Raw genomic sequence first — 144,179 nt, 5'->3', positions numbered from 1 at the left:
GAAAATGGCAACACTGATAATCTAGAAAAGAAATTAATCTTGGTTCAAAGACGTGCTCTCAAATTGTCGTCTGTCACTAATTTTGTGAGTTTTGTATAAACTTTCGCATATTGGAGGAAAAGTCGAAATATTCGATTTTCGGCATTTCGGCACTGATCTTTAAAACATCATTTCTCTTGAACGGAATGTCGCAGAGACATGAAATCTTCGGTGTTTTGCTTCAAATTTTCTCTAGTTTACTTAATGAGTAATAAATGTGGATTTTGAAAACTTTTAACACCTTATAACGGCCGTCATTATGAACGCGTTCCTTTTACATTCTTCGCGCAAAATAAGAGACGCGCTTCACAAAATGTGTTCTATTTCCATCATGATGATAAACAAAGATTACAAAAAGTCATCCTCATGAAAAATTATTGGAAAAAAACACTTTATTGGTCGAGTAGGCGCCTTCAAAGTCTAGAAATGCGTCCAAAAATCCTCAAAAAGGCTCATAAATGGATTTTAAGGTTAATAGACATTGTTAATCTACATGAAGCCGTTTTGCTGAATATTCAGTAGGCCTACGCAAAAAGATCGCAATTGTTACCACTGGAACGGGGGGGTATTTATACTTGAGACTCAGTAATAAATGATTTCCAAAAGAAAATGGCAACACTGATAATCTAGAAAAGAAATTAATCTTGGTTCAAAGACGTGCTCAAATTGTCGTCTGTCACTAATTTTGTGAGTTTTGTATAAACTTTCGCATATTGGAGGAAAAGTCGAAATATTCGATTTTCGGCATTTCGGCACTGATCTTTAAAACATCATTTCTCTTGAACGGAATGTCGCAGAGACATGAAATCTTCGGTGTTTTGCTTCAAATTTTCTCTAGTTTACTTAATGAGTAATAAATGTGGATTTTGAAAACTTTTAACACTCACAAAATGTGTTCTATTTCCATCATGATGATAAACAAAGATTACAAAAAGTCATCCTCATGAAAAATTATTGGAAAAAAACACTTTATTGGTCGAGTAGGCGCCTTCAAAGTCTAGAAATGCGTCCAAAAATCCTCAAAAAGGCTCATAAATGGATTTTAAGGTTAATAGACATTGTTAATCTACATGAAGCCGTTTTGCTGAATATTCAGTAGGCCTACGCAAAAAGATCGCAATTGTTACCACTGGAACGGGGGGGTATTTATACTTGAGACTCAGTAATAAATGATTTCCAAAAGAAAATGGCAACACTGATAATCTAGAAAAGAAATTAATCTTGGTTCAAAGACGTGCTCAAATTGTCGTCTGTCACTAATTTTGTGAGTTTTGTATAAACTTTCGCATATTGGAGGAAAAGTCGAAATATTCGATTTTCGGCATTTCGGCACTGATCTTTAAAACATCATTTCTCTTGAACGGAATGTCGCAGAGACATGAAATCTTCGGTGTTTTGCTTCAAATTTTCTCTAGTTTACTTAATGAGTAATAAATGTGGATTTTGAAAACTTTTAACACCTTATAACGGCCGTCATTATGAACGCGTTCCTTTTACATTCTTCGCGCAAAATAAGAGACGCGCTTCACAAAATGTGTTCTATTTCCATCATGATGATAAACAAAGATTACAAAAAGTCATCCTCATGAAAAAAAATAAAAAAAAAAACACTTTATTGGTCGAGTAGGCGCCTTCAAAGTCTAGAAATGCGTCCAAAAATCCTCAAAAAGGCTCATAAATGGATTTTAAGGTTAATAGACATTGTTAATCTACATGAAGCCGTTTTGCTGAATATTCAGTAGGCCTACGCAAAAAGATCGCAATTGTTACCACTGGAACGGGGGGGTATTTATACTTGAGACTCAGTAATAAATGATTTCCAAAAGAAAATGGCAACACTGATAATCTAGAAAAGAAATTAATCTTGGTTCAAAGACGTGCTCAAATTGTCGTCTGTCACTAATTTTGTGAGTTTTGTATAAACTTTCGCATATTGGAGGAAAAGTCGAAATATTCGATTTTCGGCATTTCGGCACTGATCTTTAAAACATCATTTCTCTTGAACGGAATGTCGCAGAGACATGAAATCTTCGGTGTTTTGCTTCAAATTTTCTCTAGTTTACTTAATGAGTAATAAATGTGGATTTTGAAAACTTTTAACACCTTATAACGGCCGTCATTATGAACGCGTTCCTTTTACATTCTTCGCGCAAAATAAGAGACGCGCTTCACAAAATGTGTTCTATTTCCATCATGATGATAAACAAAGATTACAAAAGTCATCCTCATGAAAAATTATTGGAAAAAAACACTTTATTGGTCGAGTAGGCGCCTTCAAAGTCTAGAAATGCGTCCAAAAATCCTCAAAAAGGCTCATAAATGGATTTTAAGGTTAATAGACATTGTTAATCTACATGAAGCCGTTTTGCTGAATATTCAGTAGGCCTACGCAAAAGATCGCAATTGTTACCACTGGAACGGGGGGGGGTATTTATACTTGAGACTCAGTAATAAATGATTTCCAAAAGAAAATGGCAACACTGATAATCTAGAAAAGAAATTAATCTTGGTTCAAAGACGTGCTCAAATTGTCGTCTGTCACTAATTTTGTGAGTTTTGTATAAACTTTCGCATATTGGAGGAAAAGTCGAAATATTCGATTTTCGGCATTTCGGCACTGATCTTTAAAACATCATTTCTCTTGAACGGAATGTCGCAGAGACATGAAATCTTCGGTGTTTTGCTTCAAATTTTCTCTAGTTTACTTAATGAGTAATAAATGTGGATTTTGAAAACTTTTAACACTCACAAAATGTGTTCTATTTCCATCATGATGATAAACAAAGATTACAAAAAGTCATCCTCATGAAAAATTATTGGAAAAAAACACTTTATTGGTCGAGTAGGCGCCTTCAAAGTCTAGAAATGCGTCCAAAAATCCTCAAAAAGGCTCATAAATGGATTTTAAGGTTAATAGACATTGTTAATCTACATGAAGCCGTTTTGCTGAATATTCAGTAGGCCTACGCAAAAAGATCGCAATTGTTACCACTGGAACGGGGGGGTATTTATACTTGAGACTCAGTAATAAATGATTTCCAAAAGAAAATGGCAACACTGATAATCTAGAAAAGAAATTAATCTTGGTTCAAAGACGTGCTCAAATTGTCGTCTGTCACTAATTTTGTGAGTTTTGTATAAACTTTCGCATATTGGAGGAAAAGTCGAAATATTCGATTTTCGGCATTTCGGCACTGATCTTTAAAACATCATTTCTCTTGAACGGAATGTCGCAGAGACATGAAATCTTCGGTGTTTTGCTTCAAATTTTCTCTAGTTTACTTAATGAGTAATAAATGTGGATTTTGAAAACTTTTAACACTCACAAAATGTGTTCTATTTCCATCATGATGATAAACAAAGATTACAAAAAGTCATCCTCATGAAAAATTATTGGAAAAAAACACTTTATTGGTCGAGTAGGCGCCTTCAAAGTCTAGAAATGCGTCCAAAAATCCTCAAAAAGGCTCATAAATGGATTTTAAGGTTAATAGACATTGTTAATCTACATGAAGCCGTTTTGCTGAATATTCAGTAGGCCTACGCAAAAGATCGCAATTGTTACCACTGGAACGGGGGGTATTTATACTTGAGACTCAGTAATAAATGATTTCCAAAAGAAAATGGCAACACTGATAATCTAGAAAAGAAATTAATCTTGGTTCAAAGACGTGCTCAAATTGTCGTCTGTCACTAATTTTGTGAGTTTTGTATAAACTTTCGCATATTGGAGGAAAAGTCGAAATATTCGATTTTCGGCATTTCGGCACTGATCTTTAAAACATCATTTCTCTTGAACGGAATGTCGCAGAGACATGAAATCTTCGGTGTTTTGCTTCAAATTTTCTCTAGTTTACTTAATGAGTAATAAATGTGGATTTTGAAAACTTTTAACACCTTATAACGGCCGTCATTATGAACGCGTTCCTTTTACATTCTTCGCGCAAAATAAGAGACGCGCTTCACAAAATGTGTTCTATTTCCATCATGATGATAAACAAAGATTACAAAAAGTCATCCTCATGAAAAATTATTGAAAAAAAACACTTTATTGGTCGAGTAGGCGCCTTCAAAGTCTAGAAATGCGTCCAAAAATCCTCAAAAAGGCTCATAAATGGATTTTAAGGTTAATAGACATTGTTAATCTACATGAAGCCGTTTTGCTGAATATTCAGTAGGCCTACGCAAAAAGATCGCAATTGTTACCACTGGAACGGGGGGGTATTTATACTTGAGACTCAGTAATAAATGATTTCCAAAAGAAAATGGCAACACTGATAATCTAGAAAAGAAATTAATCTTGGTTCAAAGACGTGCTCAAATTGTCGTCTGTCACTAATTTTGTGAGTTTTGTATAAACTTTCGCATATTGGAGGAAAAGTCGAAATATTCGATTTTCGGCATTTCGGCACTGATCTTTAAAACATCATTTCTCTTGAACGGAATGTCGCAGAGACATGAAATCTTCGGTGTTTTGCTTCAAATTTTCTCTAGTTTACTTAATGAGTAATAAATGTGGATTTTGAAAACTTTTAACACCTTATAACGGCCGTCATTATGAACGCGTTCCTTTTACATTCTTCGCGCAAAATAAGAGACGCGCTTCACAAAATGTGTTCTATTTCCATCATGATGATAAACAAAGATTACAAAAGTCATCCTCATGAAAAATTATTGGAAAAAAACACTTTATTGGTCGAGTAGGCGCCTTCAAAGTCTAGAAATGCGTCCAAAAATCCTCAAAAAGGCTCATAAATGGATTTTAAGGTTAATAGACATTGTTAATCTACATGAAGCCGTTTTGCTGAATATTCAGTAGGCCTACGCTAAAAGCTCGCAATTGTTACCACTGGAACGGGGGGTATTTATACTTGAGACTCAGTAATAAATGATTTCCAAAAGAAAATGGCAACACTGATAATCTAGAAAAGAAATTAATCTTGGTTCAAAGACGTGCTCAAATTGTCGTCTGTCACTAATTTTGTGAGTTTTGTATAAACTTTCGCATATTGGAGGAAAAGTCGAAATATTCGATTTTCGGCATTTCGGCACTGATCTTTAAAACATCATTTCTCTTGAACGGAATGTCGCAGAGACATGAAATCTTCGGTGTTTTGCTTCAAATTTTCTCTAGTTTACTTAATGAGTAATAAATGTGGATTTTGAAAACTTTTAACACTCACAAAATGTGTTCTATTTCCATCATGATGATAAACAAAGATTACAAAAGTCATCCTCATGAAAAATTATTGGAAAAAAACACTTTATTGGTCGAGTAGGCGCCTTCAAAGTCTAGAAATGCGTCCAAAAATCCTCAAAAAGGCTCATAAATGGATTTTAAGGTTAATAGACATTGTTAATCTACATGAAGCCGTTTTGCTGAATATTCAGTAGGCCTACGCAAAAAGATCGCAATTGTTACCACTGGAACGGGGGGTATTTATACTTGAGACTCAGTAATAAATGATTTCCAAAAGAAAATGGCAACACTGATAATCTAGAAAAGAAATTAATCTTGGTTCAAAGACGTGCTCAAATTGTCGTCTGTCACTAATTTTGTGAGTTTTGTATAAACTTTCGCATATTGGAGGAAAAGTCGAAATATTCGATTTTCGGCATTTCGGCACTGATCTTTAAAACATCATTTCTCTTGAACGGAATGTCGCAGAGACATGAAATCTTCGGTGTTTTGCTTCAAATTTTCTCTAGTTTACTTAATGAGTAATAAATGTGGATTTTGAAAACTTTTAACACCTTATAACGGCCGTCATTATGAACGCGTTCCTTTTACATTCTTCGCGCAAAATAAGAGACGCGCTTCACAAAATGTGTTCTATTTCCATCATGATGATAAACAAAGATTACAAAAAGTCATCCTCATGAAAAATTATTGGAAAAAACACTTTATTGGTCGAGTAGGCGCCTTCAAAGTCTAGAAATGCGTCCAAAAATCCTCAAAAAGGCTCATAAATGGATTTTAAGGTTAATAGACATTGTTAATCTACATGAAGCCGTTTTGCTGAATATTCAGTAGGCCTACGCAAAAGATCGCAATTGTTACCACTGGAACGGGGGGGGTATTTATACTTGAGACTCAGTAATAAATGATTTCCAAAAGAAAATGGCAACACTGATAATCTAGAAAAGAAATTAATCTTGGTTCAAAGACGTGCTCAAATTGTCGTCTGTCACTAATTTTGTGAGTTTTGTATAAACTTTCGCATATTGGAGGAAAAGTCGAAATATTCGATTTTCGGCATTTCGGCACAGATCTTTAAAACATCATTTCTCTTGAACGGAATGTCGCAGAGACATGAAATCTTCGGTGTTTTGCTTCAAATTTTCTCTAGTTTACTTAATGAGTAATAAATGTGGATTTTGAAAACTTTTAACACTCACAAAATGTGTTCTATTTCCATCATGATGATAAACAAAGATTACAAAAAGTCATCCTCATGAAAAATTATTGGAAAAAAACACTTTATTGGTCGAGTAGGCGCCTTCAAAGTCTAGAAATGCGTCCAAAAATCCTCAAAAGGCTCATAAATGGATTTTAAGGTTAATAGACATTGTTAATCTACATGAAGCCGTTTTGCTGAATATTCAGTAGGCCTACGCAAAAAGATCGCAATTGTTACCACTGGAACGGGGGGGGGGGGTATTTATACTTGAGACTCAGTAATAAATGATTTCCAAAAGAAAATGGCAACACTGATAATCTAGAAAAGAAATTAATCTTGGTTCAAAGACGTGCTCAAATTGTCGTCTGTCACTAATTTTGTGAGTTTTGTATAAACTTTCGCATATTGGAGGAAAAGTCGAAATATTCGATTTTCGGCATTTCGGCACTGATCTTTAAAACATCATTTCTCTTGAACGGAATGTCGCAGAGACATGAAATCTTCGGTGTTTTGCTTCAAATTTTCTCTAGTTTACTTAATGAGTAATAAATGTGGATTTTGAAAACTTTTAACACTCACAAAATGTGTTCTATTTCCATCATGATGATAAACAAAGATTACAAAAAGTCATCCTCATGAAAAATTATTGGAAAAAAACACTTTATTGGTCGAGTAGGCGCCTTCAAAGTCTAGAAATGCGTCCAAAATCCTCAAAAAGGCTCATAAATGGATTTTAAGGTTAATAGACATTGTTAATCTACATGAAGCCGTTTTGCTGAATATTCAGTAGGCCTACGCAAAAAGATCGCAATTGTTACCACTGGAACGGGGGGTATTTATACTTGAGACTCAGTAATAAATGATTTCCAAAAGAAAATGGCAACACTGATAATCTAGAAAAGAAATTAATCTTGGTTCAAAGACGTGCTCAAATTGTCGTCTGTCACTAATTTTGTGAGTTTTGTATAAACTTTCGCATATTGGAGGAAAAGTCGAAATATTCGATTTTCGGCATTTCGGCACTGATCTTTAAAACATCATTTCTCTTGAACGGAATGTCGCAGAGACATGAAATCTTCGGTGTTTTGCTTCAAATTTTCTCTAGTTTACTTAATGAGTAATAAATGTGGATTTTGAAAACTTTTAACACCTTATAACGGCCGTCATTATGAACGCGTTCCTTTTACATTCTTCGCGCAAAATAAGAGACGCGCTTCACAAAATGTGTTCTATTTCCATCATGATGATAAACAAAGATTACAAAAAGTCATCCTCATGAAAAATTATTGAAAAAAACACTTTATTGGTCGAGTAGGCGCCTTCAAAGTCTAGAAAAAAAAAAAAAAATCCTCAAAAAGGCTCATAAATGGATTGTAAGGTTAATAGACATTGTTAATCTGCATGAAGCCGTTTTGCTGAATATTCAGTAGGCCTACGCAAAAGATCGCAATTGTTACCACTGGAACGGGGGGTATTTATACTTGAGACTCAGTAATAAATGATTTCCAAAAGAAAATGGCAACACTGATAATCTAGAAAAGAAATTAATCTTGGTTCAAAGACGTGCTCAAATTGTCGTCTGTCACTAATTTTGTGAGTTTTGTATAAACTTTCGCATATTGGAGGAAAAGTCGAAATATTCGATTTTCGGCATTTCGGCACTGATCTTTAAAACATCATTTCTCTTGAACGGAATGTCGCAGAGACATGAAATCTTCGGTGTTTTGCTTCAAATTTTCTCTAGTTTACTTAATGAGTAATAAATGTGGATTTTGAAAACTTTTAACACCTTATAACGGCCGTCATTATGAACGCGTTCCTTTTACATTCTTCGCGCAAAATAAGAGACGCGCTTCACAAAATGTGTTCTATTTCCATCATGATGATAAACAAAGATTACAAAAAGTCATCCTCATGAAAAATTATTGGAAAAAACACTTTATTGGCCGAGTAGGAGCCTTCAAAGTCTAGAAATGCGTCCAAAAATCCTCCAAAAGGCTCATAAATGGATTTTAAGGTTAATAGACAGTGTTAATCTACATGAAGCCGTTTTGCTGAATATTCAGTAGGCCTACGCAAAAAGATCGCAATTGTTACCACTGGAACGGGGGGGTATTTATACTTGAGACTCAGTAATAAATGATTTCCAAAAGAAAATGGCAACACTGATAATCTAGAAAAGAAATTAATCTTGGTTCAAAGACGTGCTCAAATTGTCGTCTGTCACTAATTTTGTGAGTTTTGTATAAACTTTCGCATATTGGAGGAAAAGTCGAAATATTCGATTTTCGGCATTTCGGCACTGATCTTTAAAACATCATTTCTCTTGAACGGAATGTCGCAGAGACATGAAATCTTCGGTGTTTTGCTTCAAATTTTCTCTAGTTTACTTAATGAGTAATAAATGTGGATTTTGAAAACTTTTAACACTCACAAAATGTGTTCTATTTCCATCATGATGATAAACAAAGATTACAAAAAGTCATCCTCATGAAAAATTATTGGAAAAAAACACTTTATTGGTCGAGTAGGCGCCTTCAAAGTCTAGAAATGCGTCCAAAAATCCTCAAAAAGGCTCATAAATGGATTTTAAGGTTAATAGACATTGTTAATCTACATGAAGCCGTTTTGCTGAATATTCAGTAGGCCTACGCAAAAAGATCGCAATTGTTACCACTGGAACGGGGGGGGGGGGGATTTATACTTGAGACTCAGTAATAAATGATTTCCAAAAGAAAATGGCAACACTGATAATCTAGAAAAGAAATTAATCTTGGTTCAAAGACGTGCTCAAATTGTCGTCTGTCACTAATTTTGTGAGTTTTGTATAAACTTTCGCATATTGGAGGAAAAGTCGAAATATTCGATTTTCGGCATTTCGGCACTGATCTTTAAAACATCATTTCTCTTGAACGGAATGTCGCAGAGACATGAAATCTTCGGTGTTTTGCTTCAAATTTTCTCTAGTTTACTTAATGAGTAATAAATGTGGATTTTGAAAACTTTTAACACCTTATAACGGCCGTCATTATGAACGCGTTCCTTTTACATTCTTCGCGCAAAATAAGAGACGCGCTTCACAAAATGTGTTCTATTTCCATCATGATGATAAACAAAGATTACAAAAAGTCATCCTCATGAAAAATTATTGAAAAAAAACACTTTATTGGTCGAGTAGGCGCCTTCAAAGTCTAGAAATGCGTCCAAAAATCCTCAAAAAGGCTCATAAATGGATTTTAAGGTTAATAGACATTGTTAATCTACATGAAGCCGTTTTGCTGAATATTCAGTAGGCCTACGCAAAAGATCGCAATTGTTACCACTGGAACGGGGGGGTATTTATACTTGAGACTCAGTAATAAATGATTTCCAAAAGAAAATGGCAACACTGATAATCTAGAAAAGAAATTAATCTTGGTTCAAAGACGTGCTCAAATTGTCGTCTGTCACTAATTTTGTGAGTTTTGTATAAACTTTCGCATATTGGAGGAAAAGTCGAAATATTCGATTTTCGGCATTTCGGCACTGATCTTTAAAACATCATTTCTCTTGAACGGAATGTCGCAGAGACATGAAATCTTCGGTGTTTTGCTTCAAATTTTCTCTAGTTTACTTAATGAGTAATAAATGTGGATTTTGAAAACTTTTAACACCTTATAACGGCCGTCATTATGAACGCGTTCCTTTTACATTCTTCGCGCAAAATAAGAGACGCGCTTCACAAAATGTGTTCTATTTCCATCATGATGATAAACAAAGATTACAAAAAGTCATCCTCATGAAAAATTATTGGAAAAAAACACTTTATTGGTCGAGTAGGCGCCTTCAAAGTCTAGAAATGCGTCCAAAAATCCTCAAAAAGGCTCATAAATGGATTTTAAGGTTAATAGACATTGTTAATCTACATGAAGCCGTTTTGCTGAATATTCAGTAGGCCTACGCAAAAAGATCGCAATTGTTACCACTGGAACGGGGGGTATTTATACTTGAGACTCAGTAATAAATGATTTCCAAAAGAAAATGGCAACACTGATAATCTAGAAAAGAAATTAATCTTGGTTCAAAGACGTGCTCAAAGTGTCGTCTGTCACTAATTTTGTGAGTTTTGTATAAACTTTCGCATATTGGAGGAAAAGTCGAAATATTCGATTTTCGGCATTTCGGCACTGATCTTTAAAACATCATTTCTCTTGAACGGAATGTCGCAGAGACATGAAATCTTCGGTGTTTTGCTTCAAATTTTCTCTAGTTTACTTAATGAGTAATAAATGTGGATTTTGAAAACTTTTAACACTCACAAAATGTGTTCTATTTCCATCATGATGATAAACAAAGATTACAAAAAGTCATCCTCATGAAAAATTATTGGAAAAAAACACTTTATTGGTCGAGTAGGCGCCTTCAAAGTCTAGAAATGCGTCCAAAAATCCTCAAAAAGGCTCATAAATGGATTTTAAGGTTAATAGACATTGTTAATCTACATGAAGCCGTTTTGCTGAATATTCAGTAGGCCTACGCAAAAGATCGCAATTGTTACCACTGGAACGGGGGGGTATTTATACTTGAGACTCAGTAATAAATGATTTCCAAAAGAAAATGGCAACACTGATAATCTAGAAAAGAAATTAATCTTGGTTCAAAGACGTGCTCAAATTGTCGTCTGTCACTAATTTTGTGAGTTTTGTATAAACTTTCGCATATTGGAGGAAAAGTCGAAATATTCGATTTTCGGCATTTCGGCACTGATCTTTAAAACATCATTTCTCTTGAACGGAATGTCGCAGAGACATGAAATCTTCGGTGTTTTGCTTCAAATTTTCTCTAGTTTACTTAATGAGTAATAAATGTGGATTTTGAAAACTTTTAACACCTTATAACGGCCGTCATTATGAACGCGTTCCTTTTACATTCTTCGCGCAAAATAAGAGACGCGCTTCACAAAATGTGTTCTATTTCCATCATGATGATAAACAAAGAAAAAAAAAAGTCATCCTCATGAAAAATTATTGAAAAAAAACACTTTATTGGTCGAGTAGGCGCCTTCAAAGTCTAGAAATGCGTCCAAAAATCCTCAAAAAGGCTCATAAATGGATTTTAAGGTTAATAGACATTGTTAATCTACATGAAGCCGTTTTGCTGAATATTCAGTAGGCCTACGCAAAAAGATCGCAATTGTTACCACTGGAACGGGGGGGTATTTATACTTGAGACTCAGTAATAAATGATTTCCAAAAGAAAATGGCAACACTGATAATCTAGAAAAGAAATTAATCTTGGTTCAAAGACGTGCTCAAATTGTCGTCTGTCACTAATTTTGTGAGTTTTGTATAAACTTTCGCATATTGGAGGAAAAGTCGAAATATTCGATTTTCGGCATTTCGGCACTGATCTTTAAAACATCATTTCTCTTGAACGGAATGTCGCAGAGACATGAAATCTTCGGTGTTTTGCTTCAAATTTTCTCTAGTTTACTTAATGAGTAATAAATGTGGATTTTGAAAACTTTTAACACCTTATAACGGCCGTCATTATGAACGCGTTCCTTTTACATTCTTCGCGCAAAATAAGAGACGCGCTTCACAAAATGTGTTCTATTTCCATCATGATGATAAACAAAGATTACAAAAGTCATCCTCATGAAAAATTATTGGAAAAAAACACTTTATTGGTCGAGTAGGCGCCTTCAAAGTCTAGAAATGCGTCCAAAAATCCTCAAAAAGGCTCATAAATGGATTTTAAGGTTAATAGACATTGTTAATCTGCATGAAGCCGTTTTGCTGAATATTCAGTAGGCCTACGCAAAAAGATCGCAATTGTTACCACTGGAACGGGGGGGTATTTATACTTGAGACTCAGTAATAAATGATTTCCAAAAGAAAATGGCAACACTGATAATCTAGAAAAGAAATTAATCTTGGTTCAAAGACGTGCTCAAATTGTCGTCTGTCACTAATTTTGTGAGTTTTGTATAAACTTTCGCATATTGGAGGAAAAGTCGAAATATTCGATTTTCGGCATTTCGGCACTGATCTTTAAAACATCATTTCTCTTGAACGGAATGTCGCAGAGACATGAAATCTTCGGTGTTTTGCTTCAAATTTTCTCTAGTTTACTTAATGAGTAATAAATGTGGATTTTGAAAACTTTTAACACTCACAAAATGTGTTCTATTTCCATCATGATGATAAACAAAGATTACAAAAAGTCATCCTCATGAAAAATTATTGGAAAAAAACACTTTATTGGTCGAGTAGGCGCCTTCAAAGTCTAGAAATGCGTCCAAAAATCCTCAAAAAGGCTCATAAATGGATTTTAAGGTTAATAGACATTGTTAATCTACATGAAGCCGTTTTGCTGAATATTCAGTAGGCCTACGCAAAAGATCGCAATTGTTACCACTGGAACGGGGGGGTATTTTTATACTTGAGACTCAGTAATAAATGATTTCCAAAAGAAAATGGCAACACTGATAATCTAGAAAAGAAATTAATCTTGGTTCAAAGACGTGCTCAAATTGTCGTCTGTCACTAATTTTGTGAGTTTTGTATAAACTTTCGCATATTGGAGGAAAAGTCGAAATATTCGATTTTCGGCATTTCGGCACTGATCTTTAAAACATCATTTCTCTTGAACGGAATGTCGCAGAGACATGAAATCTTCGGTGTTTTGCTTCAAATTTTCTCTAGTTTACTTAATGAGTAATAAATGTGGATTTTGAAAACTTTTAACACTCACAAAATGTGTTCTATTTCCATCATGATGATAAACAAAGATTACAAAAAGTCATCCTCATGAAAAATTATTGGAAAAAAACACTTTATTGGTCGAGTAGGCGCCTTCAAAGTCTAGAAATGCGTCCAAAAATCCTCAAAAAGGCTCATAAATGGATTTTAAGGTTAATAGACATTGTTAATCTACATGAAGCCGTTTTGCTGAATATTCAGTAGGCCTACGCAAAAAAGATCGCAATTGTTACCACTGGAACGGGGGGGTATTTATACTTGAGACTCAGTAATAAATGATTTCCAAAAGAAAATGGCAACACTGATAATCTAGAAAAGAAATTAATCTTGGTTCAAAGACGTGCTCAAATTGTCGTCTGTCACTAATTTTGTGAGTTTTGTATAAACTTTCGCATATTGGAGGAAAAGTCGAAATATTCGATTTTCGGCATTTCGGCACTGATCTTTAAAACATCATTTCTCTTGAACGGAATGTCGCAGAGACATGAAATCTTCGGTGTTTTGCTTCAAATTTTCTCTAGTTTACTTAATGAGTAATAAATGTGGATTTTGAAAACTTTTAACACCTTATAACGGCCGTCATTATGAACGCGTTCCTTTTACATTCTTCGCGCAAAATAAGAGACGCGCTTCACAAAATGTGTTCTATTTCCATCATGATGATAAACAAAGATTACAAAAAGTCATCCTCATGAAAAATTATTGAAAAAAAAACACTTTATTGGTCGAGTAGGCGCCTTCAAAGTCTAGAAATGCGTCCAAAAATCCTCAAAAGGCTCATAAATGGATTTTAAGGTTAATAGACATTGTTAATCTACATGAAGCCGTTTTGCTGAATATTCAGTAGGCCTAAGCAAAAAAAGATCGCAATTGTTACCACTGGAACGGGGGGGGGTATTTATACTTGAGACTCAGTAATAAATGATTTCCAAAAGAAAATGGCAACACTGATAATCTAGAAAAGAAATTAATCTTGGTTCAAAGACGTGCTCAAATTGTCGTCTGTCACTAATTTTGTGAGTTTTGTATAAACTTTCGCATATTGGAGGAAAAGTCGAAATATTCGATTTTCGGCATTTCGGCACTGATCTTTAAAACATCATTTCTCTTGAACGGAATGTCGCAGAGACATGAAATCTTCGGTGTTTTGCTTCAAATTTTCTCTAGTTTACTTAATGAGTAATAAATGTGGATTTTGAAAACTTTTAACACCTTATAACGGCCGTCATTATGAACGCGTTCCTTTTACATTCTTCGCGCAAAATAAGAGACGCGCTTCACAAAATGTGTTCTATTTCCATCATGATGATAAAAAAAAAATTACAAAAAGTCATCCTCATGAAAAATTATTGGAAAAAAACACTTTATTGGTCGAGTAGGCGCCTTCAAAGTCTAGAAATGCGTCCAAAAATCCTCAAAAGGCTCATAAATGGATTTTAAGGTTAATAGACATTGTTAATCTACATGAAGCCGTTTTGCTGAATATTCAGTAGGCCTACGCAAAAGATCGCAATTGTTACCACTGGAACGGGGGGGTATTTATACTTGAGACTCAGTAATAAATGCTTTCCAAAAGAAAATGGCAACACTGATAATCTAGAAAAGAAATTAATCTTGGTTCAAAGACGTGCTCAAATTGTCGTCTGTCACTAATTTTGTGAGTTTTGTATAAACTTTCGCATATTGGAGGAAAAGTCGAAATATTCGATTTTCGGCATTTCGGCACTGATCTTTAAAACATCATTTCTCTTGAACGGAATGTCGCAGAGACATGAAATCTTCGGTGTTTTGCTTCAAATTTTCTCTAGTTTACTTAATGAGTAATAAATGTGGATTTTGAAAACTTTTAACACTCACAAAATGTGTTCTATTTCCATCATGATGATAAACAAAGATTACAAAAAGTCATCCTCATGAAAAATTATTGGAAAAAAACACTTTATTGGTCGAGTAGGCGCCTTCAAAGTCTAGAAATGCGTCCAAAAATCCTCAAAAAGGCTCATAAATGGATTTTAAGGTTAATAGACATTGTTAATCTACATGAAGCCGTTTTGCTGAATATTCAGTAGGCCTACGCAAAAAGATCGCAATTGTTACCACTGGAACGGGGGGGGTATTTATACTTGAGACTCAGTAATAAATGATTTCCAAAAGAAAATGGCAACACTGATAATCTAGAAAAGAAATTAATCTTGGTTCAAAGACGTGCTCAAATTGTCGTCTGTCACTAATTTTGTGAGTTTTGTATAAACTTTCGCATATTGGAGGAAAAGTCGAAATATTCGATTTTCGGCATTTCGGCACTGATCTTTAAAACATCATTTCTCTTGAACGGAATGTCGCAGAGACATGAAATCTTCGGTGTTTTGCTTCAAATTTTCTCTAGTTTACTTAATGAGTAATAAATGTGGATTTTGAAAACTTTTAACACCTTATAACGGCCGTCATTATGAACGCGTTCCTTTTACATTCTTCGCGCAAAATAAGAGACGCGCTTCACAAAATGTGTTCTATTTCCATCATGATGATAAACAAAGATTACAAAAAGTCATCCTCATGAAAAATTATTGAAAAAAACACTTTATTGGTCGAGTAGGCGCCTTCAAAGTCTAGAAATGCGTCCAAAAATCCTCAAAAAGGCTCATAAATGGATTTTAAGGTTAATAGACATTGTTAATCTACATGAAGCCGTTTTGCTGAATATTCAGTAGGCCTACGCAAAAAGATCGCAATTGTTACCACTGGAACGGGGGGGGTATTTATACTTGAGACTCAGTAATAAATGATTTCCAAAAGAAAATGGCAACACTGATAATCTAGAAAAGAAATTAATCTTGGTTCAAAGACGTGCTCAAATTGTCGTCTGTCACTAATTTTGTGAGTTTTGTATAAACTTTCGCATATTGGAGGAAAAGTCGAAATATTCGATTTTCGGCATTTCGGCACTGATCTTTAAAACATCATTTCTCTTGAACGGAATGTCGCAGAGACATGAAATCTTCGGTGTTTTGCTTCAAATTTTCTCTAGTTTACTTAATGAGTAATAAATGTGGATTTTGAAAACTTTTAACACCTTATAACGGCCGTCATTATGAACGCGTTCCTTTTACATTCTTCGCGCAAAATAAGAGACGCGCTTCACAAAATGTGTTCTATTTCCATCATGATGATAAACAAAGATTACAAAAAGTCATCCTCATGAAAAATTATTGAAAAAAAACACTTTATTGGTCGAGTAGGCGCCTTCAAAGTCTAGAAATGCGTCCAAAAAAACTCAAAAAGGCTCATAAATGGATTTTAAGGTTAATAGACATTGTTAATCTACATGAAGCCGTTTTGCTGAATATTCAGTAGGCCTACGCAAAAGATCGCAATTGTTACCACTGGAACGGGGGGGTATTTATACTTGAGACTCAGTAATAAATGATTTCCAAAAGAAAATGGCAACACTGATAATCTAGAAAAGAAATTAATCTTGGTTCAAAGACGTGCTCAAATTGTCGTCTGTCACTAATTTTGTGAGTTTTGTATAAACTTTCGCATATTGGAGGAAAAGTCGAAATATTCGATTTTCGGCATTTCGGCACTGATCTTTAAAACATCATTTCTCTTGAACGGAATGTCGCAGAGACATGAAATCTTCGGTGTTTTGCTTCAAATTTTCTCTAGTTTACTTAATGAGTAATAAATGTGGATTTTGAAAACTTTTAACACCTTATTTTGGTCGTCTTTATTAACTCTTTTCTTTTACATTCTTCGCGCAAAATAAGAGACGCGCTTCACAAAATGTGTTCTATTTCCATCATGATGATAAACAAAGATTACAAAAAGTCATCCTCATGAAACATTATTGAAAAAAACACTTTATTGGTCGAGTAGGCGCCTTCAAAGTCTAGAAATGCGTCCAAAAATCCTCAAAAGGCTCATAAATGGATTTTAAGGTTAATAGACATTGTTAATCTACATGAAGCCGTTTTGCTGAATATTCAGTAGGCCTACGCAAAAAGATCGCAATTGTTACCACTGGAACGGGGGGGTATTTATACTTGAGACTCAGTAATAAATGATTTCCAAAAGAAAATGGCAACACTGATAATCTAGAAAAGAAATTAATCTTGGTTCAAAGACGTGCTCAAATTGTCGTCTGTCACTAATTTTGTGAGTTTTGTATAAACTTTCGCATATTGGAGGAAAAGTCGAAATATTCGATTTTCGGCATTTCGGCACTGATCTTTAAAACATCATTTCTCTTGAACGGAATGTCGCAGAGACATGAAATCTTCGGTGTTTTGCTTCAAATTTTCTCTAGTTTACTTAATGAGTAATAAATGTGGATTTTGAAAACTTTTAACACCTTATAACGGCCGTCATTATGAACGCGTTCCTTTTACATTCTTCGCGCAAAATAAGAGACGCGCTTCACAAAATGTGTTCTATTTCCATCATGATGATAAACAAAGATTACAAAAAGTCATCCTCATGAAAAATTATTGAAAAAAACACTTTATTGGTCGAGTAGGCGCCTTCAAAGTCTAGAAATGCGTCCAAAAATCCTCAAAAGGCTCATAAATGGATTTTAAGGTTAATAGACATTGTTAATCTACATGAAGCCGTTTTGCTGAATATTCAGTAGGCCTACGCAAAAAGTTCGCAATTGTTACCACTGGAACGGGGGGGTATTTATACTTGAGACTCAGTAATAAATGATTTCCAAAAGAAAATGGCAACACTGATAATCTAGAAAAGAAATTAATCTTGGTTCAAAGACGTGCTCAAATTGTCGTCTGTCACTAATTTTGTGAGTTTTGTATAAACTTTCGCATATTGGAGGAAAAGTCGAAATATTCGATTTTCGGCATTTCGGCACTGATCTTTAAAACATCATTTCTCTTGAACGGAATGTCGCAGAGACATGAAATCTTCGGTGTTTTGCTTCAAATTTTCTCTAGTTTACTTAATGAGTAATAAATGTGGATTTTGAAAACTTTTAACACTCACAAAAGGTGTTCTCTTTCCATCATGATGATAAACAAAGATTACAAAAAAGTCATCCTCATGAAAAATTATTGGAAAAAAACACTTTATTGGTCGAGTAGGCGCCTTCAAAGTCTAGAAATGCGTCCAAAAATCCTCAAAAAGGCTCATAAATGGATTTTAAGGTTAATAGACATTGTTAATCTACATGAAGCCGTTTTGCTGAATATTCAGTAGGCCTACGCAAAAAGATCGCAATTGTTACCACTGGAACGGGGGGGTATTTATACTTGAGACTCAGTAATAAATGATTTCCAAAAGAAAATGGCAACACTGATAATCTAGAAAAGAAATTAATCTTGGTTCAAAGACGTGCTCAAATTGTCGTCTGTCACTAATTTTGTGAGTTTTGTATAAACTTTCGCATATTGGAGGAAAAGTCGAAATATTCGATTTTCGGCATTTCGGCACTGATCTTTAAAACATCATTTCTCTTGAACGGAATGTCGCAGAGACATGAAATCTTCGGTGTTTTGCTTCAAATTTTCTCTAGTTTACTTAATGAGTAATAAATGTGGATTTTGAAAACTTTTAACACTCACAAAATGTGTTCTATTTCCATCATGATGATAAACAAAGATTACAAAAAGTCATCCTCATGAAAAATTATTGGAAAAAACACTTTATTGGTCGAGTAGGCGCCTTCAAAGTCTAGAAATGCGTCCAAAAATCCTCAAAAAGGCTCATAAATGGATTTTAAGGTTAATAGACATTGTTAATCTACATGAAGCCGTTTTGCTGAATATTCAGTAGGCCTACGCAAAAGATCGCAATTGTTACCACTGGAACGGGGGGGGTATTTATACTTGAGACTCAGTAATAAATGATTTCCAAAAGAAAATGGCAACACTGATAATCTAGAAAAGAAATTAATCTTGGTTCAAAGACGTGCTCAAATTGTCGTCTGTCACTAATTTTGTGAGTTTTGTATAAACTTTCGCATATTGGAGGAAAAGTCGAAATATTCGATTTTCGGCATTTCGGCACTGATCTTTAAAACATCATTTCTCTTGAACGGAATGTCGCAGAGACATGAAATCTTCGGTGTTTTGCTTCAAATTTTCTCTAGTTTACTTAATGAGTAATAAATGTGGATTTTGAAAACTTTTAACACCTTATAACGGCCGTCATTATGAACGCGTTCCTTTTACATTCTTCGCGCAAAATAAGAGACGCGCTTCACAAAATGTGTTCTATTTCCATCATGATGATAAACAAAGATTACAAAAAGTCATCCTCATGAAAAATTATTGAAAAAAACACTTTATTGGTCGAGTAGGCGCCTTCAAAGTCTAGAAATGCGTCCAAAAATCCTCAAAAAGGCTCATAAATGGATTTTAAGGTTAATAGACATTGTTAATCTACATGAAGCCGTTTTGCTGAATATTCAGTAGGCCTACGCAAAAAGATCGCAATTGTTACCACTGGAACGGGGGGGGTACTTGAGACTCAGTAATAAATGATTTCCAAAAGAAAATGGCAACACTGATAATCTAGAAAAGAAATTAATCTTGGTTCAAAGACGTGCTCAAATTGTCGTCTGTCACTAATTTTGTGAGTTTTGTATAAACTTTCGCATATTGGAGGAAAAGTCGAAATATTCGATTTTCGGCATTTCGGCACTGATCTTTAAAACATCATTTCTCTTGAACGGAATGTCGCAGAGACATGAAATCTTCGGTGTTTTGCTTCAAATTTTCTCTAGTTTACTTAATGAGTAATAAATGTGGATTTTGAAAACTTTTAACACCTTATAACGGCCGTCATTATGAACGCGTTCCTTTTACATTCTTCGCGCAAAATAAGAGACGCGCTTCACAAAATGTGTTCTATTTCCATCATGATGATAAACAAAGATTACAAAAAGTCATCCTCATGAAAAATTATTGGAAAAAAAAACACTTTATTGGTCGAGTAGGCGCATTAAAAGTCTAGAAATGCGTCAAAAAAAAATCAAAAAGGCTCATAAATGGATTTTAAGGTTAATAGACATTGTTAATCTACATGAAGCCGTTTTGCTGAATATTCAGTAGGCCTACGCAAAAGATCGCAATTGTTACCACTGGAACGGGGGGGGTATTTATACTTGAGACTCAGTAATAAATGATTTCCAAAAGAAAATGGCAACACTGATAATCTAGAAAAGAAATTAATCTTGGTTCAAAGACGTGCTCAAATTGTCGTCTGTCACTAATTTTGTGAGTTTTGTATAAACTTTCGCATATTGGAGGAAAAGTCGAAATATTCGATTTTCGGCATTTCGGCACTGATCTTTAAAACATCATTTCTCTTGAACGGAATGTCGCAGAGACATGAAATCTTCGGTGTTTTGCTTCAAATTTTCTCTAGTTTACTTAATGAGTAATAAATGTGGATTTTGAAAACTTTTAACACTCACAAAATGTGTTCTATTTCCATCATGATGATAAACAAAGATTACAAAAAGTCATCCTCATGAAAAATTATTGGAAAAAAACACTTTATTGGTCGAGTAGGCGCCTTCAAAGTCTAGAAATGCGTCCAAAAATCCTCAAAAGGCTCATAAATGGATTTTAAGGTTAATAGACATTGTTAATCTACATGAAGCCGTTTTGCTGAATATTCAGTAGGCCTACGCAAAAAGATCGCAATTGTTACCACTGGAACGGGGGGGTATTTATACTTGAGACTCAGTAATAAATGATTTCCAAAAGAAAATGGCAACACTGATAATCTAGAAAAGAAATTAATCTTGGTTCAAAGACGTGCTCAAATTGTCGTCTGTCACTAATTTTGTGAGTTTTGTATAAACTTTCGCATATTGGAGGAAAAGTCGAAATATTCGATTTTCGGCATTTCGGCACTGATCTTTAAAACATCATTTCTCTTGAACGGAATGTCGCAGAGACATGAAATCTTCGGTGTTTTGCTTCAAATTTTCTCTAGTTTACTTAATGAGTAATAAATGTGGATTTTGAAAACTTTTAACACCTTATAACGGCCGTCATTATGAACGCGTTCCTTTTACATTCTTCGCGCAAAATAAGAGACGCGCTTCACAAAATGTGTTCTATTTCCATCATGATGATAAACAAAGATTACAAAAAGTCATCCTCATGAAAAATTATTGAAAAAAACACTTTATTGGTCGAGTAGGCGCCTTCAAAGTAAAGAAATGCGTCCAAAAATCCTAAAAAAGGCTCATAAATGGATTTTAAGGTTAATAGACATTGTTAATCTACATGAAGCCGTTTTGCTGAATATTCAGTAGGCCTACGCAAAAAGATCGCAATTGTTACCACTGGAACGGGGGGGGTATTTATACTTGAGACTCAGTAATAAATGATTTCCAAAAGAAAATGGCAACACTGATAATCTAGAAAAGAAATTAATCTTGTTCAAAGACGTGCTCAAATTGTCGTCTGTCACTAATTTTGTGAGTTTTGTATAAACTTTCGCATATTGGAGGAAAAGTCGAAATATTCGATTTTCGGCATTTCGGCACTGATCTTTAAAACATCATTTCTCTTGAACGGAATGTCGCAGAGACATGAAATCTTCGGTGTTTTGCTTCAAATTTTCTCTAGTTTACTTAATGAGTAATAAATGTGGATTTTGAAAACTTTTAACACCTTATAACGGCCGTCATTATGAACGCGTTCCTTTTACATTCTTCGCGCAAAATAAGAGACGCGCTTCACAAAATGTGTTCTATTTCCATCATGATGATAAACAAAGATTACAAAAAGTCATCCTCATGAAAAATTATTGAAAAAAAACACTTTATTGGTCGAGTAGGCGCCTTCAAAGTCTAGAAATGCGTCCAAAAATCCTCAAAAAGGCTCATAAATGGATTTTAAGGTTAATAGACATTGTTAATCTACATGAAGCCGTTTTGCTGAATATTCAGTAGGCCTACGCAAAAAGATCGCAATTGTTACCACTGGAACGGGGGGGTATTTATACTTGAGACTCAGTAATAAATGATTTCCAAAAGAAAATGGCAACACTGATAATCTAGAAAAGAAATTAATCTTGGTTCAAAGACGTGCTCAAATTGTCGTCTGTCACTAATTTTGTGAGTTTTGTATAAACTTTCGCATATTGGAGGAAAAGTCGAAATATTCGATTTTCGGCATTTCGGCACTGATCTTTAAAACATCATTTCTCTTGAACGGAATGTCGCAGAGACATGAAATCTTCGGTGTTTTGCTTCAAATTTTCTCTAGTTTACTTAATGAGTAATAAATGTGGATTTTGAAAACTTTTAACACCTTATAACGGCCGTCATTATGAACGCGTTCCTTTTACATTCTTCGCGCAAAATAAGAGACGCGCTTCACAAAATGTGTTCTATTTCCATCATGATGATAAACAAAGATTACAAAAAGTCATCCTCATGAAAAATTATTGAAAAAAAACACTTTATTGGTCGAGTAGGCGCCTTCAAAGTCTAGAAATGCGTCCAAAAATCCTCAAAAGGCTCATAAATGGATTTTAAGGTTAATAGACATTGTTAATCTACATGAAGCCGTTTTGCTGAATATTCAGTAGGCCTACGCAAAAGATCGCAATTGTTACCACTGGAACGGGGGGTATTTATACTTGAGACTCAGTAATAAATGATTTCCAAAAGAAAATGGCAACACTGATAATCTAGAAAAGAAATTAATCTTGGTTCAAAGACGTGCTCAAATTGTCGTCTGTCACTAATTTTGTGAGTTTTGTATAAACTTTCGCATATTGGAGGAAAAGTCGAAATATTCGATTTTCGGCATTTCGGCACTGATCTTTAAAACATCATTTCTCTTGAACGGAATGTCGCAGAGACATGAAATCTTCGGTGTTTTGCTTCAAATTTTCTCTAGTTTACTTAATGAGTAATAAATGTGGATTTTGAAAACTTTTAACACCTTATAACGGCCGTCATTATGAACGCGTTCCTTTTACATTCTTCGCGCAAAATAAGAGACGCGCTTCACAAAATGTGTTCTATTTCCATCATGATGATAAACAAAGATTACAAAAAGTCATCCTCATGAAAAATTATTGGAAAAAAACACTTTATTGGTCGAGTAGGCGCCTTCAAAGTCTAGAAATGCGTCCAAAAATCCTCAAAAAGGCTCATAAATGGATTTTAAGGTTAATAGACATTGTTAATCTACATGAAGCCGTTTTGCTGAATATTCAGTAGGCCTACGCAAAAAGATCGCAATTGTTACCACTGGAACGGGGGGGTATTTATACTTGAGACTCAGTAATAAATGATTTCCAAAAGAAAATGGCAACACTGATAATCTAGAAAAGAAATTAATCTTGGTTCAAAGACGTGCTCAAATTGTCGTCTGTCACTAATTTTGTGAGTTTTGTATAAACTTTCGCATATTGGAGGAAAAGTCGAAATATTCGATTTTCGGCATTTCGGCACTGATCTTTAAAACATCATTTCTCTTGAACGGAATGTCGCAGAGACATGAAATCTTCGGTGTTTTGCTTCAAATTTTCTCTAGTTTACTTAATGAGTAATAAATGTGGATTTTGAAAACTTTTAACACTCACAAAATGTGTTCTATTTCCATCATGATGATAAACAAAGATTACAAAAAGTCATCCTCATGAAAAATTATTGGAAAAAAACACTTTATTGGTCGAGTAGGCGCCTTCAAAGTCTAGAAATGCGTCCAAAAATCCTCAAAAAGGCTCATAAATGGATTTTAAGGTTAATAGACATTGTTAATCTACATGAAGCCGTTTTGCTGAATATTCAGTAGGCCTACGCAAAAAGATCGCAATTGTTACCACTGGAACGGGGGGGGGGGGGTATTTATACTTGAGACTCAGTAATAAATGATTTCCAAAAGAAAATGGCAACACTGATAATCTAGAAAAGAAATTAATCTTGGTTCAAAGACGTGCTCAAATTGTCGTCTGTCACTAATTTTGTGAGTTTTGTATAAACTTTCGCATATTGGAGGAAAAGTCGAAATATTCGATTTTCGGCATTTCGGCACTGATCTTTAAAACATCATTTCTCTTGAACGGAATGTCGCAGAGACATGAAATCTTCGGTGTTTTGCTTCAAATTTTCTCTAGTTTACTTAATGAGTAATAAATGTGGATTTTGAAAACTTTTAACACCTTATAACGGCCGTCATTATGAACGCGTTCCTTTTACATTCTTCGCGCAAAATAAGAGACGCGCTTCACAAAATGTGTTCTATTTCCATCATGATGATAAACAAAGATTACAAAAAGTCATCCTCATGAAAAATTATTGAAAAAAACACTTTATTGGTCGAGTAGGCGCCTTCAAAGTCTAGAAATGCGTCCAAAAATCCTCAAAAAGGCTCATAAATGGATTTTAAGGTTAATAGACATTGTTAATCTACATGAAGCCGTTTTGCTGAATATTCAGTAGGCCTACGCAAAAAGATCGCAATTGTTACCACTGGAACGGGGGGGTATTTATACTTGAGACTCAGTAATAAATGATTTCCAAAAGAAAATGGCAACACTGATAATCTAGAAAAGAAATTAATCTTGGTTCAAAGACGTGCTCAAATTGTCGTCTGTCACTAATTTTGTGAGTTTTGTATAAACTTTCGCATATTGGAGGAAAAGTCGAAATATTCGATTTTCGGCATTTCGGCACTGATCTTTAAAACATCATTTCTCTTGAACGGAATGTCGCAGAGACATGAAATCTTCGGTGTTTTGCTTCAAATTTTCTCTAGTTTACTTAATGAGTAATAAATGTGGATTTTGAAAACTTTTAACACCTTATAACGGCCGTCATTATGAACGCGTTCCTTTTACATTCTTCGCGCAAAATAAGAGACGCGCTTCACAAAATGTGTTCTATTTCCATCATGATGATAAACAAAGATTACAAAAAGTCATCCTCATGAAAAATTATTGGAAAAAAACACTTTATTGGTCGAGTAGGCGCCTTCAAAGTCTAGAAATGCGTCCAAAAATCCTCAAAAAGGCTCATAAATGGATTTTAAGGTTAATAGACATTGTTAATCTACATGAAGCCGTTTTGCTGAATATTCAGTAGGCCTACGCAAAAAGATCGCAATTGTTACCACTGGAACGGGGGGGGTATTTATACTTGAGACTCAGTAATAAATGATTTCCAAAAGAAAATGGCAACACTGATAATCTAGAAAAGAAATTAATCTTGGTTCAAAGACGTGCTCAAATTGTCGTCTGTCACTAATTTTGTGAGTTTTGTATAAACTTTCGCATATTGGAGGAAAAGTCGAAATATTCGATTTTCGGCATTTCGGCACTGATCTTTAAAACATCATTTCTCTTGAACGGAATGTCGCAGAGACATGAAATCTTCGGTGTTTTGCTTCAAATTTTCTCTATTTTGCGCGAAGAATGTAAAAGGAACGCGTTCATAATGTGTTCTATTTCCATCATGATGATAAACAAAGATTACAAAAAGTCATCCTCATGAAAAATTATTGGAAAAAACACTTTATTGGTCGAGTAGGCGCCTTCAAAGTCTAGAAATGCGTCCAAAAATCCTCAAAAAGGCTCATAAATGGATTTTAAGGTTAATAGACATTGTTAATCTACATGAAGCCGTTTTGCTGAATATTCAGTAGGCCTACGCAAAAAGATCGCAATTGTTACCACTGGAACGGGGGGGGTATTTATACTTGAGACTCAGTAATAAATGATTTCCAAAAGAAAATGGCAACACTGATAATCTAGAAAAGAAATTAATCTTGGTTCAAAGACGTGCTCAAATTGTCGTCTGTCACTAATTTTGTGAGTTTTGTATAAACTTTCGCATATTGGAGGAAAAGTCGAAATATTCGATTTTCGGCATTTCGGCACTGATCTTTAAAACATCATTTCTCTTGAACGGAATGTCGCAGAGACATGAAATCTTCGGTGTTTTGCTTCAAATTTTCTCTAGTTTACTTAATGAGTAATAAATGTGGATTTTGAAAACTTTTAACACTCACAAAATGTGTTCTATTTCCATCATGATGATAAACAAAGATTACAAAAAGTCATCCTCATGAAAAATTATTGGAAAAAAACACTTTATTGGTCGAGTAGGCGCCTTCAAAGTCTAGAAATGCGTCCAAAAATCCTCAAAAAGGCTCATAAATGGATTTTAAGGTTAATAGACATTGTTAATCTGCATGAAGCCGTTTTGCTGAATATTCAGTAGGCCTACGCAAAAAGATCGCAATTGTTACCACTGGAACGGGGGGGGTATTTATACTTGAGACTCAGTAATAAATGATTTCCAAAAGAAAATGGCAACACTGATAATCTAGAAAAGAAATTAATCTTGGTTCAAAGACGTGCTCAAATTGTCGTCTGTCACTAATTTTGTGAGTTTTGTATAAACTTTCGCATATTGGAGGAAAAGTCGAAATATTCGATTTTCGGCATTTCGGCACTGATCTTTAAAACATCATTTCTCTTGAACGGAATGTCGCAGAGACATGAAATCTTCGGTGTTTTGCTTCAAATTTTCTCTAGTTTACTTAATGAGTAATAAATGTGGATTTTGAAAACTTTTAACACTCACAAAATGTGTTCTATTTCCATCATGATGATAAACAAAGATTACAAAAAGTCATCCTCATGAAAAATTATTGGAAAAAAACACTTTATTGGTCGAGTAGGCGCCTTCAAAGTCTAGAAATGCGTCCAAAAATCCTCAAAAAGGCTCATAAATGGATTTTAAGGTTAATAGACATTGTTAATCTACATGAAGCCGTTTTGCTGAATATTCAGTAGGCCTACGCAAAAAGATCGCAATTGTTACCACTGGAACGGGGGGGTATTTATACTTGAGACTCAGTAATAAATGATTTCCAAAAGAAAATGGCAACACTGATAATCTAGAAAAGAAATTAATCTTGGTTCAAAGACGTGCTCAAATTGTCGTCTGTCACTAATTTTGTGAGTTTTGTATAAACTTTCGCATATTGGAGGAAAAGTCGAAATATTCGATTTTCGGCATTTCGGCACTGATCTTTAAAACATCATTTCTCTTGAACGGAATGTCGCAGAGACATGAAATCTTCGGTGTTTTGCTTCAAATTTTCTCTAGTTTACTTAATGAGTAATAAATGTGGATTTTGAAAACTTTTAACACCTTATAACGGCCGTCATTATGAACGCGTTCCTTTTACATTCTTCGCGCAAAATAAGAGACGCGCTTCACAAAATGTGTTCTATTTCCATCATGATGATAAACAAAGATTACAAAAAGTCATCCTCATGAAAAATTATTGAAAAAAACACTTTATTGGTCGAGTAGGCGCCTTCAAAGTCTAGAAATGCGTCCAAAAATCCTCAAAAAGGCTCATAAATGGATTTTAAGGTTAATAGACATTGTTAATCTACATGAAGCCGTTTTGCTGAATATTCAGTAGGCCTACGCAAAAGATCGCAATTGTTACCACTGGAACGGGGGGGTATTTATACTTGAGACTCAGTAATAAATGATTTCCAAAAGAAAATGGCAACACTGATAATCTAGAAAAGAAATTAATCTTGGTTCAAAGACGTGCTCAAATTGTCGTCTGTCACTAATTTTGTGAGTTTTGTATAAACTTTCGCATATTGGAGGAAAAGTCGAAATATTCGATTTTCGGCATTTCGGCACTGATCTTTAAAACATCATTTCTCTTGAACGGAATGTCGCAGAGACATGAAATCTTCGGTGTTTTGCTTCAAATTTTCTCTAGTTTACTTAATGAGTAATAAATGTGGATTTTGAAAACTTTTAACACCTTATAACGGCCGTCATTATGAACGCGTTCCTTTTACATTCTTCGCGCAAAATAAGAGACGCGCTTCACAAAATGTGTTCTATTTCCATCATGATGATAAACAAAGATTACAAAAAGTCATCCTCATGAAAAATTATTGGAAAAAACACTTTATTGGTCGAGTAGGCGCCTTCAAAGTCTAGAAATGCGTCCAAAAATCCTCAAAAAGGCTCATAAATGGATTTTAAGGTTAATAGACATTGTTAATCTACATGAAGCCGTTTTGCTGAATATTCAGTAGGCCTACGCAAAAGATCGCAATTGTTACCACTGGAACGGGGGGGTATTTATACTTGAGACTCAGTAATAAATGATTTCCAAAAGAAAATGGCAACACTGATAATCTAGAAAAGAAATTAATCTTGGTTCAAAGACGTGCTCAAATTGTCGTCTGTCACTAATTTTGTGAGTTTTGTATAAACTTTCGCATATTGGAGGAAAAGTCGAAATATTCGATTTTCGGCATTTCGGCACTGATCTTTAAAACATCATTTCTCTTGAACGGAATGTCGCAGAGACATGAAATCTTCGGTGTTTTGCTTCAAATTTTCTCTAGTTTACTTAATGAGTAATAAATGTGGATTTTGAAAACTTTTAACACCTTATAACGGCCGTCATTATGAACGCGTTCCTTTTACATTCTTCGCGCAAAATAAGAGACGCGCTTCACAAAATGTGTTCTATTTCCATCATGATGATAAACAAAGATTACAAAAAGTCATCCTCATGAAAAATTATTGAAAAAAAACACTTTATTGGTCGAGTAGGCGCCTTCAAAGTCTAGAAATGCGTCCAAAAATCCTCAAAAAGGCTCATAAATGGATTTTAAGGTTAATAGACATTGTTAATCTGCATGAAGCCGTTTTGCTGAATATTCAGTAGGCCTACGCAAAAAGATCGCAATTGTTACCACTGGAACGGGGGGGGTATTTATACTTGAGACTCAGTAATAAATGATTTCCAAAAGAAAATGGCAACACTGATAATCTAGAAAAGAAATTAATCTTGGTTCAAAGACGTGCTCAAATTGTCGTCTGTCACTAATTTTGTGAGTTTTGTATAAACTTTCGCATATTGGAGGAAATGTCGAAATATTTGATTTGCGGACTTCCGGGACCTGATCTTTAAAACATCATTTCTCTTGAACGGAATGTCGCAGAGACATGAAATCTTCGGTGTTTTGCTTCAAATTTTCTAGTTTACTTAATGAGTAATAAATGTGGATTTTGAAAACTTTTAACACCTTATAACGGCCGTCATTATGAACGCGTTCCTTTTACATTCTTCGCGCAAAATAAGAGACGCGCTTCACAAAATGTGTTCTATTTCCATCATGATGATAAACAAAGATTACAAAAAGTCATCCTCATGAAAAATTATTGGAAAAAAACACTTTATTGGTCGAGTAGGCGCCTTCAAAGTCTAGAAATGCGTCCAAAAATCCTCAAAAAGGCTCATAAATGGATTTTAAGGTTAATAGACATTGTTAATCTACATGAAGCCGTTTTGCTGAATATTCAGTAGGCCTACGCAAAAAGATCGCAATTGTTACCACTGGAACGGGGGGGGTATTTATACTTGAGACTCAGTAATAAATGATTTCCAAAAGAAAATGGCAACACTAATAATCTAGAAAAGAAATTAATCTTGGTTCAAAGACGTGCTCAAATTGTCGTCTGTCACTAATTTTGTGAGTTTTGTATAAACTTTCGCATATTGGAGGAAAAGTCGAAATATTCGATTTTCGGCATTTCGGCACTGATCTTTAAAACATCATTTCTCTTGAACGGAATGTCGCAGAGACATGAAATCTTCGGTGTTTTGCTTCAAATTTTCTCTAGTTTACTTAATGAGTAATAAATGTGGATTTTGAAAACTTTTAACACCTTGTAACGGCCGTCATTATGAACGCGTTCCTTTTACATTCTTCGCGCAAAATAAGAGACGCGCTTCACAAAATGTGTTCTATTTCCATCATGATGATAAACAAAGATTACAAAAAGTCATCCTCATGAAAAATTATTGGAAAAAAACACTTTATTGGTCGAGTAGGCGCCTTCAAAGTCTAGAAATGCGTCCAAAAATCCTCAAAAAGGTTCATAAATGGATTTTAAGGTTAATAGACATTGTTAATCTACATGAAGCCGTTTTGCTGAATATTCAGTAGGCCTACGCAAAAAGATCGCAATTGTTACCACTGGAACGGGGGGGTATTTATACTTGAGACTCAGTAATAAATGATTTCCAAAAGAAAATGGCAACACTGATAATCTAGAAAAGAAATTAATCTTGGTTCAAAGACGTGCTCAAATTGTCGTCTGTCACTAATTTTGTGAGTTTTGTATAAACTTTCGCATATTGGAGGAAAAGTCGAAATATTCGATTTTCGGCATTTCGGCACTGATCTTTAAAACATCATTTCTCTTGAACGGAATGTCGCAGAGACATGAAATCTTCGGTGTTTTGCTTCAAATTTTCTCTAGTTTACTTAATGAGTAATAAATGTGGATTTTGAAAACTTTTAACACCTTATAACGGCCGTCATTATGAACGCGTTCCTTTTACATTCTTCGCGCAAAATAAGAGACGCGCTTCACAAAATGTGTTCTATTTCCATCATGATGATAAACAAAGATTACAAAAAGTCATCCTCATGAAAAATTATTGGAAAAAAACACTTTATTGGTCGAGTAGGCGCCTTCAAAGTCTAGAAATGCGTCCAAAAATCCTCAAAAAGGCTCATAAATGGATTTTAAGGTTAATAGACATTGTTAATCTACATGAAGCCGTTTTGCTGAATATTCAGTAGGCCTACGCAAAAAGATCGCAATTGTTACCACTGGAACGGGGGGGGTATTTATACTTGAGACTCAGTAATAAATGATTTCCAAAAGAAAATGGCAACACTGATAATCTAGAAAAGAAATTAATCTTGGTTCAAAGACGTGCTCAAATTGTCGTCTGTCACTAATTTTGTGAGTTTTGTATAAACTTTCGCATATTGGAGGAAAAGTCGAAATATTCGATTTTCGGCATTTCGGCACTGATCTTTAAAACATCATTTCTCTTGAACGGAATGTCGCAGAGACATGAAATCTTCGGTGTTTTGCTTCAAATTTTCTCTAGTTTACTTAATGAGTAATAAATGTGGATTTTGAAAACTTTTAACACCTTATAAGAGGGCGCAACACTAAATCACTACGCATTTTATGTAACAACGAAATTCGGCTAATATATTCCATAGTGAATATGAGATTGTAGCGACCATATCTACCGACATGTTCACTTTAAATCACTCAATATCGGCTCATATGAATTCGACAAGTGTCTTTAATGATAACATGCCGATAAAAACTGGACAATTGATCTCAAAAGCAATTCTTTGTGGCAGATTAAGAGAAAACCCGATTTTGAAATGTGAGTGGTGAGTTTAGTATATTTTTAGCTCTTTTTTTTTGCACCGCAAATTAGCGAAAAAAGTCAATGGTCATCGATATATGCCGACAAAAGTTTTGGAATCTAGAGAAATAGAGCTTTAATTTGATACCAAATTTATTTTGCCAAGTATTGCAGGGACGCCAGAAATGGCGCTTCAAGTAGGCCGAAATCACACGTTAGTGTTATATCCTATGGGGCGCTGAATTAGTGCTGCGCCCCCTTAGAAACATGGTAGCTTAAAATAGAAACACTTAATTGGAAAAAACTGACGAGAGAATTTAGATATTAATCTTATTTACCATCCCTGAAAGTTTGGTAACAAATAGCACCCTTCCCTGTTAATTGGCTAAAAAAATCCTAGAATTTAGGTAATTTAGTATTTCTAGAAAAAATCAAAAAATCATAAAAAAGTACCAACATTCCTGTTAAATATATACTTATGTAACACTAAGTTAGGTACGAAAATAAACTTGGTTTGTATTATCTGTGATATATTGGCAGCAAAATGAAACTTAAAACTTTTTATAACTGCTATAAAGGAGAGAAATGTCTTTGTTTTCAAAAATGTTGCTATTTTGAGAAATTGGCAAAGTGCCAAAAGCCCTTCCCTGTAGTATATCAATGGGATTTTGAGATGACATAAAATTGCGTAACTCAAAAACGCTTTGTTGGAAAAAAATTAAAACTTGGCAAGTAAGGTTTTCTCATCAATACACACATCCTATATCATTTTCAAGGAGTTCTGAGCATGACACCGTAGCCGACACAGCCACCTTGATGGGCCTATGTCATGTGTATTATGCACACGAAATATGATTTTTGAACTTTAATTTTCAAGAAATAGGCCTAGCTATAGTAAGAATTCCAATTGAATGAACGCAGCTTTCAACAGCTGCATTCGATCCAACTGCGATCGTATATCGCGTATTTCAAACTACAACGCGAACGCACGACCTTGGATACAATGTTAACCAATCACGAGTGCGTTGACATGGTTGGATTCACTTCCGCGTTACTCACGCACAGTCGCACACGCTGGCGTACATCGCGCAGTGTACGTAAAAATTCGTCACGCTATTGAAAGCTGCGTTCATACATACACGCTATGTAACAGCGCGCGTGATTGGTCGAGAGCCGGGCATAAACAGCGTTTATGCCCGGTGTCCCGGATGTTAGATCGCCGGGTAGGAAAAGTGCAGGAAAATCGTGCATTTTAGTAACCTTTTTGTTATTATTTTGATGAAATAAGAATCACAAAATGTTCTGGTATGTATGAACGGGTTCATTCATATATTTTCATGACTAAACGAGTTGTTTATGCCCTCGGGCCGCAAGCGGCCCTCGGGCATAAACAACCGTTTAGTCATGAAAATATATGAATGAACCCCTAATTCATTCAATTGGAATTCCCACTATAGTTAAAATGTGACAAATTTGACAAATGCTTTAGCATAACTGTTGCCATGGAAACGGAATAGAACGCGGGTGTTAGGCCTACACATAATTATGACAACATAGCAGAAAAGATTCTCCAGACTCTTCTGAACATTTTTAATATAATTATGCTTTATTTTAATATTAGTTATTTATTCATTTATTTTATCTAATTTATTTCTGTTTTAATTAATTAGGCCCCTAATTATTATTATTTATTTATTTATTTATTTATTTATTTATTTATTTATTTATTTATTTATTTATTTATTTATTTATTTATTTATTTATTTATTTATTTATTTATTTATTTATTTATATTATTATTAGTGAAATTACCACATCGCAATACAAATTTGTTTCGTATGGATGGTTTGACCCATCCACACTCGTCAGTTGCAATGTGTAAAATGACAAAGAATATGTCTTGAGTTTTGATGCGCGCGCAAGAGGAATTAACGCAACCGCGTATCTTAAAGTTGCGCAACACAATACGCGTCTTAAGTGCGTATCCATGTCTGGGCCTACTTATTGCTAAACATGCTAAAAGAGCGACTTATTTATAGTTACACAGTAAATGTTTTTTTCTATGCCTGCAGCCACTTGCTAGTTCGTTTCTGTGGTTCAAGGTTGACATTTGTGGTTTAGTTATAATAAAGTATTTCTCAGTAATGCATAGATTGCATTTTTTTTTTTTTTTAGAGTACGATTTACTTCGATCAATAATTCTCTATTTGATGGAATATGATACTTTCTTATCATTAAGGTTCCAGATGTAGTTGCTCAGAGCGGTGGCGTATCTTTGATTTACATTTTGAAGGTACTGTTATGGACATTGAATCTTGTTTTAAATGGGCCTTCTGTAAGTCCAACATATGTCTCTTCCTTGCGGTTGTCTGCCCTTGTGACCGTCGCTTGATATATTACTCCCGATGTCAGGCAATTTCCATCAAGAGGGCACAATTTGTTTTTGCAGTTGCAATTAGTGGTGTTTTGTGTCGAGCTGTGTCGGAGCCAAAGATGTTTTCGCAGATTGCAGCACATATTTGTTGTGTCCTGATATAAGTTGCTGCATGTTGGGCATGCAACTATAACTTATCTTTACGGTGTTTCTATTTAGAATCTTGTTGAGCTGGTGATCTGGAGGAAACATTTATCTAGTAGGCTGAGAAACTTCTTTCCAACATTGGTAGAAACGGTATCGCTGTACGGCGGATTGAACCATGTAATGTTCCGTTTACGTCTGTGTTTATTTGTTTGCTGATTGCTATTTTGGCCAGCAGGGTTGTATTTCAGTTCGTAATTGTATCCACTCTTCTTTAAGGCTTCCTGGTATGGTGGAGTTGCGGCATTAAAGATATCTTCGGTGGACGATATATTTGACAATCTTTTGCTGATGCTTTCAGGGATATTCCTTATTACAGAAGGTGGGTGATTACTTTCTTTGTGGACGTATAAGATGGTGTTGTTAGGTTTCATATAAGGTTTGTAGGTACTTGTTCTTAGGTCCATTGTGATATCTAAAAAGTCAACGGATTTCTTGTTGGCTTCGATGGTGATTTTAAGGCCATTGTTTGCAAAGATTTTGCATATCTCTTTCTTGATTAGTTCAACCTGTCGGGATGTTTTTGAGCAGGTTGCTAGGCCATCGTCTCTATATAGTCCGACTTCGATATCTAGATGTTGCAGTTGGGATAAGATGTATAATCCTACTAGCTCACATGTTTCTGCACCATCGAAGCTACCCATTGTAACATCGAATTTAGTGTTACTTCGTTTGCACCAAGGGATTTTGTCGTCATACAGTAGTGATTCTTTAGCATGAAGGATGATATTCTTATCTTGTTGTGTAATGCTAACGTAGGTAGAGGCAAATTCGATGGCTTTCAATAATAAGTCTTTGGTGATGGAAGGGTAGAATTCGCAAATGTCAAAGCATATAAATGATTTGTTGTTCTTATCATCTATGTTATTGAACCATTCGGTCACCTCGTTGGTATTCTTCCATTGGTTTAGTGGGCACTTACTTAGAACTTTCTGGTTGATTCCTTCCAGGATTTGTTTACTTATCTTTCCAAGTTCCGATTTAGTGGGATTGATAAGTCTGCATGTTGGTTTATTAGAGAAGTTTGGCTTATGGTCTTTTAAAGATATAAAAGCTTGGTTTTGTGCCGTAACATCGATGCGGTTGTCGAGGTCTAATTCAGTAGCAATCTTTTTGTCCTTCATGATGATGTTATGTTTGGTAACTGCATCAAGCGACGGTCACAAGGGCAGACAACCGCAAGGAAGAGACATATGTTGGACTTACAGAAGGCCCATTTAAAACAAGATTCAATGTCCATAACAGTACCTTCAAAAATGTAAATCAAAGATACGCCACCGCTCTGAGCAACTACATCTGGAACCTTAATGATAAGAAAGTATCATATTCCATCAAATGGAGAATTATTGCTCAAAGTAAATCGTACTCTACCAGCAGCAAAAAATGCAATCTATGCATTACTGAGAAATACTTTATTATAACTAAACCACAAATGTCAACCTTGAACCACAGAAACGAACTAGCAAGTGGCTGCAGGCATAGAAAAAACATTTACTGTGTAACTATAAATAAGTCGCTCTTTTAGCATGTTTAGCAATAAGTAGGCCCAGACATGGATACGCACTTAAGACGCGTATTGTGTTGCGCAACTTTAAGATACGCGGTTGCGTTAATTCCTCTTGCGCGCGCATCAAAACTCAAGACATATTCTTTGTCATTTTACACATTGCAACTGACGAGTGTGGATGGGTCAAACCATCCATACGAAACAAATTTGTATTGCGATGTGGTAATTTCACTAATAATAATATATTTCGCTCCTATATTTTATAGTTGAGCACTGTATCTAGTGATGGTTTCACTATAATTTCTTACTATTTATTTATTTATTTATTTATTTATTTATTTATTTATTTATTTATTTATTTATTTATTTATTTATTTATTTATTTATTTATTTATTTATTTATTTATTTATTTATTTATTTATTTATTTATTTATTTATTTATTTATTTATTTATTTATTTATTTATTTATTTATTTATTTATTTATTTATTTATTTATTTATTTATTTATTTATTTATTTATTTATTTATTTATTTATTTATTTATTTATTTATTTATTTATTTATTTATTTATTTATTTATTTATTTATTTATTTGACTTCTAGTACTTGACTTCTAGTACTCTGTGGACTTCTTCCTTTTCTATTGAGTTCCACCTATCGGTAATTTTTACAAAATAGCGCCCCCAGAAGGAAATGAAAAGTCGGCATTTTCTTACTTCCGGGTACAACAACCACCGGCTCGATACACCGATCAAAGAGGACCAAAATTAATCATCAAAAATTTACACCGAAATACTTCTCACTGCAAAAATGGGACCAAAATTTAACACATAAGGTAGGTTTATTTTTCACTGGTATGCTGTGAGTGGTTTGAAAGTAGGGTATAGATATTTATTACATGTTTGAGATGGGATGGGCTCGTGTACTTTTTTTGGTTCAATCTCGATCATGTCGATAAGCTTAAAAATTAAACCATGCTTTACGACTGTATGTACATGTACAATACATATAATCAAATGCAGTAAACCTTTGACGAGCGAGTATTGTAAGTATACATCGCGTATTTACTGCGTTGGACGCACTTGTCTCTGATTGGCTGCCGAGGCGATCTGCTGTTGCCGAGTGGAAATTTATGAATGAACTGTGCGCCGTACGCGTTGTTAGCACCAAATTTGCAACATCACGGTACTCGCGCTCGTCAAAGGTTTGCTGCATTTGACTATAGTAATTCTTCTTCTTCTACTTCTACTTCGGTAATTGGCAGAGAGCGTCTGGCAATTGTCTGGATGTAATGCCAATGGATGTGCAGTGCCAGACGCGTTGGCAGGGTCTTAGCTAGCCACCCGTCTGGCCGTCATTTCAGACGGCCAGTTTGCTCCTGGGACGGGCAAAATTAATGCCTTTGACAAATGCTATTATAAATTGTATGTTTTGAGAAGCTAATTGACCTTTTTAGTAGACCCACTTTGTAGAACAAGGTCATATCAGTACATATTTGAAATCTTTGAACCCCCAATGGGCTACAAATGTATAGATGTCTGGTACAAAAAAAAAACCAATGTATATGTTTTTAAAGGTCAAATTAGGACAGGCAATTTTATTCAAATGACGGGCAACCCTCAATTTCTAGCTAAGACCCTGCTGCGTTGGTGCGTATTTACAGAGTGCAAGTAAAAACATGGACCACCAATTACGGCCCAGATGTAACAGCTCCCTTGAAAGCCTCAAAGGTAGGTGAGGCTATCACTTCCAATTCCACTGGGAGGGCGTTCCACCAGATGACTGTCCGGGGGAAGTAGGAGTTCTTGTAGAGAAGGATGCGAGTCTTGAGTTTGGTACTGTCCAACACTCCAGAATGGAGACAAACGGCCAGGATGTGTGATCTGCGCTGTGGTTTTTGAAATTCTTGCTTAGTCTTGGTTGCTTCAAGGTTACTGCAGTTTTGAAGGTTTCCGGCAGGGCTCGAAAAAGTGGGGAATTGGGGAATCTCATTCCCGGGAAATATCCATGGCTCGCGGGAAATCAGAGCTGCAGCCAAGAAAAAAAGAAAAAAAAGCTTACCCAAAAAATTGGGAAAAACGATAGTCATTGAACAGGCAGAACTTACAAATTATATTACCCATGCTTTCACTTTAAACATTTTTGTTGTACCAGTAATCTATCTCAATAAAAAGTATAAACTTTATCAAAATAGTTACGTTATTGTAGTAAATATTTACCGTAATTTCCGGAATATTGGCCGCACGGAGTATAAGCCGCAGGTCCGAAAAAATGCTAAAATAAGATTCAAACGGCGGCGTATAAGCCGCTTTCACCGCCATATAAGCCGCTTACCTAACGGCCGATTTTGACATGCATACTCTTCTGTAATGCGCTATTTTCACGATTGTGGCGCTACAAAGCAAACTGGGGAGTGAGGTAATTATTTGTTTTAAGTAAACCAATATTATATTAAAACCAATTTCGTGCATCTATAAATGAAAGTCTACTTTTTTTTATTTACTTTATTTTGTTTAAATCCTTATCGTCTGCATGTTGATGTCTTTAAAATTATCAGCATGCACTATTAAATCGGCCGTGTCGTGCACGATCACTGCTATACAAATAATCCAATCGATCTTTCTTTTTATTATAATGTCGGTCATTCAATAATCGACACGGGAAGTAGTGACATTTTAAACATGTTTGATTCTTGCGTATCGATTCATTCTTGGGATAAGTGGATACAGTATACTTTTTAATATTAAACCAATTACATATTCTATAGGCCTAACCATCACTAGCTATTAGTGTGTTGACCTCCGCGCTTCAAACTTTAGCACGTGCTAAGTGCGTTGACCCCTCTCCCGCTACTGACGAAATGCAATATTATTGCCGTAAAAGAATTAATTAGGCCTACTATATGGTGTTAAAACGTAAATTCTCATTCTCTGTATACGGTAAAGTCCCAACATAATCATCACACATCGGCGTGCGCGCCGGCCGTCGATCGTGTACACAGGAAGCCAGTCAGCCAGCACTAGCACATGTTTTCATCTATAAATAGTAAGTACTAGATTTCGCGGTTCTCGGGTTGGGTGGTTCTTGTGACTATCTCTAATTACCCAACACCCGTTACCCATAATAGGCCTACTTGCCCTGACCTTTTAAACTACTATGATATACGTCTCTCAATGATCAAGACCCAATTTGACACAATAATCAACTTAGTAGTTTTGTAGCTGTGATGCTTACTTGGCTGTAATCTGGAAACCCATCGTTCGCCTCTTCCAAGCCCTGTCCTGATGATGCCCCCGATACCTCGAAATTAGTATCTGGATGTAGGCTGTTACAAAACATGATAAAGTAATAAAATCAATCGGGAATGTGAATGCAATTAGGCTGATATAACGGGTTATGTGTTTTAAAGGTTAGGGTTTAACTACGGAAAAAAATATTGCACCCCGGAAATAGTCATGTTCTGCTACTAATAGGCCTCTCTGCACTCTGCAGGATTAACCACACTGTAATGCTTTCCGATGCTCACACAGCGCCAGTCGGTACGCCGCGCACTACGCGATATCGCACCGCGCGCACGCAATACGCACCGCGAGCACACGTTAGAGAGCCATGCGCACGCGATAGCGCGCGGACAGAGGGACGGATGGACATGCCATAATTAGTATTAAGATATGCAGGATTGAAAGGTATTCTACTCATCGAACCATCACGTAGCGCTTAAGCTGCCGTGCGGAATGGGATTTGAGTCATTCCTTTATAGTAGCTTACATTATAATATTTATTGTTCCCGATGCAAAACTTTGGTGCCCGTCCTTTCGTGGATTGATGTATTGCAATAATGCTGAGATTGAAAACCGTGAATCAGGCTTCCCGTTAGTGTGCGTCATTGCGTCCAGACGCGTATTTTACAAATTTGGACGCAAGTTCACATGGCTAATCAAGTATTTTGCGTCCATGTCACATGCATGTGGACGCAGACAAAACTTCAAATTTTATCATTAATTGATGATAAAAATAAGAAATTTTATTCTTTTATATTTTTAAGATAATAAAAGCCCCATAATTTTGACCCACCTGCTGAGAATTGAAGTAAATTCTGCAATATTTGTAAATGCAACGTCAGGAAATCGTGCACTTTTTGCATGCTTTCCGAACGATCGCTGTTTGATGGCAGCTGGGAAAGTCCCGATTGATTTGTTTACAAGCAAGCACGTGCCTCTAACGTGCGGTTAATGTTTATTTAATTATCTATCACAACCTGACAATATTCAATTTTTAATATTTTAAGTTTATTTTCTCATAAATAATCTAGGTTTCCTTTATTAGTATTATTGTTACGATGAATAAAAGCAATTTTAAAGACAAAATCCAAATGATAACCCTTTTTCAGATTATTTGTGGCAGCAGCGTGTTTTAGTTTTTTGTAGCATCAACACCACATTAATTTTAAAAAAGAAATGCGGAAGTGAAAGTACGAACTAAAATTGCTCAAGATTGACAGACTTTGCTCATGTTTTTGCACCTGTTTTTGACCACGTTCCGGACCAAAACTGACACAGAAATGAGAAAAATTATCATAGCGAATGGAGATGGAATATCACGGCGAAAATGCACTTTTATTTTTTTTTAACAATCAACATTTTGATGAGGTGTAGACCGGGGTACGTGTGTATCGTCATAATAGTGAATTTCAGATGGACGCACAAAAATCTGTCTGGACGCAAGTTTTTGCAACCTCGTCAGCAAACTTGCGTCATTGCGGACGCACATTTTAAAAACCTTAATGGGAACCCTGCCGTGAATACCAGCTAAATTTCAGTCATGCGAATGAGTTTGTAATTTAATAACTACTACTAGTATTTGTTGTCTTGTCCTGTCTTGTCTTGTTCTTTATTGTGGACTTTAACAATGACCAAGATCTGGAATGATATAATGGTATAATGATATATAACTAACTGTAACATACTATACAATAACGTACAATCCTCTATGCACCCCAAGTCCTTGAGTGTATTATTTTAGGTACCTGGATAATGAGCACATGTATATCAAGGACTGAGAAACAACTTAGCTAAGTATTTACAGTCTTGAGGCGCATGGAACGCCGGACAGAAGGGGCTGCGGAAGGCAGGCTTGGTGGTGTGTATGTTTCCTTTAGACCCGGAGAGTTGTGGGGTAGCAACCGTGACAATGCACGCTGTGGAAGCTGAGTGTCGCGGGTGGAAGAGGGTGGCGGATCCAGGGACAATGCTGGTCCAGGGGTGTTTGGTGCTGGTTGGGTTGTGGGTGTGTCTGGAGTAGGTGGGGCAGTGTTGTCCGTGGGTGGCATACCTGTAGTCACCTTGTTCGGTCGCTGGGTGCAGATGCTAAGGAGGGTCTGCAGTGCGACTGACTGGTGGTGTAGGAGGGCAGATGAGATGATGGGGCTGGCAAGACACTGCAGGTGTATAAGCGCCGCAAGAACTTCCTGTTACGTAAGGTTACTCGGCCAGAGCCATCTCGCCAACCACATATTGGTCAAACTGGCGCACCTCAATGACAATGCCTGTTTTGTCCCATTTGGTTGGGTGAGGGCCGGTTTGATTCTGGACTAGTACGTGGGCACCAATAACAAGGGGAGGAAGGTGTCTTGTGTGCTCGGAAAGCCGTTCTGCAATTTTCATGTGTCTGTTACGCATGGGGCCTCTTCTCGGGCTGCCAGTGTCTCTCTCCATGTTGGGTGTGGTTCATAGCGACCGGGGTGTATGGGAATGAAATCACGTATGGGTCGACCAAACAGACACTGTGCTGGGGAGAGTTTAGTCCCTTTGTCTGGTGTATTTCTGTATTGTAACATTGCCCGTTGAAAGGAGTCAGTGTCTAGGTCTCCATTGGGGTTTGTGTTGTCAGTAAGAAGGCGTTTAACCGTTTTAACTGCAACTTCAGCTCTGCAGTTGCTGTGAGGGTAGGCAACAGATGATACACGGTGGCGGACTCCCCAATTTTTGAGAAAGGTCTTGGTGGCGGTGGATGAGAACTCCGGACCACCATCAGAGGACAGCTCATCACTTATTCCATATGTGACAAATGTACGCCTGAGGCTGGAGATTAGGCCGTTTGATCCATCAGCTGCCCGTTCCACAATTGGCCAATTACTGTAGCGATCCACAATGACCAAGTAATTGTTGCCAGCAAGGTGGAAATAGTCAGCACATATCGACTGAAATGGGTACACTGGTGCAACAGGTGGGGTAGGTGGTGGATTGGGCTGTGATGGGGCCATACGATTACACTGTGACTGTGAGCATCGTGTGCGCATGTGGTGGATATCGGACGTAATGCCTGGCCAAAAACTGAAGCTTGACGCGAGGTCATGGATGAGATGCCCTGATGAGCTGAGTGGAGGGACTTCAGAACCTCAGGGCGGAGTGATGGGGGATAATAATGCGGTGGTTGTGCATGGCAGCGCCATCCAAAGAGTAGAGACCATCTCTCAGGCTGAAGTAATCTTGGAGATCGGGAGGCAACTCATGGCGTGATCCTGGCAGACCATCCTCAATTATTGACAGCAGCTTGGACAATGTCTGATCACTTGTTGTCGCCAGGCGCACATCGTCCCATGTGATAGACTTAAGGGCACTAAGGGAGGTGGACATAGCCGCCACTGCATCAGGCTCATGTGAACATGTGATAGATGTGGGCGTATATGTAAGTGCGCATTCAAGCAGAGTGAGGGGAGGTATGTTGTATCGTGATGCAGTGTAGCAACATCATCTGGGAGGTACATGCCCTTGGACTTGCTGACGGGGTGGCGGGAGACTCCGTCTGCTGCTCTGTGGCGAACACCTGGAACATGGACTATACGGAATCGATAGCGGAGTGATTTTTCCTTCAGGTTGCGAAGTCGTGGATTATCACCAAGGACCTTGAGGAGGGGCTTGTGGTCAACTGCAATGATCAGGTTATCGCAACCAAGGACCTAAATGGCGTGCCTTATCTAATGCGTCTCACGACAGCCAAAGCTTCCCCTTCTACAGGGTGGTAGCGGGACTCAGCAGGGGTTGTGAAACGGCTACCAACCAGGGTGACTTTCCACCCTGTCTTGCAGCAGAATGGGTCTGGTTTTGTGCATTGACAATGTTTTTGGAGCAACCAAAAGCCAATCCCAGTTTTGCTCCAATCTGTGGCAAGACACGTGGGGCGAGATTTGTCAAAGATCTCGACACCTTTGGAGATTTCCTCTATGATGATCCGCTTTGATTCTTCAAACAGGTCATTGAGTTCCTCCGTCCATGTAAATGGGGTACCTGGGCTAAGTAGCGAGCGGAATGGTAGCATCTTTTCCGCTGAGGCAAAGGCATAAGCTACTTGGTTGACCAGGCTATGCCAGGAGCGGATGTCAGTAATGTTGCGCTGGGTAGGGAACTTCTCAATGGCATCAAAGAGGCTGGGGCAAGGTCTCACTGATGAGGGGATATTTCAAACCCTGCAAATTCAACAGTGTCTTTGGCAAAGACAAATTTGTCTGGATTAAGGGTGATACCGTTGCGACCACATAGATCTAGCCAGCGGACTGCCTGGGAGAAAGACTCTTTAATGTTGTAAGACCACAGCAGTGTGTCATCCACACATTTTGTTTTGTTGGGTATGTCAGTGATGATCTCGTCAGTAACGATTTAGTATAACCATCACCAGAGGCAAGGTATCCTTGTGGTGCAATACGGTATCTGTACCGGCCCCATGGGGTTATAAATGTAGTGAGGTGTCTATCCTCTTCATGCAGTGGTACGCTGTGATACCCATTCCACGCATCAAACACTGTCTTTTTTGTGCTGTGAGGGACAGATCTTGCCTGAATGAAAGGAGACTGTGTGTGGTGGGTTTCATGAGTTGCGTGCTTGTTAAGGGGCTGAAAGTCAACAGTGCGACGTGGTTTACCATTCTTTTTGGGGCAGATTACCATCCTGTGGCACCATGTCACTGGCTCACCGACAGGAACTGGTTCAATGACACCGAGGCGAACGTCTTGGTCAAGGCCAGCCTTGACATCCTCCCTCCAGTGTAGGGGTACAGGGATAGGGGTGTGATACGCGACTGGCTTGGCAGTGTTGTCAATCATGAGGCGGAGGGCGGGCCCTGCATCATTGGTAATGGCTGGTGTTCACATGTATTAAAAGTAGATGATGCATAATAGTCAAGCAGAAAATTTTCAAGTCTTCCACGGTTCTCCTCAGTGGTTGGAAATGGGGGTGTCACTGGGGGTGGTGGGGGCGCTTGGCGTTGGGGGGCAAGCGCATGGGGCAGTAAGGGATGACCATGAGTTTAGTTTAGGGTCAGTTGCTGACTGGTCGCTGTTTGCTATCCCGGATGCACACGCCGGCTGAGTTTCTCCAATTGTTGGGAATCTGTCTGATATCAGCCCTAGGTCAATACATGCCTGCTTACTTAAATACAGATTGTCATTTGTGTCTGTGAAATAGACAATTTGGCGTGTTTGTAGGGTAGTACCATCTTTTGTTGTACCGAGATTCTAAGAACAAGTGCCCCGAGGATGCGTATGCCTTTGTTGTCAGCGGCACTCATTTTCATAGTGACCGGTGTGAGATGGTGGGTTTGCAGACCCATGCGCTGGAGGAGTTTGGTACCTGCCAGACATGACTGACAGCCAGTGTCAGCTATTGCGCGGTAGTAGGCAGTACTTGGGGCGGGCAAGTGAAGGCCGAGCGTATCATAGTCTGAAGGGAGCGCACGAATGGCTACATCTATAAGGGGTTGGGGATCAGATGCCCGACGTTCCCAAGTTTTACACAGATTATTATAGACATGATGGTCAAGATTGATCACAGGACTACCTCCTGCATCTAAACTACATAGGTTAGAGTCATTAAACACATTAGAGTCATTGTCAATGCTGCAAAGTGTGTCAAATATGGCGCTTTCTGTGTCTGTCGTGCCTTTTCTTTGATTAGTAGGTTCTTTGGAATGTCGCTTTATGCGGCCGCCACCGCGCAAACCGCGCAAAGTGGCCCCGAACACTGCATTTTCCACACACATGGCCAAATGCAGGGCATGACTGCTCACGGTCCTTGCGCCGTGTGCCATGTGACTCTTTACGACCACAATAGTTGCAAATGTGTCTTTGATGAGTGTTATCTGCCTTCTTCATTGAGCGGTAGCTACTTGTGGCAGCAGTGGAGGCTATGTTACCTTGTAGGCGGGTGGCGGATCGCTTCCCGCTCTCTTTGCCTCTATGTAGCTGACAGTTTCTTCTAAAGTCATGTTCTGTTTCTGCTCCCCAAGGAGCTCCAGTTGAATTTCCTCGTCGCTGATGCCACGAGAGATGGCGTCCTGTAGTACATGCTCACTATAGTCAACATTCTGGTTGCAATTTGGGCAGGGCACAATGAAATTACACACCCCTGCCTGGCCACGAAGACGGGCGGCAAAGTTCCGTGTCGGCTCATCTCTGTCTTGTCGCATGTCATGTAGCTGGACACGTGAAACCATGATATTTTCTTGACGAACAGCGAGTGTTTTCATGGCTTTCAAGACATCCTCTTCAGGTTCCCAGTGAGTGTGATGCCCCCATTTGTGCGTGTTAAATCCTTGCGGAGGGGTCATCGCAGCATTCAAGGAGCTGGATTACAATGTTTGCACCAGTTATTTTGGTGGCAGTTTTGTAGTCATTCCATCTGGAGAGGAAATATGTCCATTCCTCTGATGTGCCCCCGAGGGACACTGTAGGGCGTTTAACCTTTTCAGTTTTTGCACCACCTGGTTGGGGTGGCGTGTCGTGTTGTTTGCCATGAAGATTGGGTAGCGCAATAGTGAGTTCAGGTGTGGCGTCCTCTGGTGTGACGTAGTCACACGAAGTGATCGGGCATGCTATGCCTGGCATTTTGATACTGAAGGCGTTCAGGGTCTTGACTTGAGCTAGCTGGAATATGTCTTGGTCATTAATAACTACTACTAGTATTTGTTGTCTTGTCCTGTCTTGTCTTGTTCTTTATTGTGGACTTTAACAATGACCAAGATCTGGAATGATATAATGGTATAATGATATAGAACTAACTGTAACATACTATACAATAACGTACAATCCTCTAGTAATATATAAAACAAAAATGGCTCCAAATAAACCTATACCAAGATCAAAGCAGTCAACTTGTTAGTTGACTAAAATGATCAATATGCTTGATTTGATTTGTTATAAATTTATGGATACAGTGCAGTTTAAATAGTACCATACCAAAATAGCTTGTTGAACTTTTATATTGCGTGCAGCATACAGCAGCATGTCATGCATGACTCAATTCGAGCCTAATTCAGGTTTCTAAAATTCTGGGAAATCCCTGTATATTCAGCGCCGTCACTGTCCGACGCGCCTTGCATTTAAGATAGGAAACCCCAACTAAAATATTTGCATGTGACGTGGTTCTATGTTCAGCGCCGGTAGCCAGGGCTGAAGGACGGGCGCTGTGTGATGATTATGGAGGGTATTAATCTAATCGTAATTAGCGAGCATCTGTCATTCATCGGATCTCTACTTCCTTCATGATCAGATCAGAAACATTTTTGCACAATGCACTTTAATCGTGATCCATTTCTTAGGATATTAAAAGAGAAAGACAAAAGAAACGTAAGTTTGTTGTATTTTTATTCAACCTTTGGTACATTTGTATAGTTTGTAAATTGTAACGTTGGATACACGTTTATAATTCAATCAATCAATCAATCAAATTTATTTCCATCAAAAAACAGACAAATAACAAAACATGATAAAACAAGATGGAGGAGACACAACTAGAAGCAGAAGCCTGTAAAATGTTGTGCCCCCTGAAACACTTAGAAGAAGGACCTAAATTATGCTGGAGTCTGCTAATTATGCTGGAGTCTACTACCATTCCACTTGTCACTTCTCACACACAGTTCAGCTACAGCTGTTCTCCGCGGCAAGTCGGCAACTGAATTTAATACACCCCGATCCCACGCAGTGACCAGTGTAGTTCGGGTGCAGTACTTGGTTTTGCCAATTTTGTAATCATCAGACTTAGTCACACCTGCCTCAACTCACGGGAAATCATATAAAATCAGAATCACATTCCCGGGAAATAAACATTTTTTCGAGCCCTGGTTTCCGGTTTTGTGATGCTGATTAGGTGTGGTGGAAGAGCTGGAATAATCTGGTATCTTCCTGGGTGGTACATTGTAGGATCTTGTGCAGTACGGTAGTAAATCTTTATTTATTCAGGGTTACTACACCCAATATGTTTTGTTAAGTCTCATCTTCACGTGAGGAATGGTAAGAAGTGGTATTTATGAGAAAAAGTGGTATTTTTTATGTGTACCCTGGAAAGGTTTAAGGTAGACATCTCAGACCTTCGTACGGAGAAGGACAGTGGAAATCGTAGTGACGGAGGTGTGAGTACCTCTGGCTACTAAGTTCAGTAATACTGGTCTCACATGATGAAACCCATATTAAAATTATACAAACAAAATGTAAACATTTAACATAAAAGTCAACATACATGACATAGCAATACGTAATACAATCATGACAATAACAATATGAACATGATCATATAAATGCATCATTATATAGCATAGAAGTAGGAAAGATTATTACTTGATTTTAGATTTAATTTTAAAAGTATGTATCATAGTTGGCAGGTTGCATCTAACATCAGTTGGAACTTAGAAGGTTATTCCAAAAGGTACTACCTGGAAAAACTTGTATGTTTCCCTTGTATGATTTACCAGCCGGGTTTACCAGGCTGGAATTACAAGTGAATTTGATTTGGCTACAGGTATTTTTGGGATGAGTGGAGGAAGTGAAAATAAATTAAGGTGAAAAGTTAGATGGCGCATCATAAGACATATAAAAACATGCAAAAGATGCTGATTTTTCCATCTTTTGTCAAGATGTCTTTGTCATCATGAGTGTTGATAATGTGTAACACGCTTGTAGAGGTGCGCGTATGTATCGCGTTGTATGCTTAGTCTAGTACGGAATACTCGCATGCGCTAGCAGTAAGTGCAACAGAATATGTGAAGTTGTAAACAAGTTTCGTTCATTTTATAGTGATGGTGACTTAGTTTTTGCTTTAAAAAAATAGTTTACAGTTATTAAAATAATATTTAACTGACTAAGAATGAGAATAAACGATAGTAATTTTTGTTTTTACTATCCTCTACTTGTGATAGACGACAGGCAGGTCCAATATTTTTATCGGGTACAAACAAAATTTGGGACTTGCATTTTTTAACAATGACTTATTACGAGATTTACGAGATACGTCCACATTCTATCTATAGTATCACAACTCATCACAGACCATCGGTTGTCGATACTATATAGTTAGAATCTTTCGAACAACTCACCATGTATGAGACTGTAATAAACATGGTTTAATCAATTTAGCTAAGTTTCTTCATTCCGTACGAAGGCTAGAGCAGTGATACATTGAAAAATCTGGGGTTCCTCCCCCTCAGACTTTTGGTCGGCAATAAGACGCGAAAAGAAAGCATAATAACTTAATAACTACAATATCTACAATGTACTCAACTGGTTTTGGTATGTATCGATTCCATAAATTATCGAGATTAATATTTCATGATTGATTACAAAAATGTTCACACATTTTCCATGTCATTCGGATGATTTACTATGGTACAGAGTTTGAATTTCGCCGAAAGTCACCATCTTTTCTTCACTTCCGTGTTACATATTGGGAATGTTTTTCTTGTTATTTTGCGACAATGAAAGACCGAACCCCGAAATGTGCCAAAGAAATAGTATTTGAATTGCAGTTTAGAATGTATACTTGAGGATTTTGCCATTCTAGATTTCTAGATTTATGAAGTCACTGAAAACATTGACTAAAACGTTTAGTGTGGGCTCTAAAAACCCTGTATTTTCATGTACATCTTCTCATACCAGATATATCGACGTCCCAATATATTGGAGAATATCAGTTTGAGTCACTCTGAGCAACCTCAGGCTAATATCAATTGGCATGTTTGGTATCCGTAGTAACTTTAGACCACATTTGAAGGCATAAAAATTACCAGATTTGTTGAAAATCAAATGCAGAAGTAATGTCTCATAGAGATAACACGGCGGCAAAGAAATACCATTTCTTTTTTAATGAAGAAAATAGTAGCAGGACATGCAGGAAGTTGACGTAGTGTTATTTTTTGAAAGGATTAAAGGACTATTAAACGTGTAATCGCCATTTACAAAATTTACTTTTAGTATCAAAACTTAAATTTCATATGAAATTTGAAAAAAAAATGGACTGATCCAACGGTATGTGAACCCATTCCTGTTCCCTTCATACAGACATAGTTCTAACAGGTATGGGATAACACAGCACCAGAGCTGGTACGAAGACCATGTTTTACCTTCATTTGAATTCACACATGCTCAGATCTAGCACTGATAGTAGATTTATTCCCATACCCATTCGGAACAGGTATGGCCGACCGATGTCAGTAATCGTGGTAAATGTCATGAATTTATGTTGTTGTTTTGTTGATGATATCCAATTTGTATTTGGAAAATTGAGTGGTTTGCATTCTAAAAGTCACCCTAGGTGGTACTTTTCAGCATAATATCTTTTTGCAAAGTCAAAATAAGAGCAGGGTCACAATTTTGGTGTGAATCAGAGAATCGAATCTCGCAAAGATTCTCGTAAACAGATCGCAAATGTTTGTAGTTTACACAGAAGTTGATTTGCAAGAATCAAATGATTCCCACAAATTTATTCTGCAAGAATCAAGATTGATTCTCGCACTGTGAAACGAAATTCTGACCCTGTAAGAGTGTCCCAAAACTTAGTCAACAACGCCACTCGCTAGAGCAATAAGTGGGGGTCTGGGTCAAATTTTGACAAGCCATATCTCCAAACCCGAGTGGAGTTGAACATTCATTTTTTCCATGTGTTCATTATGCCCATAGAGGTATGCTAGAAATGATTTTAAGCAAAATCTGATGGAGGGAATGACCAATGACCACAACTAGCCAACCCATTTGTTAATATGGCATAGAGTACCAAGCCAATATCTCTCATAAATGTTGTCCAAGGACATATTTTCAACATACCTGAAGTTGGTGGTGGGGTAAAATGTCTGACATTGGTTTCGAAGTCAAAATGTACAAAAATGTACAATTGGGGTTTTGCATGGGTAATATCTTGGCTTAAATTATTCTAATAGGCTCAATATTGGATAATAGTAATGTGACCAAAGGACTCTGACTGGCCAAAAAGTGGACAGTAAAATTATGTTTACCCCGAAGTTGGTCCTGGAGGGACGAAGTTGCATTTTGAGGGCCTTATATCTTCTAAAGTATAGAGAGTTACACATTTTCTGATGCCAGATTTGAATTCTACACTTGTACAAAGTACCCTAGGGTACATACTTACATAGTAGAAATGCCATAAGTGCCTAAATTAACGATTTCGTGGTAAAGATGATTCACAAAGCTGAATTACAATATTAAAATGTTCGTAAGAGTCTGGAGAATCTTTTCTGCCATGTTGTCAAACCTCTAACCCGCACATTCTATTCCGTTTCCATGGCAACAGATTTTTGTTATTTTTTACCTAAAAATGACACATTTTAACCAGCTATTTCTTGTAAACTAAATGGAGTAGAAACTTCATATTTGGTGTACAGAACGTATGATATATATATGTGGATATTTAAAATACAAACAAAATGATCGATTAATTCAGTGCATTTAATTCATGTGTAAAAATGTCATTTTTGGAGATTTGTGTTCAGTTTTGACCTAAAAATGTAATTTTTACATGAGAATTTTTTTTTAATGACTTATGCATCATGGAAAGTGTATCTATTTAAAAAGATGCATGTTTGGATCAAAAAAGTAATTACAACATTTTTCTGTGACCTATGGCTTTTGACCTCTTGGAATGCATAAATAGGCCTAAAATGCACACTTTTGGTGATTTTGGCCAAAAATTTACCCTTTTTCACCAATATCTCCTGTAAACTTACAATTACATGTTGTACAAGTTGTATACATTTGTGACGTGTCATGTCAAAAGGAGACACTTTTGGGCAGGATCGTAAATGGAGAAATAACCAAACATCTGCCCGGGGCGATTTTTTCACAATTTGGGTTTGTTGCAAATTTGTGATGTTATTAATGTTTAAAATATTGTCTGATGCTTTTGTGACATCAAGAATTGATGGAAATAATGCTCTCCTAAATGGTCTGCCAGATAAGCAACTTAATAGGCTCCAGAGACTACAAAACATGGCTGCACGCATCATAACTTACACCAAAAAGTCTGACCACATCACACCTGTGTTAGCGGACTTACATGTACATTGGTTACCTGTTAAACAACGAGTGTCTTTCAAAGTTTGTTTGATCTTGTTCAAATGCATGCATGGTCAGGCACCCCTCTACTTGAGTGATCTAGTTGATGCTTTCACTCCGGATAAAGCTGGGTTGAGATCAACGGACAGTGGACGCCTGCTGGAGCTTCGTACAAGAACCCTTTGGGGAGATAGATCCTTCGAGTTGGTGCACCTAAACTATGGAACACACTGCCTGTAGCCCTAAGAACATGTGACAATATCGCAACTTTCAAATTTTTTCTTTAGACCCATCGATACCATCCGGCATTCAAAGAGTTTCTCTTTTAGTATTTGTCTCTTTTTCCAATGAACTGTGTCACCATGTTGATATATATTTTCTCAGATCTTTTGAACTTGTTGTGTCAAGCGCCATTGAGCGTCGAAAGGCGGATACCGGCGCTATATTAAATCGTCATTATTATTATTATTATTATTATTATTATTATTGATAGTTTCAGCCCAAAATATAACTGGCATCTTGTATTTTTTGAAACTTATTTCAAGGTAATTCCTACTCTCAACATTGTCTATAATATTTTTAAAGGCCGATACCTCAATTTCCAATTTTATAATACCATATACTTACAAACTCAATATCTTCGCTTAGGAATGTCCGATTTCATTGGGGAAAATGGTGTTGTGGAGCGAAATATCTCTATATTTTTGATATGTAAAACCTCAAAATTAATAACCTGCCCAAAAGTGTCTCTTTTTGACATGACACATCACATTTGTCTCTTTTTAGAGCCATGTAGAATTTTAGCGGATTGAATAAGTTTATGGTACAGCTGCATGCGAAAAATTATGGCATATTGAAGCTAAACTGGTGAAAGAAATATGGTGCAAAAGTGGACTAAATCCGCATGAAGCATGCAAAAATAAGCACTTTTTAGGCTAAAATGGCCAAATATGAGGTTAATTTGGTCAGAAACCCACAGGTGTCAACACTCAACATTGAGGGGGATAATTGTATTAAAATATAGGGGGGTACCCCCCCCCCCTGGACCTATGCCTATGCAAGGCATTAACCAGAGGGGTGTCCAGGTATCATATGGACACCCTGTTTTCAATTTAGACACCCTAAAGTTCTGATTTTGATAATGGAGTGAATAGGAAGTGGACACCCTGATTTTGTATAATAAATATTAAAGGTATTTTTGGCCATTTTGGACACCCTAAAGACACCCCTCTGGCTAATGCCTTGTGCCTATGACAGCACTGCTTGATTATATTGTTATTATTAATATTATTATTAACTTTTTAGGCCAAACAAAATTAATTATATTTATCAGTATTATTGTACAGTATTATTTATTTATTTTTTATTTATTTATATTTTTTGACATGTTATATTTTAGTGATATGTTCTTGTTTTCTCTGAAACCTTGTGATGTCACTATACAAATGTGAACAGGAAATCACTGCGGATTTCAAGTTCAACACAATGGTCTTGTGTGTGATGTCACCTGTGAGTGGCGAGGGAAATTCTAGGTATTATTTCCTAGCTGATAACATTTCACAATATGATAACATCTTTCTTGTTTCACGTCTGTGTGGCAAATTTGCATAGCAGGCCTAGAACTAGTTCACCAGGAAGATACCAAATTTCCCGATGTAACATGGTGCTCCATACACTTTTCACATTATTTCTTATGTTTTTCTTTATTTGGGAAGAAAAAATTCTGAAGTTACCCTGAAAGGAGCTTCCTGGAGTCCATGTATTTTTCCCCTTTACATTTTAGCAAGTAATGTTCAGTTTCATGGCAGACAGACTTCAAATTGCAATTTAGCATTATGTCAAAGCCAGGCATATTGAGAAAGAAATTTATTTAAAAAAATATACCAGGTTCTTGTGGTCCTTGAAAGTCCTGGAATTTGAAAACACCCTTTTCAAGGCCTTTTCAAGTCCTGGAAATGTGCACAAGGTCCTTGAAAGTCCTTGAAAATGGGAATTTTACCTTTAAGTATAATTTTGACACAATTTGGGGGGGGGGTGGGTGGAGAGGAGCTGTTACTTTCGATAATAGTAATATGTGCCGCATGGAGAGCATCAACTTTTTGTGTTGTGGCAAGTCCTTGAAAATCATGCTTTTTGACCTTGAAAGTCCTTGAAAAGTCCTTGAATTTTAAAGGCTTCAAGGTGCAGGAACCCTGAATATATCTATTTCACCAAGCACTACAAAGGGAGGAAAAGAAATGTGTGACATTCAATACAATAGTACGTAAATTTTGCACTATGTATTTGCTGCTTACAATATACCTGTTTGTAGATTTTGTATAATTTCAAAGCATTTATTTAGCCTTTTTAGTTGCCATTCAAACTCAAATAGTCCCGGATTGTTGTGTTCAGTGAATAAAAATAAAAGCATAATAATTGTTTGTCTCAAGGTCTTCTGGTGTTAAAAATTTGTGGTGGTATGCTGTCTTTTTTTAAAGTGTAACTTCCTGGTATTGCAGGTTTTTCAACATTGGAAAAATTTCTATGAGATATGCTTCTTTTTTATTTTTTATTTTATATTAAAATGTCTATATGCTAACCCCTTTGTTTTGAAATTGTATTTTTGCACCAGGTTTTTTTGTTTGTTTATTGTTTGTTTTGTTTTTTGTTTTGTTTTTGTTTTGTTTTTGTTTTTTACTGCAAAGTGGAACCAAATTTTTAATAATTTCAATAATGTAACACAAAAAAGATTAAATTAAACATGGAAAAAAATGCAAAACAAAAACCCTTCAAATTTCAAATGTGTGCAGTTACCTAATACAAACCCTTTTTTGGCCTTCAGAATTAGAGAATAAACGATAGGAATTTTTATTTTGACTATCCTCTACCGTGTGATAGACGACAGGTGCAGGTCCAATATTTTGAGTCGTAGATGCCGGCGCAGCCGGTATCAACTACGATAAAAATATTGGACCTGCCTGTCATCTATCATAGGTAGAGGATAGCCAAAATAAAAATTCCTATCATTTATTCTCATTCTAAGTCAGTTAAATATTATTTTAATAATTGTAAACTATTTATTAAAGCAAAAATTAAGTCACTGTCATAAAAACTCCCCTTTTTCTAAAATGAACGAAACTTTTTTACAACTTCACATCTTTTGTTGCGCGTACTGCTAGCGTGTGCGAGTATTCCGCATTGCGTCAACGCGATACATACGCGCACCTCTATGAGCGTGTTACTTGTTATCAACACTCATGATGACGTGGGGGTCGTCTACAGCCTGATAGACGACACCCAAAATCATGCGATTGTCCAATCTTATTATGTGTCTATGGAATAGACCACTCCCACTGACTAAGAATATAATATACATGTACACAGGGAGTTTTGAGACCAAAAGATTAATTTGTTTTACCCTTAAATATCAACCTGAACACACATCTTCCCAGCATTTCAGTGATTCAATCCCGGGAATTCAATGAAGCAAGAAATAAAACTAATTTATATGTTGCACCAGGCCCGTACGCAGGATTTTTTTTTGGGGGGTGCTGATTTTGAAAAAGTGGACTTTTTTCCCAGGAGGGGGTGCGATTTTGTGAAAAGTGGACTTTCTTCCCCAAATTTGGACTTTTTTGACCAAAAAGCGTTAAAACCTGATTTTTTGCTCGATACGCTCGCAAATTCTGCAATTTTGGGACTTTTTGTATACTTTTGCAAATTTGGGGAGGTGCGGTCGCACCCCCCGCACCCCCCCTGCGTACGGGCCTGTGTTGCACACCATTTTCCCTTCAAAACTAAAAAAAAGTGTTGAATATAAATGACAGTTTACACAGTTACCGGTAATGAGACCAAACAGTTCACCTGTATTCCCCACCCAAATATTATGTGAGTCATATACTTGTACTCTGTACTGTGCTTATACTTACTGTACCAATGTGTAGCCTACATGCATAGCCATACAAATGAACAACCAACAATTGGTAGCAATTATTTACATTTTAATGAATAATCTCAAGGTGTATACATGTTTTCATTTTATTTACAGGTCGGGAACCAGGAAGTAACATAGGACGACAGGAAAGTCTAAATCTGCACATCATCAATACTTGACCACATATCCAACTATTTCAGCACATCAGTCATTAACAGGTACATTATTCGCTGGTTCTTCCCTGTCAGGTGCCATATCCATTGAAATATAAAAAGCTGGTTTTGTTATTTTTAGGAACTATGTTTTTTGGTGCCAATTTAAAACCAATCCTGAAAATATAAAAATATAATGAATTATGGGCTCTGGTAACAACATTTGCAGGTTTTTTTTTGTGGAAACGTTATTACCAGAACCCTTAAATAGAATACAAAATAATTATTCTAATGATCATATGAAATGGCTTTGGTAGTGGTAATAATTAGTAACAATTTTTAACATTACAATTTATGTAGTGCCTTATATCACATAACGTCCTCAAGGCGCTTTACAGATTTAAAATGAAAACAACACTGTAGATATATCAAGAAATAATTAATACAATGCCATAAAAGGGCATAAAATACATAATATAAAAGACATTTTTTTAAAGGCAAGTACGTACACCATGCATGGACAGTTCTATAAAAATGAGACCAATCAAGTTTGCGAAACTTGAAAAAAAAGCACAAAAATTGATTTGTTTTTGTGATTCTTTGAAACTATATAAATTGGCAAGCATACATGGTGCCATGCCGTGCTCATGTAATAAATATTTTAACAGATAACAACACTTAGCTGATAAGTAAACAAGTAGTTGAAATGTTATGAACATAAAAACAAAATAAATAGGATATGGAAAGGCGGAACAAATCGTTTTACTCCCCTTCAAAAGATATGTCTTTTTGCATTTTTCCTGTTTATAAGAAAATATAATTATATTGTACAAAATACCTAATAAATATCACCAACAAAACTACTGTCCAACCTATTATTGAAGATTGAATCTAGCCATTAATATATAGCACAAAAATGTAATTGTTATGAAAATAATATAACAAAAGTTCAAAGTTCATATTAGTTTCCAAATAAGGAAACAAGGAAATAAAATAAGCTTGACTGAGCAATTTTGTTGGTCTTTGTTCCTGTTGCCCCGTTACAAAGCAATAGATTTATTTGATTAGCTACATTTGTCTGGTAGTACCTGGTTTTAAGGAAGTTTATGAAACATGTTTATGTAAATCACATTTTTAAAACATATTGAATTTATCCATGTTAACCTTGCAATGTTTCCAGCAGAAATTGAAGACCTAATTTGTCCATTAAATATGATTTTTAATATGATATTATGCTATAATTATTTGGATGTAACTGCAATGAGCTACAAACAAAAACCTGTTCTACAGGCCTGTCCGACCCAGATTTGGCATTATAGGGATTTTTTTGGCAAGCATACATGGTGCAGTGATTGATTTCGGATGATATATTTTTGTTTTAATTAAGAAACCTTTCCAAATATGTTCACAGAGGTTTTTTAGATTTTTATCAGATTTTTCAAAAAAACAAAAAAATGATGAAAGTCTGTCCACCTGTAGAACAAGGTTTTTTTTGTCTTTGTTGTCTCAGATCAAAAGTTCCTTGCATGTAAAATTTACCATTTTTTGGCCAAAACTTCCCCCAAAAGTAGACTGAATTTGACGAGAAATTGCTGTATCATTTTTAAATGAGCAGTTTTGGGCAAAAAGTAAATTCTGGTTTGAATGAAAAATAAACAAACAGAGAAACATTGATTTTTGGAGTCATTTGCCAGAAAAAAACACTACCAACCAACTGACCCTACTTGAAAAGTTCCACAACCCTTAAAGAGCCGTAAGGCATTGTTTTGTGGTCATATGACTCCAAAATTATCAACCAAAAGTATTCATATGTTGTTAGTAGATCTACATGTATGTATTACATTTTGTTATTGGAACCTTTACATTATTATAAGTTAAGTTTTGAATCATTATTAAATGCAAGATGAGTGGTTTCGAATTTAATTAATTGAGATATGCCATGTATCAGTCTGTTCTTTACACTAATTGCCAAATGACCAGCAACTAAGCCTTTGTTATTATGTTTAAGTGTTTTGTTTGTCACATGATTTTGTATATTTCAGGAGGTTAACTAGAGGGAGATAGAGAGAGAGAAGATACAAATGGTCATCATGACCAACTGGACATCAATACTGCTCCTGCTTCTCAGTCTCTATATATTTGGTAAGGGGAAAAAAGATGCAGCTAAAATGTATTTTGACATGTCTGTAAATTATTATTGTATCATTATAGTGTGAGATACTTGGATATATTAGGCCTATATATTTGTGATTCATGTTTTGCACCATTTACTTCAAAGTGCAGTGTTATAATATTACATTTATTATAATGATTATTAATGTTCATTATAAATGTTCTTAATTTTGTAGTAAAATAAAGAATGACAAATTGCATTTTAAAATAATAACGTAAAATTGTGATTTATCTTTGCACTTGCGATAGTCTTGCGCTCTCATAGCAATGTGAAATGAACTCAGTTTTAAATCTAGTCAATTCCATGATTGTGTTTCCAGAAGCTCTGACTGTCCCCAAATAATTTAGCAATGTTATGAAAAATGTAATAACTCATGTATTTTGTTTTGTTTTGACTTTTCTTCTACACATCAGAAGAATCCAGTGCAAGTAAGTAATACACTTCCTCAAATTCTTACATGAAATATAAGATTTATTTTTCAAGAATTGTATGGAAATATTTTGGTGACATTTGAAATCGGTGTTTGAAATTGAACAATCAATAATTTAAAAAGAAGGCGCAACTTTAGAATCAGGTCATCACTCATGTTATACTCACTGAATAAAGCGCAGCTTTTGGGTAGCATACCAAGCTTATTGTAAAACCTAGCCGAAATGAACAACCCTTATTTCAGAAAAATACAACACTTTTATCTGTTCCAGTTCCTGTCACCTCATGCATTATTGCCAATGGTAGGATTTTGAATGGAGGGAGATATGATGATTTTAAACATTTAAACCCTATGGGTCAAAAAATGCTCAGGGCAAAGGATGGCTTGCTTCGTAATTATTTTACAAAACAGTGAAACTTTTAGAACAATAAAAATGTGGGTATTTTGTTTTGTTTGACTTTATCCTGAAGCTCAGGCAAACTAACAACTGATGTGTATAATAATAATTATTGAGAGAGCAATTTTTTTAAATATATAACGTAATGCGTAACGGGTTGCTGATTTTTTTTAAAACAAATAAAAAAAATCAGATTTTTAATCATGATTGCCAATTTTCTCACTTTTTGTTTGTTTTAGCCACTTATTTTGGCTACATTACCTCATATATAACCCTATCCTGTCATTATATTACCAGGAACTGACTAACTAAACCAGTCCCATTCGCCAATCAAAGAACCTTCGTCTTACTTTGTCGCAGGTTAATGAATTTGATCTCATTTGAAAGATTGTTCCTTCACAACAGTATTGAGAAAATAATTGATATTTGCTATTACTGTATATGGGTAGGACACCCTGCAGCCTATAACTCCTTGAATTCACAGGCACTACTACATGTAGAAGTAAACACCAGGTTATCATGGAATTGATTCCCGATGAAGGTGAAAACTCAAATCAAATTTATCAATGTACAGTTGCTGTGAACGGTAATGAAGTCCTTGATATTCAACAGCAGCGAAATGGTCCTTCGAGTTCAAGATTTCCATTTTGTTGAAAATTGAGATGGGTGCATTAAGGTACATGCAGGGATCATGTTCAATAACTAGTGAGATAGAAAGAATTTGTTCAAGTATCCTGTTCTACAGACTTATTGAATGCCATCACCCCTCCCCTTGTAATTTAGTGTTTCAGATTTTGTTTGTGATTCATGAAGATTAATGTTTTGGTTTTTTACCTTTCTAAATGTCTTTTGCAGCTCTGAATGCAGATTCAGGTAAGTGGCCTCAATTTAAACAACGAGAGAACTAAATTTAATAGAACTATATAATCTTTACTTTTTCTCTCACATTTTTCTCTTATATTCGCATACCAGTATGTGATACAATCAAGCAAAATTTGTTTATCGAGAAAAATTATTTTAAAGTGATCAAAAGTAGTGTAGTATGTCTGTTTGTTTCCTGCAACATGAAAAATGCAAGAACCATGAATCAATTTTCCAAGGGATTTCCAGCACACAGATGGATGAGCCTGTAAAAATGATAAGAATACTTGTATGTACCTGTAATTGAAGTGAAGGGATGCTTAAGGGTAGTCTTAACCCTGAAATTATGGAATCTTTCGGGACTCATAACTGCTAAATTGTTGGTCTAAAGTATATAAAAGTATACATATTTAGAATGGCAAAGACTTGATAAATTCATCTTTGAGGCCAAAATGCTCATTTAGGGGCCAAAATTATTTTAAAAAATTGTTTTTTTATTCATTTTTAAAAACTAGTTAAAAATATCTAGGAACTGTTTTTTTATTGTTTTTTTATTTTGACCAACTTCACCAAAAACATGAAATTTGGGCGAAAATCAGGCTTTTTTATGATTTTTTTATTTTTCCAGATAACTTGTATGTTATGATTGTGGGATGATTGAATTAGCAAATCAGGACCCACTCCCATGTTTACTCACTGTATGTGCACCACGGACAAGAGTGGTCCATGCTTCTCTGAAAGCTAGTGTAATTAGCACTACACATGCTTAAGTCAGTCACTTTTGGGCACAATGAAATGAAAGTCAAAACTGTTAATTTACACACATACATGTAAATATTAAAACTACAGTATATCTGAAGTCAAAATCATCCTAAGCTGAAAGGTTTGGATGGTAATTTTATTTGGAGAGGGGAGCTAATTAGGTCGAATACAGCACATAAATAATTATCAATCTTACATCACTTTTAATAATCTGTGTTCATCATTCTCTACATATACATTCCAGCTTTTACATTGAGCAACTGCCCTGTTGGTGTCGGTTACATACCAATTGACGCAACTGGTGATGGCCCAGCAACCTGGATAGAACCAACAGCAACATCAACTAATGGAGGTGTCACACGTATAGCTCGAACTCATCAACCAGGGGACACATTCATATTCAATCAAAACACTCATGTGACATACCGGTGGGAAGATGCTGCAAATAAATTTGCTACCTGTCAGTTTACTATCAGACTACAAAATGCAGGTGAGAATTATCCGAAAGGAGTTATATCTTATTTAAGGATAGCTGTTCCACTCTACAAGTATTCATAAGTAATCAAACAAAATGCATCAAGTGTCATTAGATATAAGTTTTTGGAACAGCACAAACAAGAAGCACAGTTTGCTATTCATCAGGTTAGGCACATAACATTGGTATTCCGCTAGAATGTACCTCTTTTCTTATTATAAATAATGTACCTCATGTCTTGAGTCACTGAAATTCCAGTGTAGGAACTGGATTCCTTGCCCCTATAATATACATAACTTTTGTTACCAGTGTGTTATTATTTTTTGAGAAAAATGAAAAATATTCACAAATGTATTAAATGGTGTAGTACCCCCTTAAAGCAACTACACCCCCAAAATGGCGAATTATGGCATACTTTACTTCAATCATTAATAATTTGTACAATAACACTGATTTGAGAGGGCATTTTAACAGCAAAAACAGCCATCAGTTACATGCCGATCTTTCATTCGCCAAAGTCGCCATCGTGGATGACTAAATCAGACTGGAATAGTTGAGGCCCGACTAAAGGCTATAACACTGGCGACGAGAGGGCTGCCCAACATGCACTTGGGGATAACCCGATTTTCAACATAACTGCGGGGGATTTTGAAACTTACACGGAAAGGTTGGAACACTATTTTGCAGCAAACTGTATTACAGACAACAAGTAGTCACATCTGATCACGCACATCGATCATGAGACTTTCAAGTTGCTGAAAACACAGGTAGCGCCAGATAAGATAGAGGACAAAACGTATATGCACAATTAAAGCAGGTCTTAGTGAAACACTTTAACCCAAAACCAGCAATAATAGCTGAGAGATTTGAGTTCTGGCAACGTGACCAGAAAGGTGGTGAAAGTGTGAGACTTTGCTGCTGAACTTCAAAAGATTAAGCTACAAGTGTGAATTTGGTAATTTCTTTAAAAACGAAGCACTGAGGGATCGTTTGGTGTGTGGTCTCTGTGATATTCATACTCAGCGTAAATTACTTACAGTAAAAGATATGACTTTTCAAATGGCCCTAGACATGGTGCATGCAGCGGAAAACTGCTAAACATGGTGTGCAGCAGTTTAATACCAGCAGTAGTAAGTACAAGTGTGACTAACTATGTAGGTGGTAGTAGAAGTAAATACCAAAATTATAATTAAATTTTAAATAAATAATAAATTTTGGATTTATAAAGCGCCTTTCTCCAGATCTTAGAGGACTCAAAGCGCTGTAATTTCGCTGCAATGGTGAATCATCACAATCAGATCGCATCAACTAGGTTGCTGCCGAACAGCGCACACCTATCCGCATTTAGATTGTAACATCCACCCATTATCTGTGCAGCTCCCCAAATTCCATTGGGTGAAGGAAGTTTTTGATAACCAAACAACTAATCACCGATTTTGCGATTAATTAATTAAGCTAATAATGGTGCTAGTAGTAATCATAAACCAAATAGTCAAAGTAACAATCCTTCTGTATGCTACAGATGTGGAAAACAAGGTCATGCTGCCGCAGACTGCAGACATAACCAGTACAAGTGTATTTTTTGTAAACAGCAGGCATTTGGCTAAGGTATGCCGCCAGAAGAATAAAGGTCAATCAGGTCATACACATTATGTTGATGAATCGCAATCACATAGTCATGAGTCAAATGTAAATAGTTGTCAGAATGTCAGTAATTATGGTAATGTAGCTGGAAATGCTAGTCAAGAAGTGCATTCCGAATGTCCATGTCAAGGCGCAAGTAACATGATGCAGGATTTTGACACATTAGGGTTGTACCATGTTGATGTTGGCCAAGTCGATAAAGAAATCAACAAAGCCTATTGTTGTTATGATGGATATTGCTGGCACACCAGTTCAGATGGAAGTGGATACCGATTCTGCTAAAACCATCATTCCAGAAACCCTGTTCCGTGACAAATTTGGACATGTCATATTGACACCGCCACAAGATGGTATCAAAAAATATTCTGGCTACCACTGCCCCTTTTGGGAGAGGCAATGGTTGAAGTGTGCTATGAGGAGCAAAAATATGTTTTGCTTATAGTTGTGGCCAAAGTTGAACCTGCATTGTTGAGTAGAAATTGGTTACAATTCATAAGACTGAATTGGGAAATTTGTTTTGTGGCAAATATTATGCATGTTTCAGAATTGGACACATTCATTCATTCATTCATTCATCTTTATTTCATTCAAATATAAAATATAACAGCACAACAATTAAACACATGCATTGAATGAGGAGGTTCTCGGAAGGCCGGATGGCCCCTGTCCTAACAAAAAAGTTTCAAAATAACAACAACAACAAAATAATACCGAAAAATGTCAAAAACACACCCCCCCCCATTTAACCTAACAAAAACCAGAAGAGCCTGTTTTGTGATCAAGAATATGCAAGAAATTACCGAGATAAATTCAATACTACATTAACTATTACAGATAATACGATACACAATTAAATTACTTATAGCCGTACAAGGAAATTAGATAAAATACTAAATGTAATTAAAAATAATATTATCTTTCACTTTGGTTTTGAAATGCTTGATCATCTTTGTAGTCTTTATATGTTTCTCAAGTGAATTCCACTTAATTGGGCCCGCTGTTTTTAAGGTTTTATGAGCGAAATTCGTTTTAGATTTAGGAACCTGGTAATCTTCATTGTTTCTCGTGTGGTACTTGTGCAGAGTACTCTGCCTTAGGCCAAAAAAAAAAAAAGGTTTGTCTCAAAGCTCACAAGAAATTTAAAAACAAATGCGAAATGCGATTTTTTTTTTTTAGTATTTTTTTTTTAGTATTTTGAGAAAAAAGTCTGATTTTCGCCAATTTTTTCTAGAAAAAAAAAAAAAATTTGAAATAAAAAATTTCCGCATTTGTTTTTTGTCAAATCGTGGGATTTTACAAACGCATGCTTGAGCTTTGAGACTAACCTTTTTTTTTTTTTTTTGGCCTTACAAAATACTTTTGAAATGCTTCTGGAAGTTGATTGGTAAAATGTATTATACATAAAAGTACTTAATTCAAGATCACACTGTGTTGTCCAAACATGGGCCTATATTCAAAACAGGTCTTGGCACTATGAAACACATCAAGGCATCCCTGTATGTTAAGAGAACTTAGTACCCTTTAGGAAAGCTCACCCTGTACCATATTCTTTAAAGGAGAAAGTTAACAGTATGAGCTATTACAAAAGAAGGTATTATAATATAGTACCAGTAACACACAGTGAGTGGGCATCACCAGTGGTTACTGTAGTGAAGGGTGACGGTTTAATATGAATCTGGGGGGATTTCAAGGTCAGATTAAATGAGGCTTTGTATGTTGAGAAATACCCACTTTCCAGCCCTCGGTATTTGTTTACTAAGTTAGATCTTTCTCAAGCGTACCAACAAATGATATTGGACGAAAATTGGATCAATATCAATATGTAACAATAAGCACACACATGGGTTTATTTCAGTATACCAGATTGCCTTATCGTATAGCAAGCACGCCATCCATATTCCAGGCAGCCATGGAGCATGTATTACAGGGAATAGATGGGGTTTTGTGCTATTTGGATGACATTTTGATCACAGGAAGTACGGAGGTAGAGCATTTGCTTCAACTGGACCTGGTGTTGGACCGGTTGGAGACACATGGGTCACGGTTGAAAGTTTCGAAGTGTGAGTTTGTCCAACCCCAAGTCCAATACTTAGGGCACCTTATTGACGCAAAGGGTCTCCATCCAACACCCAACAATGTCACTGCAATTATCAATGCCCAAGAACCCAAGTATCCGAGTTGAGAAGTTTCTTGGGTATGCTTCAGTACTACATGTATTCCAGACTTTTATCAAACTTATCCACAATGTCAAAACCATTGAACAAGCTGCTCAAGGCTTCTGTAATATGGAACTGTAGTGCCGAATGCAAGGCAGCGTTTGAACAAGCAAAAGCCACACTGGCATCTGCCAAAGTACTAGCCCATTATGATGTAAATAAGCCATTGCGCTTAGCAGCAGACGCATCTCCTTATGGAGTGGGAGTGGTTCTGTCTCACATGATGCCAAATGGAGAAGAATGCCCTGAGTAAAATTACTCCCTACTTGAAAAAGAGGCCTTAGGGTTGATTTTTGGTGTCCGAAAGTTTCACTCATACATATACGGTAGAATATTTACATTGATTGCTGATTACAAATCGTTAGTGACAATTTTGGGACCCAAAAATGGCATTTCTCCACTTGCCGCAGCGTGTTTGCAGCGTTGGGCCATAATATTTATCTGCTCATCAATATGAGATTGAATATCGCAACACACACAATCATGCAAACGCGGATGCGCTACAGTCTAGATTACCAGTGCCTAGTACTGCAGACTTCACCCACCATATCGAAGAAGTCATTTATGCTGTGTCACATGTTGAGGAGTTACCCGTCACAAGTCGTGAGATTGCACAAGCAATGAAACAGGACCCTATTCTGTCTAAAGTATTAGACTTTACCCTACATGCACACTGTCTAGCAAATGTAGCAAATTGCTTGAGCCATATTATCACCGCCACAAATTGGAACTGTCAGTGGAAGACAACTGTATTTTGTGGGGACGAAGAGTAGTAATTCCCCAAACGCTGAAACAGTGACTTCTTAATGAACTCCACGATGGACATCAAGGTATTTGTAGAATAAAGAGCTTGATCAAGACATTAAGAGCAGTATCAGAAACTGCCCAATTTGTGTCAATGTTAAGAAGCAGCCCCCAGGGGCTCCATTGCAGCTTTGGAAATGGCCGACACAACCAATGGAGAGAGTGCATATTAATCATGGCAGATTCACATTCTAAATGGCCTGAAGTGTTCCCAATGGGTTCTACTACCACCACTCGCTTATGTGACAAAAAATTGGTCAAAGGTCAGGCCACATCTAAAGTTGCTCTAATTGGGCCGTAACTCAGGGAACAGGATCCCTGACACTTGGGGAGTATGGAACCGCAAAGGTCATCTGTGGTCAAAAGTCAGGTCAACATAAAAGTTGCTCTGATTGTGCTGTAACTTGCAGAAAATGATCAAAATGATCCCTGACACTTGGGGAGTATGAAACCGTAAAGGTCATCTGAGGTCAAAGGTCAAGTAAAATTTAAAGTTGCTTCAATTGGGCTACAACTCGGGGAAATAGATCCCTCCCCTTGGGGAGTATAACTCGTGGAAAACAATCCCTGAGTCTGAAACGTGTGTATACCACAATATCCTGCCAAAGCCACATGGTTCAGCTATTGTGCAGTAACCGCTCTAGTTATAACAGTAATGGAAAAAAAAAGTGCAAATGTTCGTCATTTTTCAGCACAAATAATTTTGACAAAAATGATGTCACAGACCTAAACGCCAGTCTCTTAATTTGCATATGGTCAATGTTACATTCTCCCAAATTCGACTCAAATTAAATGATGATATCTCTGCCAAGCAAGAAGTTATTGTCATGCTTGTTTACTTGCTTAATTTGAGTGGTGTCCTCGAACTGTGATGGCTTTCCACAACTTCCTATCCTCCATTGCTGTCTTGAAGTCTGCTGCCTCCAGTCCAGTGTCATCTTCCAGAATGTCAATGTAGGTCAGAGCAGGTCTTCCAGGTTTCCGCCTCCCATGCTTGGGTATCCAATGAACCATTTTTGATGCAGGCTCCTCACTTCTAGAACAGTGACAAGCAAACCGGGTTCTTCTTTTCCTGATCTTGTGGCTTATTTTGGGAAGATCTCCATATAGGTCTGCATTTGACATATGTTCCTTCCAATGCACATTCAGAACAGTTCTTAGCGGGTGTAACAGCCATCCAGACCCTTTGCAAGTTTAGGGGTGATGGTCCATGCTTCGCATCCATAAAGCAGCACCGACTCCACTGTTGCAGCAAAGATTCGAAGTTTGAAACTCCTGGTAAGAGTTGACCTCAACATTTTCTTAAGTTTACTGCAGGCCCTCCATGCTGCTGCTATACGTAACTTTACATCCCTTTCTGTGCTTTTCATCCAAGCGCCTAGGTATTTGAAGTCATCTACCTCCTCCAGTACTACACCCTCATTTGTTGTGATGTTTGCTCTCCTGTTATTGTAGGACATGAGCCATTCCATGTCAACTCCAGGGATGTGCACCGCAGCACCTCTTCAATTTTTTTCATTTTTCTGTGTGGTGGTAGATATTGATGCTAGTAAAATCCTGAAAATTTGAGCTTCATACTCCATTTCGCTTTCCGTGGCATCAATTTGAAATTTAGGGGGTCAGTGTAAAAATGTGTCGCAACGCTGAAGACAACGTTGGAGGTCCATAAATGTATAAAGGGAACCCCCTACAACTTTGAAAAGTATGTATCCTGGGGTACTTTTTTGTGTAGAATTCAAATCTGGCATCAGAAAACTTGTAACTCCTTTACATTAAAAGATATAGGGTGCTCAAAATGCAACTTCGTCCATCCAGGACCAACTTCGGGGGGTCAGAAATCAAAAAATAATTTTATTAACCATTTTTTTGCCAGTCAGAGCCCTTTGGTAGGACATTACTCTTATCCAATATTGAGCCTAATAAAATACTTTTAGCTGAGATATTACCCATGCAAAACCCCAATTGTACATTTTTTTTTTTTTTTTTCCCCCCTGAAAACCAATGTCAGACATTTTGCCCCACCATCAACTTCAGGTATGTTGAAGATATGTTCTTGGACAACATTTCTGACAGATATTGGCTTGGGGTCTTGATGGCTTCAACACATCAGTTAGGTTTGCCTACTCCCTGGAGTTGACATGGAATGGGTCACATATACGTTGTCATGCTTGTGGTCTCATTTTATTGCTAAATAAAATGCACTTTCAACCCTGTAAAAAGAATTCTGTTAGCTTTTTTAATATTGACACTGTGCTTCATAGAATTCAGAATGGGCAGGGTGGTGGAGGTGGGGGGTGTGGTACACACAAACTCTATAGGATTGATATTTTCAGTGCATAATCTGCTTCTGTAAAGGCTGTAAATTGGATTTTGACTCTGTTTATTAGCATCTAAAAGACTCACGACCTTACAGCTAAACAATTCTACTAATTATTTTTGTTCATTTATGATTGGTTTAGTCTAGAAAATACAAACTCTTCCATACAAAACTATCCGTTTTCATATTAAACACTGTACAGTAAGTAATGCGGATATGTCTTAAAAATTTAAAAGTTACAGTAACATTTTAATTATTTATCCTACCATAGTCAAAGTATAGATTTTCTGAAGGGAAATTTGATGAGGAATCTATATATGGACTTACTTTTTCTGTATGGGTTAGGGGCAAAATGTTTCAGTTCAAAATATGTTGAATGGTAAAAATTCTAACATACTTTGGGACACCCTGTATTCCGAGATTACCAAAAAGCTGTGATTTTGGTTTCTTCCAAAGTCAGTGGACTCACTCTATTCTCTAACCAAATGAATGTTGTTTACTTCCTGTTTATTACTGCAAGTTGGTAATAAGCAATGCATTAAGTAACCCATTTTTTATCTGAATCTGTTTTATTCCACCCTGTATAACTTGAAGGTCACCCTGTATAATGAATTAAAATGTGTATATTTGAATTGCTTATGCCTTCAGCTTTCCAAAAATGTTTACTTTTGCTAGTTAATGGTTGATAATTGTGGAGATGATCTAATTAGAAACTCGATTGGTGTAAAAATTCATAATATTTGTGATGGGTGCGCACCAGTAAATAGCCCCCATTGACTTTCTGTACAAACAGGGTCCAGGAAAACGTAATTTTTTTGACTCCAGAGCGACTCAGTTCTTCAAAACTTACCCTTTCTAAGTCGAAGGTCAGATGAAGTCATCTATTGTAGAAATTATATACGGAGTCCAGCATTTTTTTCCAGAAAAATGCTGACTAGATCACCCTATAGCCCATACAGCTTACACCACCTCACGAATAGCTTGGTGTTTCTGAAATGTTTTGAAAGTTTAGCCAAATCGTTATAAAAAGTCGGATCCTGCTCATTTTTCACAGACAATCTATTTCCCGGCCTAAATGAGGATTAAATATGAATCAGGGCCTAATAGTTGGGTTTTAAGCCTTTTCTAATGTATTAAATTAAGTCGTATTGCACGTTTCCTCGTTTGAAACACTGATTTTTGTCTCCCAGGGTGTAGGAGACTTGTATTTACTGGTGTGCATTCTAAAGAAATTTTATGTTTTCATGTTTATATAATATATCATAAATTTGGACATTGGTAAACATAATTAGACTGGTTTCTTTCAGTTTGAAGGGGCTTTTACTATGCAAATCAGCTAATTTATACGGTACAATTTTTAGAATATTTTGCTATCTACTGCTGAACAGTGCTGATAGCAATGACAAAATTAACTAATTTCATGATTTCCCATTTCAATTTAGACTAAATAAGAGCAAGCAAACATGAAGATAAGCAAATTGCTTAAGCAATTGAGGAGAAAATACATGGCCAGTGGTGTATCATCATAGGGGCGGGGGGGGTGATTGCAGGGGTGCTGGGGGGGGTGAAAGGGCATCATGTCCCCTGTCAATCGATTTAAAATTTAGAAAATCCCAGAGGAAAATTACAGAAAAAGTGCTTGGGTGCCCCAAGGGCCCGGTGATGCTCCCACCCTCCCTCCCCCCATGGTGGTCTGTGCCAACCCCCACCCCCATAGGATATTTCATGCTACACCACTTTACATGGCTAGTAACTACAACATAAGCCCTGGGAGTAGAGCTTGGCCTTGGGTTCAGTGATGATCATAGCTTGCCTAAAACATGTTAAAGCTGACCAAAAATGGTCAGTCTAATTTTTAAGCTTACCAACATTAGTATGTCCATTGCAATAATAGGTTCCTTCCAAAAAGCCAATCACAGCCTTCTAAATGCATGCTCGAACCATGGTGGGAATGATTTTCTTAAGCTTTTGCAGTTCTATGATAGAGCACGACAGTAGTGCCAAATTTGGAAGTCTTGCGATGCATTATCATGCATCGTCTTACAAAGCTATCAGTGATCCGAGTGATCTGAGTATGCATTTCCTTGATTTAGGCCCTATTTGTACACAAATCTTACCTTTAAACTCCTTCAATAGTCACAAATCTGCAGGTAGTTTGCTAAACAAGCTAGAAACCACCTAATTGATATGCTACACAGTCATTTGTAGCTCCGCTTTGAAGGGTTTTATCGATAACAATTTCAAACTCGAAGAAAACCCTGTGACAGAGGTCAAAAGGTCAAAATCGTACAGGGTGCACACCAGTAAATAGCCCCCATTGACTTTCTGTACAAACAGGGTCCAGGAAAACGTCATTTTCTTGACTCCAGAGTGACTCAGTTCTTCAAAACTTACCCTTTCTGCAAGGCCAGATGAAGTCATCTGTTGTAGAAATTATATACGGAGTCCAGCATTTTTTTCCAGAAAAATGTCGACTAGATCACCCTATAGCCCATACAGCTTACACCACCTCACGAATAGCTTGGTGTTTCTGAAATGTAACACATTTTGAAAGTTTAGCCAAATCGTTATAAAAAGTCGGATCCTGACAGACAATCTATTTCCCAGGGCTCAATGAGGATTAAATATGAATCAGGGCCTAATAGTTGGGTTTTAAGCCTTTTCTATTGTATTAAATTAAGTTGTATTGCATGTTTTCTCGTTTGAAACACTGATTTTTTTCTCCCAGGGTGTAGGAGACTTGTATTTACTGGTGTGCATTCTGATGTAACGCTAAGGGTGGCGAGTTCAGTTCACATGGCCATATATAGCCGCCATTCCTCCAGCTAGCTCGTCCATGTGATTGATCCTTTAGCTATCAGGTATTATATCTATATCTGTGGTCGCAACATGATGCTCATCTTAAATCAAGCACATTTTGTGAAATCTATCCTTTCTTTCATTCTTTATTAAACGATACCTTTCTGATTTTGTAGGAATTAGTTTATGTTGACTAATAATGAATTTAATAATTTTCCATAATATTTCAGGAGTTATCACAGTAAATAACTGTCCTACTTCACCAATTACGGCAACGACTACTGGATCATCAGCTCAAGTCACATGGTCAATACCAACAGCAACATCAACTATTGGGGAAACAGTGAACCCTCCTAGCTTTACTCATTCATCAGGATCTATGTTTAGTGTTGGAGATACTACTGTGGAATACTATTGGCAGGTTACAAATTCTAACTTTGCTAACTGTATCTTTGCAGTTAGTGTGATTCTTGGTAAGTACACAGCAGTTATTACCAAATAAAATATGTTAGGCATTCACTAATTAGAGTCAGTTAGTAGGCCAAATAAAAATGAACTAAATTGTAATCACTTTTGGCTTCTTTTGTTCTTTCCTCGATATAGATTTAGATTCTTGAAGTACCGTATTTGTTCCATGTACCGCCCATACCCATATAAGCGCCCACCTGGCAACTTTACTACATTTGATCCTCCATCATTTATGTGCAGGATCCAACTACACGGGTATCAAACCCGGAACCATCTACACATAAAATCCATATTTTGGATAATTTTTTATATAATAAAAAATGATAAAATAAGTGCCCACCACGACAAGCACTGTGGGTGGTTAATGGACCATGGTAATCTGAATCTAAAAATGTTATATGCAGTGTATGATCCAGGGTGGGGGGCACTCCCACTTTGAAGGTGATGCATATGTAGGGCTGTTAATACCCCCTTTTTCAGCGTCGTCAGCCCTACACCTATTTCCATTTCATATTGAAGTCCCCTCCCCCAGTGTATGACAACAAAACAGATCATTTTAAGTTTTTTGGGGTCACGCATGTAAGAGATGTACAGGCATGGTAATTTTTCCTGTTTAAAAGCTAGCTGCAGAGCCAGAGTTTACCTGTTTATTTTCAGTCTGTATTTGTTTTTTTTGGCCCCACAATTATGTATATGTTGTGTGGGGCTTATGTTATGGTGCAGATGGAAGGTTGTTTGGCTGTCCGGGTTCGCTGGGCAGGCGGTAGCAAAATCATTAATCCACTATATGTAGTATGCACACAATAACGGAATAACTTCAAATTTGGTACGCTGCAAGAGTATTGTTACCTTATGTGCTGTATAGTTTTGTTTATAGGAGCGTGGCCTAATCCCTCCCTCCCTCCCTTCCTCCCTGAAATGTAGGTGTGAAATATTGAAAATTTCAACTGGCAGATCAATTTTGACCGATATATGAACTAGTTTTTTACAAATATAATTGGACTTTTTTGACTCCCTCCCTCATTCCCTAACAAAAGGACTTTAATTTATAGGACTACGTCATTGAACTTTTGGTTGTTCCCTTAATGATTGTGGTCTTTTGGGGATACCAAAATAAATTTCCACATAAGACTATCATTCATGAATTCACACCTCACATCTAATTTCTTCCTGGAATAAGCCATTTTGCAATTCCAATCGAGTGCATTGTAGGTAATATTCTTAAGAGATAAACTAGCATGGAACTCGCTCAGTATTTTAGTGGTGTATTAGTAATGTATTATTTGGTCATGATGTTGTGCTTAAATCTACGACATAAACTAATTAAAATTGGTTGAGCCAGGTTAAACTATAGATATTATTAATCATATTAATAACAAGTGAAATTCAAGAAAAGCAACAGTTCGTTTATGCAATGGAAGAACTGGGATAATTTTCTTGTATTGATGTACCCGATGTTGATGCTCTGAGTATGTGCAGTTGGAATATTGAAAGGGCTTATTACCAGCATGTGCCTGTTTATAAGATTGATTCTGTATTTCTTTTTAATCATTTACTACAGATCAACAAAGTCCATCACTTAACAACTGCCCAACCAACAGGGTTGTATCATCTGCTCAAAATGTGTACTGGACTGATCCCACTGCAACAGATAATATTGATCCATCACCTATGGTGTCCTGTTCTCCCACATCAGGCTATTTCTTCTCAACTGGAGTAGTTACCGTAACATGTACAGCTACTGATGATGCCAACAATGCAAATACATGTACCTTTACAGTTACAGTTGGTATGACGAGTTTTACTTGCTCTTGAACATAGTTTCTTATAGACTACCCCGTAGTCCACTTGCCCATTGTGCATACTCTGGATATTGTATTTAAGCTTAAAACTCTGATTTAATTAATGTGTGCACAATTGATAGATTTTCACATCTGATCTTTTCAGTCACCCTACTCCCTCTGTTTGTTAGCTTCCCAAGTGGACTACTGACTTTGCCTTGCGGTTAAGATTTTTAACACAGGACTCTATGGAGAGTTAGGCCAATTTCTGGCCTAACTAAAATTGGCCATGATGTAATGCATCTTTAAATTGATCTGCCTTGTGATTGGTTGCCCATATCTCGCTATGGTTTAAATCTTCTGGGCTCGCGCCATTACCATTAACTACACCGTACACAACTGTCTGTGGTATTTGCGGCGCTTTTGTGTTGACGCGAAAGTTAATCTCTCATCAAACATCTAGCGCGTCTTGTTCTATACCATTCTTAGTACTTGTGGTTAATGGACTGATAAACAAGTATGCTTGACAGTGTGTTTTTAGAGAGCAAAGTCCAGGGGGTAAAGTTCTGCTTACAATTCAAAGTCCATAGTCGAATTTTCGGGGTTCGCTATCAATAAACTGGTAGATTCCAAAATCAGAATTGTTCAGTATTAAAGTGAGCCATTATAATTATGCAAGATAATGTTGCATTCAATTACTTTTATTGTCACTAATCATCTGATATTTTTAACTCTTTATGACCATTTTACTATTGAATACTTTAATTTTAATAAACATCAGTATAATTTTGAGTTCAACGAAATGGGTTCATCATGACTAATAATAACATATTTTTAATAAAATTCGACTATGGCATAGTCTAAGTTTCTTATAGTCTTTCAGAAGCCGGAATTAATTATGTCGCTTCCTTTAGGTATTGATAAAGCATTGTCCCATGTGTATCTCAATTCAAGGTAGGCCTATACAGTCAGGGGGCCCGGCCAAGATTGACTGAATTTTGACGTCGTCATTGGTTTTACACGTAAACACAAAAATGTCTCAAATAATTCCAAAAGTGTATGCATGTTATCAAGCACTATTTTATCAGTCTAAATCCGTTGAGGTTCGACAATGAACCTCATTGTAAGTACTGTTTTTTTTAAAAAATTTTTGTGTGAATAACACACGATATGTTACGATATATACTGAAAATTTCCTCCCATGTGTGCCAATGCGAATACGTGGTGTAGCGGTAAGAATCTCGCCTCCCACGCAGAGGGTCCTGAGATCGATTCCCACCCCCGGCGATGGTTAAAATTTTTTCTTCTTCTTTTTTCATTAAATCTAAAATTATTAATTTTCATGTGAAAATGTATACATTGCACTGGGAAATATATTTTGTGCATTTTTTTTTCTGTAATGGGGCCAATAGAGCTAAAATCGCACCTTGGCTAGGGAAAAATAATTGCGTCCAACGTCCAGGCAGTGTTGCCGTCATATACGTCTAGCCCTTTTCTATTCACAGATTATCCATTGCATTTCTTTTTGTTCAACGTTTCTTCGCCCGACCATTACCTAGAGTAATGGAGGTGGCTAGCTGCTCAGAGACCATTATCAACACAATGGCTCAAGATAATGGTCTCGGGCAGTGAGCTAAACAAAAGGAATACCAAGACATTCTAGAAACACTATGGAAAGGATCACAACATACATGTAGAATCTGAGTTAGTTACTAGTTACAGGTATAATTACGACTAGAACAAATGCATTTACAGCTCGATTCATATGCAAATGTTATATGGCAAGAAAAAATTATAGAGGGCTACTGCAGCCCTAATAACAGTAATATTTTATTTAATCCCAAATTGCAAGTAATATTTTATATAACACCTCTGGTACTGGTGCTCAATTAATAAACATAGTTAAATTTATGCAAATTAAAATTAAATTAGCATAACAAAGTAATACTCATAAATAAAAAGTAACTGTTTCGTTGTAAACTCAGTACATGCAAAGAGCTTTTAAATAGAAATAGAGTCGCAATAGATTATATAATCTTTTGTTCGCTTTGATGCCGATTAGAAGTTGCGACAGGCTATTCATAAAAGTGGTACCATTGTTTCAATAAAGGGGTTCCGCCATTAAATTGGTCACTGATCCGGCATCATATTAACGCTCTACACAACAGGCGAGTATCAATAAGTGACCACACTACAGTCATGTGTAAGGGCAGTCATGTGTAAAGTGGTACCATTGTACTTACATATCCCAAATGTGTGCTTGTGTGGGTCTGGAGTCTATAAGGAGGCTTTAGCTGTCAATGCCATCAACTATACCACCCACCTGACGTTAGGCGTTTCATTTAAATAAATTGAATGCTCTTGCTGATCGATTACACATTAGAATGTATGAAGGCTGCCATGTTCAGTCCATATATATATAAATCATCTTTATTCAATATAAAGAAAAACACATATAAAGCCCAGATCTACTGCAACCCATTCCGGTTGCAGGCAAGGCAGGACAAAAATACAAACATTTAAATAAATAAACAAAATTGGAAATACTCATGGCGGGAAGAAAAAGTTAAATAATTTCATTTACATTCCAAGATGTTTCATATCTGGCGATGAAAATGGAATAAGATGACATTAGCGCCGATTTAATCAACTGGGTCTTGAGATCAGAATACTTTGTGGGAAGATTGAGATCTTTTGACAGACTATTCTTGTTGTCGGCGTCAATGAAGCCTCTTGAGCCTACTTCAACAGCAACAAGTGAGCAACAGTACCCGGCGTTAGTGATGTCGGCAACCAGGGAAGAATAGCTATAATGGTAATCGCTATACGTATACATGTAACTTGTAAGTATAAGTATAGGCCTATAAAGGTTGTTTTTAAGAAATGTCCATTTAATTTTATTTTAAGAAGGAGATTGGTATAGAAATAGTGGCGTACCCAAAGAGGGGAGGGGGTTGGGGAGGGGAATATTCACCTCTGTGAGAAGTCTTGAGAGGGAAGGAGGGAGGAAGAGGGGAGGAGGGGATATGGAGAATGAGAGAGGGCTGGAGGAAGGGAGAAATAAAAGATATAATCAAGACAAGTAGATAAATAGAAATATAAGGAACATGATGGGAATGAGAGAGGGAGGGTGAGAGGGGACAATGAGAGCGAGGGAGTGATAAAGTGTAGGCCTAGGAAAGGATAAGTACAGAGAAGGGAAAAGAAAGGAATGATGAATACATTTAATAATAATTATTAGGCATATATAATAACTAAACACATAACAGCACTGGGCAGCCATTCGATGATGTCAATGCCTTTATTTGTTACGTAATTAAAACGCCCAGTCAGGTGTATTTCACACCTACTAAACACAACTCACCCAATTTCGCATACTGGACGTTGAATGTACACTCTCATGAATATTGATTGGCACCATTTTCCAATATGTCAGCGCTCTAATCGGAAACAATAGAACAATAGACCCTGCAGAGCGTTGAGTACATGTATGGTCATTTTCACGGTAAAGGGTGTAACTTTGGATTTTTAACATTTTGATCCGTAGTGTTCTAATAAAGCCACAGAATTCCATGATTTTTGGCCACATAAGTCATCTAGTTAGCAGCTACCTTGGGTAGCATAATCATCTTTGGGAGTTACTGCGTTCAGTTTTAGCAGGCTTAAATGTAATTGAAAAATTATAAAAAACAGTAACATTTTTGTAAAAGCCTGTGTTTTCTTCAGTTAGTTCATGGATAATTTTTCTTATCCTGAAAGTATGGTCATATGTTCAGTAAACACTGCCACATTAGATTTAATTGTGAACAGCCCTGTAATTTTGAGAACCGGACTTTTTTCGGCTTCATTTTCCGTTAACAATTGTTAACAAACTTTGTGGGTATAGCTTTGGTTCATAATTCTTGGTTATTTCTTCACTTCTTCTTGATTCATAACAGTTAAAATCTTAACTTGAAATGGGTAACTAAAATTAGTCGATTTGCAAGCTTTTAAATTTTTTATAAAATCTTGACTTCAAAGAGCCGTTTTCCGTTAACTTTTGAAGCCTCCGAAACAAACTGTTCAGCTAGCTTGGGCAAATATAAATAAAAGAGCTCATCCAATCTATTTATCAAAATGTAGCAAAGTAGATCCTCAAGTCACTTGTTTTTAAATCGTGGAGATATATATCACCGTTTGAAAATGGGACCCAATACAAACTTTCCGTTAACACTTGAAGCCTCCGAAACAAATGAAGCCTCCGAAACAACAATAAGATTAATTATCATCTTTGCACATCTAAATTGGTGTGTTTCATATTGATATCTGCATTGTAATTGTTACTTGATATGTGCAGAATGTCATAAATTAAAAAAAAAATTGATATTATGGTTAATGTTTGAAAAATTTACTGATACCCAAGAAAGTCTGTTTCGGAGGCTTCACATGCAAGTTAACAGCATACTTAACAAATGGGGAAAAAAATAATGTGTGATTAATCTACAATATCTGCTGCATAGAATCATTAATTCAATACACACAAGAAAATAACAGCTTAGATGATCCCAACAGTGTTATTTTCAAAAAAACTACTTCTGCAATGTTTAACCATTGTTAACATGAAGCCTCCGAAACAAAGAAAATGACTTGCTGTGATAATTTAATTTTTGTCACAACTGAAATTCAATACTTAGATGCAAAACATGAAAATTGGTAATTGTGATATTTTTTACCTATTTTTCATGTCAACTTGTAGTAGTTAGCCAAATATTTTACTTTTATGATCACCTGTGTTGTTAACTGAAGCCTCCGAAACACAAATTGCTTGAATTGCCAATTCTAAAAAATAACTCCAATTTCTGTGAAACTTGGCTGGTAGGTTCCTTTCATCAAGTAGTATTTATGCATGAAGTTAGACATTCAAATTATTTTAGGAACCCAATTAAAACTTAAAAAATATGTTTAAGGTTGGGAAATATCCATTGTAAATGACATTTGATGTTAAAAATTTCAAAACTGCAATTACAAACATAGCAAAACATGGTATAAAATTTAACTTATATCTGTTGACTTACTTTGGAATGGGATTTCACATGTATTCCAGCTTTCATGTCATAATTTTCTGAGCATATGTAAAATACATTTTTTCTTAGATTTTAACCAAAATGTTATGGAAATGTCAATTTTTTTATTAGAAACCAAAAGGTTTAAGCCTTGAAACATTATTTTACTGGAATTTAAGTTGCTTCTATGCATGATTTCAGTAAACAGAAACATATTTAAGTGGTTTGAAATTTTGACCCTAAAAATCAAAAGTTACACCCTTTACCGTGAAAATGACCGTATATAAACTTGCCATTAGTTTTTAGAAGGAAATCTGTCTTTATCCTTGCCCAACCCAAAAACGCTCAACGGTCCATGCAAATTAGCTACTAGGCAAGAACCCCCGGGATACTACCATGGATCAATAAATCAGGATGTGGCACTTGCTCATTTGCATGTGTCCCTATTCTTATGTAAATAGCGTATTGTTATTAAAATGACTTTGTGACCTTGTTAATATTTTGGACAGGCAGAGCTTGACTCGGGAGTATGATGACGTCTTGTATCTTTCAAATAATAATCTATGTTGGGTTAAATGAGTTCAATAATCAACTTTTTGTAGTGTATATCATGTCCTTATAAAATAAATGTATTTTTCCCTATTTATTGCATTATAATCTTTGAAGTTTACATGACTTTATACCATCTAGAAAGTGCAAAACTAAAGTGCAAGCTAAACTGTGGAACACCCTGACTGCGTGAGAGAATTCTAGTCAAATATTATTGAATTACTACAGATAGGGTGGTTGCAAACACAGTTTATCTGCATTGAAAACATATTTTAATTAATACAATTTAATAATCGAGTATACCCAACGCCATGATTACACTCAACTCTGTAAAACGAGCCATGAATGTTATAATGTTGAAAAACGTAATTTCACACAATTTCACGAACACGTGTTGATAATTGAAGTTTGATTAAGGGACACAGTAGTTTCTGTTTGTATCGGCTACAATACATAGGCCCTAATTATTATGCTATACCAGACAGGGTAGGCCACGTGCTGAACGTACATTTTAAAGTATTTTTGCATTAAATTATACAGTATCTTTAAAGCCATACATAGGCCTATATATACCGGCAAATCTTTTGCATGACATTTCAATTTTGTTAGTGCCGTTGAAGGTGAAGTGACCATCACCAGTCATTTACATGTAATAAAAAGATCTATCATGGAATTGCATCGAAACAGGAAAACACAAGCTATAAAGCAGCGAATATAAAAAAATGGGAACAAAATATGTAGAAGAAATTTATAGAAAAATCTGAAAAGGAAATGTAAGAAAGGACAGATTTAAAAATAATGGGAACTGGAATACAGGAAGAAGTTGGCAGAAATATGAAAAGAGGAAGACATAGAAGACTGAGTAAACGATGTATAGAAATATTTTCATTCAATATTAAAAATCATAAACAACATTTAACCTTTTATGCTGACAATTGAATGTTTATTATCGACTTAAGGGATGAGCCTATAGGAATAACGACCAAACAAAGAAATTATTGTTTATGCCGTAATATTGTAGTCTTTCAACCCTTTCACAACTTCAGCTGTGTAACTTACAAAAATTCCCGCTAAAAAGTGGTTCTTTTAATTTTAGAAAATACATTAATAATCGCATTGGACTTTTCGTACTGATCGTATTATAGTGACCACCAGCCTATAATGTTCTAATCACACTATAGACTGGGATTACATGTGACGTCATTGCCAGGCAATTGGTCTCTATTGTTCCTTGCCCGGAAATATGCCCACGCAGTCAGGGACCATGCTTTTAAAAAGCCCGCCAGATCACAATAAGGCCATTGAACTGTGTAGTGGCCATACGTACTCGCTGAAGTATAATGGTAGCACGTTCCCTTACCGACTCATTATTAATGTGTGGAAAGGGGTCAGGGGCGGCATTCTGATCATTCTAATCCTTTCTTTTGAGGTCAATAGATAAAAGAAAGGCATTGAACACAGGTGCGGGGTTGTAGATAATATTTAATCATCAAAGCTGCTGGCATAAGAAATTTCGAGGAGGCAGCGCTTATTATTTCTTGTAAACACAATCTAATGTGGTACTCACTACATGTAGAAGGCTGGGCGGGTCTGCAAATTAGTGCATGAAGCTAGTAAAGATATAGCTTCATGTTCAGTTTAATCAATTAAAATACTATGGCTGGATATCAAAAAAAAAATCGCGAGGCATTCTTTCTTGTTATGGACGACAAGTATTAATTTTTATATTATTATGACAAAATCCAGTCCCTTCTCAATTGAATAGGCTCCGAGATTAGACTTTCCTTTCCAAAAATAAATTATATGGCCTAGAGGACATGATATAGGCCTAATCTAAACCCATATTCGATATCCAGAAACCTTCACTGTCCGAGCGGCGCTTGCACTCGCATCGCATTAAACTAGACAAAGTTCGCTAAACTGAGGCCTGCTTCAATTGCCAACCTTTATCGAGGGGCGAGTTTGAGGTTTCATAGTCATCTATTACCTATACCATTTTTCATCCCGATGTGGCAGTGATGTCAACGCGTTGTGAACAGCTGTTTCGCTTATGCATCTATGCGGTGTCTTTAAGCGCGCGCGTATGTACACCAGCGCCCTAATAAAATTTGTATAATGCCCCCAGCATACATTCCTGCCGCTTGCCGCGAGCGTTTCAACCAATGACAAGCCTTGATTGTGTCCGTTTGTCTGCAATGCGTGTGCGCCACGCCGCTCATTGCAAGCGGCAGGGTAGTATGAAACCAGCTTTATACTGAAGTGACACCGGATGTGACGTCACTGTCACATCAGGGTGAAATGGTATTGAACAATGCAAACCAGCCAAATTTGTCATAAGTTTGAATAGCCATTAGAAAAACCGTGAATATAGTGTCAGAAAGTCTTACACATCTTAGTATAACCTTGTCGTTAGTGTGATACTGAATGCAGCGCCATGTTTGGAATATATTTGTACACGGTGTGGGCAAATAGTTGGTCAAATGTAGGCTAAGTAGGCCTAAATCATGAAAATCGCTTAATCTGAATAATACCAACCAGTAACGGACACTGAGACAACACTACGTGTGAAGTTTGAGGTAAGTAAAGCTTTTCCTTGTTATAAAAAACAAGGAAAAGACAGTCATTTTTATCACAACGCGATATTTTTAAAAAGTACATTTTGAGAGGGCCTACGCTGGTTCTTTTGATTCTAGTTTAAAATCTGTTCATCACATGCAGTCCGATTTGGTATCTATGGTGTCATCAAAGTCTTGAGAACTAATTTGGATGGTATGTTGGTTAACAAAAACGATACTGTTAAAAATAGCGGTATTTATGCAAGCGACGTATCTATTGTGTAAAATGCATTGAAAATTGTCGGCTAAAGTAAAAGAGGGCATAAATTAAAATCGCGAAGAGTAATAGCAACAATAACTATCTACATTCCAAGCGGAAACGCTTTTCAAAAACATACCACCTTTTTTTCGGCAATCGCTGAAACCAAAATATGAAATTCCAGGCCATCTGTAAAAAGTGCGTGAGCAGAAATGACCATGAACTTGGGTCACCAAACAAGTGTTTATATTGGTGTCAGGCCTTTCATAGTGATACAACAATTAGCCCCCAATAATGGCTTTCATTTGAACCGTTATTTGTTAAACTGCGATTTTTACTTTTTGAGAAATCAATGAATGTATCAAAAAACTTTTCGAAAGTCGATTTAAAATTTCCTAACCCGTGAAACATTCTTCTTGGTCATAACTCACTTTATCTTGGCGTGTGTAGGGGAGGGAGGCGGAGAGGGGAAGATAAAATAGCAATTTGGTATAGAATCAGTTGCCATAGTATTGTCACCTGTTTAGTGATTATTCCTGTTTTAGTGATCGCTCCTGTTTACTCAGCTAGCAGTGGCCTGCGTGGAGCGCTGGCATCCCACTAGTGAACAATAAAAGTGACATTCTAGAAAAGCGCCAGTTCATTCATGCAGTGGTCAATGGAAGAGATGGGATAATTTTCTTGTGTTGATTTGTTAATAAGCTCTAAGAATGTGCAATTGGAATATTGAAAGGGCTTATTACCAGCATGTGCCTGTTTATAAGATTGATTCTGTATTTTTTTTTAATCATTTACTACAGATCAACAAAGTCCATCACTTAACAACTGCCCAACCAACAGGGTTGTATCATCTGCTCAAAATGTGTACTGGACTGATCCCACTGCAACAGATAATATTGATCCATCACCTATGGTGTCCTGTTCTCCCACATCAGGCTATTTCTTCTCAACTGGAGTAGTTGCCGTAACATGTACAGCTACTGATGATGCCAACAATGCAAATACATGTACCTTTACAGTTACAGTTGGTATGACAAGTTTTACTTGCTCTTGAACATATTAATGCAATTGTTATTAACCCTAACTGAACTGAATCTCACTAAAGCTCACAATAAAAAGCACTGTGCATGCATGGATTCCACGTAATGCGATGACGCAAATCAGCCTAAGTCATATATACCCAGGGAATCGCTGGTCGGGCCACCGAAACCGCCGTGGGTACAGGCCGGTGATCTTCTGCGTGGCATGCAGAGGGTCGAGTCCCAGTGTTGCCAAGTGACTTCTTTGTTCATCTTCTCTCCTTTTTTGTTTGTTCTTTCCCTTCCGATAGCAAAGGAAACATGGGTTTAAAGGGTTTTATACTATTATTACTATTATTATGCTCAAATCATAGCTCAAATATTAAAATTATTATTGTTATGATTATTTGTATTATTATTATTTATTTAATTTAATATTATTATGATGATAATTATTATTAGTGGTGGACATTGTATGTAAATGTCATATCATGTATGATTTTTTTTATTAAGCATGCGCCTATGTTAAAATATGTTACAAAACTAAAGCCGCAAAATCTTACCAGAATAGCCCCTAATTGCTACATCAATGTTCTGAAATTAAGCAAGTTGATTCATGACTTCCTGGGGCCAAGATAAAAGCTGGGAAAGCATATCTTTAGACCAATGTTCTTCCAATGAAACTAGTAGTACGGTACAGAGGTATTGAAGCATTACAGGCCAAAAATTCAGAATTGTATTTCTTCAATCAGTTCAATTATAATTATTTTAATAAAGAAATGTTAAGTCTCACAAATGAAATTGGTGAATAAACAAGAATTAATATCATTTATGACCTTAAGAAAAGAATACACATGCAGACCATATCTTCAATGTTGGTTGCTCACTCCCAAAAAACCGCTGTCCCCCGAGAAAAAGGGGTCTACTATATTTGGAAAATACAATGCACTCAAATACTGACTATGATGCTACCTCATTAATATTGTAGCCTTGGGTGTTATTTTACCTAACCCAGCTAGACCGCAAGGGTTGGGCCCGGGTTGGGTTGCATGCACAGCAGACGAAGATTTCTTCCAGCATGCTTTGCGAAAATTCTAGTGATATAGTCACATGACCTTTCAGTTGCATTGTAACCACGATGGCGAACAGACCTCAGCACGGCTACAATGACCAACGCTGTAGGTCTATGCACGGTCCTTCCTGCGACCATTATCACCCATAGTCGGCGCTGTAATATGAATTATCTGTGTTGATTTAAGCATAGACATTTAGTTGTTTTTGATGTGTTAATAGGGCAAGGATGTTCAAATAAATGAGGGGCAATTTTGATACGGTGACCTGCTTTATATTTATATATAATTCATGTAGTTAATATGTGTGTGTGGGTACATACGTAGGTACGTGTACACTGGCAGTGATATCGACTTTAGATAAACAAGATACACCGGCACGGTTTGTAATGAAACATGTTGGTGCAATTCTTCCTCTGTATTGTTGTTTCACAGATGACGAATTTCAAAGAAAATCCCAGTAAATTGATTGAGATTTACGGTTTGGCTGTTTCCATTTCACATTGATATTACTGTGATACATGTATATTCCGTATGTTATTCCAGCCAAACTTCCACAGCTAGCTGCCCAGCGTCGATGTCATAATAACATAATTACACATCCCATGTGCTTCGAAATTTGATCTCTTCTACTGCTGGCTTGATTCCGCTCACACCGCACAAACCACAGTGAGCAGATCAAACTGACTGCGGAAGAGACCGACATTGGAAAAACCCGTTATAATATTTAGCTGGTATCCGGGGACTTTTTTTGGGTCTAATAATGCTTTAATATGGTGCTCTTTTACATTGAAAAGCGTTATGGTACCCAGTTTAATATGAGGATTAATAATGTGAAGAAAAAACAAAGTGAGCACGTTACAGTACGAAGTACGCAGCCGGTGATATATGGGCAACTCGTGTAGGTCTTCAATGGCGGGTTCCATGCGGGATCTACGCACATAGGCTGCATGGGAAGGTACGTTTTTCTGCTGTGGGTTGCATGTGCATAATGCAGCCTTGGGTGTTATGTTACCTGGCCCAGTTGGACCACGTGGGTTAGATTGCATGTGCATAATGCATTATTCATATACTAGCGGGATACCCGCGCTTCGCGCGGGTCCCCACTAGATGAGTAAATGGGAGCGATCACTAAAACAGGAGGAATTACTGAAAAGTAGAATCATTGAAAAAGTAAATTTTATTTTTCTAAACCTGTCCCTTCTGGCAGTTCCATTTAGCTTCTTTCTTTCTTTTCAGTTTCTTCTACATGGGCCTAGTTTGTTCACATTTAAAAAAAATGCTATTTAGTTTGTGATTTTCCGTTTCCATGTTATTTATTTATTTAGGCCTAACCGCATCCCATTATGTTCCAAATCTGTCCTTTCTTACGTTTCCTTTTAGCTTCTTTTTTTTAAGCTGCTTTGCCTGCTTAGCTTGTGATTTCCCGTTTCCATGTTATTTATTTAATTCTGTTCTCATTATTTTAGCTTCTTTTTTCTTATATTTCCTGATTAATTTTAATCTAATTTTAGCTTTTTTTCTTACGTTTGCTGATTAGTTTCTTTCTTTCCTTCTTTATTTTGCTCCCGTTTAGTTACTGTAACCTTTTCAGTTTCTTCTACATAGATCTATTTTGTTCCAATAAATATATGCTGTTATTTTCCGTTTCCATGTTATTTATTTATTGATGTTATTTATTATTTTATAAATCTACCCTTTCTTACGTTTGTCCTTTTAGCTTTGGCTTTTTTTCTACATATTTTGTTCCCAGTTTTCATATTTCCTGCTTAGCGTGAGATTTCTCATTTGCATTTAATTATGTTCTCATTATTTTAGCTTCCTTTTTTCATGAATTATTTTTCTCTGGCACGGAAAGTTGGCCTATGCATAGGGGCCCCGTGCGTGCGCGTCACATACCTTGTACGCCAACGCACTAACGCCAACGCACTGCCAGTTAGTTACGGTACGCGCTACCACTGAGTTTCGACAATAAAAAAGCCCGGGAAAAAAACACCCGGTTTTAACCATATTTCTTCACAGAATTCAACTAAATAAAGTGAAATTCATTACACGTATATTTGGCTGTAAAACTAAACGACGTTTCATAGGCCTAGAATAAATAATGAAATTGTACACTGACTGCCTCCACCTCGGGTCTCCTGATTCACGCGTCGTAGCCTTAATCTCTTTGCTGCCAACCTCGATGCAGTGGCGGAAAATGGGGCGCGTAGCTCTGCGTAGGGGCGAAAAGCTCGTAAGATCATCTAAATATTAATGCTACGCGATTCACACTGTCCTTATTACCCACAATGCCACTGCATGCAATTTTGCATAGCAACACAGCAGTTTTTTATGTTATTCTCTTAGTTACCATCAATTTGTGCAAAAACGAATGTCCGATGAAATAATGGCAATATGTACCCGATCAATAAACCACTAAATCAAAGTCGAAAGTCAAGGCAATTCGGAGAACACTCGCGCACAAGATGGGCAATCTTCCTTTTATTTATATAGATATGTATGCATGTCTATCTGCTATTGGTTAGGAGTTACCACCCACATTGATATGTACCGCATTAACATTCATCTCAGATTGGAGATGAATGGGGTTGAGCCTATGTGTTAAGATATGGTGGGTCACAAGGTCATACTCCGTAACTCGAAATTCTCCGGCATAGCAGTCACTGGCTTTGTGTTGTGTTTTATGCATGGGGTGAATTTTGAGGAACCTGAAAGACATTCTAAAATCTTTTCCAATTCTTAAGTTTTAGGTAGGTTTCAACTTGATCATATTTATTGAATTTGGTTGTGGTTGTTTTCTTCCTTCAACAGATCAAACACCCCCAACAATAAGTTGTCCAGCTGACATCATGTCATCTGAGAGTGTTGTAAATTGGATGATTCCAACAGCTTCTGATGACACTGATCCTGTTGTTGATGTCTCATGTAGCCGTACCTCAGATTTTAGCTTTCCCATGGGTGAAACGAGAGTTACATGCACAGCTACAGATGATGCAGGCAATACAGTGATGTGTGGATTTACAGTTACTATTCTTGGTATGTCACATGATTATTATTATTATGTCTTGTTATAGTGGAGAATGTGTTACTGTAATGGACAGTGTGGCAAAAAATGTGGGGGTTTATTAAGACTGAGGCAATAGATATCTTCATTATGAAAATTATAATTTTACTCACCAGAAGTTATTTTATCAGCTGTTGCTGCTCTCATTGGAATTCACAAGTTACTTGTGATGTTGTCATGACATCACATGCCACATAAATTTGAATCAAAACTCTAATAGCCTAATAGCTAATCATGTCTGACAGTAGATCATGCAATCATTCTGAGTAAAATTATTTTGTAAGGAAGAAGCCTAAATTACCCTCAGCTTTGCTATATACTGCTACAACATTATGTCTTCCAATTCTTTGCACAAATATGGTGTTCATTGGCAGAGCCTGTAAATGACAGCTATAATAAAAGACAAAGATAAAAAGACTAGTTTGCGTCTGACGGCACTGTCAAGCAAATTCTCTACGATCCTTGATTGGCTAATAGCGCGTATAAGGAAGGTCGATTCATCTGGCTGGTGCCGATCGGAGAAAAGGAATAGCAGTGAATGGCGAAAAATTACTCTTACAAGGCAAAAAGCAACTTTTCTAGACATTGTGGACATGGTACCTTCACCAAAGAAAGTTTCCTACAATTAAGACCTAACTTTTGAGATGGTTTGTATGTTTGATGGGGCAAAATTAACAATAAGGCGCCTGGTTTTACCGCCGTGTTCAGCAACTCATAATCATCACGACACTTGTAAACAAACCGTGCTCGGAGTTTGATTGACAGATGACGTCAGACGCAAACTAGTCTTTTTATCTTTGTCTTTCATTATAGTACTTTAACATGAGGAGATTATATTTAAATGCATTATTTTCAGGTTTTGCAGGAGGCACATTGAACCCTAGCTCTACTTATACTGTTGCAGAAGAAATAAACTACCAGCATGATAGACAGTGTTATGACATGTTCATTAAAGTTTAGATTTCATAATGCAATAATGGACAGCTTTTAGACTTACATTTATTTTTAAACTGTTTAATGATCTTATAATGAATATTGTGTCATATATCAGTAAATTGCATTGAAGATGAAATCTCAGGATGATACTCTGATAGGTAGCTTGAAGCCATAATGTATGATTTTGGTCACATTGGAATTTTGTTATTCTTTACCCAAAATGCTGAAATAATATTAGTAATAACTGTTAGAAATGGTTTCTGTCCATTTTATTCAGAAATAACAAGATGTAGTGAATTAAAAGAAACCCCACTGGCTATTTTGGCCATTTAACATGGAGTAATATGGGGGAATCAATGTCTGAATACAACATTATGTCAAAATAGCTCTGTTGAACAGCAAACCCAACAAATTGGCTGATTCCATTTAGGTGTAAGTTGGGAACCTTGTAGACATTATATATACAGGGTGTCCCAGAAAAAATTACCGGGCGAATAAATTTGAATGTAAGTCGAGAAATAAACATCAGAATCAAAAAATCTTATTTTACATATAATATGTCAATTTTAGTGGAATCGGTTGACCGATTACGAAGAAATGAGCGATTACATAACGTATGCGTCAATTCACTTCATTCCAAGTTTGAAAGAAAGATCATTCAACACAATGCGCACTAGTGGTTAATTGTCAATGTGCTTCATATTTTGTTCTGTGAATTTTTTTCGTTCTTTTTAAACAATCTGTTTCTTGCAAACATTTAATTAGGTTTTGTTTAAATTTGAAAACCTGCACAATATTAGAAATGCAAGCTTGCATGCAAGATGATGCTCGGTACTTGTAAATATCTTTTTTCGTTAAAGTTGTTATAAATGTTGCCAAACGAATTATTGCATAAAGAATTCCAGCTGCCTTAATAATTTCTCACACATTAATGTTTTTGGAATATTTCCAATAAATTGTAATGCAAAGCTTAAATGTTTTAAAACTTCAACATTAATGTTGCATGGTATCAAAAATCACGCGTAAAGCTGTAAGCCCTTGATCATTGTTATTCTTGGCACATGTTCTTTGGAAAGTTAAAATATAACATTGTTGCACAACCTAAAGAATTAAAGTTGGAAAGCTTCCAATTGCAGATATCAAAGTTTTCTTGGACAAACTGTTATTCATCTTCAGTGAAAGCATGAATAACATAACACCGATAATGTGGACTAAATTTAATGAGATACACAAACTTTAGGAAGCGGTGAGTGAGTATGAACAAAGCGCCTGTTGATCAAACTTGGAATGAACTGCATTGATGCGTGCATTATGTAATCGTTAATTTCTTCGTAACAAATCAACCGAATCAAATAAAATTTTCGAATGTGATGCACAATGAAATAGTCTATGCGCTACATTTTAAATTTTTTGATTCTGATATCTATTTCTCGACTTACGTTCAATTTAATTCATTCGGTAATTTTTTCTGGGACACCCTGTATATGTCAAAAAATCAGGTTTGAAAAAAATTAGCCAATTTCATATTAAATTGTACATTATGGCTTTAACTTATGAAACATCTCATTAGGTTTGTGCAGAAAAGTAGTATTGTTTATTTTAAATGTACAAGAGAAGCATTGATTTACCCTGTTTTACTGTCATCTCAAAATAAGGTTTTACCCACAAAGTGTGTGTTGTGTGTGTGTAAACCTGTCAAACGCATGCTTTAATTATATTGCCTTCTGGCATGTTGCTAGAAAAGCGTGAGAAACAAAAATGCATTTCTTCAGCCAATTTTGGTTGCATGATGCTGTATCTGTGCAAAGGGCAAAGAAACTCAATTTAAGTGTACACAAATGTCATTTGAAAATGAAAAATAAATAAAATCAATTTATTTAGGCAAATAATTAAAATAATTTCTTTTCTGGCAACAGATGGATCCGGATGAACTGCGTTTTCTGGAGTCAGTTCCTTGTCCAAGGGAACTTCAAATTAGCTCAATCATTTCATGACTATTTAACTGTATTTTCCTAAACAACCAAAAAATAGCGTACAAAAATGTTTTGCACTTCTTTGAAAATCTTAATTATTGGCAATATTTTTATTGGTACTGCTGTCTGTACAAATACTATTACCATCCATTATGAAATATACCTTCTTCCTTTCTTCTTACTTATCTATACTTGGTGTTTTAGACTCTGACAAATTCATTAAAGTTGGTCGAAATATATTAGCAGTTACTACAGGTAGGCTGTTGATTTGAAAATCATTCATCAATTGCATGTCTTTCATATCCACTGAATGCATGACACGCCATCACTCCTTAGATACAATTGTTTATCTGGTAAAGAATGTGAAAAGTCAAGTTAATTTGAAGTATTATGTAAGCCAAATTATTTCATAAATTAATGAATAAAATGTTTAATAAAGGTTATTCCTCTTTTTGCCATCTTGTGGGTACAAATTGATTTGCATGTACACACATTGAACACTATGTGCAGAGCATCATTCAGCTGTTATAGTGAGTTGGCGCATTCTTTTTTGTTTGCGTGAAGGATCAAAATGTTGAAGGAACCAAAAAAAGGCCTGCACATACAAGATGGCGAACTTGTGAGGTCGCATTTATTACTTCTATAAAAAAATTTAGTAATTAAAGGGACAATCAGATATATTTATTCACAGGGTCATATAATTTTACAGGACTTAATTTTTCTATATCGGTATGCTAGGTTTCGAGAAATGATTCTTCTTCCATGACTTAAAAATGTTTTTCTTAAAGGGCATTTTTCTTCCAAAACTTCCAAAAGGGCTTTTTTCTTCCATACGATAAAGTAGGGAATTTTCCACTTTACATACCCCTGCCTTTCTGTACAAAATATTTGATAAACTGCTCCATGAATTGACAAGAATTAATAAGTTAATTTGATAATTATTATCTATAGCACATGAAATTATATCAAAATAGTTTCTAATTCACAATTTCACATTAACTTGCTAGCAAATGCTCTACTTCTGTGTATCTCCATTTGTTTCTTTCAAAGCAACCTGAACACATTTTCAACATTCTTAAAACAACTTCCAATTGTTTGAATTTACAAGCTTCATTTAGAATTATAGTTCACCACTATTTTTTTTTATAAATTTTGTTTTGTAGTGAATAATGTTACATGTAGCCTATTTATTTTAATAATAACATATACACATGTAATTGCATGACATGGTTGTTGTAGCCTTTGCTGGCATTTTGTACCATTGTTCCATCATACCATGCACGAATTACTGTCAGCAACAAATAATTCCCGTACGAGACAAGAGCTGTCTGAAGTTTTGGTTTTAGTTAATAGTTTCTTTGAGTTTTGATCAAAAATTATGTTTCTAACTTACCCTATTCTTTCTGTATTTTATTTTGGTTTTATTTTTGTTCAACTTTTACACAAAACTTAACATCATGATTAATATAAATATAACCCAGGTGTTTCTCACCCATCCACTCATGGTCCAATGTGAAAATTGTGTTACTTTTGCCATCTCTGTATATTTTCTTGATTTGTCTTTATACCTAAACACTTAGCACCATGAAGATTTTTGAAAAGAGTTATTATATAGTAGTCAAGTTGGTGACATTGATATTGTCTTGAATTGACTTATTTGTCATTTGTTATATCCTTTGTCCTGTTGTCCCCAAGTATTTGTCACCCATAGGTTGAAAAACGCTGGATTGTACCTTTTGTCAAATGCTGGATTATACTGTGTATCAATCAACCACAGTTATATGGAAATAAAAGTAACAAGCATTAAGTTTGCGTAGGAAATTGTCAACTTTCTCATAGAATTGGCTTTAACATTATTGCTTTAACATTACCTCATGTACTGTAGATTATGAATCAAGAACAAAAAAAGAAACTTAAAACATTCATCAACTTAATTTGAAAATTTGCAAATTATCAACTCATTTACATAAGTTGTCTACAAATATGACCTGTATGAATATATTTAAGAAAATAAAGGATAATGCAGTATCCTTTACACCCAAATAATGTGACTGAGACAGTAAAAATTTAAATAGTGGGTGAGGTGCAGCCAAACCCATTATTTAAATGTTTTTACTGGCGAGGACACATTATTTGGGTGTAAAGGATAATGCTACACCCTTTATTTCTATTCTATTACCACAAAATAGTGCAATTTAATATATTTTAGGTTGTTTACTTTAAGGTGGAGCGTGTATGCGTATACTGATGGCGTATACTGACGGCGCATAGCTCGGAAATTCTGTATGCGTAACCAAGAGTAATGCTATGCGTAGAATATGTTACGGCACTCATCATTGCGACCCATTATTTTGAATAATGGGTTATGAGGGTAATAGAATATCAAATCAGGATAATCAGTTTAACCAGTAACCATCATAACCATCATAATAATCATACACAACCATAGCAAAGCTGTAAGCAAAACGTAGCATCAAATGCACCTTTGTATTATACAGCTTAGACCATATGTGATGCAATCAAGCGAAATGAGCCTGATATGATGTCCATCAAAATCAAACTTCAGTTTTCAATTTCATTACATGAGCCATTCTGTGTGCTTTATTGTGCTGAAAACCCCATCATAATTAATTCGAATTATGGTATAGAAATATGGCCATTATAGTTTTGCTAGGAACAATAGAATACGAAGGAAGTTGAATACTGTTATTGGCTATAAATCTCAAAATTATTTGCTGATTCTCTTATTCCTGACATCCAACTCATTTTGCTTGATCACATCACAAATTTCTAAACAAAATCTATTCATTAATTGGTTTTCCTTTGTTCTTTATGATTGCAGACATGCCAGCCACCACTGCAGGTAAGGATCAGACTCATTTTTCTTTTGCCATTTTATGGACATGTTCAAGTGCTCCATATTGTTTCACATGTTCACATAAACTTGGGTCTCAATTCACACTAAATCTTAGAAACACAATCTGGTGTCAATGGCTGCAATATTTATTGTACAATTCATATCTTTTTATCTTGAATTAATTAACATTGAAGCATTATTTTGCTTGGAAAATGTCCTCACACACAGTTGTGGTGCCCACCCACCCCAAATATTTTTCTTTCCCCAAGTTTGCCCCCCAGTTTTGAGGCAAAAAAAACCCAAATTATGTAAATTTCTGTTTTTGCAGTAATTCTGCACAATTTTTTTTATTTTGCCCCTCCCCAGAAATTCAATTTGCCCCCGAAAAAATTCCTTGTCCGCCACTGCTCACACAGCAAAGAATATATATAATCCATAAAAGGATTAAGCTTTCAATGCTAATAAGTTACAGGTCCAATATTTATAGGTTAATGAACTTGTATTACTTGTTTGGAGAGAAATTAGACAAAATAATGCATGCGCGCTGATGTTGATGCGTCTAATACACAAGCCCCGAACCTATTTCATACACAAGAAGAATGAAACATGTGATTTTTGCTGTCTTTATGACAAAATTATCAGTAAAAATGTTGGATAATAGAACCAAAAATAAATGCATCAACCCGCCGAAAAATGAATCAAGCCTACGCGATGTGAACGCGTGCGAAAGCACTGCACGTAGTACGGGGAGTGCAATTAGACACAATCAGTGCTTGGTTTGGATTTTTCTAACGCTTGCTCTGATTGGTTCTTGCTATCTAAGAGTGTATGAAGGTACTATAATGTTAAGTCAAAATGCCTATGGCCTTATATCTCAGTCAATAAGCTCTACTAATATATTGACTGTAAGGACATTTATGTTTTGAATCATTGTTCACTTTACTATTGTTCACACATCATTATGTTATTTTTGTAGTGTTGGATCTTTTTTGCACTCTCACATTAACAGAAAAAGCAGCATCAAAATCACCATGCCAATTTTATGCCGTAACTATGACATTTTTCGCATTTTAATTCTGTTCATTGACAGGACACATTGATAAATGTAGCAAAGCTGTTTACTGATTGTATTCAACCAAAAATTCTTCATGGTTAAGTGAATAAATTAAAAGATTTGACTAAACTTGACAATTTTTGTTGTTGTTCACCTTTCATTTCAAATAAGTATCAGATGCAGGCACACATATTGTGTTTGTAATTTGGTATGTAAAGTCATGGCTTTTTTTTTCTTCCAAAGTGAATTGTAATTAGAATAATTAAAAACTCATCAAATTTGGATTTATATGAAAAATTATACTTTTGTTTTCACAAAGAAGGACCTATTTCTGTTCGAAACCACATTTTGTATAATTTGTGTTATCAAAAGGTTTGGAATCACTTCTAAGTTCCTTTTTCTGCAGCAAACATTTAATTTATTCAGTGACCCATATGCAACTGTTTTTGTTAAATTAATATAACCTTAGTTCACCACAGCTCAAAACAAAAATGGTAAATGTCTTATAACATTAGTAACTGGATTGCTTGCCTCTATAATATAGGCCTAAATATCTTTTGTTACCAGTGTATTGTTAGTTTTTGAGAAAAATGCAGAAATATTTTCAAATTTATCAAGGGATGTAGTACCACCTTAATATAGCACCCAATGTAGGCAACCTCAAGGCAAAATATAGATGAGCACACTTCATCACAATTTATTGTTCTTTTTCTGGCAGTATGTGTGCGCATCATATTTTGTTCAGGGCCTGTGCTTTTAAAACTGCCGCCACATTACAATAAGGCAATTGAACAGTGTAGTGGTTGTATGCAGTTCAATTGCCCTCATTTATCGAAGCGATGCTCTCCTTCCAATACATTAAACCTTCACTTCAAAGTGTTTGGCAAATGTTTAACCTTGGTGCAAAAGTAAACCTTGATGCAAAAGTAATAATTAAGTCCCTATTTTGCGAGGGTGGTCTAAAGGAAAAGATCACCAGAATTATAATAAATAATATAAATTTATACCACAGGCAGTACACAATACAAAGAGTCCCCTCATGATATAAAGACACTCTGCTCAAATAATTTAAACCATGTGCAGAAAAGGGGAGCACAATGAGATTGGGGTCCTGGATTTATTGTGTTCTTTGTATAAAATTCTCCAATATTATATTGTATCAGAATGGCCAGTTTTTTTGGCTTTTCCGTGCTTTCATAAACTTGTTTTCAATCCATTTTGGACTTTTAACCCATATTGATGTGCAATTTCAGGCTTGTTTCACAAGTATTAGACTTTTGTAATAGTAATCTGTGGCATATTGCACTCATTGATGTGATTTGTCTGATCTCTATGTGTACATACATACACTTATTTTGTTTTCCATTCATATGGCATTAATCACATCACTTTCACCACCACCACCACCACTATCAGCACCAACAACAACACAATCACCACCACCACCTACCACTACTGGGCCTATAGTGGTAACAGGTAAGTTTACATGTGAAACTCTTGATCAAGAATTTGCACTTTCTTACTAAATAATCCTCTTTTCCTGTTTCTGGCAGTCATAATGTTACTACACCTTGTATAATTTTTCAAGTTGAATGAATATTCATGTGGTGATGTCATTCATTTGAATATTCATGAGATGACATTTGAATCATCATGAATGCACCTCATACGCTGAACAAGCAAAAGTTGTGTGGCATGATCTATTTCTTTGTATACAGTAAACAGTACACATGACAACTGCAAAAATACTTGTCACAGAATGCAGTCGTCATAAATACATGTTAATAATCTTGTTCCAAAATAACAGTTAAAGATATAGTAACAGATAAACTGCATCATTTGTGTTGCCATGTCAATTTTCATGTTACAATATTATTATAAATGTTCTCAATAATCATCATGCTTATGAAACTCAGAATCTGTAGAAACTAATTTTCATATAAAAAATCTCAAATCATCATTGACTGTAGTTGCTCTGAGATAACACTAGTTAGAGCATAAAACCTCTGCCTCTGTATGGACTTCTATGAGGAAAGATTTTAATTAAGTACATGTAGTGTGTCATTTTTATGTAGTGTAGAAAATTATGCTAGATGTCATTTTCCATTTTCGCTGTTCTTTTTCATTTCATCTCTCAACTTTTCACTGTGGTGATGGTCATGCTATTTCCCCTGCAGAATTGGCAACTCATAACATGACAACATGTAAGTGGTTCTGTAACTAAAGCTGAGTTCTAGTATTAGCAGCAGTTTTTGTTTCTTTCCAAGAAATAAGAAAAATCAACCATATTTGTTAGGCAATCCATCTATCGTAATGCAACTATAAAATTCACATTTCCTTAATATGCAGTAATTATACCGTAAAGATTCACATACAAATAGAGAGCCCCCTTCTTCAAAAATCCCAAAAAGAATTTAGGGTCTGTGCCCTTATTTGGTGTTGGGATTTTTATGGGAGGGCACTTTTCATTTGTGACTAAAATTCAAGTGATTTCTGTCAAGGAGTCCATATGCACCATCAGGCGAATCTTTATGGTTTCTGTCTTTTATGTGTTTTTCAAATATATATTGTATATTAGCATGTCATTCTTTGTGTTTCTGTTTAATTTTTTCCATTCTTTCCCATTCCTTTTGCTTTTGTTTTTCCCATGTCAAGTAACTTTAATTTTCTTTGTTAGCAAGTATACATAATAATTTAATCTCTTTTTTTCTCTCTTTCTCTCTCTTCTCTCGCTCGCAAACTAGCTGGAACTACAGGTAAGGGGTTCTGAAAACCTTATATCAGATTCTGTAAATTGTGTAAACATTCACTAGGATCCACAACATGCTCATCTATCAGGGCACATTTCTTTAACCCCAATACAGTTGCACATTCATTGAGTGACCTTTGGAAATTTGGGTACACAAACTCATACTCCACAACTTGAGGTCAAATTTTTGCTCTATGATTGTTTAATTGAGGTTATTGAACTATGGCATTGGGATGAGAGCATTGTGGTCCATAGTGATAATTTGTATACCGTTATAGCAACATTAATTTTAGTTTATATGTGTGCAAATTGCTTGAATATTTTCATAGCGCCTTAGACGTCTTAGAAGCCATCCTACCTTTCCTATTTAAAGTTACACTAAAGCTGTGTTCAGTGCTCATTCGAATAGACAAAAGAGATAAAATATAACAAGCTTCAAAAATAAAGATAGCTTTTTGACAGAAAGGAAACACATACATGTAGCAAGAAATCAGCAAAGTATGGTGATTATTGATCTGCTATTTCAACCTCACATACACAGTACAGGTGCAGTGATTGTCTAATTGATTAATTTTATAAATTTTTATCCATAGGATGCTTTAGCTCATGTTGGCATTTGTAATAAAATGTTGCCAAAATCCAAAATGCAATTAATTTATAAGCCATTTTCTATCGGAGCCATTCTGGTTTGTTACAATTAAACAATCCATCTATTCAATTAGGGCTGGTATGTTTTTACCATCACACAAATAAAAGCAGTTAATATTTGTTATATATAACTCATCTGTAGATTTTAATGATTTGAATTACGGGTCTGTGTCCTTATTTGCTTGTGGGATATTTACAGGAGGGCAATTTTAGTTTGTGTGTAAATTTCCAGTGAGTAATGTCAAGGAGCCCATATGCACCATTAGGCCAATCTTAACAATATCTGTCTTTTATGTGTTTTTCAAATATATATTGTATATAAGCATGTCATTCTTTGTGTTTCTGTTTAAGTTTTTTCCATTCTTTCCCTTTTCTTTTGCTTTGGCAAATAACTTTAATTTTCTTTGTTAGGCAGTGTACATAATAATTTTCTCTCTTTCTTTCTCTCTCCTCTCTCTCACAAACTAGTTGCTGGAACTACACTAGGTAAGGGGTTCTGAAATCCTTGTATCCGATTCTGTAACTTGTGTAAACATGATTTATATACCGTTATAAAGCAACATTAATCTTATTTTATATGTGTGCAAATTGCTTGAATATTTTCATAGCTCCTAAGAAATCTTAGAAGCCTGCATGGCTTTCCTAATCATTGCAGTAGTCATTGCAGTAGTCATTGCAGTAGTCATTACAAATGCGCTAAAACTTGATTAAAACAGGTTAAATAAAGTACTTTATAGTATAGTTTGCAGACTATATAAAGTGTATGTAATCGCATTAATAATTCCTATTTAGTCTTCTTTAGTGTACATGTAGCTAATTTGCATATTTTCTCTTTGCTTTCTACCCTTACATATTGCATTTGATATGGTACCTGCTACCATGAAATGAGTGTTAAGTTGCAAGTTGGTAGTTACATGACATCCTGGCTACTGCGTTGGTGCTCTTTGTCTCACATGCACCTGTTCAAGCCAAGAATATGTTTGTATGTCCTTTGTGATAGAGGCACAATGGACTATTCATGAAGGACTTCCTACGAATACTGGCTTGTACAGGTGCACAACAAACAAACAACATCAACTCAGCCATGATATCTTGAAACTACCAACTTGGGACTTTACGCTCATTTTCGTGGTAGCAGGTCACATATTTTCATGACTTATATTCTCTTCTTTATACTGCTAATTACAAATTACATCACAAAGAGTCTTTTACAACTGATGAAACTACTACAGGTAAAGACGTAGGACCACTTATTTATTTATTCTCATCATAGCTACATTGAGATATTCCAGTTGAAATCCATACTCCCCTATGGAACACATGACATTAATCTCCCACACAGGGAGTGTGAATTTCAAATTATATTACCTGAATGGGTAGCTCCCTGTGTGGGAGATTAAGGTCATGTCTTCCATAGGGGAGTATGGATTTCAACTGGAATAACCACATTCAATTGACCTCCAATTTCATTCACATTTGATATGTCTGTGAACTCATTAATTCACTTTAAAGTAATAACAATAAGAGTCCTATTTGAATAAATTACTACAGCTACTCAGGTAAGGTTATGTAAGGACTTAAAGCCATAATGTGCGATTTGCTTACAGTGACACCCTTGGTTTTTTTTTAATTTTTAGCTTTTGCACGATTGTAGTGCCCAGTGGTGTACTAAAATGCCATGTAAAAGAAATACTTACAGTGAAATTTAAAGAGTTTTATGATAAACCTGGGACCCTGCTTTTTACCCATTGTTAACCGATCAATGACTGTGAAATGTCTGGTGTATGTATATGTATTATTGACAAATAAACTGCGTATATCCTTATACATCACCGTGTTACACTCGGCTCAACAACAATAGGCAAGCTTAGGCGGTGGCAAGAAATAGCAATTTTCTTTGTTTTACCTCAAAATTAAAAGGAACATTATGTGATAGTAAAAACTAACATTTTGTGGAAAACAAATGATAAGAATCTATTCTTTATGGAAATCGCACATTATTGCTTTAACTGTGAAGTATGGTCATTGATTGTACATTTGTGTAGTATATAGCATGTTTTTATTGAGCATCCAGACATTTTCCGCCATTAGCCAGGAACATTGGCTTCTTTTTGTCAAAATTAATCTGTTTGCCAGTAGATTCCTGAATACTAGTCTCAATCCAACACACTAATCGATACATCTAACACATTCTTACATGAAGGTATACATGTTCAATGTTCATTTTTTATTGTTTTCAATATTAAGGAAAGTCAATAATCAAGTACTGTAATTGAAAAGGTGATTCAGATAAGTACAGACGTAAATACATGGCAATGTCTAATTCTATAGACCGATACCATTTATGATATTATGAGTTTAATGAAAATGGTCTCATTTCCTCTTTTGGTATGAGTCATGTTAACAATATCTTTAACAGAGTTGCCTAATGTAATCACTACTTCTACTACTGGTATGTGATACATTGTAGTCACAGATATTAAGTGAAGGAATAATTGATGAAGGAATTTTTAAATATTTCTCTAAACAAAATTAAAGATTTGTTCCAATTAGAAATCAGTCCTACAATATTTGGAACAGTGCACTTTGGTCATTGATGTTGAGTTTGACAAAAGCATATTGTCATTTTCTACTTGATATTAATGAAAAGGTTCCCATTGCCTTGTACTATGTGATATTTCCACAAATTCAATTCTCCTCTTAATAGTGTCAACAAAACCCCCATCAACAGAGCCACTTATAACTGATGTGTCTACTATTACAGGTATGTATACTGGAAAAGTAACACACTCGCTGTACGTTGCCCACCAACAGCCCCGGGATCATAATGTACACATGCATCACCAGAAAAACACAAAAAGGGTCCTTTTCAGAGGATGAATGTGAACCGCTCAAATCACATTTAGGTTGTTTTGTGTTGTATATGAATACACATAGCATCTAGAACCGATGTTAAAACTATAATTCAACGGCAATTATTTGTTTAGTTATCCTATCAAAAAATGATATAATAATGATGTCAGGAAGGTTTAAGACAAAATAATGTGGTAAAGTGAATCACTTACTATCTTGACCATTTCACCAAGGGTATATGGGGGATTTGCTATTGTATTAGGATAATAAATTCAAAATTGCTCTGTTTTCTTTCAAATGCATCAAACAATTCCAATTAGGTGTAAGTTGGAACATGTGTGAACATTACAAAATATTATGTCAGAAGGTCGGTTTGAAAAAATATTAACTTAAATTTATTTGAAAAGATTCAGCACTCAGAAGTAGGCTTCCGTCATGGGATGTAAGATCCATAAACAACTTATTTTGAATAAATATGACATGAAAATGGTTTCCGTTCCCGCTATTATGCATCATTTATATAGATTTGATTTCTTCCTTTACAATGCTGAAGTCACATATAACTGATGAAACTACTACTTCTACAGATGAGGGGTGAAATCATATTTTAAAATATTTTTATCATTGATTTTAAGTGTCATAGTCAAGAAGACTATATTAGGGTATTACAGAATGAAAAGTGCCAAAAACCTGTTTGAAAACTTTTGAAATATTGATATTTGCAACTTGCATGAATCCAATTCTCTTTATACTACTAATAGTTACCCCAACAGAGTTATTGACAACTGTGAGAACTACTACAGGTAAGGATGAGATATCCGCCATCTTAATATCATGTCAAAATTGATCGTTGCCTGGGCAACTGGTCCACGCTATCTGTGTTTGGAACCGTAATCAAAATGATCATGACACACAAGTCAGTGGGTTCTAACAGGTGTGCAAACCAAGCGTGAACCAGTAACTATTACTAACTAAGGTATGACATATTCACTATGACGGCGAATTACACAAACCGTTAGGGTCAAGCTTTTATATTAGGCATGGGCAAAATGTACTACATCATTAGCTATGTACATGAAAGAATTGTTTTAATATGGTAATTGTGGAGCTTGTCTCTGGAAATACCCGATTCATTATATGTCTTCTAGTTCTAGCTTTATATCGACATCTGTGTTTGGGCTTCTTGAAGCGTAACTTTCATGTACATAAATATTATTCCGGGGGTGTATTTTTCATATGTAATAATCCATGTGGACCTCGGCAAGATCTGTAATCATGGTTTAAAATAATACTGGTTTGGTATGACAGTAAAAACCTACTTGTTGTCAGCTTTGCTTTATTTGGTATCCAGCCAATTAGGTGAGTTTTAACTCATATACTGTAAAAGTGGTCATTTTTGTACCTTACCTTTTACTTTATTTACTTTGCTTGTTTTGAAACTTGATTTATCTGACATAGACCTATGCATAAAAGAACTTCATTTGCATGTTTGTATTTTTGCATAAGCTGCATTGAGCACAAAAAGCACAGAAATTTATATTCCACAAAAATGTCCACTTTTATAGTAGGTATCAGTCTTTGTTCTGGTATGCAACTAATATAAGGTGAGTTTTGAGTTGGACATGTCATGTCTTAGCTAAACACTTGCATGCCCATCATTTAGACTGGAATTGTTCCTGGGACTGACAAAATTAATGCCTTTTGAGAGTTCAGCTGATTTAAAGTTTTATGGGAAGTTTACTGAACTTTAAAGTAAAGAGTTTACAAAAGACCATTATAAATACGCATTATATAACTGTAAATCTAGTAATCCCATGTTATTTGAAAACACAGAAAAGTGGAATTTAATCGCAGTAATTTTGATACATCATTTGTAACACTTGACAGAGTATTGTGGTTTCAGTAGTGATTTGAATTCAGTGTGAAAATAATGGTGGGTTTTAGTACTACATGCCACGATGCTTGCGTTTAATAACCATTGAATGGTGTAAATGCAACTTTTTTGTTTAAAAGCACAGCTGTGTTAATGGGCAAATGGGATCAAATTATGACCCAGACAGTTTTATGCAAATGATGGACGAACCTCAATTTTTAGCTAAAGGCAATGATCTTACTGTTACAGCTTTTGCTTCCTCTTAATACTTCAACATGTAGTATTATACCATTTTTACCCTGATGTGGCAGTGACATCAATGCGTTGAAGCAGCTGTTTCTCTTGTGCATTTATGCACCATCTTTAAGCATGTGTGTGTGTACCCCAGCTTGTTGAGCGATTGCGCAAAAATGAAATGCAAACTAACATCACTGCCACACGAGGGTGAAAAATGGTATTTATCATTCCCATCCTATCACCAGCTTCTTAGGCACTAACATATATGTTTGATAACATACCATAATGTATCAAATATTCATTAAATGCATGAATTTTGGTATAGTATTGTGTCAATGTGTGATTTTGAACCAATATTGTCAGTGCTATCAGTGTACCAATTCATCAGAGCCCAGTGCATTGTTTTCATGGTTTTGATTTATTTTCAATTGTTCCGGTCAGATTTACTTTCGCTTTCAGGTTGCATGAAATGAATGCTGAAGGGAAATAGAAATATTTGTGGTGCAGAAGAATAATCCAAACATGAAAGCAATGTACTGAAATTTTATTTCCAAAGATAACTTTGTATGTTTAATGCTTGATATCAAAAGGGACTTGGCATGTAAGCACCATGTAAATTCGTGTTTTGGTAGTACTTCCATGCATTTGACCATACATTTTGTAGGTGGTGGATTATTGGTTGATAAAAGGGAGGTGCTTTCACCTCAAAATATGTATCCCCTGTATGTGTACATCCATATCAAAAGGATGCACTTGTGGGCTGCTACATGTGTCTCTTTTTTTTTTACATAATAGCTAGGAATAAATACCAGACTCATCTCAAGTGGAGATCACTTCAAATCATCCCCATGCACATAGTTTAGGAATACAGAGAACACTCCTTAACCATGTGAATTCGGGGATGATTTGAAGTGACCTCTACTTGAGATGAGTCTGGTATTTATTTCTAGCTATTATGTGAAATGAGACACATGTAGCAGCCAACAAGTGCATCGTTTTGATATGGATGTGCACACATTTGGCCTTGGGTAAAAAGAAATATACACATAGGGGACTACATGGAAGTTGGAGTTAATTTTAGTACACATCTGTCATTTCGATAAAAAATAAACCAGAAATGGCTTCAGAAAGCATCAAGAAAATCCAATTTTCTGGTGGGCTTTAAGCAGACCCCACTCAGTCGGCTAAACGGATGGTACATAATTGCCACACCATGATATTTGCAAATATAATTGGTTAAATATAGAGGAAGTAATAATTATGTACTACTTTTGATCATATTTTCACAAATTTACTGTGGAATTTTTTAAAGTTCAGCCAGCGACATGTCAGCGACCTTTTTTTCTCTCAAAAAGTTTGGAAAATTGTGTTAATCACGTTTTGCATTTGAACCCTTCATATATCTCTAAACTGACTTTGATTTGCAACAATAATAAATGCTTTAATTTAAACAAAATATCTAGACCAAACTTGTTATATACATGTTTTGTGAACATGAATGATGGTGTTTAACTTTGTGGATGATTTATTATACAAATATCACAAGTAAAACCTAACTTGGTGTGCAATAACCACTTATCTTTATTATAACTTGTAGAAGGAAACAAAATGAACAAAATGTTCAGGTGAGAAAAAAAGAGTAACTGTCTTTACACTGGACTGGATTCCCCTGGTAACCTATAATTATATGCTTATAAGGCCTCTGTATACATATTATGATTTTCATTTCAGCTCCTCCTGACCCATGTTCATCTAACCCATGTCAAAATAATGGTACTTGCACTGCGAATATGGATGGAACTAGGTATACATGTAACTGCACTGGCACTGGTTACGAAGGAGATCAATGTGCTGATGGTATGTAAAATACAGATTTATTGTTCAAGTGTAGTATACATAGTGCAAACATACCAGGCAATGAATACAAAGCTCTCTGAATCTGCCGCTCATCAACTACACCTATAGAGAAAACCAAATAAGGGCTTACTATACTTGAATCAACTTGTAATAGTCAAGACTGATAACATCATGGATTGATGTAGAGTGACATGCACTAAAGTTTGTTCGGCTTATAATAGGTAAAATTTATTCAGTTTTTGTTACTGCACGCATGAATAAAGTCCCAACTTACGCTCCTGTAAATTCACGTATTATGCAACATGCAACTAGCATAAGTGCTGGGCCCAACTGTGTGCATATCATTCTATATCAGTACACAATGTTATGAGTTTTTTTTTCCTCCTACCTATTATAAGCTGAACAAATTTTACACACAGGTGGAGCATCTATGCAGAGTGCACTGGCACACACTTTTGTTAGGACTCAACATTGTGTGCATTTCCACCTCTCATGAGTTGACTCCAGTATAAATCTTGGGGCCCCTGAGTTTCTATGAATGGAAGTACAACATCTAATAAGAGTCTTGTATTTGGTCATATAATGAATATGATGCTCTATGTCCATTCAGCTTTTAGATGAAGTATATAAATGAATAAATGTCAGTATTTTTATAATGCCTTTTCATTTTGTTCAAAGCGATTTACATTTATTCCACTGCCACTCGTTATTGGTATTAAGGTCCTTTAGCACTAGTTAGCAAAGACTGGCCCACCCACTCGCCCTGATTTTCGTGTAAACAACCAGTTCGCGCCATGCTACGCATTTTGTTCAGCGAATGAGGTGCCGAATATTTCATGATGTGGTTCAATTAGCCAACAGAACCACACTTCTGTGTTTACGCTGTGGCATGCAACTAGTACAAAAGTAGTCTGGTGAAGAGTAAAAAATATATTACATTTTCTGTGGCTGCGGACGACAACCTGGGTGGAGTGAAGCAAGCAGGACTAAGCGCCTGCTCAAGTACACAACATGATTGGCCGCGATGTGACTCGAACCCATGACCTTGTGATCATGAGTCTAATCACTAAGCCGCTTGGTCACCATGCTCCACATATCATATGTGGTGATTGGTTTTCTTTTTTGTTTGGTCTGGTTTTATTGTTATTGTATTGTTTTTAATCAGCTTGTAGTTAATGACATGCCTGGCAAGTGTCTTTTAGTTTAACAAACTAGATATGTATTGTTGCATATGAAAGGGTTATAACCTATAGCCTACTTTGTAAGGCAATTAAATGAGCAAAGGGTAATGGAACACCTGCATTCTCACCTCTCAATCCTGTCAACACACTAACAGCTACATTATTGGATGCACCAAACACCTTGAAATAAGTGTGTGTTTAAAATGACTCACCTTGATCATTCACTGGAATATCTGACAATGCAATGCTCATAAAACAGCTTTCCCCCATAACCATTGCATGCTTTCAAGCTCCGCTTTGCTGTGCTTTTCATTTCTTTCTACAGATATCAATGAATGCAGTAATTCCACACTAAATGCATGCGATTCTAATGCTAATTGTACTAATATTAATGGTGGATATATGTGTATGTGTTTGGATGGCTATATGGGCAATGGGGAGATGTGTGAAGGTATGATTGTTGTAATACCAATTAACAACATTTTGTGAAACACTTGAATCACCACCAAAGTAGATGATTTTAAAATATTACTTGCCAAACTTCATCTTTTTCCAATAACTAGCTTAATGCATGTGCCATATTGTATTAATCTGCATGATCTTTGCTTGCTTTCTCTGCTTTACTTAATATTTTCCTCACTGCACAAAGATATCAATGAATGCACCAACTCTAGCCTAAACACGTGTGACTCCAATGCTAACTGTACTAATATTGATGGTGGCTATACCTGCAAATGTTTGGATGGATTTAGTGGTGATGGGGAGATTTGTCAAGGTATTTAGAAGAAACTTTCACTTGCTATCATTTGCCAAGTTGATATGGCATAACTCTAGAATGCCTTATTTACTGCAGATCCCGGTTGTTTGGGAAATGTAAATTTAAGAGTGTTAGGATTTGTATTTGGTCAAAATCCATTTTGGACAACATCTTACAAAACAAATTAGTTAACATTGGAAGTACGTAATTGATAAAAATATTAAAATAGTGCTTGCCAAACTTCACCTTTTTTCCAATAAATAGCTTAATGCATGTACCATATCACATTAATCTGCATGATCTTTGCTTGCTTTCTCTGCTTTGCTTTATTTTTCTTCACTGCTCAAAGATATCAATGAATGCACCAATTCTAGCCTGAACACTTGTGACTCCAATGCTAACTGTACTAATATTGATGGTGGCTATACCTGCAAATGTTTGGATGGGTTTGCTGGTGATGGGGAGATTTGTCAAGGTATTTAGAAGAAACGTGCACCTGTCATTTATAAAGTTGAGAGAGTATGACTCCAAAATACCTGAATCACTGTTTGGGACACGGAGTACGAAAATGTAAATTTAAGGTTGTTAGGATTTGTATTTGGTCAAAATCCATTCTGGACAACATCTTTAAAACAAATTAGTTAACATTGGAAGTAAATGATAAAAATATTAAAATAGTGCTTGCCAAACTTCATCTTTTTCCAATAACCAGCTTAATGCATGTACCATATCGCATTAATCTGCATGACCTTTGCTTGCTTCCTCTGCTTTGCTTTATTTTTCCTCACTGCACAAAGATATCAATGAATGCACCAACTCTAGCCTAAACACTTGTGACTCCAATGCTAACTGTACTAATATTGATGGTGGCTATACCTGCAAATGTTTAGATGGATTTAGTGGTGATGGGGAGATTTGTCAAGGTATTTAGAAGAAACTTTCACTTGCCATCATTTGCCAAGTTGATATGGCATAACTCCAGAATGCCTTATTTACTGGAGATCCCGGTTGTTTGGGAAACAGAGTAGGGAAATGTAAATTTAAGAGTGTTAGGATTTGTATTTGGTCAAAATCCATTTTGGACAACATCTTACAAAACAAATTAGTTAACATTGGAAGTATGGAGCTTGTAAATGATAAAACAATTAAAATAGTGCTTTTTATCCAATAACTAGCTTAATGCATGTACCATATCACATTAATCTGCATGATCTTTGCTTGCTTTCTCTGCTTTGCTTTATTTTCCCTCACTTCACAAAGATATAAATGAATGCACCAACTCTAGCCTAAACACTTGTGACTCCAATGCTAACTGTACTAACATTGATGGTGGCTATACCTGCAAATGTTTGGATAGATTTACTGGTGATGGGGAGATTTGTCAAGGTATATCAAGTAAATTGCACCTACCATTTATAAAGTTGAGAGAGTATGACTCCAGAAAACCTGTTTAACCCAGGATCCTGGTATTTGCGAATTCAGTTAGGAATCTGATCCTATGTGTATAGATGGCATGTCATTATCTCCCAGATAATGTCCATGACAATTTAAGTTAAACTTTGGACTGGTAATGCTGTATAATTTATAGGTCACACTCTATATTGCAAACTTACACAGTGCAGTTAGTGCTACTGTCAAATTCCCAATGCCATATACTTTTGATCAGCTCGTTTAATCGACGGGAATTGTTAGGCTTTTACCACTATGCCAAAAAGTAGACCTATGTTAAGAGTGATATAGTTGACCTGTCTGGTCTATCTGGCAAGATATCACGAAACAATTCTTGAAATAAAATATATTGATACTAATCCGTGATGTTATAAGGCCCGACGATTACGAGCTGATCAAAGTATAATCCTTTTTTATACATTTCATTTGCATATTGCTTTTATGCTTTTCCATCCTTGCCTTTTTATGCTTTAATCTGCTTTCTTTAGACATCAATGAATGTAGCAATTCTTCACTGAATGTTTGTGATTCTAATGCTAATTGTACTAATATTGATGGTGGATATATGTGTATGTGTTTGGATGGCTATATGGGTGATGGGGAGATGTGTGAAGGTATGCTATAATCAGATGTATTAATAAAATATCTTCAGTATTTACATTCTTTGTTAATGTTAAATAGCAATGCTGCCAAGCAAAACAAAGAAAAACCTGTAGACCAGGACATTGATTTGACAGGCCATGTCTCATTAGATAAATGAATCATTGCATCATTTATTCTTTGCATTTCTTTTGCTGTTTTATTTTATTTATTTGCTTTTATCTGCTTTTCTTTAGACATCAATGAATGTAATAACTCTACACTAAATACATGTGATTCCAATGCTAATTGTACTAATATTGATGGTGGATATATGTGTATGTGTTTGGATGGCTATATGGGTGATGGGGAGATGTGTGAAGGTATGATTATTGTGATACCAAATGTGTTGTAAAGTTGCTATATCTTGTGAAACACATGAATAATTAAAACATCACCTTAGAAAACGATGAGAAAATTAAGCCAGTGCTTGCCAAAGTTGTTTTTATGATTTAAATATTACAAAATATGGCAGTTCAAGTTAACCATTTCAATAACTATAAGCTTGATGCATGTTCCATCTCATTTTATCTGCATGATCTTTGCTTGCTTGCTTGCTTGCTTGATATATACTTTACTTGCCTGCTATAATAAATAAATAATAAATTTCGGATTTATATAGCGCCTTTTTCCAGCTAGATCTTGAAGGATTCAAAGCGCTGTAATTTCGCTGCCATGGTGAATCATCACAATGCAGATCGCATCATCTAGGCCAGTTGCAGCCGAGCCTCAGGCGCAGACCTATCCGCACTTAGATTGTAACATCCACCAATTATCTGTGCAGCTCCCCAAATTCCATTGGGTGAAGGAAGTTTTGATAACCAAACAACTAATCACCGATTTTTTGAAAGCAGGAGGAAACCGGAGATCCCGGAGAAAACCTGCGCGAGCGAGAAAGGAATCGGGATAAACCAAGTGCACATAAGTCCTTGGGCCGCGCCGGGGCTTGAACCCGGGACCTCAGTGGTGCAAAGCGAGGGAATTACCGCTGCGCTAACTCGCCCTCCCTCTCTATACTTGCCTGTGACACAAAGAAGAGTAATCATAGACCAGCTTAGAATATTTTATCAATTCTAGTTTACCAAGTAGTCACACAAGTAAAGTTAACAGTATTTACTTCCATTTATAAGCAAACTTACTGGATGTGCCATCTCATATTTTATCTGCATGACCTTGGCTTGCTTGCTATGCTTTACTTCATCTTTTCCTCACTGCACAAAGATATCAATGAATGCACCAACTCTAGCCTGAACACTTGTGACTCCAATGCTAACTGTACTAATATTGATGGTGGCTATACCTGCAAATGTTTGGATGGGTTTACTGGTGATGGGGAGATTTGTCAAGGTATTTAGAAGAAACGTGCACCTGCCATTTATAAAGTTGAGAGAGTATGACTCCAAAATACCTGAATCACTGTTCGGGACACTGAGTAGGAAAATGTCAATTTAAGGATGTTAGGATTTGTATTTGGTCAAAATCCATTCTAGACAACATCTTACAAAACAAATTAGTAACATCATAAGTTAATGATTAAAAAATATTAAAATAGTGCTTGCCAAACTTCATATTTTTCCAAGAACTAGCTTAATGCATGTGCCATATCACATTAATCTGCATGATCTTTGCTTGCTTTCTCTGCTTTGCTCTAAATTTTTTCCTCACTGCACAAAGATATCAATGAATGCACCAACTCTAGCCTAAACACTTGCGACTCCAATGCTAACTGTACTAACATTGATGGTGGCTATACCTGCAAATGTTTGGATGGATTTACTGGTGATGGGGAGATTTGTCAAGGTATTTAGAAGTAACTTTCACCTGCCATTTATAAAGTTAAGAGGGCATAACTCCAGAATGCCTGATTCACTGAAGATCCTAGTGGTTGGGAAACAGGGTCTGAAAATGTAAATTTAAGGGTGTTAGTATTTGGTCAAAATTCATTCTGGACAACATCTTGCAAAACAAACTATATCTTGCAAAACAAACTAGCTAACATCATGATAAGAAATTTAAAATAGTGCTTGCCAAACTTCCATCTTTATCCAATAACTAGCTTAATGCATGTACCATATCACATTAATCTGCATGATCTTTGCTTGCTTCCTCTGCTTTGCTTTATTTTCCCTCACTGGTCAAAGATATCAATGAATGCACCAACTCTAGCCTGAACACTTGTGACTCCAATGCTAACTGTACTAACATCGATGGTGGCTATACCTGCAAATGTTTGGATGGATTTTCTGGTGATGGCGAAATTTGTCAAGGTATAAAAAGTGACTTTCACTTGCCATCATTTGCCAATTTGATATGGCATAACTCCAGAATGCCTCATTTACTGGAGATCCTGGTTGTTTTGGGAAACAGAGTAGGGAAATGTAAATTTAAAGAGTGTTAGGATTTGTATTTGGTCAAAATCCATTCTGGACAACATCTTACAAAACAAATTAGTTAACATTGGAAGTACGGAGCTTGTAAATGATAAAACAATTAAAATAGCGCTTGCCAAACTTCATCTTTATCTAATCTGCATGACCTTTGCTTGCTTTCTCTGCTTTGCTTTATTTTTCCTCACTGCACAAAGATATCAATGAATGCACCAACTCTAGCCTGAACACTTGTGACTCCAATGCTAACTGTACTAACATTGATGGTGGCTATACCTGCAAATGTTTGGATGGATTTACTGGTGATGGGCAGATTTGTCAAGGTATTTAGAAGCAGCTTGGATACTGCTGTTTGATGTCACTGCTAATGGGGACATAAAATTTCTTTTGAAATTCATTGAAGGGATTGCTACTGAAAGTGTAAACACCACTATGGGTAGTGATGTCCAATTCTAATCAACAAACTTATATGCATTAAATACACTATACATAATGTGGCACAAAGTATCTACACATAAAATAGCACACATTTCACCAATATTGTTAGTAGCGAGATGCCAGGACCAGGATACAGAGGGTTCCAGAGCAAATGCCCATTACCTGGATACAGGCTGCTATAAGAACCCCCACCCCAGTTCCCCCAGGCACGTCCCCCAGCCTGGACAGAGATGTATGCAACAAACACAAGAAAGGGAGTTTGTGTTTGGGTGGTTACTTGAAGGTATAAATAAAGTGTTATAGCTTGGCATGATTTATGTGACTGTTTGCATGTTTTCTTGTTTTGGTTATGTTTACATACATGTACACCTTTTCTCTCTCTATTTCTTTAATACATTTTCCATACTATGTATTCTTGATATCCTTAGATATTGATGAATGCAGTGACTCTAACCTAACTGCATGCGATCCTAACGCTAATTGTACTAATACCGATGGCAGCTATTATTGTACTTGTTTGGATGGATTCAGAGGGAATGGAGAGACTTGTCAAGGTATTTGTGCAAATATATTGAGAATGATTTGCTGTTGTAGACTTTGTTTTTCAAATTTGTATTCTTGTACGCTTGTGCAATTTCATTGGTTCTTGACTGTGTTATAATGAGACTATAATACAGGCACAATGCCTGCATTCATATAATGTAGCTTGAACCAATCACATTCATACAGCAACAACAGGACTGATTGATTCAAAGTTACTTCCATGGGAAAAATCTAGAGTTTGCTTTTATTTATTCATCTTTTATTGAAATTAACATCTTACTTGCATAACAGTATTTAAGAATGAGAATAGTAATATTGCTTTTAGTCATGCCTTTAGAATCTCATATACTGTGTGATACTGTTATTTTTGTTTCCAGTCCTTCTTATTATGAGGCAATCTATGAATGACAGAAGCTAAAAACACATTTTTATTACCTCAATTTAACCACATCAGGGAAGTTATGTAACACTTTTGTAAAGTACATTTGTGGCAAACTTAGGTATTCTGTAAAAAGTAATAGAAAACCAAAGTCTCTGTAGAGCGCCATATAAGTATTCGTTAATAATAATAATAATAATAATAATACCTTTAGATAGTTGAGCATAAAATATATCCTTGTGTGGTTTTTGAGAGCAATAATATATCAAAGCTGAAATGCAGTACTTGTAATTGGCTCATGTGGCAGTGTTGCTCTTGGAATGATCTCTTGTGAAGGCATCTGTTGCATATGTGCAATTTTTGTAGTTACTTTGACTTTGCAAATTGCTATTATAAGCTTCTTATGGTATGATTTTGTCTGAATGAATCAGATTTGATCACTGTCACATTAGAATTGTAGGCATGTAGTTAATTTAGTAATTTCAGTTGAGTTTGTTATAACCGCGCGCCATTGCGTCCTTTTAAAATCATTGCTTGTTGCTTAAAGCTTATAATAGGTCACAACAGGTCTTGAGTCACTGTCCTGTTTGGTCAGTCACCCTATTTTATCTATAAAATAATTAAGATTATTAGTTTTTTTGCATATGGATGTGTTACCTTATGCTTGAGGCCATTAGAATGTGTTCCAATTGCCACAATCTCTGCATTATTTTTGTAAAAATTACCTCTAACTTTACCGCATTTGATTATGGCACATAACATAATGACGTCACATGTTCATTAGGGTGGGGCGAAAATCATTTTTTCTCTCTGATCAACTTGGAACTCTCAGAGAATTTAACTTGTATACATACTAGTACTGTGCTGAAATATCAGTAAGATCGAGCATGTTTCGCCCAGGCAGTAGATTTTCACTTATTTGCCATTTCTTACTGTATAAAAAAGTGTTTTTTTGCCCCACCCTAATGTTCATGTACTATGTCCACATATGAAAAACTATGCATGTCAAGTATGTTAACATACACATGTATGCACATACAACAGCCTTGCCCTTTAAAGTAAAAGTTAACGATTTACAGTGAGTGTAAATTTTTCGCTGCTGTAAAATTAGACACAGTGCTTCTGACAGTATTATAATCTGCTGGCAATTTGATTTTTCAAGAACATTCTTGAACAACATTTAATGCTACATGTACTTGTAGATATTAGTGAATGCATAAATGCTCTACCCTAAATGCAAATGACCCTTATTTCATGTACTAACACTAAAGGCAGCTATTATTGTACTTGTTGGAGTAGTTTTTCAATGTATTCTGTGTTGACTTAATTGTGCACATGTGTCTGCTTTTGGTTTTGTTGGTTATATTATGTTGTTTTAGAAATCTGGTTTAAGAAACCAGGAAAGTTCTTTCTCAACTTTCCTGAAGAAACATTGTGTTTATTAAAATTTCATCTAATCATTAGGACTGTGCCTTTCTTTATATTTTGCATATTTTTGATGATATCAAGACAAATTAGGTTATAAAGCAAAATTCCATTCTTACTTCTGATATTATTGCACATTTATTAGGCTACAGGGGGGGGGCTTAATTTCAATTTGGTTTGGCTCTAACAAGTCTGAAAACTAACCCATCACTATACCAATTTCCAAGAAAATTACACCCGTGGATATACCATTAATACCAAACTAATTTTAAACAAAATTAACAGAATGTGCGACCAAATTTTCAAATTCTCCAATGATATGTAATTGGACATTTATTTAAAGGAGGAAAAGGACGATTTGGAAAATAATGATTATATATTTATAATTTGTATCCAAAATTGTCCACGCCATGAAAGATGCATGGTTCCTGTGAAGATCATTTATAGATGATTTATTTTAACTGAAAATGGTAAAATGAAATAGAATTGACCTCTTTTTAAAAAAAAATTGTGTGACTGTGTAACAATTGCTTTGCTTTTATTGTTGTTGGGTTTGTATGTGTGTGTGTTTTTCCTTGGTTTGTTTTCTTGCATATGTCATTGTACTATTACTTACTTGTTCTTGCAAATTAAATTCGATCATCCCTTTCTTGCTGCTTGTAGATATTGATGAATGCTATAACTCTACACTAAATGCATGTGATCCTAATGCTAACTGTACTAACACTGAAGGCAGCTATAATTGTACATGTAGGGATGGGTTCCGAGGGAATGGAACAGATTGCCAAGGTATTGTGTGTAAAGATGCTGTACAAAATTAAAAAGGCAGAAAAGCAAATTGCTGGCAAGTTGATTCTATAACATGTGAAGTGTATCATCTTTTCTATTGTTTCTTTACCCCATATGGATACAGTATTATTCTGTCCATTTTTAACTTGTACATTAACAAGTTAATTCTATTTTATTCTATCGCCCTCAGATATAGATGAATGCTCAGAAGACATGCCTTGCATGAATGGGGCCACATGCAGAGACAATGATGGATCATACGATTGTGATTGTGTGCCAGGATGGGAAGGCAAAAATTGTCAAACAGGTAGGGGCATTTATTTATTGGTTCATTGTCTGACATAAAAAGCAAATGGTAAAATAATATGTTCAATAAGTCTTGTTGAATAGATGTTTCACCTCATAAAAATGTTCTTACCATTGCACTCATAAACATTCAATATTTGTATACTATCAGGTGCAAATTATGAAAGAGAAGAATAATTCATAACCTCATTAATATACGCAGCAAGTGTGATCCAATCACAGATAATAACTTTTAAATACGCGGACACAAATGCAGGTCATTGAAAAAGTATAATGACCGCGTCTCGTGACATAGCTAAAAGTACGCTCTTTAATGACCGTGTTACGTGACGTGTTACGCGTTCGAACAATTTACGCGGACGCTGGCCGCCGTATTTGGACATCGCATGATTGCGTGCTAGTGTGATTGGTCGCTAGCGATATTTCCTTAATGGGCTATTCGATTTTTACAGGAAAAAGACAGATAAAGTTAAAATTGTGTTCCGCTTTTCAAATTAAAAGAAGAAAATGTGACGTAAATTGAATTAAAAAGATGAAAAATGATTTATGAATGAGGTTAATGACTTTGCATCAGTTATTTTTTCGGTATTATGAAAATATCTAAACATTGTGCTTTGGACCTCGGGATATTCCTCGGTTCCAAAGCACAATGTTTAGATATTTCACAATACCTCAAAACAACTGATGCGCAGTCATTAACCTCTAAATAAAAATTGGTTGGCAAAAATAATGGAAAATGCAAGACATTACTTGACAACTTACAAGCTGTAACTTTGCAACATGCAGTTTAGACTCAATGGTGTTTTATTTAAAAAATAGAAATCAAGCATTTTTCTTTTCGTGTTCATTGTATTTTGCAATTTCCAACATAGAAAATTATTAAAAGCCTGTATGACGTAATTGTTATTATTAGTTGGCTTTTCATGAACTAGTGTTGATTGGTATAAGATATTTACTCTTATTAGCAGTAAAAAGTGAGATGCAAAAATAAAACATTGGATAAAAGAAATAAGTACAGGGATGTTGGATAAGCTCTGGACTGAAAGTATTGAGTGTGCTACTTTGATATTATTATTATTATTATTATTTATTCTTTCTTTATTGCGGGGTTATACTGCTTCAGTGACAAGCACTGCTTTTCAAGCAGGCCCTCATTGATTTGATACATGTTATATAGCAACAAAATATATTACGATACAGTACACAATATTTACAAAATATCATACAGTATTACAAGCCGACGACGAACGTCGGCTTGTACTGTCTTCTTGGCGTTCTTCTTCTTACAAGACGGCATTCTCAAATGCCGCCTTGTCCTGTTTCATTAGCGTTCTTTCTTCTTTACCTAGCCGGACACCGCTAGGTCTTGTGATGCTATCGGATCTTTCTTCTGCTTCTTTCTTCTGGCAACAAATTTCAAAATGCTTCTTCTCCTACATGTTACATCCTACAATGACGCCACTTGCACATAGGCATCGGCTATATCCAGTGTCTATAGGGTGTTCACAAATTTGGGGTCAAAGGTCATTAAGGGGTCATTTCCGGTATAAAACCAAATATCTTCAAAATGCTTCTTCTTCCACAAATTACATGTGATGGTGACATGCTTAGGTCATGTGACTTGACTTTGGTCGGTGTCTATAGGGTGTTCACAGATAAGGGGTCAAAGGTCATTAAGGGGGTCATTCCCGGTCTGAAAGCTAAAATATTCAAAAAATCACTGTTTTTACAAATAACATAGCAGAGTGTTGTCATTAGCACACATGCATTGCTACTAACCAGGGTCTTTGGGGTGTCTAATGTTCCGGGGTCAAAGGTCATTAAGGGGTCGCTTCCGGTCAAAAACCAAAAATCGTAAAATATGTTCATTTTTTTTATATCTCAAAACATAACCAGACCAGAGTGACATAAACTACATATATGCATTAGTGTTACTCGATGTATGCACGGTATTTTTATTATTTTGGGCAAAGGTCATTTAGACGTCATTTCCGGTTTTAAGCTAAATAACTTCAAGAATTTTTATCTCCATAACTGAGCATAGTAGATTTTTTTTATTTAAACTGTAACAATGCATTTTCGCAGTGTATATGAGGTTTTTTTTGTATTGGGGTCAAAGGTCATTAAGGAGGTCAAAACGTCAAATTTGCAAAAAATGTTTAAAATTACGGAAAAGTAGCTGTATCTCAGCCTATGGAAGACGGATAAAGCCCCTACATGCTACAGTGATGCACCATTATTGGTATGAGATGTCCATAAACTTTAAGACTGGCATTTCCGGCTCCGGCTAGGTCCAGATCTGTAACCAGATCTAGTTCTTTCTTTCTTCTTTCTTCTGTCGACCACATTCGTACGTATAACTCAGTCACGGGTTGACGTATTTTAACTAAACGTTGTCAGAAGGACCGTTGGCATTGCCCGCACATGTCATATGACTTTGAACTACGTGTGACCTTTGACCTAGATAAAGAGGTCAACAATGTGATTTTTCTTCAAAATGTATCTTCTCCTACAAACAACATGCGGTGATGACACGGTTTGGTCACATGACTCGTCTATGGTCGGTGTATATAGGGTGTTCATTGATAAGGGGTCAAAGGTCATTAAGGGGTCATTTCCGGTTACAGTCTGAATAACTTGTAAATAATATTCAAAAAACCACTGTCTTTACAAATTACATAGCAGAGTGTTGCCATTAGCACACATGCATTGCTACCAAACAGGGTCTTTAAGGTGTCTACAGTTTTGGGGTCAAAGGTCATTAAGGGGTCGCTTAAAAAAAAAAACCAAAAATCATCAAATATTTTTATTTTTTTATCTCAAAACGTAGAGTGACATAAACTTCATATATGCATTAGTGTTACCCGATGTATGCACGGTATTTTTATTTTTTTGGTCAAAGGTCATTTAGACGTCATTTCCAGTGTTCGCAACATGCCTCAAAAAGTTACAGGCCAGCCGGGCTTGACCTTAAAAGTTACCGCCAGCCGGACCAGCAACTGAGATGCCAGTCAGAAAAGTTACCGGCCAATCCAAAAAGTTACAGGCCAATGGCCGGCTGACCGGCCCTATTTCGAACGCTGGTCATTTCCGGTTTTAAGCTAAATAACTTCAAGAATTTTTATCTCCATAACTAAGCATAGTAGATTTTTTAAATTAAAACTGTAACAATGCATTTTCTCGGTGTAGATGAGGTTTTTTTTATATCGGGGTCAAAGGTCATTAAGGGGGTCAAAACGTCAAATTTGCCAAATTTTTTTTTTAATTACGGAAAAGTGGCTATATCTCAGCCTATGGAAGACGGATTAAGCCCCTATATGCTACAGTGATGCACCATTAATGGTGGGGAGTCTATAATAGCCTCGCCCAAATGGTCAAAGTTTAAGATCAAAGTTCAAAGCCGTCTTGTGTGTCATGTCTCGCATGACTATTTAGCTCTTGTTCTTTCTTTCTTTCTGTCGACCACATTCGTACGTATAACTCAGTCACGGGTTGACGTATTTTAACTAAACGTTGTCAGAAGGACCGTTGGCATTGCCCGCACATGTCATATGACTTTGAACTACGTGTGACCTTTGACCTAGATAAAGAGGTCAACAATGTGATTTTTCTTCAAAATGTATCTTCTCCTACAAACAACATGCGATGATGACACGGTTTGGTCACATGACTCGCCTATGGTCGGTGTATATAGGGTGTTCATTGATAAGGGGTCAAAGGTCATTAAGGGGTCATTTCCTGTTACAGTCTGAAAAACTTGTAAATAATATTCAAAAAATCACTGTCTTTACAAATTACATAGCAGAGTGTCGCCATTAGCACACATGCATTGCTACTAGACGGGTCTTTAGGATGCCTACAGTTTTGGGGTCAAAGGTCATTAAGGGGTTACTTCGTCAAAAACCAAAATTATCAAAAATGTTCAAAAAATTTTATCTCAAAAGATAAACAGACCAGAATAATATAACCATCATACATGAATCAGTGTTCCCTGATGTATGCATGGTATTTTTATTTTGGGGGTCAAAGGTCATTAAGAGGTCACTTCCTGTTTTTAGCTGAATAACTTCAAGAATTTTTATCTCGAGAACTAAATATGTTAGAATTTTTTAATTAAAATTACAACAATGCATTTTGTCGGTGTACATAAGGTTTTTTTTTTCATTGAGGTCAAAGGTCATTAAGGGGGTCAAAAGGTCAATCAAAAATTTAAAAAAATCAAAATCCATGTATAAGTTCCGATTAAGCTGAAATTCACCAGAAATCTTTCTTATGACATCCTAAGCACAATGCAAGAGCAGTTGACCCCATCCGTGACCCAAGGGTCAAGTTATAGAGGTCAAAGGTCAAATTTCGAAATTGGTCCAATCGAGCTCAAATTCAACAGGAATTATTCTTACGACATTCTAAACATGTTAAAAATATTTATGACCCCAAAGGTCAAAGTTTAGGGGTCAAAGGTCAAATTTCTAAATTGCTCAAACTTGACCCATTAAAAGGTCGGCTTGTGTGTCATGTCTCACATGACTTTCTATATAGCTCTTGTTTGCAATGTATTTACAATATATTACAAATAAGTATAATGGTATCATCAACTACAAGATAATTATAGTTCGCAAGGCAAACTTAAAAAAACCGGGCAAAACAGACGTGTCATTTATCGGTATGACATTTTCGTTATTGATGCTACCCTATTTTAAGTTTGCACAGAAGAGGCATCTCAGTTTGAGTGCATCGATTGTCAGTAAATTACACATATACTCACTCTAAATTGTTCATCAAACTAATCCTGTGTTCCTTATGAAAAGAACCATATGCTGCATTGCATGTACAATCACCAAAAAAGATGAAAACGCATCTAAAAAATTCGGTACGTGCAAGCTTACGGCCCTAAAATCAAAGTCATAAAAACAGCGTAAACAGAGTGACGTCATCGCTTTCCAGTCAGAGCCAATGACGTAGCGCTGACATGTACCACGTGACACCTGATCATCTGATATTTCATATTTACGGGAATAAAAGTTTAACTTGCATTGGAATTGTGTGCTCTGGAAACTTATTTTTTTCTGGATTCATAATGGAGTATTAATTACAATTTCAAACATGAATGTTTAGGTAAGAAGTACAACAACCCGTGTAATTAATATTATGACAAACATGCAGATATTTAAGCTTCTGGAGCCTTGTACTGTTTATTAATTGCTCCATTGAAATTACGTTGCACTCGCTTTCTGCATACAGATCAACCCATACCGTAACTAGCAGAGCTAAGTACGGTATGGGTTCCTCGTACTAAGATAATTATAAATACCATGATTCAAAATACAGAAATACAATAATTATATTTATATACAAAAATCAAGCAAGTAAATGAATAAAAATATAGATAAAGACAGGCCTAAATTTCTTTAATTTTTGATTGAAATTGGCCTAAAGTCATATTTTCCATCTGAGCTCTTACTGTCGGTGGCAAAGAATTCCATGCATAGGCTGCCCTGACATGAAAAGTACGTTGACCTGAATTTGATTTAAATTTTGGTACAATCAATGTATTAGAAGTATGATTTCTAGTTATATGATTATGGTTATCATGAACAAAATCAAATTGAGAAGATAAGTACGATGGATATGAATTCTTTAAACATTTGAAACATATCCAATGGTTCTTTCTTGTTCACTCTCAATTTATTGTCATCAGGTCACCCTTTCTGTTTAGAACATAGACTGCAGAAAAATTAAGTAAATTCAATGATAAACATGAACTTGGTTGAATGACGAAGAACAGTGATATTTTTTAAACAAATTTGATAATAAAACTTGTCAATATTTCCAATAATTATGTAATAACCATATAATTGGTGTTGCACACTAATCACATCCAATGTTTTAATTTATCTGATTCTTGTTTCAAGATATTGATGAGTGTTTAAACATGCCTTGTCAAAATGGCGCCACATGCAACAACAACGATGGATCATATAAATGTGACTGTGCACCCGGTTATGATGGGACTAACTGTGACAATGGTAAGTGGTTCAAATAGATTTGTTTTTCAGTTTTATTTTGAAAAATTCATTCTGTACCGGATATTGATTAGTGTGTTGATAAACAGTTAGTTATCTGAATGGGGGATGATATATAAACAGACGCATTTGTGTGTAATGAAACTGGTTGTAATGGCAATTCTTGTAACACAGTATCTTATATATTTGATTCCTTCGTATTTACAGATATTGATGAGTGTGCTAGTAGCCCCTGTCAGAATGGAGGAACATGTCAAGATGAAATTGACGGATTCACCTGTATGTGTGGTGGAACTGGGTATGAAGGTGATACATGTGAAACAAGTAAGTTTTAACACTTTTATGCAGCAGTGTAACACCATCATAATATCATGAAAGAAATATCTCATAAGTTTTTTTTTCATTGCATTTGAACATATTAATTGCCGAGTAATAATTATTTTGCAGTAAGGAGCTTATGCAGCAAATATCAGCTTTATACAAATACTACATGGTTAAAGCAGAATTCGGCAAACTATTTTCCCCAAGGTACTGGCTAGGGTCTTATTACCCCGAACCCAGTGGGTGATGGGTGATAGCCGCATTTCCAGCACCAAGGGGGAATAGTTACCCTATTTTCCTGATAGAACATGTAGTATTTGTTTCATTACACCGAATATTGACTATGGGGATGATGTTATGTAGTGAAATAGAAAAAACTATTGGACTGTGAAATAGGTCGTATCTGTTGCGATTGAAGTGGCATTATTTACTCATGCATATTCATGAGGTGTAATAAATAGAAATATCTGTGGAATAAAGTCCTTTTAAAAACAATTAAATACAAAATTCTAATAATTAGCACATTCATGGTTTACAATTTTTAAATATCTAAAAGGTGTAGGTATCATCAGCAGAAGTATGATATAAAATTTCATTTAATGGTGTTATCATTTCATTTGTGTTACAAGCTTTTGATTGCATGTGCTTGCACCAGGTTGCATGAACATATTTCTTTTTCTGTAGTACAATTTATAAAACACATTATATTTTCTTTAATATACATGTAATATTTGCAAATCATTTTAGTCATGTTAGTTACCCAGCCAGTATGCACATATTCATTTAGTGTGGGGTTGTAAATCAGGTGATTTTCTCAAATAGGTTATGAAGGAATTCTTTTAATGCCAGATATTACCTTCTATATATACAATACTCTTCTCTTACAAGGCCCAGATCAACAAAAATCAAAGTGAAAACATTGTAAAATACACCATGGTTGTTTGATGGCACGTAGAACTGTATTAATTTTTAAGAAAAGTTGAACACTGATGGCGCTATTTATTTTAATCTTGTTTGCATCTTTACAAGGAGCAGACACTTGTATAATGGCATTAAAACATCATAAAAATAAGTAACATATAGCAAGGGAATTTCCAAAATATTTTTTATCATGAAATGAAAGGAATAGCTCATATTATTGGGCTATAAATTAAAGTTCAAATATATGTAAATAGCACCCTCAATTTGTACACAAATATACAATTTATTGAATAAAAATTATAAGAAAAAGGCAAAAATTATGAAAAATTTGATAAAGAAAAGAAAATCTGAGTTAAAGATACTAAAAAATATATGTGTATATTTGTGTGACAGCTGTTGGTATTGCAAAGGTCTAGAATTGAAAATTATGTAATGTTTTGTTAGAAACATTAATAAATAAGCACATCAAACAACCGTGACACATATTTAACAGTTGTATGTTAACAGTATTAGCTATGATTAAGGCATCTGGAATGAGCGTTTTGAGCATTTCGACAGTATTTTTTGTGGGACATGAGAGCACATCAGACATATCAAATTGCATTCTGAATACGAAGAATGTCTTTCTGGTATCAAATAATTTTCATTTTTTTGAAATTCACAATATAATACAAATTTTATGACAAATTACTAAAATTTGATATTTTTCACATTTTTGATATATAACAGTCCTCAAAGTAAAGTTTATAAATCTAATGATATATTTTTAAAGTGTATGTAGCTGGGAGGAAAAGCCGACGATCAATTGAAAATTTTGACATTTCATATTGAAGATATGGATTTTTTTCCCAAAACGACCTAATTTTTTTGGTGTTTTGGAAAAAAAATGTGCATTACATTGCGAATTTCAAAAAATCAAAATTATTTGATATCAGAAGGACATTCTTTGTATTCAGAATGCAATTTGATATGTCTGGTGTGCTCTAATGTCCCACAATAAATACTGTCCAAACGTTCATACCTCAGCCCTTCAGCTATAAATAGAGGTACAAAATTGTATGAAATAATAAAGTCAGGACGTGGGGCCCTTTCATATCCAGAGAGGTTGACCTAAGGATATCTAGCCATTATTTCTTATTTGATTTAGTTAGAACACTTCTGAAATTATGGTATAATCTTAATCCACAATTGTTTCATAATCTTTATTGGATAACATAGCTGCTGCTTTCTTTACCCATTGCTTTTATGACATAACTATAATTATTAATACATCACTAACCCTGTAGATATCGACGAATGTACAACTAATACCCATAACTGTGATCCTAATGCAAGTTGCTTCGACACACCAGGCAGCTTTTATTGTGAATGTAATGATGGTTACTATGGCAACGGGATGATGTGTACCAGTAAGTATGCCTCTATATACATTTTTAGACAAGTCTGGATTTTATTTTTGGTATGTTTGGTTAAATGTTTTTTTTAAATTTGGGTTGGCGGGTTATGAGGGTTATTTGGTGCAATAATTTCCTTGCTCTCTGACGTTGAATTATTTCTGACCTCTGAAATTATTATTGTTTTGTTCATTTGTTTTATTCTTGAAATAATGTACTTTCTTTATATGTTTTTCATACTATGAAGGTCTTTCAAAAAATTCTACCTCCACCCCCATGTCTCCGTTTCTGCAAGTAGCAGTCCATTCATATTTTCCATGATGATAACCTATGGTCTTATCTAACTGATCAGAAAATAAATTAATATCTTTTCCCATTTGTTGAAAGTGAAGTAAAAAAATTAATGTAAAAATGACCCACACCCAAAATGACTTTACTTATATACTTAGTATACACATATCACAAATTGCCAATTTCACCCTGTTTGGTGCAAATAATCAAGTGAGTTTTTCATCTTAAACAGACCTAAAGAAGATACATACCACCATTTTGGGTGATTTTTTTTTTTTTGTTGTTGTTGTTTTTTGGGTTTTTTTTTTGTATTTTTAGTCAGGGTTCCAAATTGCTGAGGGTAATGTGCATGAGTGCTATCATATTCCAACAAATAAATTTTGATATGCTGCATGAATTTTGTTAGATGCATCTAGATAACTACAATCAAAGAAAAAAATGTGTTTTAACACTTACTCTAGTTCCCATGCTCTTCTTACTATAATGTGCACACTAATATGAATCAGTGGAAACAAAGAATTATAAAAGTGTTGTCTCAATGTTCAACTTTTGAATACTCCCTCCCCTTTCCCCACCAAACAGTGTTGGGAGAAGATATGAGATGTGCTTGTTGTGCATGGCAACATTGTACTTGGGGATGGGGAAGAGGTATTAAGGCAGCTGTGTACTCTAGACATTGTTTCTTTCGCAAAATTGAGTTTTTTTGATATGTTTGTACTTTGTTATGTTTTTTATAAAAACAAGGAATGAAAATCCAGATTTGTAAACACCAACTGCAATATTTTAAGGATTTTATTTCACTATTCCACTCGTGTTTGAAATTGAAAAGGAAAGAAAATCTTTGTTGTACCAGCAGGGTTTATATCACTGGAAACCTCTGGCTACATAATGTGTACAAAATATTTCTTGCAGATTAATTTGTTTAGCAAAGATATCGTGAAATTTGAATTTCGTTCTGGTGCACCAGAACGAAATTACAACGCATTGTCTATGGAGCAGTGTAATACACATAATCATGCATAACTTCATGAACGCAAAATCGGAATCAACTGACATTTTGGGAATAGGGTTTTTTCGTGGATATCTAATGAAAAATGGCATAAATAGAGGATGCTAGGATCACGAAATACGCCTTTAACACACAAATATGCTACTTATACGCGGCACTTATCTGCATGCGCGGCGCATCTTATGGAAACACCACGGAAGCACAAAAACCTAGTGGTCAAATGGCTCCGTTTTAGCTGATAAAATGTGGGTTTTTCAAGTTCTTTCCCCGATTTAAATATCAAGTTATGAATGGATTTCGCTCAAACTTCTCAAGGGCCGTGAATTTACCCAATGTTTATGTAATGTAAGGTAGAAAAATAAAAATTGCAGCATTCTCCTGCGAGATTCGATGAAAGTGCAAAATATGACCACTTTAAACTTCAACGGCCATTATTTCAATGTTCATTTTCTCGGTAAAATTACGATTTAGGTACACGATAACTCAATAAATACATCATCTATAGATAAGCAAATATGATCATCGTAAAAAGCATGATCGACTCAAGAAACATTTTTCTCATTTTTTTATATTTTGGTCTATTTCCGATTTTAGGCATCATTTTGTGCAAATAGTCGTTTGTGAATTTTAAAAAGTTCAATTTGATGCCTTATATGGTCAATATCTCAAAAAATAAGGCCAATATCAAAAAAATCAAAAAAACGTTTTTGGAATGGAGCCTCAAGATTGAGCTAAAAACAAAATAAAATATTTTGGAAAGAGTGTTTTTTTTATGATGTACCTAACAAATATTGCCAAAAACTCACTTTTTTGTGATTTTCTTCATAATTGTTGTTTTTATCCCAAATCTGTATTTATATTAAGATTTATTGATGTCTTGCCTTCATAAAAATGTATACTTTTATATGTCTTGCACGAATAATTACAAAGTTTATTGCACTTTTACTACATGTATGTCTGAGAGTACACAGCCTCCTTAAGGGGACCATTTCCAATTAGGCTTTTAAAGTGTTCTAACATTGTCCTTGATAAATTGTTCAAACAGTTGCCATATCATCAATACAAAAATACAAATAACGAACACAACTGTCATGTTTTTAATTCACCTTTACAGTATGTGATGCTGACAAATATGGATCTCAATGTACAGGAATCTGCACCTGTATTACAGGTGCAACATGCAATAATGTTGATGGAATGTGTACATGTGATGAATCAGATCTAGAGTTTGAATGTGATAAAGGTAAGCATAATTCTTGACTGTATAATTTGGAAGGAAATATGATTTAAAATAATATGTCTGTGTACTGTGTATATCTAACACTTCTCTGTTCCAAGAATGTTTATTGGTTTTTTTGATAATTGATAGACTTAATATTAATTTAAGAAGTCAAAAATACTAATGCAGCTGGCTCTGTTTCTTGCATATTATAATGTTATGAATTCGGCAGAGTGCAGAATCAAGAATTTTGAGCAAAATGAGTTATAGTATGCTTATGATTATGTTTCAGGTGATCTTTTATTTCCCTGACGTAGATATTAAAATTTTGATATGAACAAATAAAAAAAAGTGTGATTAATGAATTTGACAAAGAGATGAATTGTATACTTAGCTGTACAAATCAGGTTGATCCATTGTATAGTACAGCCAAGATTTCAAATGCCATTTACCGAGAATGGCAATTTTGCGTATTCGGCACTCTGACGTTCCTGGCCAATTATTCCTGGCCAATTATATGTCACAAGAAGAAACAATAGGGAATATTTGCACTGAAAAAATAAAAGAAAACCCATATGCTAATTTCTGAAAGAACAAGAATGAGTCATTGAATAATGATCCATTACAAATTTGTCAAATTTTGTGAAGCTTAGCCAATACTTCTAAACCTAGCACCAAATTACAGTGAAGGTTGATACAATATAATTTAGTGGTCTGTTACTACTGAAGCAGCATTCTGCAGTTCTCCTGATGTAAGGTAAAGCAAGTTGAACCATGTGCAGAAGTGCTAACACTTTTAATCTCTCCTTTTAACCAGACCTATTAATGACAAGGCAAAATGTGCAATATATGAATCAATTGGTAACATGTATCATTTGATTATTTTCCAGATAATCTACAGGTTAGCATACAAGACCCTGGGCCAGTGCTTGATGGACAGAATGTTAACTTGACATGTAAAGTTAACCTACCAAGAGGAGAGATAGATAATGGAAATGTGTTTTGGGTCAAACCGGATGGCTCTTCAGTAAATGGAGTACCTCAAGAACCTGACATGGGATTATACACTCTTCTGTTGACCAATGCTCAACCAAATGTTACATCAGGTACCTACCGATGTTCTGCTACTACTCAGCTTCATACAGGACCTAAAGCAGAGATCGACTCATTTGATCTTGATGTGAAAGGTAAGTTCCTGTATTTCCTACATGTTAATGCAGTACACACAGAAAATGAAACAAACAATCCAGGATCGGCTTTGCACTGAAGAAGAAAAACGTGATAACTTGTGGTACTCGCCCGTCTTTTGTATTAGCTGATCATGTGTAGTGAATTGTGTGTTCAAGTGTCAGGGCACATGATGTGATAAATCATGATCAACTGATGTATTAGGATACTATTTATTATATCACACACTATATTGGAAAAGTAATTGGATAGAACAATGATAACAGTTACAGAATATAAGGCTTGTACATAGTATTAGAGAGTCTGGTCTCTAAATACAGGATCATAATTGGTCACTTTTCACACAAGTATGGACAAACATTGCATGCAAAACTTATAGCTGTTGACAAAATTTCAGATTTCTGCATGCTATGTACAGAGTTTGAAATAATTATATGTTTATAAATAAATTATATAACTCATACAAAGATTCTTGCCATTTGATTGGTCAATTACTATTGACTATTGAGTGCACATAGCATGAATGGTGACCACCTTGACTTGCCAATTACATGTGTGGGTGTCACCTCTAAAATAGATATAGTTTATATATTTTAATTTATTTTGTTTTCCTGGTGATTTATAAAATTAAGTGGAAGAAAAGGAATTTATATATGAGTTATATAAAACAAATATTGAATGTTTTTATTTGTTCAATGGAAAGAATATTTTCATTCGTTAAAATATGAACTGTTCCATTCAACTCGGCAAAACCTCTTTGAATGGAGCAGTCCATATTTCACCTCATGAACATATTCTTACTATTGTACTCATAAACATTCAATATTTGTATAATCACTTACCGGGAGTGAAATTGTACAAACTAATGCGCACGTACTGAGATGTTGTTGCCTCTAATGAGTCCCGAAAGGGGGTGTGCATTAGACGCATCAACATCTCAGCATCAGTGCATTATTGTACAATTTCTCAAGCCGCAAGAAAAATGAATGCATCCAAAAGCACTGAATGTAGTATGTGGAGTGCGCGCCTGTACATATATACACAATGTATGGTTTGCATTTTTCTAATGCTTGCTCTGTATCACAATGCAATTTGCTCCCCCAAATTCGCCTGTTGCGATACAACTTAAAAAGCATGGTGCAAAATTGTGAAACCACATTTCTCTGACTTTATGTGTTTGACGAGCACTTCAAGCTGCCTTAAATTGATTGGGAGATATAAAAATAGATTGAAAAAAACAAGAAAAGAGTCAATAATTTGCATATAATCAGGTAGTCAGTTTCAGTTATATTTCATTTGATGTACACACAATCCAGTATCATTATTATGGTGTCTAGCCGTGTTATCTTTCATATTTTACAAGAAATGATCAACGAAGCTTTTACATGTCCAGTTGTCACTTTTCTTTATTTTTTGTACTATTGCTTTGAGTACAGTAACAAGTTATTTGTGTACATCATAGCAAATACACTAGCAGGGGCATAGTCAGCATGCTTGTTTCTTTTCCTTTGCTTTCCCGATTTTCTCTTTCAGTTTTTGTCATGGGGGCATTTTTCTCTTTCATTCCCCCTTCCCTGCTAGTTATGCCACTGTAATACAAAAGAAAGAATAAAATGACTGTTCAAAATGTAATTCATTGTTACTGTGTGTAGGGGTGCGTTTGTAAAACGTGTGAAATGGAGATACATTTCCGTTCCATCCCGATAAACTGCGGATATGTCTGCAAATAAGGATATCCCTGATTTTCTTACTAGATGCAAATGGGGCTATATAACCCTGCTAGAGGGGGCTAAAGGCATTAGTTAGACATATGGAGGTGATATCCCCTATTGCATAGTACAGAATCAAACGAATACACATATCTGATCGAACTGGGGATACACACATGATTTTTCCCAGCAAAGCGGGGACATATCCACACATGCATTGCATAGCAAAATATCATAGTTGTGGTTGGATAGTCCCGGACAGATGGGGGTGTGTGTGCTAAATTCCATAGGCTTTATAGGCCTATGTTGAATATTGTAATTGTCCTACAAAATTGTATAAATTTATTTTGATTTTTCTAAGACTGCACTTAAAATCATATTATAACATTTCTGTAAAAATAGATTAGTATTTATTTTCCATGAAATGTTAGCTGTTATTGTCAGATATGTCCCCTTTTAATTTTGAGCCGAACAAGTGAGGTAAAGCATAGAAAATTGGAATTTACTACTAGCGCCCATGCAAGTTTAATAATTAATTATGTAAATTTTATGCAAAGTAGCTCATGAATAAATAATGAGCCCATAGCCAAATGTGATGAAAAAAATATGTTGATTTACATTTTTAAGTGTATGAGTACATCAATGTGGCATTTTCATGCAGTTTTAAATACACAGCCGTGTTTCTACATATAATAAAAGAAATTCGAGTTAATTTGGACTATATTTAAAGAATTTATGGACATTTTTGCGCTATTTTTAGGGCAGAATTTGGCCTAAAATGGTTAAAATATGCAACATTCCAACACATTATGATGTGTAAATGGTAGTTATATCAGGAAAAAAGGTGTTTTGTTGAGAGAGAAGTGATACATTATCAAAACTATTCAAAAGAAAAGACCTTATTTGTGTAAATAATTTTTTTATGTGCATATTAAGCCATTTCGTGCCATATGGTACAAAATTGATGGGGGGTAATAGAATAGGGTTAAAATTGCTTTGCATCAGATGAAATTGCACCACAACTTTCAAAGACTGGCTATATACCCAATGGTTTCACACTTCCACAAGACATTTTTATAACTTCCACTGAACACAATAATTGTGTTAGATGATTAAGGATGTCAGTAGAAAGGAACAGAAATTACAGAACCGTGCATCGCACACTAGAACATATGTGCCCATCCACCACAAACTGGTCGTAAAGTCGGCATTTTCCATTTTGAGATACAGTCAAAAACAGTATATGGATTTATATGCAAAATATATTAGGAATTTGACATTTGATGAACCATAACTTCACTTTCAGATGTCCAATGAAGCTGGTTGAGGTGTCATTTTAAAGCTGGCAGTGCATTCTTTCAAAGTCTGCAATAAACAGAAAATGATATAGAGCCGACTTTACTACCATTTTGTGGTGGATGGTCACATATTACCATTAAATTGCAATGTGAACATCACCTGCATAGTTGACTGTGCTGGGGCTTGAACCCCAGACCTTTGGAAGATGACCTCCGGCACTAGATGAACCAATTTGTATGTAGCCTTGGTACTGTAAAGTATGTGTAACCCTTTTTGAATTTCTCAAAATGTGAAAAAATTATTGTGTACTCTGTTTTTGTGTGTACTGTACACATTGAGTAATAAAAGCCCAAATCACTGCTATGTAACTATTAAACTCTTTCCTGCTAGTTCATAAATGCACTTTTATTGTGCATTTACTGCAGATTCAATGTGATTTCACCCCATGTTTAATTCTCAACCACTTCAAATTCTTCACTTGTTCTTTAAATCAATCAACATGAGTGACTTACAAGTGTATACATATATACCTTATTATACCTCCACCGCGAGGCATACTGTTTTTGCAATGTCCGAGCTTCCGTGCTTCCAAATTAATAAAATTGGTTTTATGGGCATGATACTTGGTGGGTACAGTCAACATTTAGAGCCAAATTTTTGGAAGGTCATTTCCGGGTCATCCGGGGTCACCCACGGGTCATCTAAGGTCAAATTACTAAATATTGTCTTATGGGCATGAAACTTGGTGGGTACAGTCAACATTTAGAGTCAATTTTTGGAAGGTCATTTTAGGGTCACCCAGGGGTCATATAAGGTCAAATTAATAAAATTGGTCGTTTGGGCATGAAACTTGGTGGGTACAGTCAACATTTAGAGCCAAATTTTTGGCATGTCATTTTGGAGTCACCCAGGGGTCATTGGAGAACAAATTACTAAAAATGGATTTGTACACATTTAAATTTAAATCGCCCCATGGTGGAGGCATCCCGTTCGATGCCTTGCGTCGAAAACCGTGACGTTTCTAGTTAATCTCCTTTCATGTCACTTTAACTTGCAGCACCTGGAAGAATCATAAATGGAGATATTGCAGTGGAGGCAAATCTTGGTGACACTACCGACCTTGATTGCACAGTATACGGCAACACAAACCCTGACATTGCCTGGTATGATCAGAATGGAATCGGAATTGACGGAACAGAAGACAAATATGACATCATTGAGAGAGAAGATCTTGCAAAATTATTCACTACCAGGGTTTTAAGGATTTTTAACATTGTACGTGGTGACAACGGTAGCTACACCTGTAATATAACAAACACCATTAACGTGCAATCTGATGACTTGCGATATGATTCTGCAGAATATGATCTGCTTGTGTTAGGTAAGTTATAATGGTAGCTTAAGTTGGTAGCTTATAATATGTAGCGATTGGTTTCACACCAGTTTGTATATGGGTCACTTCACTCAAAGACATTGCATAGATACATGCGCGACACATCTGCCTCAGCGCATTGACTTCACTGCCACATCAGGGTTAGACTTCTCCGTAGTCCACTTGCCATTTGTGCATACTCTGGCTATTGCATTTAAGCTTAAAACTCTGATTCAATTAACTTGTGCACAATTGATAGATTTCCACATCTGATCTTTTCAGTCACCGTACTCCCTCTGTTTGTTAGCTTCCCAAGTGGACTACTGACTTTGGATTGTGGTTTGCATGCTTAACACGGCTGTCTGTGGATGAGATTGTCGGATTTCTGGCCTACTAAAATTGGCCATGATGTAATGCATCTTTAAATGGATCTGGCTTGTGATTGGTCGCCCAGATCTCGTTATGGTTTAAATCCTCCGGCACCTGTCATTACCATTAATAACTACATGGTACACAACTATACCGCCCTTTGTGTTGGCGGGAACATTAAACTCTCTGTAGGTGCATGAGCGCGTCTTGTACTTGCTTGCGGTTTAATTGGATTGATAAACAAGTATGATTGACAGTGTGTGTGTTAGGGACTTTGCCAGTTCAAAGTCCCGCTTAAAATTCAAAGTACATAGTCGATTTTTAACTTGGGCTTTCGCGATTAATAAACTGGCAGATTCTAAAATTAGAATTGTTCAGTATTGAAGTACTATTATGCCATTATGATATGTTGCATATAATAATATAAGCCAACGTATACTTTACTTTTACTGTCACAAATTTAATTATATAAACTTTTTCATAACCATTTTATACTATTACTAGTATTTTGATGTAATAAATATCAGTATAATTTCGAGTTCAACTGAATGCGTTCATCATGATTAATAACATATTTTTATTTATCAAAAATCGACTATGGCATAGTCTACATCAGGGTGAAAAATTGTATAAAAATTTAATTTGCATAGTTTTTATATAATATATGGAATACATTTGTTAGGAGTTTTGAAGACAGTCTCAACTTGATGTGTCTTATGAGGAAATCATTACTACTGTCTGTTCAATTAGCTTAGATTCTTGAATTTTTAAGATATTTGAAAAAATAGAAAATTGTGGTCAAAGTCATCAAAGAAAAGTGTTAGCACAGCCTTAGACCTAACATGATTTATACTTTTCAAATTCTAAAGTTCAGTTTAGAACCTCATTTCTTTTCAATTTTGGTCTTTTCCCGATATTTTTATAAAAAGTCAGAGAACGTCGGGTACCATAAACTTTTTGAATCAATCCATTTAGAGCAATGGGGACGAATGTCATAATGCGCTGAGGTAGTATTTATTCGACCAATTTATTTATTTATTTATTTATTTATTTATTTATTTATTTATTTATTTATTTATTTATTTATTTTACGAATTGGTCTGAGAAGGTATAGGCCTACTATAAAATTACACATTTATTTTCAATTTGTTATTCCGGGTTTTTTTTGTATGAGAAGGACATTTGGAAACAAAAGAATTTTTGCATCAGAAAATATTATTTAAAACAATCAGGTTACAGAAAACAATTCTTGTAAAGTCACTGTATCTGAAAATGTCAAGTTTAAAGCTGATATTCTTGGGAAGGAATGATGGTATTAAACAAAACTCAAGTTACATTGTAAACCAGTTGAAATAAGAACGAAATCCATAATTTTAATGTCATTGTTTAGGAAAAATAATGCTCAGAATAATGTTATGCATAAAACGTAATCGCGCCATAATTATAGTTTCGTGTAACAAAACCGTGGACCATCATCACCTATAGAACCTATCCAATAACCGAACGATATAACAATTGGAATGGCAGGACAGATTGGTGGACAGATTGTTTTGCCAAATTGGATAGGGTCTATGCCCTAAGTTGAGAATGGACCGTCCCACTCGATTTGTAAAAAGGTCGCGAACCCTTATGGTGGACCCAAGTAACTGCCTAAAATGAGGCAAAATTGAAAAGAAATGGGGCTTTAAATTGAACTTTGGAATTTGAAAAGTATAAACCACGTTAGGTCTAAGGCTGTGCTAACACTTTTCTTTGATGACTTTGGCCACAATTATTTATTTTTTTCAAATATCTTAAAAAGTCAAGAATCTAAGCTAATTGAACAGACAGTAGAGTGTATTTGTACTATAGTGTAATTACTGTTCATGATAAGAGCACACCACCATATTGTAGATCTAGTTCCCCAACTCAGACGGCTAATGCTACAAATATCTGTTTGATCATAATATTTTTTTAAATTTAAACATGTGCCCATATTTCACTGATTAATCAGGTGTTTTGAAAACAGCCCTCCTTTTTCTTTCAAAGACCTTTCAGCAGTTCGTAACAAAGTATGTGTAAAGAATATACATTTAAAGCATCTTTATTAGTCTGAAAATAATTCCCACAATTCAATAGTCATAAAAAGATAGAAAGGATCAATTTGAAACAAAGCTCGAAGCAGTTGAAACAAAGCTCGAAGTAGTTTTAAAAATCAGCTATGGCATGTCATGTCATACAAACAGCATAAATGCAACAATTCATGCTAAACATAACAGACTTGATCTGAAGAATTTAGAAAGGATTCACAAGAACCCTGCTTTTTAGCATGTCTCCATTTCTAGAAAGTCACACCACTCATCCCAATTAGGTGCTTGTATTTTTATTTGCACTGTCGTATTTATGCTGAAAAATAATGTGTGATTTACCACTGTGGAGCCACAAAAGATGCAGTTAATTTATTTTTACTTTTTGCTTTGTTTTCCCAGAGCGTCCTGAGATTACCATTCCCACAGCGAGAGAAGTCAGTGCATTTGATATTGAAGTCAGCTGGACAATTCCATTCATTGGAAACTCAGATGTTACAAGCTGCACCATTGGGTATCAAGTCTTCCCAAATGGAAAGTCTAAAGAAGATGTTATCGTGGCACCAGTAGTAACAACTTACAACATCTCAGGGCTCACACCCTACACTGATTATAACATAAATGTGACTTGTACTAATGAAGTAGGAGCAAGTGAAACCATGGCTGTGCCTGCTACTACCAGAACAAGACAATCAAGTATGCTTTATAAATAAGAATAATTCTAAGGTTATGTCTGTGACCTTTCTCTTTTTATCCCTGTCGTTTTTTTTCGTTTTTTTTTAATTCAATAAGAGTCTTCCTACTACATTTGAACTTTCCCAACTTAGATGTTTAAGTGCACTTGTAGCATTTATTTGGGTAAAATATGTATAAAACACTATGGTTTGTAATTCACAGTGGCTGTGGTATTCATTCTCCAGGTCCTAAATCTAAAACTTGATTGCAAATTATAATTCTGTAGCAATTATATTTTGCCTTAGCAAATGGTCCTGTTTGACTTTTATAACATAGTTACAATTATTTCTTAAAATGATGGCTTTCAGAACACATCAGAATATGCAGAATCATTTGATGAAATACTTTATTACAGTTGGTATGAATATTGCAACATATTTCATACTGTCAGGGTTTTCCTATTTTAAACCAGAATATAGGCCATATGCCCCTATGTGTTACTTATTCTTGATAAAAGGAGGCATCTTATATTCACTGGTAAATAACAGCTTGGTAAATAGAATAGTAAGGTGAAGTGTCATCCAGTTTTCAAGTTTTAGTCACAAAAGAGCAATAGTTCCAGACAGTGCTTGCAAGCCTTAATAGAGGGTGTGCATATGACGTATCATACCGTAAATATGGCGGACTACTTAAATGCATTAAAAAAGCATGATTGCAATCTACTGCAACAGTTCGTAAATAAAATGCACTACGATCAAATAGGTTGATGTTCAGTAATAATGCACTACAATCAAATAGGTTGATGACAACATTTGATTGAATGGACTGCACTGTGCCATGATTACGGTGAAGGACATTGGTTCAAATCGTTTGTTTGGCCCCAATCAATAATTTCATGCACAACCTCTATTGAATAATTCTGTGTTGATACTGGCCCATGGTCCATTTGTCATACATCCTTATTATACATGGGAACAAGGGAGAACAGTACCAGCGCATTGATTGGTCACCCAGGTTAAATAATAAATAAATACAGGTATCCCTATGTCAAATAATGAAAAAAAAAAAGAATATCAAATTATTTTATGCAGAGGAAAACTAACTTGGTATGATTTGTGCTGTATATAGTAATAATAAAATAATACATTACCTAGAAATTAATTTGACCATACCTAAATGTGTTTTCTTCATAGATCCAGGGAAACCAATGGGTATTGCAGCTGAACCAGAAAAAGGTTCCTCCACTATTGCTATAGTTACTTGGTTGGAACCTGTTGAACCAAATGGTCCTATAGCATTTTATGAGGTGGAATTGGAAGGACTTACACCAATACGAAGTATGTAGACTGTAGAGCTACATTTTGTACTTAAGAAATGCACCATATCCAAACTAATAAGATTCATATAGTGCTACTGAAAAAAAGTGATATAATAAAGAAATATAATAAATAACTTGTTGAAAAGTAGATGAAAACGTGGATGAAGCAGAAACACAAGTTTGTAAAATTAACTTGTAAAATGAATAATAATAATATTTGAATTACCAAAATACAAACAATATAATACAAGCAAGGAAATGGTAATTCAGGGAAGAAAAATAGACTAGAAAGTTCAAACACAGAGTGTTCTTTTCTTGAACACAAAATAATTGCTGTATCTGCTTTCCAAAACGTTTTTCCAATATATAGCCTACTTTTGCTGTAAATGAAAGTGTATTGAACTGCTGATCATCCATATCTATGTTCATGGTAATGCATTACGTAATATTATCAATTAAAGGTCTAGGCCAGCTTCATGCCCATGAACTTTTTCATGATTAAAATTTGTATTTTGGGATTTGGAATAAAGCCAGTGCTTGTCTCATATAATGGCAGTAAAACTTTAGGCCTGGGATATGTTTCTTTTGGGTAGTATGAAGAAAAAATAGTAGCCTCATCCACCATGGTGGTATACTACCTCTACTCAGTGTAAGTAGTAACTAAGATGTGTTATTTTAACGGTATACAAATACATAAGCTATAATTTTTCCTTGATATTCCAGCTGTAGGAAAGGTAGAAATGTTGACTATCCCAGATCTCACCCCAGGAGAATCTTACAATGTTTTTGTTCGTGCATACAATGTTGAGGAAGATGGAATTGAATTAGAAGGAGAAGTATCAGATGAGGTAGTGGTGTTAGAGATGCCACCTGCACGTAAGTTGTATTGAATTTTCTTCCGAGCTTGAATCTATGATAAAAAGCTGCTTGTTGTAAATTAGGACAATCTCTCATTATTATCATTTACCATTTAACAAAGACCAATACACTAGGGATATGCAGAAACATAATATCCCTAAGATATAGCTCCTAGTCTTCAAAAGTAGAAAAAAGAACTATGCGAAGAATGTAAATGATTGTCATCCCAAAAAAATTAAAATCCAGAACATTAAGACACAGTAAATACTGACAGACATTAGAAATTCTGATGACATACCTACTGGACGAGTTCAGAAAGGAGACGGTAAATGTAATTTTGTGCACTAAGTGCCCCACCCACCCCATAGAAGAGTACTTTTTGTACTTAAATTTGTTATACAACAGAATAAGAGATGAACTGGGGAAAAATCTTTTTGAGTACATCTTCCTGTTCATACATAAGCATTATCTAGCTACATGTAGTGGCATGCATGATTTGTCATAAGCCAGTCCTAAACAATGTTAATGCCCCACTGTTTAGGGATGATGATAGCAGCGAAAGTTGAAAACTTGTATTTTTAAGACTGTTAAATGTTACTATTTTGATAAAATACAATAACCGAATAATTCTGGTATGTACGAGTTCATTAATAGAATTGATGGGCATAAACAACTGATCATGCCCTCAGTGCAATAAATGAACCCCTAAGTCATGCATTTCACATGATAACATTTGATATTTGGAAGTACATAACTTCTTGATTCCTGGTGTTTTCTCTTAGGGAAGACCTGATCGTTATAATTGTTACACTGCTCTAGTAGATAATAATTATGTTTGTGGCTAATGTTTATGGCAGGTCCAACTGCGCCCCTAAATGCTGAAGCAACTGAAGATGACAAGCAATGTACTGTGACTTGGGATGAACCCACAGATCCAAATGGTGTGATAGAGAGTTATACAGTAAGTATTTCAGGTTATAAAATATTCCGGGTTCAAACCCTGGCGGTGGTTAGTACGCTCTCATGTAAAAGTTGAGTTAGCTTGAATTTCGCTTGGACAAGGAACTTACTGGTAATTGTCTTGTTGTAACCTGTACGAAACTCAGGGAGCTGATCCTGGCTGTGAAAGTCAATTGTGGAATGTCTAGGTTGTGCGCCTCTGAGCTGCAAGTCCCTGTGTTGTTGTTTAATGGTTTATGGAATTAAATGCATCTGTAGTGGTCAGCAACAATCTGTAAAGTGTGCTTAGGTTTGTGGATCAACGTCTAGGTGTTGTAACTGCGCTTTTCATCTCTTTTTGAATGTAGCTGAAACAGATACAAATGCAATGCTATTATTTGCTCAAATGCTAATATGGATCATCATATCGTTTTACATGTTTATTGTTACTCCCGACAATTCCAGGTTTACTGGTTGATAAGACCCCGTACAGACCTTACCTCATCTGATGGAGAAGGCTCAACATCAGTCACACAACGCGAGTATCAGGTGTTAAAAGATCACCTTGTGGAGTATTCACGATATGAGTTTGAGGTCAGTGCATTCACAGCAGGAGCAGGAGAAGGGGAAAATGCAACGGTGTCTGGATACTGCTACACAGATCCTGGAGGTATGGTCACAATGTATCACATTTATTATTATACAAAAATTAACTGTCTATGTGTGTGATGGTTGGAGTATAGTTATGAGGTGAATGATGGATTGTTCCACTCCACCAGCTGGAACAGTGATGAGGGGATGGAATAATGCAGCTTTTACTGATTGATTATATTTTGAACATTACACAAATTTAAAAAAGGTTCTTATTTGTTTAATATCATTGAAACATAAATTCATACTTAAAAATACTATTTATGTTAGGAAATACATTTTTTCATCAACATAAAACCATATTTTGCTGTGACACACTTTACATTTTGAGGTCCATCCCATAATTAAATTGCAGCGTTTAAGAGTCCATCACATGCAGAGGCTGATGGTAAAAATGACGAATGGTAATCAACCAATGAACTGCCTAGAATTTATGTATGAGTGATATAAAACTTTTGGCAAGTTAGAAACTAATGTTCTGATATTGTTTCCTTTTTTTCATTTATTTTTAACCTTAAGGAAATAGCATGCAAACAATATCTTCTTTTGTATCACAAAATTATTTTTGTTTGCAATTTTTGTTGTTTCTTGTAAATTAAAGTTTGGTCACATATGAACAGTTCAAATCCAATTGCAACCATTGTTCTCTACACAATTTAAAGAACCAAAAACAGCATATATACAGCTGTTATATCTTTCTGAATTTAAATCGCCCCATGATGGAGGCATCCCAACTGACGCCTTGCATTGAAAACCGCAACATTTCCAGTTGAATTTGTCATAAAGCTAAATAGCTGTAAATTCCCCTTTTTTGTGGCTAATCAATTGTTTTCGTACATAAGATTATTGTAAATAAATATTGCTAATTCACTTCTATAATATATATTTCAAATGATTGATCATAAAATGTTCTAAATTTTTAGGACCAATTAAAAGATACCAACATTTTCAAACGCTGTTTACTTACAACAGCGATATTGCATATTTAGCACTCTGTCAAACTACGATATACATGTACTTCTTTTTATTCTTACCTTTTGCTGTACCTTGTCACTAGGAGGTGCTCTTTCTTACACTTCCCAATACTCTGTGAATTGGTGTTGCATTACTCTAATTGTGGTAAATTTCACGCTTGTAATTTGTCACATTTTAACGATTTTGAACTGCTTTGTTACTTGTTTTAAATTTGTGATTTTATTACAAGTGAAGTGCTGTAAATCATGAAATGCTTGCATGCATGAACATTTTGCAAATAATGCAATTTTCATGCACACAAATATTTTGTTTTGTTATAGGTATTGAAAGAAATGTACAAATTTGCAGAAAATTCATGTCACAGAATCATGAGTTTTCTCCAAATTGAAATTTACATGGCACAAAAATATCATGCTTTACAGTGTGCCTGAAAGAACATATTCATGGAAATCAATGTTTCGCAAAAATGTCCACATATAAAGTTCGGGTAATTTTCTTTGTATTCTTGCTCAATCAGTTCCTGATGGTGCTACAGCACCACCACCTTCTGGCCCAGACCTGAATGACCCCAAGAGTGTAACTACCTCGACTTTCAAAATGGGCATTCAAGCAGTCTCAAATAGATATGGAAACGTTGGGTAAGTTCTTGCACATGATTTGATTTCTTATTCAGTCAGCATTGTTTGGTTTCCTGTTACTACATAATACACAAATCCATGATTTGACATAATGGAGAAATTACACGGGGAGCAACAGAGGCACTAAAATTGGTTGTTAGTGCCCCAGAAATAAGCTGCTTTAGTACATTTTTTCCAGATAATAATAGTGTGTGGGCAACTGGGGTGCTAGTGCCAGTGTTAAACCTGGATTAATTATTTTCCCCAGAACTAAATCACCTCTCACACAGCCTTTCTGGATTCAAGGGAATAAAAGGGATATGGAGATATGGAATAAATAACACAGGATTATTATTCAATATAAAGAATATAAACTGACCTGTCTTATAGTTAAATCACTAACAAATATGTTGGTCTCATAACAGTGTGAATTTTATTAATACTGAACAGTGTAAACGTAATAGAAACTCACAGGTTTAGCGCGGATAAGCACAGATACTTTTACCACCAAAAATAATGAGCAAACAATTCCAGCTTGTTTGGTACTGATCAAACTTGAATGTATAGTTTTAATAATAATGAATAGGTATGTCAAATGTTGTATTTTTCTTGATTGAATAAAACCTATCTTCAAAAGCTGTGATCAATGATCATTATATAAATGTTTCTTTATCCATTTATTTCATTTTATTTCATCAGGTGCTATGAGGTAGTTGTAGTTGGACTAGAAAAAAATGCAGAATTACCATCAGGACCTGATATGTACCCTCCTGAAGAAGTTACTGACTGGAAGACTTGTAAAGCTAAGCCTGGTTGTGCATATACAGCCATGGTCTTGAATGAGTAAGTTGTGTTTTTTTATGTCATTGAAGTTTTACTATCCCAGCAAACATAAACATATTACATATTGTTAGATTATATAAAAGGTATAAAACATTAACAAATATTTTTGAAAACGTAACATTATGTTACTTAGTTTTTAAAACATTTTTGTCTTAGCTGGGACACTGTTTTGCTTTCAGATGTAATGTTAAGAAAGTCTTACTAGGCAAGTGCCTTATGGCTGGTCTTAACCCTGGAATTATGGAAACTTTTGGACCTCATAACTGCTAACTTTTAGTCTAAAGTATATAAAAGTATACATAGAATGGCAACAACTTGACAAATCCATCAGTGAGGTCAAATTTGGGCAAAAATGCTAGGTTTTGCAAAAAGAAAAAAAAGTTTTTTCCCCAAATTTTTTCGAGCAACATTCCTCTTTAAAAAAAAAAAATTTGGTTAACTTCACCAAAAATAGTTGAAATTTAGGCAAAAATCAGACAAGCACTGCACAGAAAAAGGTAGGAAAATAATTTATTGTGTAGTGTCATTAAACTTCATTTTGTTATTCATTTTCTCATTCAATTCTACCTAAAAGGAGCGAATTACAACAACTAAATGGACAAGTCATAATTGGTAACAAAGGTGATGACACAACATGTAATGATGAAGATGTGTTACCACCAGGAAATAGCAGAAGACGAGAGCTCCTGCAAAGGAACGTGACAGCATATAATGGTCAGCTGCAGTCTGGTACATCATACACAGCATTTACTAGGGCATATATACCTGATGGCAATGGACAGGTTAGTTCTTTCATAATAATTAAAGTCACTCTCACTGATCCCCATAAATTAAAGTAGTCAAAACATTTAATTCTTTGGGCATGTGTGGTCTAGTGGTAGAGCAAGAGCCCTCGAGATTGTGAGTTCGGTGCTTTACCTCAGTTACTCCTCTCTGCTAGGGTGTATAAATGGGTACTGGCATTCTTCAATTCTGGAAAAGTAACAGACCAGCTGTGGAGGAGGTGTAGCGATCCCCTTACAGCAGCATTATATGCAGAAGTGTGGCCTAATCTCTAATGAAAGAGAGATGGGCACTCCATTCACTGTTTATATGCAGGTTCGCCTTCTATGCATTGATGTATCCCTGTCAGCATGTGTCTCTGGAGTGTCTTTGTAATGGGGATAGGAACAGCTCTATTTCCTCTCTATATATATTTTTGTGATTTTGATGAAATAGAAATATTATATGATAAGAATATTTAATACAACTCATCACTTTTTCTCTTTCCATGTCTTAGGTTGAATCAGTTTCAAGTCCTCTGATTGATGTTGTTAGAACAGATCGTAAGTCAGTTTTATTTCAATATTCGTGTTAAGGGATCATGCTCACAATGTTTAGTCCTGTTTAGGATCACCAACAAAAACCAAATACCCCCATTAGGCCTAAAAAATAGTTTGATCGGTGTTACCCGACCCTGACTTTTTTATTTTAAAATATATATACGGTATATATATAAAATTATTCATTTAATTTAATAAAAAATAAAAAATTTCAAGGCCTTTATCAAACACAATTTACAGCTTTGAAAGTTAGAAGAAAAAAAAATCCCTACCTACCTACCCTAATTTTTTATATATGTTATGCCAATCAAGCAATTTTAGGCCTTATGGTGTGTTGAATCCAAGTGTGTGAAAATATTGGATCTAAAACTTAATAGTGATAAAATTGGATGCTTTACGCCCAATATTTATTGGTTTCGCTATGAATTTCAAAATATTGGGCTCAACTGTGTTAATTTTTTTTTAACTCTTAGCTCTACCAATAAGAATGGGCTTAATCGTTACAAATTTATGTCAGTGTTGATAAGGGTACGCTATTTGATTTGCTCTTGTAAATAAAATGAAATGGTTTATTGTGTAACTTTGTAACCATAGCTTGACAATAATTACAATAAATCAAAAAACAAGAGCAAGTATGACAGGTTTTGTTACAGAAAAAGAAAAGCAAACAAATTTCTGTTGGGGTGTCTTTACTTAATACAGGGATGAAATCAGCCACTTAATTGACTGTTACAATTATATCAACCTAACAACCTCTTATAGGTGACCATCCACAAGTGGCGTAGGGTGTGATAATGGAAAATTTTGTAAGAAACAGGGGGATGAATTGAAAAGAAGTGCTTGGCAAAAAAAAGTTGGAATTCAAAGCTCACTTCACGTCATACAGCACGGTTTACAGCATTTTCAATGCAAAATACTGTCTAAATTTGCTTTATTTTAACATATTCTTTTGAAAAGCGATTAGATTTAGATTACAAGGTAAAAATCATCTGAAGTACATAAGCTTGTATACTTGTACCATGTTTTGACAGAAAAAAAATGTTGCCAACGGTTTTCTGCTGAATGTTGATGTATATTATGATTCATCCAGTCGTAGAAACAGAAGTTGAATTATGATTAAAATACTGGAATAACTTACAAATTTTGCGATTTTCATCCAATTCATTGATTCATCTGGCAACTGCAAAGATGCTCCGGTATTGATCGTGATCGGAGACTGGACACGTATCAATACCGGAGCATCTTTGCAGTTGCCAGATGAAGTCCAATGAGATTGGATGAAAATTCGCAAAATTTGTAAGTTATTCCAGTATTTTATTCATAATTCACCTTCTGTTTCTACAACTTAAGCTAGACACGCATTCCTTTACTTTAATAATAAGATCAATTGACGAGTTGTATGAAATTAATGAACCAGTTTGCGGTTTGACAGGAAACTATACTCATTGGTGCCTGATATTTTTTCTGTATAAAGTCACTACAATATAACATGGTGCAATGCAGCGTAAGAGATGTAGTTTTGTAAGCGTAGTTAGCATAACAAAATACAGTGCATTTATATCTACTTGTTTTTTTGAGCTAGGAACAAATAAAAGATTGATCAGAACAACAGCGTGTTTAATTTTCTGCGATATAAATGATACAAATCGTTAACATGCCTTTAAAGCCACATTGCACGCAAATATATCTTGATTGGTCATTATGTAACATATGTGGACATTGGAACTCTGCAATTTTTGACTAAGTTGAGAGCAAACTTAAGCTGAATTTATACAACTAAAGACGCAAAAGCTCCTCTCCCACCTCTCCTCTTCCCCCTCCTCTCTCTCTCTCTCTCTCTCTTTGCCTTTTCTTTTCCTCCCATTTTATTTTTTTGGACAGACCCAAGAGGGGTGTTTCACACCAGTAACACCTCTTTATGACGCTGATGCCATCCACCACAAACCCAGTGTAAAGTCAACAGTGCTTATTCAGTTATGTGGACCAATAAGCATAACAGAAATCAATAGCAAACAAAAGAATTTCAATTGCAAAATTAACTTTTGAGCACCTACTTCCCAAGCAGTTATGACAAGTGATATATCATTTTAAAGCTTGTTCAATGGAGATTTCAACTGTTTAATAGCCTAAAATACTCATAAGTGCGATTTTACACTGGATTCGTCGTGGATGGTCACATATGTACAGTAATGATTTTTATTCTGTTTGAAATATCCAAGAGCACCCGGGTCAGATCATAGAGAGTGGTAGAACATTGACAGTGTTTGCCTCCAAATAATGGAACAATCTTCCAAGTTCCCATCACCATGAGACAGTCTCCTTCAATTCACGCATCTGTTGCCTGTATAACCTTTGGCCTGAACTGTATTTTTATATTTTTCTTGTAGCTCTAAGTTGTATCTTTATCTGTAGTGTTTTTAAGTTGTTTTCAAGCACGACAAGGCTTAATTAGGAGCATCACATCCAAAGCATTGCAGTAATATAATGGTGACACTGTAGGGTATTCACGACACAAGGGGAGCTTGGGGACACATATATTAAATCAAATATTGGCAATTAGGCTAAGTGGCCTTATGACACCCTTGTAAATATGCTGATCATAGAGAATTCAAGAGTCAAATTTAACAATGATCATTTATTGGACAATTGGGTGGATGCTATTCGCAATCATCACTATCCAAATGTAGAGCATAATTAATTTGATATATGTTGATTATACACATTTGGTTAAACATACTTGATTGATCCTAATACCAAAAACTAATGTATGCCAATTCCTTGTCCTCAATTCTATGTAGCCACATATTAATGCTTCTTGTTCATTATTTTTCATTTTCTCTCTTGTGCACTGTACAGCTGCTACAGGTAAGTTGATCTTTTAAAAGTATGTAAATCAATGTAAGAACAAAAGAGTAATTAAGGTTGGTCTTAATACTGGAATTATGATAACTTTTTAGTCTCATAACTGCTAAATTGATGGTCTAGAGTATATAAAAGTATACATATTTATAATGGCAAAGACTTGATGAATATGTGAGGTCAAATTTGGGCCAAAATGCCCAGTTTTGGAGAAAATCGCCAAAAAAAAACAAACATTTTATCCACAAATTTATTCGGACATGTTACACATGTATTAGTCTGCATGTAAATAGCAAAACAAGCAAAAAATTGAACATTATCAATATATTTAGTAGGTAGGGAAGCAAAAATAAGCCTCGCTGACCACTATGGTCCAAGACACATCTTATAAACCATTAGCATCATTGAGGGAGAACCCTAGTCAGCCTATATATAATAACCATCACAACCAGGATCAGCTCCCAGTTTAGTACAGGTTGACATGGATAATTACCAGTAAGTTCCTTGTTTTGGTGAATATCAAGCTAACTCAATTTTTCCACGATAACAGAAAAAGACACTATAAGGTTCTAGCTCTGACCGTTATGAACTTATGCACCCCAGACAAACTAGAACCTAGATATCTATGTACGCACCAGAGTCTAGCGCCTTACTGATTGAGCTAACAGTACTTCTGTTACAATCTATTTTCTATTTCAGACAACACAGCAGCTATAGTCGCTCCCATCATCATGATTCTGCTACTTATCGTCATTGTTTTGTTGGTATTTTGATTTACAGGTATGTTATTATTTACTTTCTGTTATATGTGACCAGCTCCAACAAAACCCAGAACAAGTCGCCAGGCATGTTTTTGAGTTATAGGTCTTAAAGATGACATTTGAATTTAAAAAAATCATATTTTGGAATTCTTAATTTTGTGGTATTTGACTGTGGGACTAAAGTGGACATTCAAATCCTTGAAAGTACTTACTAAAACAAAGTTTATTTAATCAATAATTAACAATTAAAACTATGATAATCCCTATTCAA

At 35.6% G+C, this 144,179-nt stretch overlaps 2 protein-coding genes and 1 long non-coding RNA gene across 3 annotated transcripts; all 3 read left to right on the top strand.

Annotated features, from left to right (window-relative positions):
* Positions 1 to 56,926: 56,926 nt before the first annotated feature.
* On the top strand, positions 56,927 to 58,764 carry LOC140165436 (uncharacterized). The gene is made up of 3 exons (XR_011860719.1): positions 56,927 to 57,033; positions 57,478 to 57,492; positions 58,747 to 58,764. It is a non-coding gene; the product is annotated as an uncharacterized lncRNA (long non-coding RNA).
* An 11,384-nt stretch (positions 58,765 to 70,148) lies between these two features.
* LOC140155173 (hyalin-like) lies at positions 70,149 to 92,470 on the top strand. Its single transcript, XM_072177906.1, has 6 exons — positions 70,149 to 70,242; positions 71,799 to 72,026; positions 81,224 to 81,451; positions 85,327 to 85,551; positions 91,331 to 91,351; positions 92,436 to 92,470. The coding sequence occupies exons 1-6, from the start codon at positions 70,149 to 70,151 to the stop codon at positions 92,468 to 92,470; spliced, it is 831 nt and encodes a 276-aa protein (XP_072034007.1).
* A 6,877-nt stretch (positions 92,471 to 99,347) lies between these two features.
* On the top strand, positions 99,348 to 143,920 carry LOC140155162 (uncharacterized). The gene is made up of 29 exons (XM_072177896.1): positions 99,348 to 99,452; positions 102,491 to 102,616; positions 104,123 to 104,248; positions 104,904 to 105,029; positions 105,815 to 105,940; positions 106,492 to 106,617; positions 106,840 to 106,965; positions 107,864 to 107,989; positions 109,227 to 109,352; positions 109,896 to 110,021; positions 112,478 to 112,603; positions 112,794 to 112,910; positions 118,822 to 118,935; positions 119,140 to 119,256; positions 121,461 to 121,583; positions 123,983 to 124,111; positions 124,978 to 125,274; positions 129,341 to 129,664; positions 132,493 to 132,786; positions 133,959 to 134,102; positions 134,807 to 134,959; positions 135,799 to 135,902; positions 136,346 to 136,550; positions 138,024 to 138,144; positions 138,823 to 138,966; positions 139,541 to 139,748; positions 140,246 to 140,291; positions 143,145 to 143,153; positions 143,847 to 143,920. The coding sequence occupies exons 1-29, from the start codon at positions 99,380 to 99,382 to the stop codon at positions 143,918 to 143,920; spliced, it is 4,056 nt and encodes a 1,351-aa protein (XP_072033997.1). The 5' UTR covers positions 99,348 to 99,379.
* Positions 143,921 to 144,179: the final 259 nt, after the last annotated feature.

This window comes from Amphiura filiformis, chromosome 1 (genome assembly GCF_039555335.1).
Source record: "Amphiura filiformis chromosome 1, Afil_fr2py, whole genome shotgun sequence".
In the NCBI taxonomy this organism is placed as follows: Eukaryota; Metazoa; Echinodermata; class Ophiuroidea; order Amphilepidida; family Amphiuridae; genus Amphiura; species Amphiura filiformis.
This window is presented reverse-complemented; position numbering and strand designations above follow the sequence as displayed.

Bases quoted from the DNA above. Each gene is read 5' to 3' on its own strand.
- LOC140155173 (XM_072177906.1), top strand. From the start codon at position 70,149: ATGTTTAGTGTTGGAGATACTACTGTGGAATACTATTGGCAGGTTACA. The intron at 72,027-81,223 runs GTATGACGAGTT...CATTTACTACAG, and splicing joins TACCTTTACAGTTACAGTTG to ATCAACAAAGTCCATCACTT. The intron at 81,452-85,326 runs GTATGACAAGTT...TTCCTTCAACAG, and splicing joins TACCTTTACAGTTACAGTTG to ATCAAACACCCCCAACAATA.
- LOC140155162 (XM_072177896.1), top strand. From the start codon at position 99,380: ATGAATCCAATTCTCTTTATACTACTAATAGTTACCCCAACAGAGTTA. The intron at 109,353-109,895 runs GTATTTAGAAGC...TGATATCCTTAG, and splicing joins TGATGGGCAGATTTGTCAAG to ATATTGATGAATGCAGTGAC. The intron at 138,145-138,822 runs GTAAGTTCTTGC...TTATTTCATCAG, and splicing joins AATAGATATGGAAACGTTGG to GTGCTATGAGGTAGTTGTAG.